Source organism: Leptopilina heterotoma, unplaced genomic scaffold (assembly GCF_015476425.1).
Source record: "Leptopilina heterotoma isolate Lh14 unplaced genomic scaffold, ASM1547642v1 Lhet_347, whole genome shotgun sequence".
Lineage (NCBI taxonomy): Eukaryota > Metazoa > Arthropoda > Insecta > Hymenoptera > Figitidae > Leptopilina > Leptopilina heterotoma.
This window is the reverse complement of record NW_025111030.1, coordinates 800,866-945,044: the sequence shown is the minus strand read 5'-3', so window position 1 is coordinate 945,044 and position 144,179 is coordinate 800,866. Positions and strand designations below refer to the sequence as shown.

Here is a 144,179-nt window from a genome sequence, read left to right as displayed (position 1 = left end):
AATTGATTGAAACAAAAGTTCCTTTATTGTTAAAGAAAGATGTAAAAACAATTTTCTACCTTAAAAATGAATTTTTCGGTTTAATATAATTTATTTATCATTCTCTTTATTTGTAGTAATAATAAGTTAATAAATAATGATAATCATTTGATTATTTAAAAAATCGTTTACTACTTTATTTATTTATATCATCAAAAGGGTTTGTTATTATTATTTTTACTTATTTTATGTAACTAAACTATTATAATTTAAACTATAATTACCGAATTAATTGTTTAAAAATAAAAAGTTAGTCAATTACCATTTAAATGATTATATTATTTATATTTTAATTTGTTTTATATATTTTACCTAAATTTATATATTAATTTTCTGAATTATAGCAACTAGTCATCTTTAAAATTTAATAAACGAAGTGTTTGAAAACAAAATTTTGCAAAAATGAAATTGAAAAAAAATTGAATTTCATAATAAATAAAATAAATCTTCAAATAAATAATAACATAGTAATAAATAGTAATAAATAGTATGAATCATTAGTATTAAATGCCTATAGTCTACACTAATGCCTACACTAAAAACGTCTCAAAATAAGACATCTCTTTTTGCAGTGTATAGTCTAATATTTCCCAGAGTCTACAATAATTATTATGTACCATTTTTGTAGCCCTATAATTGGTTTATGTTGCGGGCTTTGTAATTTCAAATAAAAATTCTAAATAAAAATTGTTAACAGTAAATAATTAGTAGTAAATTGTTAGTAATAAATTATTAGTAATAAATTATTAGTAATCAATAATTAGTAATATATAATTAATTAAATAAATCTTTAAATAAATAACAATAACATAGTAATAAATAATGATAAATAGTATTAAATTGTTAGTAACTAAAAAAATACACTGAGAGAAATGGATAGTCAGATTTTGATGTTAAAAAGATGATGTTACACGATACTATCATTATGCTACTGCCAACCATCACAGATGCTAAAAAAAATATAGTTATGCTACCCCGTACTACCAAGATGTTACTCCTGATGATATTGATGGTAACGGTGACTATCTAGATAGCTGTCTGTATATGTAGCATTAAAGAGGGTCACCCAAACCACAATTATGTTACCCACTACTATAAATTTCTCTCCGTGTAGTAATAAATAGTGATAAATAGTATTAAATTTATTAGTATTAAGTTTTTAGTAATAAAAAATTAGTAATAAATTATTAATAATAAATTGTTAGTAATAAATTATTAATGATAAATTATTAGTAATTAATTGTTAGTAATAAATTATTAGCAATTAGTAATAAATTGTAATAAATATCTTTATCAATTTTAAAATAAGTGAGAGGTAATTATTAATAAAAATTGCAATTTTATTTACAGCTCGTGGGGGTGGAGGTGGGGGTGGGGGAGGTGGTAAAAAAGGCGATGGAGGTGTCATGATGATGGCCCTGATGATGGGTACGTACTAAAAAATGCAAAATGTTTTTAAGTATATATAATAGTACAAACATATTTTTTGGTTAATTTAAAGAAATAATATATTTAATTCAAACATAAGTTATTGTTGATTTTATATTATTTATAATAAACTTTTAAGTTTGAATCAAACATAACTTTTGTTTAAATCAATATAGAAAATACGTTTGAATTAAACATAATTATTCAAACAAATAATATTTTTGAACAGTAGCGTAACAAGAGAGGCCGGGGCCCTGGGGCGAGTAAAGCCTTGGGGCCCACTAGTAGAAATGAAATTTGATTAACAGTGGGAAATACCAAATACCTTACAGCAATAATAAAATTACTCCTGACTCTCTTTCAAAACATTTATTAAGTTTTTCTAGTCGTAAGAAATATTTATGGAAGAATATTGAGACTAGATAACAAGCTTAAAGTATATTTACTCAAAGTCGTAAATAAAAATTTTAGTATAATTTATTATAACAATTTGACAATAGAATGATTACAATATTTATTAAAGTAAAAATTTTATCTTTAGAATTTATTTAAGGGGGCAGTCTGGGTCTTTTGCACGTATTCTGAAGAATTTTTTTTTTCATAGTGAAATTTATTTAAACATTTTAAAATTTTTACATATTATTACACATATATTAAACTAAATAAAAAAATTTTTTTTCTATTTTTTTTGTTCTTAATAGCGAAGAAATGGCGACATGAAAAAAAATCTCGAAAATCTGGTTGACATGATATCTTCAGTCAGAACAGACGGAATCAAAAAATTCAAACGGATTTATTAAAATGTAGGTAAGTGGTTACAGCCGGAACTAAAATCATAATTTTTAAATAATTTTTAACCTGTTTTATAAACAATTTTAGTTGCAAAAGAAGGTTTAAAAAAGTAAAAAGTCCACCATTTTGTTATTTTTCAATAAAAATTTTTTATTTTAGTTCCGGCTGTAACCACTTACCTATATTTTACTAATCCGTTTGAATTTTTTGATTCCGTCTGTTCTGACTAAAGATATCATGTCAACCAGATTTTCGAGATTTTTTTTCAAGTCGACATTTCTTTGCTATTAAGAACAAAAAAAATAGAAAAAATTTTTATTTCTTTAGTTTAATATATGTGTAATAATATGTAAAAATTTAAAAATGTTTTTAAATAAATTTCACTATGAAAAAAAAAGTTCTTCAAAATACGTGCAAAAGACCCAGACTGCCCCCTTAAACAAGATTTTTAGTTTCAAATATGTTCATATTAAATATCAATAATAATTTATTAATTTAATAAAATGAAAAATAATAATAAATATAATAAATAAATAAATAAAATAATTTAAAAAATTAATAATAATCTAAGTTTCATATTTAAATCGTCTTAATCGCGGGGCCCCCAAAGTCGCGGGGTCCCGGGATTTCGCCCGGTTTGCCCTATGGTAGTTCCGCCACTGTTTTTGAATCAAAACAGTAAATATTTTCTCTATATTGGGATATTAAGCTTACAAACTAATTTAAAATAAACAAAATCACATAAAATTATTTTTCTATTTGAATTAAGTATAATGTTTACTCAGTATAATAAATTATTAATAATAAGTAGGGGAGCGTGGTCCTAAGTTGGCCGTGGGCCTAAGTTGGCCACCCTGTATTTCTCAGAGATGGTATACTGGACGAATCTATAATTTTGTGGTATGATATATTGATAAAACATGATATAATTTATGGACCTAATTATAATCTAAGATTCTTCTACGCATTGTGAGGACAATAATATTGTTAACGACCAAAAAAATTTAATTTTTCTTGTTTTTCGAGAGCAGCTAAGTTGTCCACCTATTGTTTTTGTTTGTTTTTATTTATGTTTTATTTTTGTTTTTAATCACGAGGAAGACCGTAAAAGTGTAGCGTAGGAATTAAACAAAGACAAAAAACAAAAAAAAAATGGTTTAAAAAACATTAAAAAAGACATAGTACAAAAACGCCTGTCTCTACAGCCATTTTTTTTATTCTCCTAAATGTATCAAATTTGTAAAATTTCTGCGTAATTGAAAAGAATATGCATTTCTTCCTTATACACAAGCGAAAAAAAGTGGTAGCCAACTTTGGACCGCTATTTCTGAAATGTCCAAAATGCAGCTTTTAACTATTTATTGTATTAAGACTACAAAAGCCATTCTATAACGTTCTAAGAGACAGTTTACACGGAAGCCTTAAATATATATGCCTCCGCGCGCATAAACGGATATTCCTCCAGGAGCATATATTTGCGCCTGCGCGAACACGTGGTCAAGGGAAACTCTTTCACAACACAGCTGCAGGCAAACACTTTGCGCAGACGCAAGTATATCCTCATGGAGGCATATCCGTTTATGCTCGCGGAGACTTATATTTAAGGCTTACGGTGTAAACTCCTTCTAAATACCACAAAATTATAGCAAAACGATCTGTGAACACTAATATATACTTGCCGAAGTGATTAAATTTCATTTAGTTACTATTTTCGACCAATTTGCTTAAGCGGCCAACTTAGGACCACTCTCCCCTAGTAGCAAATTATTAGTAATAAATAGTAATAAGTGTAATAATAACTTATTAGGAATAAATAGTAGTGGGGTGTAGAATAGGGTGGTCCAAAAATACATTAAGAAAAAAAAAGTCGGAATTTTTTTGCTCTCACCCCCCGGAATTAAAGTTTGTAGGAAAAAAAAATACCCCTGTTTTTTTTTCTTCATAATAAAATAATATTAACCCGTACCTCAAAGCCCCTTAAATATCTTATGTATTTTAAATGAGAAAAAAACCATTTTTCGTAAATTTAATATAAAATCTCTAGAGAAAATTTTTTTTTCACTCGGTTAAGGATGTTTTTCTTCTAGAATGTTTAAGGACTAAAATCCTTTTATACATTTAACAAATTTTTTATTTTTTATATTTTTTTTAGTTTTGAAAAATTCTCAAAAAAACAAAAAACCGGTAATATATTTTTTTTATTACTTATTATCATTTTTTCTCATCTATTGTTATTAAATATTGGCCTTTATGAATCTATCAAATATTAATTTCATAAAACCAATTGTATTACAATCAATGAGAAAAAATTATAATAACGAATAAAAAATAATAAATTACCGTTTTTTGCTTTTTTGAGAATTTTTCAAAAATAAAAAAAAATATAGAAAATAAAAAATTTGTTAAATATGTAAAAGGATTTTATTTCTTAAACACTCTAGAAGAAAAACATCCTTAACCGAGTGAAAAAAAAAATTTTCTCTAGATTTTATATTAAATTTACGAAAAATGGTTTTTTTCTCATTTAAAATACATAAGAAATTTGAGGGGGCTTTGAGGCACGGGTTAATATTATTTTATTATGAAGAAAAAAAACAGGGGTATTTTTTTTCCTACAAACTTCAATCCTGGAGTATGAGAGCAAAAAAATTCTGACTTTTTGTTTTTTAGACCACCCTAGTGTAGAATTGCAAAAAGCGTTACATAATTAAAGTATGGCCATTAACTACTAACTACATTAGTAGTAAATAATAGAATGTTAATTAACAGTAATTAATAATTGTTTGCATTGGATTTAAGGAAAAATGATGATGGCTCTTGGCTTCAGTGCCCTGGGAGCTTTGGCAATGAAGGCTCTTATGGTCTCGTCTTTGGCTCTGATGTTATCACTGATAACGGCTGTGAAAAAATTATCGACTAAGGATGACAAAGACGAGCATCACGTTGTCTATGCTCAGGAAGTTGCCCATCATCGTCGCAGGCGAAATGATAATAACCATGAATTGTCACCGTATCGTGGTTATCGAAATTTAAAATCGAAATTATCGTGACGATAATTTTTTTCCACTCGTAGCAAATTTTTTCCTTCTGTTTTTTTTCTTCCTATTCTTTTATTCTTCTTCTTTTATTTTATTTTCTTGTTTTCCTTTCGAACTTCCCTTTTTCTTCTTCTTTTTCTTTATTTCTTTTACCTTTGTTCTTCTCCTTTCTTTCCCCTTTTCATTATTTCTTCTTTTTTTCCTTTTTTATTCTCATCTTCTTCCTTTCTTGTTGCTTCTCCTTTCTTTCTTCTTTTCTTTATTTTCTCTTTCCTTCTTCTTTTAGTTTCGTTCTTCTTTTCTTTTTTCTTCTTCTTTCTTCCTTTTTTCTTCTTCTTTTTGCTTATCATTTTTTCTTCTTCTTGTTTTATTCTTTTCCTCTTTATTCTTCTTCCCTTTTCTCTCTTCTTTTTCTTCTTTTGTTTTACTCTATTTTCTTTTTTCCCTCTTTTTCTTGTTTAATCTCCTTTTTTTGTTTTATTTAGAACGCACGATTAGCGTTTTTAGCCATTATTGCGTTTTCGTGCGCTAGTGATTGCGGTGTATTAGTGACAGTAAAACACAAAATAATAGGGGTAACTGTAAAGTGACAGCAAGAATGACACACCGACGTCAATTGAAACAATAGAAAGTGACATTTTTTTTGTTAGAAAATAAGCTACATGTTCCTATTTAAACAAAGTATTCATCAAGTTCCAGACCATATAAAAAAATTGATTATTTCTATATTTTTATATTTTTTCATTTTTTGGTATATATATATTTATTTACTTAGTTATATATTTATTGAATTATTGAATTATTTATTTATCAGAACCCACAAATTTTCATTTTCGTTCTTTATTTCTTTATTATAAATATAAAATATCTTATTTATAATATATAAAATAATAAATATTATATTGTTGTAATATAACAAAACAATTTTTTAGAATGTTCGGAACTTGTTATTTAATTTAAAAGAATAATTATAGAGAATATATTGTGGTTTTTGTTTTTATGATTGAGAATGTTTTAGTTTTTTACTAGGGATGAATTATTTTTTATTGTATAATTAGTAGGTGATTATTAATTAATTCGGTGACTTTCTATTATACGGACTTGCAACGAATTTCCAAAGACTAGACGACATTACTTTTCTTAGATTATTTATTTGTAATAATTTGGGAAATTAGCGTCAATTATTTTATTTATTATTTATTTTAGATTCTCTATAGTATTTTATTTTTAATAAACAAAGTCATTTTGTCATTTTATATTGAGAGATATTGTTACTCGGTTTTTTCAATTATAAACATTGAAATCCTGTGTGTGTATTTTTTATTACCTCTGTTCTTTTCTAATTGTTGATTTAGGGGAGAGTGGGGCAAAATGGGGTAGGCGGGTCAAATGGGGTACCCCTGTTTTTCCATGATAGGTGCTTTTAATGTTTTTATCCTTGATATATATCATTCATATTATTAAGAAAATGTTATTAATTATGAAGACACTAACAAATTTTTTTTTTTAAAGTTTTGCAACTTTAAACTTTTAAGCAAAAAAATATGAATATTTATCGAAATTAAAGTGCTTACAAAACTTTTTGGGATAATGCATTCAATTTGGCAAGTATAAGATCTTTTTCAGCACTTATTCTAGAGTCATTTCCAATAGGATAGAATCCTAGTACTTGTTCATATTTATAATTTCATACAACAAGAATTTAATAAATTTTGAAAAAATTTTACATGTTTTGTATAGTTATTTGATACCACCACATTTTGCCTCACGGGTGGGGTAAGATGGGATTTTATCACTTTCTCAGAAAATACGATATACGTTCTTTCAAAATCGGTTTATTCGTTTGGTTCTCTGTAAACATCTAATTTCCAAAAGGCACCCCATTTTACCCCACTCTCCTCTAATTATCGATTTTATTTATTTATTATATCAAAATATTTACATTTAATTTACTAACGAATTTTTCGTTTAATTTTGCAACAGAATTTTATTACATGATTTTGTAATCAATTTTGGCAATTAATAATTACATTAGGGGAGACTGGGGCGAAAAGTTAAATTTTGCATAAATGATTTTTTTTGGCAATATAAGCCGCTTAGATGCAAATATTTGTATATCAATATTGTAGGGCAACTTGTCCTTTACAACTTTCAATAAAAAGTTCCTGATATTATCGAAAAAAATACATGTTTTGTCCTTGTTTGAAAATTTTGTTTTTTTTAACTTTTCGCCCCACCCTGGGGCGAAAAGTTAAATTCTATTTTTAGCCTACTAAAACTATTTTCTGATAGGTGATAAGTAGTAGATAAGTTAAAGTATACGTAAACAAGTAATTCAGTAAATAAAAGATCTTTGTTTATTTGACAAAAGCTTTAGAATAGTTGTAAAGTTAAAAAATTGAAATTTCAAAAAAAAAAAATTTTCTTTGGTTTATTTCACGTTAACCGGCTTATTTTTTGACAGAGTACTTGCCCAATGTCAAATAAATAATGTTTAAACAAATAAACCCAAAAAAAAAGAAAAATAAAAAAAAATTTTTTAAGAACATGTAAAAATACATTTAACTTTTCGCCCCAGGGTGCGTTTTTGGCTTTAACAACAAATATAAAAAATCTGACTAAAGATATTTAGCAAATACCTTCAGGTATCTCTTCAGGAGACCCAAATAATGAAGTAAAAAAATCGCGATGAGAATAAATGCAAAAAATATACTTAAAAGTTGATATTTTCTTTTTCGAAAAAATTTTCAAAAGTAGGTTGAAAAAAACTTTCAATATCGACACCACAAAAATAAACAGAATTGCACACAACTCCGGACATTTATTTAGGGTGATAACACCCTTCTATAATTAAAATTGCAATGCTCTAACTATTTTCGTTCGAAAGATAATGAATTTTAACGGTTTTGGCAGTTTAACTTTTCGCCCCAGTCTCCCCTATATTGATTATTGTTTCTTTTAATTATTTTTAATTTGTTTTGAATGCTTTTGATAAATAAATTATAAATAATAAATCAGGAAAAAGCTAATAAAAGTAACAAATATATAGTAAACACATAACGAATAAATAACAAGTAGATAATAAACAATCAAATAATAATAGGTAAGTAATAAATAAATAAACAATTATTAATTATAGTAAATTCTATAACGTCCGAGTGGTTTTAATAATAATAAGACAGAAAAAACGAATAGAAGACATTCAAACACATGTTTCTTTAATGTTATTCCATTAAGTAACATTAAAGAAATCTTTGTCTGAATGTCTTCGTTTCTTCTGTCTAATTATTAAATAATTATTAAATAAATATTCAATGAATAATAAATTCTGAAATTAAAAAATAAATTTTCAAATAAACAGCAGAAATAATATATAAACAATAAATAAAATATAAAAAAATAATAATAATTTTAAAAATAATGTTTGGAGGGAAAAATCAAAAGAATAATTTCTTAATAAGAAAGGAATTTGCGAACAACAGGTGTCGCATTGCTCTTCCATGAATCAAGGTGAAATTTAATTTGCCATCATTTTATGTCAAAGTACTTTGCACACCTTGTTGGGTTAAATTGCAGACACGGAATTCGAGATAGCGTTTAAACATAAAGGAATGAAAACAATTGTTTTATCAGAAGGCCGCGTATGTCAGCCTAGGAATGGTTAAGAAAGGGAAGTTGTGAAAGAGGAACAAGATCAGCAGCTAATAAGGAAAGTATGTCATTGACCTGTCCCAAAACGACAGATATATCTTGAAGACATCTGCCTATATGTACAAGCACATTTATTTTCTATTTCCCTCTCCACTCATTATATTTAATCAATTAATTGCTCATAACTTCATCAACTTTGCAAATTTCTTAAAAGAATAAATTTTTCTTACTTTTAATTTTCAAAACATTTCAACTTTCACTTTTATTAATATATCTATAACTTTTTTAGTTTGAATTCATAAAGCAACTAATCAGTGTCAAAGAAAACTAATAAATTGTCTATTTTTATAAAAACTCATTTAATTTAATTATTTATTTAGCTAATTAATTATTAGACAAACTAATTAATTTGTTAACTATTTAATTAATGTATTTGTATATTAATTAACTGTTTAATTAATTAACTAACAATTGAACTAATAGTTCAGCAATGTACCATTTAAATAGAATAAAAAATTAACTAATTAATTTGTTAATAAATTATTTAATTAATTAACTTTTCTTAATTAATTCATTATTAATTAATTAACTGTTCAATTAATTCAGTAATAAATTAATAAACTGAACAATTAATTATTAAATAACTTGATTTATCAAACAAACGATCTAATTAGTTAATTAATAATGCACTAAGATTGTAAATGAATATACTAATTAATTTATTAAGTAAGTGTTTAATTAATTCAGTAATAAATTAATAAACTGAACAATTAATTATTATCTTACAAATTTACTAATTACTTCATTAATAATCCACTTAAATAGTAAACTAATTAACTAATTAATTCGTTAATAAACTATTTAATTAAATAACTAACTGTTTAATTAATTAAGTAATAATTTTACAAACTAATTAATGAACGAGGGAATTAAATAATAAACTATAACTCTGTTTAATAAGTCAATTATTTAATAAGCTAAGTTGATTATTTAACGAATTGTATAGCAAAGTAATAATGTTCTATTAATTACTATATTGTAATTAATTTAATAAGTAAAGTATTACTTGGTAAAGTATTAAAAATATAAATAAATTAATTAATTGTATAATTTATTTATTTACCTAATAATAAGCCTTTACATTTTTTACTACTAACATAATTAGTTACTTAAATATTAAAGATGTATAAACTAATTCTATAATAAAATTTATTTATAATAATAAAAGAAAAAAGGAAGAAAGAAGAAAAAGGAAAAGGAGAGAAAAAAGAAGAGAGAGAGAAATTTCTCTCGCGTCTATATATAAAGATGGTTAACGTGAGTAGATTGGTTGAAAGGAAATTTGAGACGGAATGAAAGATTTCTTCGATAAAAGGATAGTTTCAAGGGTGGGGGGAGAAAGAGAAGACTTGACTTGAGCATAGGAGGGAAAAGACAGAGACCAAGACCGAGACCCAGTGACACACATTCCGGCATACACTTCCTTTTTTAACGTTTCGAATATCATAAAATGAGAAGGTGCCACCGTGCAACAGCGCAGACGATCATGCGACTTGCTTCTGTACACGCGCGAATAAACAATTCTCAATTACGACAAATTGTCGCAAAACAAATTTTTTTTATTCCAATGATATTATGTACTCTGATAAATTTTTCCCCAATCAGCATGCGCATAAATTGTTTCCTTTTTATCCTTCAGCAAAATTTTTCAAATTCCGAATTCTCTTTTTAATATTCTTTTCAATTTAGGTATCGGAAAAAAGTGTAGTCAATTAATAATAAATTATAAATAAATAAATAAACGTCGATACTTTTGTTAATAAAAATATTTTTTTAAATAAAAAAGTGAATTTTTACTTTTTTTAAAAAAACACGACCGATAAGCCTTTTATTCAATAATACATAATTTATATAGGTCACTAACTTCAAGTATATGTAAATAAATAAGTTAATATATTTATGAATAAAATTATTATTTATATTCAATGTAATATGTAACTATTATTCATATGTATATTAGCTTATTTTTAATTATTTTTTAATCAATTAAAAAAATGTATATTGCACTCTAACTGTCACATAATTATACTTTACTTTAGTTATTAACTACAAAAGAATAATTTTAAAAAAATGTCTGAATTATCAAAAAGAATAAAAATTATAATTACTGATAAACAAAACAATTTTTATAAATAAACTGATCTACAATAATTATATTTTTTTGGAATAAGCAAATATAAAAATTTTATTTACTAAAAAATTCTTCAAAATTTCAATGTGACGCTCTCCCAAGAAAGGTAGATAAGAAACAAAAAATTTCAGGTTATTTATAATTTTTGGAGTAAAAAAATAGAAATATTGTCAATTACTATTACAAATTATTGATGTTCAAGTCTTCATTACATCTAAAATATTCAACAAAAACTGGTTTCAAATTTACAGAATTAAAAAGGAACTTTTAATCCAGATAAATCTAACACACACATAACCTATAATTTATTTGTTTCTTAGGTCCCTTTCTTGGAAGCGTGTCACAAATATAAACTTTTTCATGTTATTCAATGTATCGCAATTAAATAATTTTTTTAATTTAAAACCACATTAGAAATTTTCAATTAAAAGGTTTCTTGAGAAAATGAGTATGATGATTAAATAAACTATTAATAATTTATTTTAATATTTATTAATTAATTTACTTTTTAATCATCAATTAAAATGATAAATTAATCTTATTTTTTATTAATTAATATATTTACCCGGTAAAAAGGTGTGTATTAAAATGAATTAAAATGATATCACAAAAAAGGACGAAAATGACATTGGTTTGGATTAAAATGATTGAGAATTCATAGCATATTTGTAATCGATTTAATCCATTTCAATCAAAAAAAAATTAAAATGTTAACAATGTTGATGTTTAAGAAAGGATTCAAATGATTTCACTTTTTAAAATTTCCAGAAAGCATTAAACTGGATTAAATTGATATCATTTTTCGTCATTTTAACAGATTTGAAATGTTAACAGGAATTGAACTGAATTTAAGTGTGTTCAAATAGATTACTGTGATTGGAATAAATTTATTGATGGACAAAAATGTCATTCGTTTGGATTAAAATGATTTCAAGAATTCAGCTATACTTGTAATCATTTCAATACACTCGTTTTTGCCGGGTAATTTGTTATTGAAAATTATTTGAAGGAGTAAAGAGAATATGTATGCGTGATGAGTATATATTACGTGATATATTACGTAAAATTACATATATTATATTGTTACATATTTTTATTCCATATATTTATAAATACCTATTATATAATAAGCATAAATAAATATATATTATTATATACTAATATATATTTTAATAACATTATCATTTTATAACTGAAAATGCAAAAACATAAATAATAACAGTGTTTCTATATATGTAATTAAATTAACTCCTAATTAATTATGTGTATAATTAATATTTATAAAAGTAATAGTTATAGATAACTATTAAAACGTTAATTTTAATTAAATATTCCGATTAGTAAGTAGCTGTTTATGCATAATAAAAAAAGACATACGTAATTTAAAACAGTATGATAATTATAGAATTTATTATTGTTTATGTACATAAATATTTAGGACAGTAAAAATATAAATATTTATTTTTTCCACTATTCTTTAGATATTCGTGAAGAGAAAGACTACAAATAGTAAAGGTGGGTTGCCTAACATCAGGCGATTTGAAGAGGAATATTCTTTTACTTCAACTTTATTTAATTTTGAATTAAAAATTTTAAAAATGTTTCATAAGTGAATCTGACTTTTCTAATATTCTACAAAATTTTTCACTACATATAAAAAAATTTTTGTTTTAATTTTAAATTATAGGTATATTTAAGGCGTACTTGCGTTTGCGAAGGCAAAAAATGGGCCCCACATAAATATTTTTTTTCACAGTCATTTTATTTAAAATATTAAAAACGATTTTTGCACCTTAAAGTACATTAAAAAAACTAAAAAAAGAAAAAATTGTTTCGTTTTTTAACCGTTATTTACGATTCGTAGAGTGCCCCAAAAATTGTCGATCTCAAATTTGTAAGAGTTTGCGGTGCCCCGCATAGAGCCTCTCCTGACTGTCTAAAATCAAAAAAACAAAATTTATTCTTTAGTATACATTAATACCTAGTGGACTAACCTGATGAAATTAAAAAAAAGTAAAAAAAACGAAAATGCGGTACTTTTAAAGTCAATTTTTAAGAAATGATGATTTTGATCTTTTGAATTTTTGACTTTAAAAGTACCGCATTTTCGTTTTTTTTACTTTTTTTTAATTTCATCAGGTTAGTCCACTGGGTATTAATGTATACTAAAGAATAAATTTTGTTTTTTTGATTTTAGACAGTCAGGAGAGGCTCTATGCGGGGCACCGCAAACTCTTACAAATTTGAGATCGCAATGTTTGGGGCCCTCTACAAATCGTAAATAACGGTTAAAAATCGAAAAAAAAATTTCTTTTTTTTGTTCTTATAATGTACTTTAAGGTGCAAAAATCGTTTTTAATATTTTTAATAAAATGACTGTGAAAAAAAATATTAAAGTGGGGCCTATTTTTTGCTTTCGCAAACGCAAGTACGCCTTAATAGAATTATATAGATCTATATACATTATTTTTGTTGTAAACATTTTTAATAAACATTAAAAAAAGTAGTTTTTAATTTTTCGACTTTCAAATGAACACTTTTGTCCTAATAAATACTTTCTTTAAATACATTTAAATTTAATGATTAAACTTGACATTAAATAATTTTCATTTAGTAGTAATAAATGTCTCATTTCTACTATATCTACTATATATTCTACTATATAAGTGAAAATAAAATTTTCACTTTTATTTTTACTTTGAAAGATTTTTATTTTCCCTTTCATTTTAGCTTTAATAGATTTTTATTTCTTCTTTTACTGTCACATTCACTTTTACTTTGAGCCTAAAAATATAACTATCTTTAGGTCTAAAAGAAATGTCGGTATTGGGCAGTTCCATAGGAAAAGCAAATGGTAGATCACCGATTTTTCTTAACTATGTAATTTTGTTTCCCGTGGTGGTTCAGGGTTTAGAATAGACCATCCGTAGTTCCACCGCGTGTCGTAAGAGGCGACTAAAGGGGTTGAGACCAAGAAACGGTCCCCAATTCAAGATGTTTCTGCCGTGTCGAGGGATGAATGGCACTAGGGTTACCTAGTGTCGCTAGGTCGCTCGTGTCGGGCTGGCTGCGCAGGCGTCTGCCGGGATTGTACTGGTCGGTTAAATCCCGTATCCCGTAAATTTCGGGGAGCGATCTGGCTGGGTTTCTGGCGCGCGGTCTGCTCGGGGTGGTGCGAATGGAGGTGTCTTAAACGGCGGCTCCGGAACACCTGGCGACCTTCCGGTAGTATTAGCCTTACTCCTGCCAGCGAAGCTCTGTAGTAGCGGACTTTCTTTCCCCATCCACTCGTGGGACTTTTTATTGAAAACCTATTTAACAAACTAAATTTAGGTAGCCAAACGGGTTTGGTGGCCGCGTCCGCAACCTTCTCGGAGGTTGTGGATGGGACGGTCTCAAACCCTGAGGTTGTAGGTCAGTCTCCTCCAGTGGCTGTTCCATCGGGCTCTACGGGATATGATGGCATGGTCTTGGGTGGGAATAAGGTGTCAGGAAAAAGCGGCCAGGATGCGTCACCCTTGGAAAAAGGAGATGCTAAAAGGCCAAAGTCGGTCCGTCATAGTGCCAGGAAAGATGGTCACAATGTTGGGCTAACAATGGCTCAAAGAACGAATCCTCTGACGATGGAGGTCTACGGCGAGGGCTATCCCGATGCGGTGCTAACGGAGGGGCAGTTTGGACTTCTTAGGAAGGCCATTATGCTGCTCACTTGTAAGGAGCCGGTTGAACGGTGGCCAAAGTTTGAGGCCTCCTTCTGTAGAGGAGAAGTTTTTGTTTTCGTCGCATCTAACCCGGAGGTAAGAGCGTGGCTAACGGAACGTGTAGCTGAACTCAGGTCCTGGGAAGGTGCTAAGCTGAAGGTGGGAGGGGTTGAGATACTCCAGAGAATGGTGAGGGCTACTGCATGGATCCCGGGAGCACCGAAGGACGTGCAGACGGTCCTACGACATCTGGAGGGTTTCAACCCTACGTTAAAGACATCGACCTGGCGTTTGCTCAATGTCGATGGGTCTCAGGAGGCTGATAAGAATGACAAGAGTTTCCTTCTTGTCGTTCAGATCCCTGAGAGTCAGGCGAGGGCCATAGAGGCTCTCGAATTCAGGCCGTTCTATCATATGGGGCGGGTAACCTTTAAGGTAACTCTCCCTGGTCGTGACGGCTCTGGTATCACGGAGGCGGGAGAAGAGCAAGCATAATTTAGTGCTTGCAAGCTCACTGTTACTCAGATTAACTTGCATCATAGTAAAAGCGCCTCGTCAGTACTGATGAGGAGCATAACTAGGATGCGCACAGGCATCTCGCTAATCCAAGAACCATGGTTAGTAAGAGGTGCTATTAGGGGACTTGGTGGGCCTGGTCTTGTTTGTTACAGGGATTGTAGAGCTGCTAAACCTAGAGCGTGTGTTCTTACTAATAGTATCAACGTAACTCCACTGTTGGATCTGTGTTCTGGTAATCTGCTGATAGTGGTAACTGACCTAGAAGGTATAGGTAAGACGGTAATTGGATCTGCATATATTGTATGGAAAAAGGACTTCCTCTGCTACTTGGCTGCGATGCAATTTCACAACATACGGTGTGGGGGAGCACAAAGGACAATCAGAGAGGACAGGAGTTATTGGAATATCTAATCGGAACGGATTTGGATATTCTTAACACGGGGGTTCGACCCCGACTTTTATCAATGCTGTTAGGCAGGAAGTGATTGATATTACTCTCTGCTCTAAAAGTATTGAAAATAAGGTAAGAAGATGGAGAGTTTCTAATGAATCTTCGCTTTCTGATCATTCACAGATTGTCTTTGAGGTGGAGTCTACAGTCCATTTGGAAGCCAAGTGGATTCGTAATCCCAGGAAGACGGACTAGGCTAAGTATAACTCAGAACTCAGAGAAACACCAGGTAAGAATAGAGATCATCACACTGTCTGATTTTACTAAAATGAGGGACGACTACAGAAACGAAATAAGGGAAGCAAAACAAAATAGTTGGAATGCTTTCTGTTCTAGCATCGAAAAAGGGAAGGAGGCAGCTAGACTTGATAAGCTGCTTGCTAAGAATCTCGATGCAATTTTGAGCACAATAAGATTGCCCGATGGGAGCTTTTCTGAGTCGGACGAGGAGACCTTGGCCTACCTGCTCCAGACACACTTTCCGGACTTTTCGAAGTCTGGGGACGGCGGTCCTGATCCTGGGCCTCTGACAAACCTTCCACAAGCTGATTATCGGTCTCGAAGTCAGTTGGCTAATAGGATTGTGACTGCCGACAGGGTAGGTGGGCTGTGGAATCTTTAAGTCCTTACAAGTCTCCGGGTCCAGATGGCGTCTTCCCTGTCCTGTTACAAAGGGCGGTGGATAGCGTTGTGGGACCACTGGTGAGACTTGCTAGGGCAAGTCTGACGTTGGGTTATGTCCCAAAAGCGTGGAGAGGCACGAAAGTTGTATTCATACTTAAATTGGGTAAAAACGGGTACACCTCACCGAAGGATTTCCGTCCTATTAGCCTCACATCTTTTATTTTAAAATTAGTTGAAAGACTGGTGGATAGATATGAGCAAATCCACAAAACTGTTAACTTTTATGATACTCGAATCGAACACTTAAAAGTCCGTATTATATTAGATTGAAACTTATTGTTTAATCATATTTTCCTAAATTATATACTAAGCAACATTTATGTACAGTATTAGAACAAAATATTAATTTGTCAATTAATTTTATGAGTTTAAAATTGAAAAATCGCTTGAATTTCATTTGAAACTCTCAGAAAAGTATACATTTTTAACGTTTTTATTTTTGCGGCGTGTAAAATATTAATTCAGCTACAAGAAAAATAGCTAAAAGACGTATGTTTTTAAACTTTTTTCACTATCCCATTAGTGTGCTACGACTGTAAGAAAATATATGAAGGTTTGATTAAATGATGACACTTATTAAGAAAATTTAATTAAACGTATTCTTATGAAAATACCTAGTGCGGCGTAGAATAAAAATATAAGATCAATAAGTTTCTAAATAGACAATAAAAAATCGAACATTTTAAGACCTGTTTCATTAGTGTGCCTATATTTGTATTCCTGTAGAAACAATTTTAAGATGTTAATACAAATCGTGATTTTATTTAAATTTATACATTTTTGAAAGGCACAACTACAATTTTACTTTTAACAAGTCCACGTATAGTGTGATCGAAGCATTGTCTTACAGATATTCAAAAAAAAAGTATGCCGCTCAAGGATTTTGAAAACTATCAATTTTATTAAGTTAAGAATATGCTTAAAATTTCAGAAGTTGAATTCTTATAAATCAAAAAGTTCAATTAATCATTTTAAATTTAAATTTAAACTTTAAATTCGTAATCAGCGACCTCAAAGACCCCTGAGTAACGAGTTTCAATCAAATCCAACTATTTAAATTTGTCATCCGTCATAATGGAGTCGCCATTTTGAATTTTGAAAAACCGACTTCAGATTGTCCAGCGGCGACCCCAAAAATCTCCGAGTAAAAAGTTTCAACTGATTTAATTGATGGGAAGGTCTTACACATTTTTTGTTCGCTTTACAATATTTCAGTTTCGGAAGGGGTTAATAATAAGTGTTAAACATTGGGGGCATGGGTTAAAAATGAATCACGCATACGAATTTGTGGTGCTAAAACATTCTTGAACACGTATGCAAAGTGACATCTATGTGCATACAAATTAATAAAAAAAATTCTTTTTCTTAAAAGTCAAAAGTTTTATGGATTTGCCCATATATCCGCAGTGAGATCTTAAAGCAGTATCCGCTACATAAGGATCAATATGCGTATAGAGCGGGATGCTCTACGGAAACAGCCCTGGCTAAAGCGGTTGACCTAATTGATGAACAACTACAAAACCAGGGTTTTGCAGTAGGTGTCTTTATGGACATAAAAGGGGCTTTTAGTCAGGCCTCTCCTGAGTCCATTAAAAGAGCTATGATATCTTTTAATATCCCTACAGTAGTTGTTGATTGGACTTGTCATACTTTGGAAAACAGAAACCTCCAGTCAGCAAAGGGGGACTCAGTCCTAGAAGGTACAGTCAATTCTGGATGCCCACAGGGGGGTGTCCTTTCACCTCTGCTTTGGTCTCTGGTAGTGGACGAACTACTAAGACTCCTAAGTGAAGCAGGATATCATGCAATTGGTTACGCAGACGATATTTTGTTAATCGTTCGTGGTCTCCACCTTGATGTAATACTCAAGGTGGCTCAAAAGGTATTAAACCAGGTAGATAAATGGTGTAAGAAGGTGCGTTTATCTGTTAACCCTGGGAAAACAGAAGCTGTTATCTATACTAGACGATACAAGTGGAAATCCTCGCGTTCAGGGTCTTAAACCGGATACACTATTGTGGATCTATGAAGCGATTCTGCTCCCTAGGTTGACCTATGCTTGTGTGGTCTGGTGGGGTAGAGTTGAGTTAAAAACATCACAAACAGAATTAGAGAAGGTAAGGGAGATGGTCCTGAGAGGCATGACGGGTGCGGTGTGCACAACGCCCACTGCTGCCCTTGGTGCTCTCCTGGGGCTGGAACCCTTACACCTTACAATTAAACCAGCGGCGGCTAAGGCTGCCCTAAGACTTGGCGGTTCTAAAGACTGCAGAAAAGTGGACAAATGGCGTCTCCCTAAGAATCTAGTGAGGAGGTCTCTTCTCAATATGAGATCATCTGGTATACAGATAGATCTAAAAGCGGGAATGAGGTCAGTGCAGGAATCTATCACGTAACATCTAAAGAGGGCCACTCTTACAAGTTGGGGCCCACTGTTACTGTGTTACAAGCCGAAATTATGGCGATATTATATGGTGCTGTTGAGGCTCTAGAAAGTTGTCATGATAAAATTTTTTTTTATCCTTTCGGATAGCAAGGCAGCAATTTTCTCCTTGAAACGATATGTTACATCACAGCTGGTTGGTGATTGCCATGAGGCTCTTAATAGATTAGCTGGAATTAACCGCGTTACCCTTCTTTGGGTCCCTGGTCACAGTGGATACATTGGTAACGATAAAGCGGATGAACTAGCCAAGACAGGTACTAGGGAACAATTTATTGGGCCTGCCCCTCCTGTTGGTGTCTCTAACAAATGCTTGGCCCTGGAATTTAACCAATGGCTGGCAGTGGAGCACCAAAGGAAGTAGCAGGCAACTAAGGGCTCTAGGCAGGCCAAAATACTCATGGGAACCAATATTAATCTCAAGAGAAATGCGGAATTCCACAAACTTAATAGAAAAGAGGCAAAAATCATAACAGGGCTGTTGACCGGTCATGGTGATTTGCGCTATCATAGGCATAAAATGGGGATTGTGGATGATCCTAAATGCCGTAAGTGTGGAGAGGAAAATGAAACTTCGATACACATACTGTGTCACTGTCCTACTCTCGTGCAGGAGCGTGAACACATTACGGGCTATTTCTTTCTTGGAGAAGCCATTATTGCTACCAGGAGCCTGGCCGAAGTTCTTTCGTTGTGGAAGGGTTCGCATGTAGGGGTGGCTATGGGGAACGTAAAGGGATTACCCAAGCGTTGGTGGTCGCGATATCAAAGGTTTTCGTGGCTGCAACCCCTTCCAATAATAATAATAATGTAATTTTTTAGTACTTGGGGTACTAAATAACTGTGCCAAACAGTTTTGCAAAAAAAAAAATTTTTGCAAGATATTTACATTTGAAAATTCGGAATTTAAAAAAAATGACTTTTTCGAGAATTTTTATTTCAAAAACTATTGATTTTACAAGAAAAAATAATTCAATCAAAATTATAGAGAAAATGTCAATTTTTTATAATAGTAAAAAAAAAGTTTAGAAAAATTAATTTTTCAATAATTTAATTATAGAAAGTGAATTTATTATTCGGCAGTTAAATATTAAAGGAGAAAGAAGCTATCAATTATCCAAATCAAATTTTTACAAATTAATTAAATATCTCCTTTAATATTTTCAATAATTTGTTTAAACAATAATTTTTTATTGTTAAAAAACATGCTAGGAACATCATGGAATTTCCTAGAAAAATTATTTTCTCAAAATTTGAACCCTTCTTAATAATAAGTGGTTAAATTTTTAAAGAAGTGCTTTTTGATGTTTTTGAGAAAAATTTTTTTAAAGTTTACGCTACGAGTTTTTGTGTGTTACGCTAACTAAGCAGCGCCTATAACAGTTTATTTTAAAAGACGTTATTTACTCTGGTTACGTAACACTAAATAATTATGTTTTTCAATTTTCTGTTTTGAGTCGACACGAAACTAAATCTAATTTGTTAATTTAGTTTCGGGTCGACACGAAACTAAACTCAGTTTGTTAACCCGTTGACTGTCGCTGACGCATATATGCGCAAAACTAAACTGGCCAAAAGTGGTTCATGACGCATATATGCGCAACTTAAAAAGGTGATTAGAAACTTCTTAAATGTTCCTGAAACCGGTTACTCGGGGGTTTTTGAGGTCGCTGATTACGAATATGACATTCGTTTTCCAAAATTCAAAATGGCGGATCCAATATGACGGACAACAAAATAAAAAATTGATCAGATTGACTTGGAACGTAATACTCGGGAGTTTTTGGGGTCGCTGATTACGAATCTGACATCAGTTTTTCAAAATTCAAAATGGCGGATCCAAGATGGCTGATTTTTTTTTAAATTGGTCGAATTTGCTTGAAATTTGTTACTTAGGGGTTTTAAGGGTCGCTAATTACGAATCTAACATTAGTTTTCCAAAATTCAACATGGCGGATCTAATATGGCGGACGACAAAATAAAAAATTAATTATGATGGCTTGAAACTGAATACTCGGGGGTTTTTAGGGTCGCTGATTACGAATCTGTCATTATTTTTTCAGGGTATTTATCGAAATTTGATTTCACCAAAAGTTATCATACTGATGTCAGATTAACCAGTTTTAAACAAATTCAATAAATTTTTAAAAATTTTTAAAGCCAATCTGATCAATTTTTTATTTCGTTGTCCGCCATATTGGATCCGCCATTTTGAATTTTGGAAAACTAATGTTGGATTCGTAATCAGCGACCCTTAAAACCCCCGAGTAACAAGTTTCAAGCAAATTCGACGAATTTTGAAAAAAATCCGCCATCTTGGATCCGCCATTTTGAATTTCGAAAAACTTATGTTAGATTCGTAATCAGCGAGCCCAGAAACCTTAGGGTACCAAGTTTCAAAAAAATCCATTAAAAATTTTTTCAACACACTTTTGGCCCAAACAGTGAAAATCTCGTTGACAGCCGAGGGGTTAATTTAGTTTCGTGTCGACTTGAAACTAAAGTCACTTTGTTAATTTGGTTTTGTGTCAACTCAAACATTTGAACGACACTAAACTTTCGAGACGGTCCCTGATTTTAACCTGTTTCTTCTCCCAAGTCATACCTATTCCACTTTTTTTTTATTCTATTAAAATTTTATAGAATTTTTTTGTCTCTGTTAGCAGGGAGAAAATAAAAAAAACTCTTTTCTCATTTTGCATCGAAAAAAATGATAAAAAATTATTCATTTCAAGAAATGTATGTTGGTAATTTAATTTTTATTTGTATAATTTCAAGATTTTTATTTTTATTTCATTAAATTTTATTGATTTCAATTTAATTCTATTCGCTAATTTATCGTTTCGTTTGATTGTCTTCACATAAATAGCTATATATATATGCGCAATTCCACGTGAGATTTTAGTCGACCTCTTAAAATTCGCCAAAAATATTTTTTTTCTATTCTGTATCGAAAAAAAACAGATACGTATTTTTTTATTTTTGTTTAATTGTCCAAATTTTCGAGTTATGAATTTTCGAAATTTTGGACTTTTAATTGTAGACCTATATTCAGTAGCTTATAAGTCCGAAAATATTGAGTTTCGAAAAAAGTTGTCAAAGAATGAAAGTTGTAGTTTTCTTTCGACTTTTAAGAAATGTAAACAAAAAATTTTTTTTTAAATTTTTTATTAAAAAAAATTTTTTTTTATAAACAAATTAATTTTTTTTAACTTTGGGCCGGATTTTTTTTTATTTTTTTAATATTTATTTATACCTTATAATATAGAGAAGATTTTCCAAAAAGTCCCGAAATGGGCCTGATGTGTTAAATGAGTTTTAAAACATTTTTAAAAATCACTTGCAAGCTTCACAGTGGGATTTTTTATAATTAACTTTTTAAAACTGTCTACAGCGTATAATTTTTAATCTATTTGAGTGTTCTTTGTTTTAAATTAAAGGGTCTACGCTGTAGACAGTTTTAAAAAGTTAATTGTAAAAAAAATCCCACTGAGATGCTTGCAAGTGATTTTTGAAAATGTTTTAAAACTCATTTAACACATCAGGCCCATTTCGGGACTTTTTGGAAAATCTTCTCTATATTACAAGGTATAAATAAATTTAAAAAAAACAAAAAAAAATCTGGCCCAAAGTTAAAAAAAATTAATTTGTTTATAAAAAAAATTTTTTTTTTAATAAACAATTGAAAAAAAAATTTTTTGTTTACATTTCTTAAAAGTCGAAAGAAAACTACAACTTTCATTCTTTGACAACTTTTTTTTAAACTCAATATTTTCGGACTTATAAGCTACAGAATATAGGTCTACAATTAAAAGTCCAAAATTTCGAAAATTCATAACTCGAAAATTTGGACAATTAAACAAAAATAAAAAAATACGTATCTGTTTTTTTCGATGCAGAATAAAAAAAAAATATTTTTGGCGAATTTTAAGAGGTCGACTAAAATCTCACGTGGAATTGCCCATATTGATTTGAAAGAGAGGCCTGTCAAAGGATTAAAGAAACAAGACAAACAAGTTGTGAATCCAGATGTTCTTTACATGAACATTTTGTATCCTCTTTACGATCAGCAAAAAATTTGCTTCCTCCACGAGGAAGCATTAACGACAAGTAGGATAAAGACAGTAGTCTTTATCCTAGACAGTAGTTGGTCACCTCTAAATTTTGAATAACTACGAATAGTTAATGACCCTATACATTTGCAATCGAAAAAAATTGTTTTTAAAGGTTTTTGAGCCGGTGGCCGACTACTGTCTGGTTTACCCTATATTTAATTTTTAAGTAATTTTCTATACAATCTAACATTTACAAAATCAAGTTCATTCGTCTGAATGAAAAGAATAAAAATTTATTATAGGTACAGTAATATAATTCTAAATAAACAAAAAAAAAATTTTGTAAAAAAGTGAATTTTTCACGTTTAATTGTAATATATAAAAAATATACACTACCGTCGGGAATTATCGGTACGGCTGCACGCGCACAGCCCAAAAACATACCAATCTTTAAATCACGATTTTTTTGTAAATACAAATGTCAGAAAATTAACAAATATACCATTCGAAAGATTATTAAATTCTACGATTAATAATACATAACTGAAAATTTTAATAATTTATACAAAGATTGCAGCAATCGACAAATTTGACAAAAAAATTTAATAAATAAAATTTTTGTGAAAATTTTTTCAACTCCTGCATATTTTTTAAAAATTGTAGAAAAAATTTGAAACTTACATAGGTGTAATCATTGAAGTGTCATCTTTAATTTAAGACTAAAAAAATTCAAAAATCTTATTGGGTTCGTGAAATATCGTTATAAACGTACAAACATGTTTTTTGACAAATGCATTGAATTAGTTGATTTTGAACAGTTTTTGACTGAAAATGCTCGGCCGTTTATAATGATATCTCGCTAACCGATTAAGATTTTTGAATTTTTTTGGTCTTAAATTAAAGATGACACTTGAATGATCACACCTATGTAAGTTTTAAATTTTTTCTACAATTTTTAAAAAATATGCAGGGGTTGAAAAAATTTCCACAAAAATTTTATTTTTAAATTTTTTTTGTCAAATTTGTCAATTGTTGTAATCTTTGTATAAATTATAAAAATTTTAAGTTATGTATTATTAATCGTAGAATTTAATAATCTTTTGAATGGTATATTTGTTAATTTTCTGATATTTGGATTTACAAAAAAATCGTGATTTAAAGATTGGTATGTTTTTGGGCTGTGCGCGAGCAGCCGTACCGATAATTCCCGACGGTAGTGTATATATATATATATATATATATATATATATATATATGGGACGTTCCACGTCAACAGAAACAGAGCTGTGGCCAAAAATTGGCGCAATGAAAAAAAACGTTAAAGGGCTTAAAAAATTCTTACACTCGTGTACTTTCAATAACAGGTGGGCGTTTTTGAAAATCCAAAATGGCGGCCTAATTACAAGCGAAGAAGGTCAACAAAATCACAAACCGACCAATAATATCGTTAATAGAAATTGCAAAATTCAAGAAAAAAAATTGAACAAAACTTTTTTAAACGTTTTTGGGGTCGCTTAAAACAAATCTTAACTCAGATTTTGATTAGAGTCTCAAAATTCAAAATGGCGGAACCAAAATGGTGGACAATTTTTAAAACTCTTTAAAATCGCTCAAAACTTGTTACTCGGGGGTTTTCGGGGTCGCTGATTACGAATATGACATCGGATTTCGAAAATTCAAAATGGCGTATCCAACATGGCCGACATTTTTCTTTAAATTCATCGTATTCGCTCAAAACTTGTTACTCGGGGGTTTTCGGGGTCGCTGATTACGAATATGCCATCAGAGTTAAAAAATTCAAAATGGCGGATCCAACATGGCCGACATTTTGTTAAAAAATTCATCGATTTCGCTTGAAACTTGTTACTCAGGGATTTTCGGAGTCGCTGATTACGAATATGACCTTAGTTCTTAAAAATTCAAAATGACGGATCCAACATGGCCGACATTCGAATTTAATATTTTTTTAGAAGCAATAAAAAGCTGTTTGTAGAGAGTTAAAGTTTTGTTCTTTCTAGTAGCTGAAGCAAATTCTAGTAGCGTTTAAGTATCGTAATATTTTAACCGTTTTATTTGGTTCAATTATAAATACGTGCTAAAGGCAATCAAAAAAAAATATCATATCTAACAAACAAAAATATTTGACAGAACCATAGCAAAAACACTATCGCATGTTACAATTGGTTGTACATTGATGTAACGAAGCCTGATAAAAAATCAGTGAGAGAAGCAGGCGCATTGCGCCTACCTCTTCGGGGTTTCGTGGTCTAAAAGACAAAGAAAAAATCATAAAATCAATCAGGAGCTCCACATAATGATTTCAATAACAAGCGTTGCTATGACAATCATTGCCATAGCAACTGTAAACAAAGCAACCATTACCATAGCAACCATTACCATAACAACCAGTACCATAGTAACGGTTTCCATGGCAACGGTTGTTAGGGAAAACTGCGGACGGACACCAGAGTTTCGCTATAAGGGATTCAGTCCTTGCCCGTGTAGAAATTTAACCATGACCCAAATCGGGGCCAGATCTTTTGATCATTGTGTAGGCCATAACATGGCATGAAACACCTTCCCAGTCTGGCCAGACTTGGGCCCGATCTGGGGAGGTGTTTCATGCCATGTTATAGCCTAAATATGGCAATTTCTACACGGGTGGCCACGAAACCCTAAAAACACAATAGTCAAGAACGAACACAATTCTTTGACAGAACCAGAACAAAAAAAACTACTCCATATCACAATTGGTTTTTATCTCTGATCCTGTCACGGATTTATAATTGAACCAAATAAAACGGTTAAAATATTACGATACTCAAACGCTACTAGAATTTGCTTCAGCTACTAGAAAGGCCAAAGTACAAACAGCTTTTTATTTCTTATAAAAAATATTAAATTGGAATACCGATTAAATTGGATCTGACATTTTGAATTTTTTAAAACTAAGGTCATTTTTGTATTCAGCGACCCCGAAAACCCCAGAGTAACAAGTTTCAAACGAATTCGATGAATTTTTCAACAAAATGTCGGCCATGTTGGATCCGACATTTTGAATTTTAAAAACTAAGGTCATATTTATAATCAGCGACCCCGAAAACCCCCGAGTAACACGTTTTGAGCGAATACGATGAAGTTAAGAAAAGAATGTCGACCATGTTGGATCCGCCATTTTTAATTTTTTAAATCTGATGGCATATTTGTAATCAGCGACCCCGAAAACCCCAGAGTAACAAGTTTTGAGCGAATACAATGAATTTGAAGAAAAATGTCGGCCATGTTGGATCCGCCATTTTTTATTTTTTAAATCTGATGGCATATTTGTAATCAGCGACCCCGAAAACCCCAGAGTAACAAGTTTTGAGCGAATACAATGAATTTGAAGAAAAATGTCGGCCATGTTGGATCCGCCATTTTGAATTTTTGAAATCGGATGTCATATTCGTAATCAGCGACCCCGAAAACCCCCGAGTAACAAATTTTGAGCGATTTTACGGAGTTTTAAAATTTGTCCACCATTTTGCTTCCGCCATTTTTAATCTTTTAACTCTAATCAAAATCTGAGTTAAGATTTGTATTAAGCCACCCCAAAAACGTTAAAAAAAATTTCGTTCAATTTTTTTCCATGGATTTTGTCATTTTTATTTATGATATTATTTGTGGGTTCATGATTTTGTTGACTTTGTTCGCTTATAATTAAGCCGCCATTTTGGATTTTCAAAAATGCCCACCTGTTATTGAAAGTACACGAGTGTAAGAATTTTTTAAGCCCTTTAACGTTTTTTTTCATTGCGCCAATTTTTGGCCACAGCTCTGTTTCTGTTGACGTGGAACGTCCCATATATATATATATATATATAAATTCCAATACAATATATACTTCATTTATACACAAAAATATGTACTTTATTATATACATCAATTGATTCGTCTTAATGCAAAGAATAAGATTTTATTATATATTAACTTCAATATTTGACTTGAAAAAATTTTTTTCCTGAGGATTTTTAAAGTCCATCAATCCATTTCGAGATATTATTATGATAAATATACCTAGCAATTTTTAGCCAAATTCGTTTGGTCAGGTTCTTATATAACACATTCCTATATAGAGAAATATTTGTTTAAAGCTTTTGTAAAAATTTTATAAATTTAACGACTACAAAGCTTGCTCCACGAGAAAACAAAAACAGTGAATGAAAATAAAGTGACAAAAAAGTCCTTAACTTTCATTTGGCCTAATTCAAACAATAATGAAAATAAAAGTTGCACTACTTTCTAGACTTATATAATTAAACGTCTAGATGATAGCATATAAAAATATGTAATACTTATTTATAATTCACATCAGCATATACATATATGTGAATCAAAAATAAAAAAGGAAGCAGAAAAAAATGTCTAGCAATAATTTTATATAAATTACAGCATTAAAAATATTATAAAAGAAAATTTTCATTTTTTAATATTTTTGTCGAATTAAAAAAAGCTTTTATTTTTAAACAACCCCAGTAGCACGTAATATTACAGCAATATTGAGAACACTGCCTTAACATTACCAATATTGCCTCAATGTTTAAACAACCCCAGTAGCACGTAATATTACAGCAATATTGAGAACACTGCCTTAACATTACCAATATTGCCTCAATGTTGCTGGAATGTTCCCAACATTACGTGCTACTGGGAAAAACTTTAAAAAATAAAAAAAATTTAATTTTTAATTTAAAAAAAAATTTTTTAAATAATTCTATGTTAAACATCTAAAATTTTATGCAATGATTTTTTCACATCTATCCTTAAAAAATAAATTTATTCACAAATTGTGTGAAGTTAAATTTTTTCATAGAGTAATATTGTTTAAAGCAACTACTGAAAAAATAGCTGAATTTTTTTAAACAACTGGACACTTTTTAATTAAAACGAAATATTTTTTATTAAAAATATTTTCATAGATTACTGATTAGGATAAAAATTTAAACTTTATATTTAGAAATTTCATAATTAATTTGTTTGATAGTGACGCAAAATTATAGCAATAAAAATGTAATTTGAACAATATTACAATATTAGAATTTTATGATTTTCCAATAAATTGTATCACAATAAAAAAAGCAAAAAAAGTGCACTGAGAAAATGATTTATTTGATTCAAACATATTTTGTTTAACTTTAAATCAAACTTAAAATATATTTGCAATATACAGTCGAACATATTTAAGTTTAACTGAAACATATTTTTTGATTGATTTAAAGAAGTAATATATGTAATTTATACATAACTTATGGTTGTTTTTAAATTATTTAAAATCAACTTTTAAGTTTAAATCAAACACAAAATTATTAAACATAATTTTTGTTTAAATCAAAACAGAAAATATGTTTGAATTAAACATAATTATTCAAACAAATAATATTTTTAAATCAAAGAAGTAGATATTTTCTATTTAAGCTTACAAACTAATTTCAATTAAACAAACTCATTTAAAATTATTTTTAAATTAAGTATAATGTTTTCTCAGTTTGTTAAATTTTGTTTTGCCATAACATTAACTAATCATTGAGAAAATTTTTTATTAATTTTTTTTTTATATAGTGTAGAAACTCAGGAAATGAGCTTTCAAATAAGACTTTTTCAAGATTCGTAACTTTTAAAATAAACCAGGGGCCGACACGGACACGAAAAAAAACGAAAATTCGTGTCGTGCCCGTGCCGTGCCTTGGCACGACACGAATAACGCTTGGTAATTCGTGCCTAGGCACGACACAAAGTACGTTTGGTAATTCGTGCCGTGCCAAGGCACGACACAAATAAAATTTTTAAAATGTGTTGTGCCAAGGCACGTTTTAAAGGCACGCATGGAATATTGTGTAGAATCTCAAAAGCAATATTTAAGGCACGACACGATTTAGTAAGTTTAATTCGTGTCGTGCCTTGGCACGGGCACGAATTACCAAGCGAACTTCGTGTCGTGCCTAGGCACGGCACGAATTACCAAGCGAACTTTGTGTCGTGCCTTGGCACGGCACGAATTACAAATCGTACTTCGTGTCATGCCAAGGCACGGCACGGGCACGACACGAATTTTTCGTGAAAGTCCCTGAAATAAACAAAATAAAGAATTTTTGTAAAGACTTTAATTTATTGCTGAAGGGTGTACAAAAGTTATTGAGAGGCACTGTTTATTTCTGGTAAAGTTAAATATTTAATTTGTAATTCATTTAAACCTACATATGTTTAATAATAGTTAATTATATCAATTTATTATATAATTCTTAATTAATTATTATCGTATCTATTTAATAATTTATAACTTTGTCAAGATTATTTAAATAAATATATTTATTTATTGCAGACTAAGTACAGTCCATTTTACAAGAAAAGTAGTACATATATATTACAAATTACAATTTACATCCCCATTTTAACATTTCAAACATAATTCCGTGCTTTATTAACAAAATATATAAATATAAATTAAAAATTAAAATCAGACAGAAACTCTCAGTCTCGCAAGGAAAGCATAACTGTTATCATTTCAACAAATTTTTTTATTGTCTTAACATCATCTGACGAAAAAACAGTCATCCAGAATGACACATGGGTGTCGCACTCTAGAAGCTCAGGAAAATAGTATTTTCTGCTTTCATAAAATTTTGGACAATCGACAAGAAAATGATAAAAGCTATCACTTAGTTCGTCACAGTAGAGACAATGTTCGGCCGTCCGTTCTTTTTATGCTTAGATTAAATCTTCTGTAAAAATATGACTGAGTACCATCCTGTAAGGGTAGATACGGCCATATACGTCACCCATGAGTCAGCCTTTGTACCATAAATTACACGCACTGACGCTCCTATCTCAGATTTTGCTGAGCTGACAAATTTTCTCATTGCCGTCAAAAAGGTTAAATTAGAATCAATAGTTACTCCTAAGTATACATACTCATTTACAACTTCTATTGTTTCTTTGCCAAATTTAAAGGAATTAAACTTTTTAGCGTTATTATTATTACCTTTGCAAAAAAACAACTATTTTTGTTTTATCGACATTTACATTTAATTTATTTTTACGACAATAGAGACGCAAGGTTTCTAGCTTTTTTGAGAGTTCAGTGAGAGTATCCGAGAGCAGCACCAAATCATCTGCGTATGCCAAAACGAGAATTTCTAAAATACTAGTGACCGATAAACCTCTGCAACCATTCTCTATTAAAAATTGTTCCAAGTCACTAATAAATATTGAAAACATTAAAGAGCTTAAGACTTCTCCCTGGAATATCCCCTGGATTACTTTAACAAATTTTGTAAACTTATTATTACTTTTAATTTTAGCATAAGAATTTTCATAAAAATTTTTAATTATATTTATCATTTTAGAACTTAATCCAATTTTCTGTAGCTTTGACCAAAGTAAGTCATGTGATATTGAGGGAAAAGCATTTTTGAAATCAATGAAGGCAGCATAAACTAATGCCCTCGGATGTCTCAAGTGGATTTGAATGCAAGCAAGAAGAGTAAATAAATTGTCAATACACCCCCTACCAGCTCTGAAACCAGACTGGAATTCGGGGATGACTTTTTTCATAATTACAAAATTGCATAGCCTGGTATATAAAATCTGCGTAAATATTTTTGCAATACAATTTACGAGGGATATATAATTTCATAATTATTGGCATTCATAATAAATATTATTATTTGATATAAATTGTTACGTATGACTTCGTAACTATTTTTAATTTTTCATTAATTAAAAATTTGTTATATTGTATAATTGCATTAAAAATTTGTGAATTTTAAAAATAGAATTAAGTACCCAATACATATATTATCAGGACATAAGAGGATTTTTACATAATTAACTCATCAATTAATTTGGTACCCAACGGGAAGTTGCCAATGTTAACGATTGGTTCAATAATGGGCCATGCTTGGTGCCCAATGGTTTTTTCTTGGCAAAACAATTGGCAACCATCATTGGACCACCAATGGTTTAAACTTGGGATGATCACGCTACTGCCAATGATCGGTAGCCAAGCATCGGGCCAATATTAGTTGCCAAGGAATTGCCAAGGAAACAAAATCGATTTTCAAAAGCTTGATTTTTTATTGGCAGCCAACAAAAAACCAAGGTTTTAAAAATTGTTTTTTTTAATTATTAATTAAAATTTATTTTTAAAAAATATATTTTTCAAAAATTTATTTTTTAAAAATATATATTTTTTTAAATTAATAGAACATATTAATTTAATTTGTCACCTCTGGTAAAACAAAGATGAAAGACTGATAAATTCCCTCACTTTATATCTTACAGTGGAGGGATAACTGTGAATGTCTTTGCGAGAGAGGAGCAGGTACTTATATAGAGCCAGTGAGAAAGGTCACAAGCGAGAACAAATCACTAGCATGCACTCTGGCGGCGCTTGTCGGAAGTGGCGCAACGTTGGTTGCCAAGCGCTGTGTCGATAATGTCAGGATATGCATGCGCGCCAGAAAACAGTTCCGACAAGCGCCGCCAGAGTGCATGCTAGTGATTTCTTCTCGCTTGTGACCTGTTTCACTGGCTCTATATAAGTACCTGCTCCTCTCTCGCAAAGACATTCACAGTTATCCCTCCACTGTAAGATATAAAGTGAGGGAATTTATCAGTCTTTCATCTTTGTTTTACCAGAGGTGACAAATTAAATTAATATGTTCTATTAATTTAAAAAAATATATATTTTTGAAAAATATATTTTTTTAAAATTAATTTTTGAAAAATATATTTTTTAAAAATAAATTTTAATTAATAATTAAGAAAAATCAATTTTCAAAACCTTGGTTTTTTGTTGGCTGCCAATAAAAAATCAAGCTTTTGAAAATCGATTTTGTCTCCTTGGCAATTCCTTGGCAAATAATATTGGCCCGATGCTTGGCTACCGATCATTGGCAGTAGCGTGATCATCCCAAGTTTAAACCATTGGTGGTCCAATGATGGTTGCCATTAATGTTCCAATAATGGAACGGAGTTCGCCAAGCATGGCCCATTATTGAACCAATCGTTTACTTCCCATTGGGTAGAGTGTTAATTTGTTTTTCCCGCAGAGCGGATGATTACTTATATATTTGTGTTTTATTTCTTGCAAAAAGGCGGAGATTTTAATATTTTTTCCCAAAGTAAGGGTTGAATTTTCATTGCTTGAAATAGTTGATTTAAAGAATTACATTAAAAATTTTACTAAGTTACGTGAATTGAAAATATTTTAAAAATAAAAAAAAAATATCACATAAAAGAAAATACAAGTGAAAAAGTGATAAATATAAAAGAGAATAAAGTTGAAAGAAATAAAGTAATAAATTGAAGAGAATTGAAATTAAAAGAAACGTATTTGTGAATATTATTTTGTGTTGATAAAGTGAATTAATAAAAAGTTAAAGTGAAATAAGTAAAGTAAAGACAGGGTATTAAATATCAAACCTCTGTCTTGCGGTTTAAAGACCTCTCAGTTTCATTATCTTAAAATAGCAGAATAAATTAGAAGTTTAGATTTGTTGATCCCGAAATCTGAATATTAAGATTAATTTTGATATAATTGTTGAATTAAATAAATAAAGAGAGAGAGATATTTATAAATAAAAAAAGGAATTAAAGACCATTGAAGAAAGAATCAGAAAATATAGTAAACAAGAAAACTACAATTTTACACAGAATCTTACACAGGTGTAAATGATTCACTTGTAGAAAGTAATCAGAGACTTTTCTGTGTCTTGATTAAAATAAAAGATATTGTAAGTTGGTGAGTGAATTATTAATTATTCTAATTTTATGCATTTTTAAACACACACACTGCAAGTTCACACTAAAACATAATAGTTATTATATAAATAAAAATTGTTTGTTAGTTTATTGATATTATATTGTTATATGAATATTGAGAATCTTATATTAATTATATTCTATTAAAAGGGCATTTTTTGTAATAATATTTACTACGATTTATACAAATAAATAATTTAAAGGTAGTTTATGATTTTTAAAAATGTTGGGGAATTGTGGGCCACTGCCTAAATTGAGTTCAAATTAAAAAAAAAACGATGAAATATATTTATTACATGGTTAAAAACATTAAAAATGGTAAAAATGTTTAATTATTAGTTTAAAATTCGAAAAGAAAAAGTAAGAAAATAAAATTAATCGGAATCACAATTAATTACAAATTTTTAAGTAAACAGCTTTATCGCATGAATCGCAATAAAACGAATTGTTCTTGTGAAATTACTATAACTATGAGTGATTTTAATATTTGCAATTAAATCGCCGAAAACAAGCAATAAATACTACCCCTAAAAAAAGTGGCCCACAATTCCCCAAATGCTTCATTTTACAAAAAGCTTTGTATTATTTATTCATTTTAATTTGATGCAAAGTTTTTTTTGGAGTCAAAGTACCAATTCTACACAATAATTAAAGAAATATTTTTCATAATTTATTCTTGAAAATCCTTGTAAAAACAATAAAAACATAAAGGTCAAAATAAATATTTGAATGCAATTTTTCAGGTGATTTTTGTTTACGGTTTATAGGTAATTATAAAGCGTTGTAAAGTAATAAAATGCTAATGAAAAATTTACTTTGGATAAACAAAAGAAATTAAAAAAAATTGGATGATCAAACTTATAAATATTATTAAATAATTAAGGTGGCCCATAATTCCCCATGGCCCACAATTCCCCAATCTCCCCTACTACTCATATAACTGAGGTGTCTCATTACTGCGTCTACAACTAAATAAAAACTTTTCCTTTTTATGCCTTTTCAATAAAAATACCGTCTAATCGGAGGTACTAAATTAATAGTACACTTAAAAAAGAGATCCTCTACTTTTTAAAAAGAATAATTATTTTTCGAAGAATTTAACGTTTATCTTGGGGTGAATAAATATTAAGTCTTTTAGTTTAACTTATCGAAAATTACTTTCGATACAGTTAAGTCTGAATTCGCTTACTATATATAGATTTTCTTTAATAATATTAATCAGAATAATCGAATTCATACTTAACATAAATGAATAAATAAATAATAAATAACGTAATTAAGAATGAATTATTATTATAATATTATTTTGAATTCAATACATCTAATTATTTTATATTATTATTATTGATAATTTATTGATAAATAATATGTACTTAGTTTCTTGGTCGGCTATCAGCCCTAGGAACATGATCTCTTACAACAAATAAATAATTTAATTAATTAAATTAAGAAGATTATTTATTTATTTAAGAAACATAACGGGACATGCCCTTTCGTACAAAAGTACTCCTAAATCTAATATAACAATGAATTTTTAACTTAAATCTAGGTTGAAACTTTATTATGTGCAAATTAAATAATCTCAGTTTCTATTAAACATTATGTTACGCAATGCCGTTGTGAACAACAAAAATAAATAAATAACATTATTATCAAAGAAGTTTATTTCATTAGAAATTAAATTAGCTTCTCTAGTGAGTCGATCAATTAATAAATTATTACCATAGTTCGTTCTATGAAATTCTATGATTAATTGTTATAGTTAAAAATTAATTAATTGTCTAATATTGTCGTATTTTAATAATTTAATTATTATTTTCAATTAAGTAATAGTTTCAGGTATACAGGAAAAATATAAAAAAATTATTAAAATTGGATCATTGGCTAAATTAAATGTTGTAGAAGAAGAAGAAGAAGCTGTTTCTATGTTTGCGAGAGTGGGCCCCGTTACATTCCACACTCATTACAATCCATGGGCGGAAATTTGAATTTCAAATCGGACATCGGCTACTCTCTGTTGTATAGTCGCATATGATTTTTTTCAGGTCGTGTGCGCCGCCGCGTTACGATGAAAAATATTCCTACTCTCCTCGATATTCAAACTAATCAACGTATGTCATCAAGAATTCTTCACATGAGCCGTGTACCTAACTATATATTATAAGTTTTACATCCTTAACACTCAAACCGTTCATTGAATAAAGAAACGAAATTTTCTACTTTTAAAAAGAAAACTTATATCAAGTAATTTAAATGCATAAGAAAAGGAAGACAGAGATTTTTATTGTCCATTCTCTTTTAAGTGTCGATGAAATTTCTAATTTACACGGATATATTTGACATTTCATGTCAAGAGACATGTTTCACTTTTTTTTATTTATTTACTATTTTTTTGTTTAATGAAAATATGCTTTTTCTTTTCTTTCATTTTTTCTTCTAGTTGGGAAATCGGACATAATGAGGATCAAGAATTTACTTTATTTTTTCTTTAGTCCATTTTTGGAGGAAAATTTTTTGTCATCCTTTCTTCATACCTATGGTCCCCTTCTAATAAAAATTATTCTTCTTCTTTTCTTCCTTTTTTCTTACAGTTTTGTTAAAAAGTTCTTTTTCCCCTTCTTATTTTTTCAGCAGAAAATCTACAGAGTAACCTAAAAAAATGAGTATAATTGAGGGCCTGGAACGGATAACTGCCTGCAACGCATGGTCGAATAAGCTACTGTACCAGTCAGACATCAGTGAGAGGCCTAGAGGCGCTCACTTTTGTCTGACTGGTATAGTCCCTTTCGACCATGCGTTGCAGGCAGCTATTCGTTCCAGGCCCTCAATTTTTATTTAATTCTTTTGGTAGTAAATTTTTTTTCCATTTCTTCTTTTTTTAGTAAAGAAGTTGAAATTATTTAAAAAAAATTTTTGATTATTTATTTATTTATCAAAGTTAAAGAACTTTTAATTCTTTGGTAAATAAATAAGTAAAAATTAAATAAAAATAATTTTAAATCCCTCCAGAATGAAAAGAAAGGATAAGAAATAAAAAAATAGTGACGTAAAACAAAAGTAAAAAGAAACTAATAAGTAAAAGTGAAATTTTATCTTAAAAAAAAAAGATAATTTCAGATTCTTCTTGAAGAAGGATGAATGAATGAATCTTTGCGTTTATGAAGTCTCGCTTCGAGTTAAGGGAAAGCATATGATCATCGTTTCCGGTCTGAGTTTTCAGGATCAAAGGAAACGAAATGAAAATGACGAGACAATAATCTTCAAGTTTATAATACGCAGGGTCAGAGTAGAAAGTGAATTCGCATCCATACAAGTAGCGCGATTGAAGGTTGTATCCGGAATGTTTGAACCTGATATACATAAGCTATTTACCAGTTTTCTTTAATTCATAAACTGAACTTCATTTGTATCCGCTTTGGATAATTTATTGAGAGAGGGGGAAATAGAGACAAAGCTCACGAGAAATTTAGAGGATTTTTGTTTTCTAAACAAAAAATAAATTTATTTTATTACATATATCATTTCACATTTCTCGTCTTTTGTCGAAAGTTTTTCTTTCGTTAACGTAATTACGTTAAACGTTTATTTTGCACTTTCATTCAAAAAAAATACAAAAAATAGTTTTTTTTGCTTCGCAACATTTTTGATTCGTTTTTTGTCTCAATTTGATATCCTTAGAAAAACTGTGAACTTGTGAAAGTGAAAAAGTTAAAAAATTTTAAGTAAAAGTGAAAACGTAAGTGTGAATAAAAAATAAATGTGAGTTATTAAATATTGAAGATAATGCAGAAGAAGAAAGACAAAGGGAAGAGAAAAAAATATATTTGCACGATTTACTCCGTCTTTTCACCAAATGACTCCCTCACAAAGAATATTAATTATCTTCTCTTGTTTGCTGGTGGAAAAAAATTTTTGTGTCCTATATTTTCAAACATTCTTTGTATACATTTATTTCAATGTAATCTCATAATCATTCAACTGTTAATTTTATGTCCCATTTCAAGCGAGATTATTACATTTAATGATGATGATGATCAATAAATTGTTTACAGAAGTTTTCCAGTTTTATATTTTGTTTCGTTTCGCATCATTTTATTTTTTGTGTTTTGTTTTTTTGTTCATTGTGAAAGTGATTCTCACTACAAAGAGGTAAGACTTCAGGATCAAGGATAAATAAGTTCACTCGGAAGATGATAAATCTTCACTTTCATTTAATTTTTAACAGTCAAATAAAAAGATCCGTGAATGGAAAATAAAATAACTTCGTTTCTATTTAATTTATTAAAAATTTCTTTACTGATAATACGAACAATATTTACTGCAGATGAATTTAATTTAAATTAATGTTACAAATTTTTAAGTCAATTTACGTTTTTAATGTTTTTTTCATTGACCAGTTCATTAAACAAGTTAATTTTATATTAATTTACTCGGATCGGTTATCAGTATATTTTTAATTAAATAAATATTAATTACTCATAATTTTTAAATTGATTATTAATCTTAATTAATTAATATGATGGAAAATCTAATTATTAACAAATTATTGATATTTATTAAATATTAGTAAATATAGGTAAGTAAAATAATTATTAAAGAAAATAATTAATTGTTCATAAATTGTTAATCAATTGTTGGTAAATTAAATTAATAAATTAATAAATATTTTACTGAATGTTTGTAAATATTAATAATAAATAATTTTTAGTAAAAAATTAATTGTTTAATTAATAATTAATATTAATTCAATAAATTAACTGTTCATTATCAATAACATTAATTTAACTGTATCTATTAATCAACTATAATAATTTGAATGTTCTTTCATTCTTTGATTCATTCACTTTTTCTGTTCCTCACACTCTGAACAAAATTAGAAAATTTTTAAAAAACTGTGATTGAGAAATAGAAAACTTATTTATTTTGCATTATTTTTGTTTATAAATCACAATTTTTTTAACAAAATTATTATTAAAGTATTGTTATAAAACATGAATATATCGATTGCTCCAAGTCGAAGACTCGGAGTGATCGATTTCTTCATGTTTTCTAATAATTGAATATGACCGAGAGATAAAATCATTATTTTATATTATAAGAATATTGTTACTGTAACTTCATCAAAATTATTTTCATCATTTTAATTTAATTATTATTTTCTAGAATTTTAAATTATTTTTTACGAAAATAATAATTTTTTGAAAATAATTGAAATTAGGACAAGAACGTCTTTAACATTTATGAAAATAAATTAACTTTGGAGAAGAATTTAGTTATTTTTTAAAGATAATTGGGATTTTTACGAGAATTTTTTTCAAATTTTGAACATAGTTGAATTTTATAAGAAGAATTTTATTTTTTTTTGAAAATAATTGAATTTTTGCAATTATTTGTAATTTCTTCAAAATTGAATTTTTTTAGTGTTTTCAAAAAGAATTTAAATTAGAAAAATTTTAAATTCTATTATTCTCAAAATTGCTAATTTTATTTAAAAAAAGATAGGAAGAAGTTAGCCGCGCGCTTTAGCGTGCGAATTGTTGATAGTTTTTAATTTATTACTAAAGAAGATAATTTACTACTAAACTAGTTTAACTTACTTCTAACTATTTAATCATATTTACCTACTAATATTCAATAATTATTAATTTTTTTTAACAATAATTATATATTTATTAATATTTAATTACATTCATAGTCAAATTATTAATAGAACATATTTAATTACAGAATTGATTTACAAAATTATTTTATTTATAGTTTATAAATTATCAATTTAATGAATTCTAACAGCAGTAATAAATAATATCTAGGGGAGACTGGGGCGAAAAGTTAAATTTTGCATAAGTGATTTTTTTTTGGCAATATAAGCCGCTTAGATGCAAATATTTGTATATCAATATTGTAGGGCAACTTGTCCTCTACAACTTTCAATAAAAAAGTTCCTGATATTTTCGCAAAAAATACATGTTTTCTCCTTTTTTGAAAATTTTTTTTTTTTAACTTTTCGCCCCATGCTGGGGCGAAAAGTTAAATTCTATTTTTAGCCTACTAAAACTATTTTCTGATAGGTGATAAATAGTAGATAAGTTAAAGTATACGTAAACAAGTAATTTAGTAAATAAAAGATCTTTGTTTATTTGACAAAAGCTTTAGAATAGTTGTAAAGTTAAAAAATTGAAATTTCAAAAAAAAAAAAAAAATTTTGGTTTATTTCACGTGAACCGGCTTATTTTTTGACAGAGTACTTGCCAAATGTCAAAAAAATAATGTTTAAACAAATAAACCCAAAAAAACGAAAAATAAAAAAAAAATTTTTAACAACATGTAAAAATACATTTAACTTTTCGCCCCAGGGTGCGTTTTTGGCTTTAACAACAAATATAAAAAATCTGACTAAAGATATTTAGCAAATACCTTCAGGTATCTCTTCAGGAGACCCAAATAATGAAGTAAAAAAATCGCGGTGAGAAAAAATGCAAAAAATATACTTAAAAGTTGATATTTTCTTTTTCGAAAAAATTTTCAAAAGTAGGTTGAAAAAAAACTTTTAATATTGACACCACAAAAATAAACAGAATTGCACATAACTCCGGACATTTATTTAGGATGATAACACCCTTCTATAATTAAAATTGCAATGCTCTAACTATTTTCGTTCGAAAGATAATGAATTTTAACGGTTTTGGTAGTTTAACTTTTCGCCCCAGTCTCCCCTAATTATAATAATTAAAGATAATTATAAGACTGAAAATTCATAATTTATAAATTATAATTATAAATAATTATAAGTAATTATGAATAATTGTAACTAAGACTAATTATAATAATTAGTTATAATTATTTATTAAATTAATTTTTTCGATTTTCGGAAGACGTATATAAAAGGTAAAAGAAAAACCCTTTTTTACTTTTTTATAAAATAGACGACGTTTCGGTGGTCTAGTTCGCCACCATCATCAGGTCACATTAATAAAAAAAATTTTTCAAATAAATACAACACAATTTTTTTAAAATTAAAAAATTAAGCAAAAAGTAAAAAACAATTTTTTATATATATGTAATAATTTATCATTCATACTTTTAAATCAAAATTGTAGTAATTAATATAAATGATTAGTTATTTATAATTTGTAATTTTCATTATTAAATAAATGAATAAAATTGAATTTAACATAAAAATCTGAAAATAAGAAAAAAAATGTCAAGTGGAAAAATTGTTTTGTATTGAAATAATACGGAATTGGTGGAGCAGGAAATTTCTGGAATCCGATTAAGAAGAAGATATAGTTGCGCTAATGAATTGTGTAAGTGTAGTAAAAATTGTAAGACCTAATTCATCTTTAATTAAATACTTAGAGAGCAAAAAGAAAGTTTAACTTCTTCAGACACTAATATGGTATTGAGGCTGTGAAAAATGTCGGTGAGCGAGTTGCTAAATGTTGCCTTTAAATGACACGACTTACTTTTCAATAAAAATGTGCATGTTCCACTTTGTCTCACCTATTACTTCAATTGATTACTTGACATGTCTATAACTTAGAGACCAAAAAGAAAAAAACAATTATCCAATTCTTATTCATATAGCAACAATGAAAAATTATTATCGCTCATCATTCTTTTACGGAGCAAAGTGTTTATCCAAACTAATTGAAGAACTTTATTAAAACTTATGAAAGTTTTGATAAAGTTTCTCAATAAGTTTGGATTTGCTTTTTCTATTAGTTTTTCGTTTTCTATCAGAAAATTATAAATTAAAAGTTAAAAATGCAGTTTTTTGGTTTCAATTTCATAATGGTTATACTTATTTCATCATGATATTAGTTATTTTCAAAGTAGAAAAGTAAAGTTTCGTAGGGCAAACATTGAACTTCAAGTGTCTTAGGGTTCGCATTATAAATTACGTAGCCCCTTTTTTTAAAATTTTAAACCTCCCCCTCCCTTCCCCCATGTAGTACACTGTTGCATCCTTCAACGCCATTTTTTTATCGTAATCATTATCTGGACCTCCCTACCACTTAAAAGGCTACGTCGTTTATAAACAACCCCTTAGCTCCTTTTGTATTAATAAATTCTTATAAATTATAAAATAGATAATAAAAAATAAGTCAATAAAATTTTTAAGTAGAAAAGGAATTTCAAGTGAAGGAAATTTGATTTTTAAGAAAGGAGTAAAATAAAAAAAGATTGTTCAGTATGTGAGTTTAAAAATGGCGGAATATTTTAAGAAACAAAAGTTTTGTCTGGTAAAACGATAGTTTGATGTTAGTATAGGAAAAATTGTTTTAGAAGGTTAGATTTATTGGCAAGTTGAAAAACTACGATTTGGTGAGTCAAACTTTGGTTTTAGCAGATAAAAATGCCAACGGAAGATACAATTCACTGCTTGAATAAAAAAAGTGTACTTCAGTCAGACAAAATTTATTTTTAACAGATAACACTACAAGCGAAATTATAATTTAAATTTTTGAATAGAAATAGCTATGTTCGGTAAAACAAAATTCGATTTTAGTAAAGCACAATATTGTCAACTATGTCAAAAGTTTCTTTTTAAGTAGAAAAAGGTCAATTTAGTTAGACAAAAGTGCAAGGAAGAGTATCGTTTAAATATTTAAGTAGAAAATAAGGGCAGTTTGTTAAAGCAAAATTTGACTTTAGAAGATAAAATTTCTGACGAAGGTATAATTCAATTATTGGGTAGAAAAAGTATAGTTTAGTAGGGTTATATTACATATTAGCAGGTTATACTGACACAGACAAATTTACTTTTCATTAGAAAAACTGCAGTTTGTTGAGACGAAACTTGGTTTTAGTAAATGAAATTGCTGACAATGGTTTGTTTTAAAAAAAGTGCTTGTTCAAAAATTAGCAACCCAATGGGAAATTGCCAATGCTCACCATTGGCTAAATAATGGACCAATATTGGCTGCCAACAGTTTTTTCTTGGTCAAACATTGGCAACCAATATTGGGCCACTATTGCCAGAGTCTTGGGATGATCACGACTTTGCCAAGCATTAGCAGCCAATATTGGATCAATATTGGCTGCCAAGACAAGTGCCGGACTTTCCAAGCGTTGGATATTCATTGGCAACAAAGATTGGACCAATATTAGTGACCAATTAATTACCAATGCTTTAAATTAAATTAATGCTTGGTTATTTATTGGTTACCAATACTGAACCAACGTTTGAAATCAATATTTTACAAATACCAACACGTAGCAAAAATTTTTCAAAAAAAAAAAAAAATTAAATTACTAATCTAAAGAAAAAAAATAATTAATTTAATTAGAACACTCTGTTAAAAACAGAATGTGATAAAAGTCAGACAAAGACAAAATTCGTCTAAGTTTGAGAATGCAAGTGTCTCTTCTTATATAGAACTGGTAACACAACTTGCTGGTGAGTGAAAGAAGCTCTGGCGCACCCTGGTGTTCGAATTTGAAATGTCCCGCGCTGCTTCAAAGTATATGCTCGAAATTACTTTGGATAAGTGCCACCAGGGTGCGCCACAGTTTCTTCCTCTCACCAGCAAGTTGTGTTACCAGTTCTATATAAGAAGAGACGCTTGCATTCTCAAACGTAGACAAATATTATCTTTGTCTGATTTTTATCACATTCTGTTTTTAACAGAGTGTTCTAATTAAATTAATTATTTTTTTTCTTTAGATTAGTAATTTAATTTAATTTTTTTTTAATTTTTTTTAATTTTTGCTATGTGTTGGTATTTGTAAAATATTGATTTCAAACGTTGGTTCAGTATTGGTAACCAATAAATAACCAAGCATTAATTTGATTTAAAGCATTGGTAATTAATTGGTCATTAATATTCATCCAATCTTTGTTGCCAATGAATATCCAACGCTTGGAAAGTCCGGCATTTGTCTTGGCAGCCAATATTGATCCAATATTGGTTGCCAATGCTTGGCAAAGTCGTGATCATCCCAAGACTCTGGCAATAGTGGCCCAATATTGGTTGCTATTATTGCACCATTATTGGTACTGCTGGCTCCCAATATAGGACCATTATTGCGCCAATGTTTAATTTCCCATTGGGAACTGCTCGCACTAGTTACGAACGATATTTTTCATAACGCGGTGCAAAAAAGTGCCCTTTTTTGCACCGCGTTATGAAAAATTCATTTTTTGAGTGGAAAGAGTGCAGTTTGTCAAGACAAAGTTTGTTTTTATTGCATGTAAAATTACTAGTGGAAGGATAATTACAATGTAAAAAAAGAATGGGCGGTTGGTAAGACAGAATTTGAATAATGAAATTGTAAGTAAGTACAATTTACTATTTTGATATTAGCATGAAAAATTACCACACGGAAAAAAAAATCAGCCTAATAATGCATGGAGTCTATTGGTTCGATTTTTACATGAGCCCATTTTGCAAATATCACACAGGAGTTTACTAAAAATGCATGGCTTTTGTGACTTTTGCCACAGCACCATGCGAAAATAGGATGGATTCCAAGCTAATCACGCATGGTAGTGTGCGTGCAATATACACAACAGACGCTCATGTGTTTTTAGCCTAGTATTTTTTTCCGTGCAGGAAAGATAAATTCTACATTTCAAATAGAAAAAGTGCAATTTAGTCAGCCAAAAAAAGTGTAATTTTTGACAGAATTCAAATTTAGCAGATAATATTATGAATAAAGGTACAATTTACTGTTTGAGTACAAGAAGTGCAGTTTAGTCAGCCAAATTTTTTTTATTGCGTGTAAAATTACTAGTGGAAGTATAAATTAATTTTCTAAGTAGAAAATGTGCAGTTGGTAAGACAGAATTCAAATTTAGCAGAGGAAATTATCAAGGAAGGTACAATTTACTATTTGAGTAGAAAAAATGCAGTTTAGTAAGCCAAATTTTTTTCATCGCAGATAAAATTTGAAGCAAAAGTATACAGTGCCGCTCAAAACGATTTGACCACCCTACGGCAAATAAAGACATTACAAAAAGTTTTTTAATTTAATTTCTAGTAAAGATAAAAAGTTGGTTAAGTTCTCATTTCAAAGCTAATGTTTTCTACTTTCATAACATCCAAATAATAAATTTAAGTAAACAAAATTTTTCGTTTTTTGGGTAAATTTTATGTAGTTGTCGGTCAAAGTGTGATAAAAAAAATTTGTTTAAAAAAAGCTTTTAACATTTTTTCCTTAATTCTAGGGGAGCGTGGGGTAATGGGAGCTTTTAAATTTCACGTACTTAAAAGCCTTCAAATTCGCTGTAATGTCTAGAAAATCTTCTACAACCTTTGTTTATATCATTCCAAAACAAACGATCACATTCTTGACAAATTTTTAGTAAAGACAAGGGAAAATGTATTTTTTAAGTTTTCGTTGTAAAATGCAAAATTTTTCTAAACATCACCATAAGTAGTTAAAATCGTATTATTTAGTTCTGTTTTTTCATTATATTATATATGAATATGTGTGGATATGTATACTTGTATAAAAATCCAGATAATAATAAAATTTGTTTATGTTTTTATTTTTTTATTCAAATTTTGTCCTGTAAAAATTCTGTGGGGTAATGGGAGAATTAGTGTCAGCCCAAAGAATTTTCTTTACTATGTTACGTCTTTCGTTATTTCTTTGAAAATTGTAAAAGATATCACCTTATGAACAAACTTTCAATTAAAAAATAATTTTTGGTGGAAAAAATGAAAAATTTAATTTTTTTTCAAAAATTTTTTATTTATTTATAATTTAGGAAAAAAATTATTCTAAGTCTAAAGTTTTGGCTTCATTGTAAGTATTAACACTTTTTTCTATTAGAAAACAAAAAATATTCCTAAAAAATAGAAGTTTTTTAAATTTCAAGTGAAAGCTCCCAATACCCCACAAATTGGGTGATGGCAAAAAATGTATTTTTTTTTTGAAAATTTTTTTTTTCCAATTTACTTTCTCTTTTTAAGTTTCTAATTAAACATAATTAAAGATAAATAACGAAATGAGTAGAAAATAACGAAAACAATGTATTATTATAAAGATAAGTTGTTTTTTTTTAATAATTTTCCTTAAGGGGCTACAATTCCCCCACGCTCCCCTACATATAAAAATGAACATTTTTTGTCCTGCAAGTTTATTTTTTAGATCAACTGTTTTTAAATTAAAAACAATTTAAAAATAGGCTGTTTTTTAAACAAATGACGATAACTTTCTTAAAAATTATCGTACAAGTAATAATTTTTAAAAATGCATTTAAAAGGTGACAAAATGAGCTGTCGATTGCATTGCATGAAATATTTGTGTGATCACTTGTTAAAAAACTACATTTGTTTAAAATTTACCAAACAAAAATAAAAAATTTTTTATTGACAATTGCATTTAAACAATGAAGAAATTGTTATTTAAATTTATTATTTGGATATTATGAAAGTAGAAAACATTAGCTAATGAGACCTTAACTAACTTTTTATCTTTACTTGAAATTAAAATAAAAAACTTGTTCTAATGTCTTTATTTGCCGTAGGGTGGGTAAATCCTTTTTAAGTAGAAAAAGTCCAGTTTATTCTGACAAAATTTAATTTTATCATGTAAAATTACCAGGAATAGTAAATTCTACATTTCAAGTAGAAAATAAAGTGCAATTAAGTCAGCCAACAAAAGTGCAATTCTAATATTCCGTAGTAAAAGTGCTGCTTATCGCAAGGAAACTTTGTTTTTAGAACATAATATCACATAATCACAATAATCGGTATAAGACGAGAAATTTATTTGAAGTGACTGTGACAACTGATAATTTTAAAGTAATTTGTAATAATTAATTTTAAAAATATTAAAACTTTTTCACATCACTGGCCTTCTTTATTGTATTTTAGACTTTTGTACAAAATTTTAGCTCAATTTCTATGAAAATATTTCATTTTATTTTTTGTTATTTTAAACTTTAAAGTTAAGTATTCAATGTTTACTTGTCAATAAAAGTTTAGACAAAAATCGCTTTTTTATAATTTTTACAGAGCTTTAAAAAAAACTATGTCCATCTCCCCCGGACTTGCTTTATAAATTTCGTGAAATAATTTTTTTACATTATATTGTTATATGGTTACTAAGTTCAATGAATTATATAATTATATTTAAATGATTTAAACAATTTTGCCTAAAATTTGTCCTAGAAATCAAATATAAAATTTAATTATACAATAATGTAAAGTTGAAAAATATTATTTCACGAATTTAAATTATTTCTAATTAAAAATCACTAAATTTTAGTAGAATTCATGTAGAAATTCTATAGAATCATTCTAGTGAAATTCTATAGAAATTTTTCAGCTGAGAACCTAATAATCATATGCTGTTAAGTGGTAAATGTTTTGTTTAGTTTGACAAAACTTTATGTTAAGGGTTTACATTGCTGACAAAAGTACATTTAACCTTCGAATATAAAAAGTGCAGTTTGATCAGACGAAAATGGTTTTTAAGACGTAAATTTGCAAGTGAAATTATAATTTATATTTTTAAGTAAAAAATAGCATCTTTATAGATCAAATTTAATTGTAATTTGTAACAGAGTCAACGGAGATAAAATTTACTTTTCAAGTAATGAAAAGTAAAGTTTAGTTACCCATACCTATAAAAAGGTTCACGGGAATAAGACCAAAAAATTCCCCGAAAGCCCTCCTGAGAAATTCCAGGGATTGAAATGAAAATAAAAACCAAAATATTCCTGGAGACACTCTTGGGAAATTTCAGGAAATTTTTCGAGAGTGACTCGAGGAAATTCTTGGTCTCATTCCCTAAAACAGTTTCACATCGGTAGATAAAATTTTATTTGTTACCTATATTGTTATTAGCGGAAGGTAAATTTTACTTTTTAAGTAGAAAAGTTATATTTTAGTCAGCCAACCTATAGTTAAGCTTAACGTAGTATAATTAATAAGGATTCCTAATCAGTGTAATTGTGATCTCTAGGTTAATTCAACAATTCCAAGCTTTGTAAAAACAACCCTGAAAATTCTGGTCAAATTATATAAAACATTATTTGATTAAGTATTGTATTGGGAGCGTTCACAAATGATGTCACGTTTTTTGGGGGAGGGGGGGGGGTCTCTACTAAACGTGACACAATGTATTTTTACATATGTAATTCCGTGACAGGGGGGGGTCTAAAATCCCGAAAAATTGCGTGACATCATTTGTGAACGCTCCCATTTTGACTGGAAAATCTAGTAGGTATCTACTAAAAATAAAATACCAAGTGCGTGTTTAGTGTAGTGGTTACCGTTCCGGATTAGAAAGTGCGTATTCGTTAGGTTCAGATGTTCGCGTCTTCCCTTCAGGGTTAAATATTTATTTCATAAGTTTAAATTAATTCCAAAGTATATAAATACAAAGTCAGTTATAATTATGTTCAATATAATAATTAATTTTTTATTTGTGCGATTTTGAGCAATGTCTAATTTTGGTAAATCTTCACGTTTCATGACTCCCTGATTCCAAAAAAAATAATAAAGCCTCAAAATTTTATTTTTATCCATAGAATAGTTTCCAAGAAATAAATTCCTAAAAAACGTTCATTTTTCAGAGAGCCTGGGTAGTATAATCCCTTAAGGGCATCCGGAAAATGTCCCTCTAAAAAAATGGTTTCCCGCTTGTCTTCTCATTTTTAAGAAAAAAAATATATCGAGTTGAGATTTTTCGATTTAATTAGAGAAGAGCTTACTGATAGAGAACATCTCCATATTGACAAGTATATTGACAAGTATATTGACATATTGAAAAAAGTATTGAAAAACAAAGTTAAAAAGTTACTTCTTTGACGAAGGTGGCGCCAAATCGAGCTAGTACCCGCAGCTGAACTAAAAACATTACTCAACATTATATTACTCCACATTACTGATGGTATATTACGGTGGTTAGACTCCGTGGCTTGCGATCATCGAGGTTAAGCGACATCCAGTGCGGTTAGTACTTGGATGGGTGACTGCGCTTCGACTCTCGCTATAGCCCGGTGTTTTCTCACTACTTTCGTAATATATCAAGCGGGAGGTTTGACGTCGAGGTATAATGATGTGCACTGTCGATTATTGTCCAGTGCACACCGTTAGAACTCGGCAGTCAATAAACCGGTTGTACTCAGAGAGGTTTTCTACAGTTTCCCTCTTCTCTAGCGAGAAAACCCATTGACGGGTGGTCCAGGCGGAATGCGAGTACTCCTAATAAAGTCGGCTGTAGACGCAAATTAGGTTAATATACCGAAAAAAAATTTCATATGTAAAATGGTTATGCTTAATCCAAAAAGTATTTCTCGGGGACTCTTGTCGAAGTGCGTAAGGCCAATAGGGCAGGAGTATAAATAATAAATAAAAAAAAATATTACTCTACATTATTTCTTTATTTTTCCCCACTTTTTCGACAAATTCTTTTAAAAATGGATATGACCACGCTACAGATTACTCTCATCTATCATTCTAAATAAATTTTACCTCCAAATACCGTATTCAAGCAACGAATATTATATTCTACGAAAGCCCTTTTTTGCTCAAAACCGAATATTAAACAATTTTTTTAACAATTATTTATAATAATTATGCTGTTGGAATTACAACGATAATTATAAATATCAATGATAAAAATGAATTTTGAAGGAAAATTGTGTGGAAAGGGAATCCAGGTAAATGAATTACCTGAGTCCCAATTAGGGTTGCAATTTTTCGTCAGTCGTACAAAAACGGTCCTGCGGTAAATGCATAAAGTTGTACTGTTCGAAAGAAATTAATAAATTATAATTCCTTTCTTTTCTCTCACACGTGTAATATTCCTACATATTTTTTGTAAGTTCCAACAGGTTATGGGCCCAGGTAGATAAAAGGAAAGGAATAAAGTGTTAAAATAAAGTTTAAGTGAATTTTAACTTCAAGAGAACGATTAAAATAAAGAACAGTGTACCAAGAGATATAAAGCTCAAGTGACAATTCAGACATTAAAGTGAATTGAATAAAAGTGACAAGTTAAAGTTTAAAGAATTTTAAGTAATAAAGTGTTTGTTATTTCACGATGGCTCAAAGTTTTAGACCAAGTTTTCAAATAGAGAAGCTGAACAATGATAACTACGCCGTGTGGAAATATAGAGTTAAACAAATGCTTGTTAATTTAGAAATATGGTCAGTGGTGAATGAAGATGGTGATATGGAGGATCATGTCAAAAAGTGCAAAATACGGTAAACAGACTAACTGCTTTAGGTAAAGAAATCAGAGATAAGTTTGCGGCGAATACAGTATTCGAATCTTGAAGGAAAATTGTGTGGAAAGGGAAACCAGGTAAATGAATTACTTGAGTCCCACTTAGGGTTGCAATTTTTCGTCAGTCGTACAAAAACGGTGCTGCGGTAAATGCATAAAGTTATACGGTTCGAAATAAAGTAAAGCTTAAGGAATCTATGAAACCTATGTTAAATACTAAATCATTAATTGTTCAATAAAGTCTGTTCAATATATGTGGACGTCCACATGAAAAGGGCCTATTTTGGCACTATTGGAGTTATCTATATGGGCGTATTCCTGGAAAAATTTCGAAAATTTTGAGTGGTCTTAGAACTTTTTTGGTTAAAAATTCGATGAGTTACGGAATTTCAAAGTTTAGAACGCCAGAAACCTCATTTCGAGAAAAACGGAATTAAAGATTGCGATACCAACTAATTGTTGTATCTCTAGTTCTTCTTGGAAGTTATTCAGATAAGAATTGTTTCCAGTTCAGGGCACCTTGAAGATAAAAAACCAAAAGGTTTTAAATTTTTTAAACCACCCCCCCCCCGTTCTTAATTTTGAAAATACGAAAAATCGACAATATGGGCCCTTTTCTAAAAAGGACAGTTTTTGTTTTAAAAAACCATTTTTTTACAAGATTAATTTTCATGTGGACGTCCATATATGTCCTTTTAGTAAAAAACCTCAGCTTTCGTTAAAAAAAATCGTATCCTTCCCCCACAAAAATTAAATTAAATTTTGATTTTTTTTAAAATGCTTATTTCCAATCGAAAGAGCATGAAAAAACCTTTTGAAACTGTACTTGGCCAAATTTTTATCTTTAATTGTTTAAGAGTAAAAAATTATCAAAATAAGCATTGTACCGAAAACTTCAAAACATTCACCCCCTCCCCTCGGAAAATATTGGACTAGGTAAAAAAATATTTTCACCAAAAATCACTATCCACTAGTACTACAAAAGCCCCAATTTTAGGCACGATTGGAGAAAAATTGTTGTCCACCTTGATCACTTGACATGGAATCGCTCCCATGTTAAATACTAAATCATTAATTGTTCAACAAAGTCTCAATATATGTATTATAATTCCTTTCTTCTGTCTCATACGTGTAACATTCCTACATATTTCCTGTAAGTTCCAACATATGCAAAATACCGAAATGACCCCCCTGAAGGGTCCCTTCCTCTATTAATTCTGAAAAATTCCAACCCAAAATATTCTTTTCTTTTTAAATTATGTACGTGTATTGTACAAAATTATTAGTTTTTCCCGCATGACCTTACACTAAGAAAACATTATACTTAATTCAAATAGAAACATAATTTTAATAGTGATTTATCTTTTATTTAAGCTGAATCTTGAGTTGCAAATGTCTAATCTTGAATTTTCTTGTTGTTGTGATTGAAGCAAAATATTTTTCTAACAGAAGCACATGTTTTATACTTATTTGTATGATCACAAACTATTTCTAAAACGCTCTTATCGTTTGAACTGTCTAGAAATGCAGCAATCTGTTTTTATTATAAATGATTTATTTTTCTCTTCCTGCTTAATTGGGGATTTGTTATGTATAATTTTTTTCTTTCTATAAAAGTAGAATTAATATCATGATAAGTTGCAAATTAACACATATTTTATGAGAATGTAAATCTTAAAGTCGTAGTAACTTTAAGACAAGTAAATATTTTAGTGGTTTAAAAGATATGTGTAATTTCTGATACGTAGGTATAGTCTCTGCTGAGTTCGTACCACAACGAAATATTTTTCAGCCAGGAATCAGTATTTTGAAAGCTGTTGCTTTTACAATTTTTTATTCCAACGGACATTTTTTAAGACAAGCAGAACAATTTGATATATTATATATACATATAATATGAAATTTCTAAAAATCATGAGAATACACTGAAAGAATTTTGGGCAGGCTGCAGGCTTTACATGAGTGCCGCTAGAGCTCGCTGCCTCAAGCTCGCAGTTAACCTCAAAAAGGCGAGAATCTACTCCCGAAAGGTAAGCAGCAACTCCTCAGGGGCAGCTGCTCACCTTTCGGGAGTAGATGCTCGCTTTTTTGAGGTGAGCTGCGAGCCCTGAGCAAGGGGCACTGATTTCGGACATGAAAAGCCAGCAGCCTGCCTAAAATTCTTTCAGTGTAGTACTAATTCTCAGTTTCCTAAAAATTTTTTTCAAAATGCATATATTTTGATGAACGATGCCTTCCCTTTAAGGGAAGGTGACTAAAATGTAGTGCGCAGCTCTAGATGTCACAATAAACTACTGCGCATACATTTAAGTTTTTGCTATTTGACGCAAGTTTGCTGCAAACTTGCCAAGAGGGTGACATTTTTAAATTTATGCAAGTTTGATGCAAACTTGCAAAATTTGCATGGCAAACCTGCAGCAAACTTGCAGAAAATTTCTGTGCCATGTGGGTAGGCATTTTGTTCGGTGCAAATTTTCGCAGTAGTAAAATTGGGATTTAGTCAGACAGAATATTCTTAAATTGGTAAAGAATATGTCTCCCATAGTAATATATTTATTTTTTACTGGAGAAAAAAAATTTTCCCCAAAAACATAATTTATTCAAAATTAAATAAATCGTTCTTATTAAAACAAAATATTTACTTTTTGAATATAAATCCAGATAAAAATCGAAGACTGTCATGTAAGGTACCGGTCCAGTCTTAAATTTCATTCCCATTATTAGTACAGTCAATCTAGCTTATAAAAGCCGTTTTTTTGGAAAAAACTACCTTACTCGAGATTATTTCATAAATCGTTAGTGGTATATGTGACTAGCTTAAAACCAAAAAGTTGGGACAAAATTCAAAATTTCTTTGGATTCGATTTTGGGCAAAAACCGTAAGTCTTACTAAAAAATTTCTCAAACAAAAGTTGTAGAGAACATATTTCTCTACATTTTATCTCATTAGGCTACTACTGTACAACTTAATGTGCGAAAGCTAGAGGGCGCCAAAATTGCTAAGAATCAGTTTTTCCCCTTTTTCGTACCAAAAAACCATTTTTTGCGTTTTGGTGTAAATAGAAAAGTTGTAGAACTCAAAAAAAACCTATAAAATTCATTTACATAATTTTTTTCCACGTTGCACTCTTTTGGAGTTACAGGCTATTTATTAATTGTTACTTATAGGTAATACATAAAATTGGCGGGAATGGAATGACCGAAGTTCTATTTATTGTTCTCGAGGTTTGTGATTACAGCAAAATGTTAAATTTGGTTTACTATTTTAGCGGAAAAAAGTGTTTTAATAAAAACTGACAGTTATTTAAAAATCATCCATATATTATAAATATAAATATAACGCTGACATAATAGTGTATTATGCACCAAGGGTGTAAAGCGCAGTTTAGTAACGTTCTGTGACGTCAGAATTAATTTTCTTCCTCCTAAATTTTTTTTCTCTCTTTATTTTTATTTCTCAAGGGTTGAAATTTTGAAAAACTTTTAATTTACGGAAAACCTAACAGAGTCTCCATCTTTTGTGAAAACTCTAAAACTTTACCCCACTCTAAAGATTTTCAAATTCAAACTTGGCAACTTTCTGTGGGACGAAACTAAGGGTCCCAATCATAAGACCCTCGCTAATGAGTTTTTACGCCTTCTTCTTTTTCTATTCGACAAAACCGAATTTTGCCATGCCCATACTCCTCCACTAGAAAATTTTTAGAGGGGACAAAAGTATAAAAATTGGAACTTTGGCAAAAATCTTCTCTTCTTCTCTTCTTCTCTTCTTCATTTCTTTTTCAATTCACACACTACATTTTTTTCCACTCTACACACTTTTCTTTTTACCAATTACAACTACAATAACTTCTTCTTTACTACTCATCAACACAAACACACACTCAACTTTGAATTTTTAAGTTTAACTACTCTCATTTCTTCTAATACCAAGTTTTAAAAAGTCAAACAAGTTTTCTACAAGTTCTACAAGTTTAAAAAAAAGTCAAACAAGTTTTTGACAAGTTTTAACAAGTTTTTAAAAAGTCATACCAGTTTTTGACAAGTTTAACAAGTTTTTAAAAGTTTTTAACAAGTTTTTCAAAGTTTTACAAATTTTAAAAAATCAAACTAGTTGTTGAAAAGTTTTACAAAAACAAATTATTCTAAAAGAAGTTCTGCAATCTATCAAAATCTTGAGGAGAAATTATCAAGGATTTCGACGACAAATTTTTGCTGCCTGTTTGTTTGCTGAAAAATTCAAATTTCAATTATAAAAGTAAGTTTAATGAATAAATGTTATAAAATTAAGTAATTCGTTTACATTCATTCACTTTCTTTTTTTTACACAAGTTTACTTTCTTCTACTCTTTACATTTTTTCGTCTGAAATAGAAACTTGTTAAACCGAGTTTCAAGATGACAATTTTGAATAGGGAAAACGCGCGGTATTGATATGTATAGTTGCTAACCTTATTTTATTAAGCGCGTAGGCTATACATTTTCAATTCTCTTCCGTTAGTTTCTTTTTCTTCTTTCTTTTAACTTCTTTTTTTATTACACGAATTAAAGACAACCTTAATTAATCAAAATTTGGACATAAAGTATTGTATAATGAAGGGTGGGCCTCTATTTTTCCTTTGAACAATGATCTACGAACTCGTCTTTACACTCGCCCGGTTTCAACGCGAACGTTACTAAACTACTATTTATAACGAGGGGGTATTTACTTGTGTATTAGCGTGTACGCTCCTCCCGTAATAGTCACGTAATAGTCACGTAATAGAGTGTAATAGAGCATTATTACGTCAGTGTAATACCACATAATATAGAGGTAATATTCTGTAATAATCAGTAATACCCTGTAATAGTTCTGTAATACCCTATAATACTAGATAATACGCGTAATAGCAGGAAAATTTAGTGTATTAGAGTGTACACCATTTTATCCAGTAATTATCCCCTCGATTTATAATATATGGCTGATTTTCAAATAACTGTTATTTTTTCAATAAAACACTTTTTTCCGCTAAAATAGTAAACCAAATTTAACATTTTGCTATAATCACAAACCTCGAGAACAATAAATAGAACTTCGGTCATTCCATTCCCGCCAATTATATGTATTACCTATACGTAACAATTAATAAATAGCCTGTAACTCCGAAAGAGTGCAACGTGGAAAAAATTTATGTATATGAATTTTGTAGCTTTTTTGAGCTCTACAACTTTTCTATTTTCTATTTTCAAAAATGATTTTTTTGGTACGAAAAAGGGGAAAAACTGATTCTTAGCAATTTTGGCGCCTTCTAGCTTTCGCACATTAAGTTGTACAGTAGTGCCCCAATAAGATAAAATGTAGAGAAATATGTTCTCTACAACTTTTGTTTGAGAAATTTTTTAGTAAGACTAACGGTTTTTGCACAAAATCGAATCCAAAGAAATTTTGAGTTTCCCTTCCTTCCTCAAGGGGTGGTGTCCTAACTTTTTGGTTTTAAGCTAGTCACATATACCACTAACGATTTATGAAATAATCTCAAGTAAAGTATTTTTTTTCATCAAAAATGCCAGATTGACTGTACTATATGTCTAGAGTTTCATTTCCCTAAATATTCCCGTAATCTCATGTTTAGTGTTAAATCTCATGTTTCAATATTTAATCTAAAATTCTTATTAAAAATTTGAAATTTTGTTTATTTTTAACTTTAAAATTATTTTAAACTTCATAATCTTTAAATGTTAAAATAAATAATCTTTAAAGCTTCTTCACTTTGTCGTTAATTTTTATCCCAAAACTTCTTGATCGCGATTTTCTTATTTTTGAGTAAATATTTGATCATTTCAATTTTTAGATGATCAAAAGGATTATTATTATTATTATTATTATTTTTTTTTTTTTGCTTAGGGACTTTTGGGAAATCTGCCTACAGATACCTTGGATTTCGCACTCCAAGGTTATGTGGGGTTGGTAAAATGAAACAAAAGGAAATATTAAAAAAAAAGATTAATAAATAAATGTTATAATAAATTTAATAAACTGGCGACCTACTACCAGCCCGACCCACTGAATCCCGTAACCCTTCTTCTGGAGCCCTTTACCCTCCCTCGGAACTGTCGTAAGACTTTAGCCTTCGAGGGTGGCGCTCCAACTCTGTCGCTAATGCGACCTTCTTCTTCTCTCTGCGGTTTTCCTGCGTCCGTAGTTAAAAAATGATTAAAACTATTTCACAGTCTAAGCGGAATTTACAGCACAACAATAATAAAAAAACAAAATTATTTAAGAAGTGTTAAAAGTCAAAAGATAAAATCGCAAACGGATATAAAAAAGAAAAGAAAAAAAGTAAACATGTATATAACGTTGAAAAGACAAAACTGTACAAAAACGAATAAAAAACCAAAACAAAACAAATTAAAAAATGTAGAAGGACAAATAAATCACAAGATAAATTAATAAGAAACGAACAATCAAATTTGAAAGCTGTTTAAATTACGCTTTTTTGGCGGCCGTCGAGGTCCTTCCTCGACATAACCGAGATTATGAAGTTCTCGACTTACCGCCAATTCTCTTCTGACTGGGTCATCAGCGATACCATGTTCTCCGGTGTAACTTGACTGTTTACACCTTCGAACATGGCCCGCCTCTCCAAGTTCCATTTTCTGCATGAGAAGAGGGTGTGCTCCGCGTTGTCCGCAGGGAACTGGCAATATGCACACACCTCGTCCTCGCGTAATTTAAAGCGACACAGGTACGAGTTAAAACACCCGTGACCTGTGAGCGCCTGAGTCAAATAATAGGAAACCTGACCGTGTTTCCTATTTATCCAGGTGGCGAGTGTCGGAATAAGGCGATAAGTCCATCGACCTTTTTCCTCACCATCCCATCTTTCTTGACATCTTTCAATGAGCCTGTGCCTCGCTTCTTTGCGGATCAGGCCCTTGCTTGGTCTTATTTCCTCATCTAAGGAACTTCTTTCTTTAGAAAAGAGAAACATTTCTTCCCTTTCCCTCGCCAAAAGATCTGCTGGCGGGACACTTGCAAGGACCTGCACAGCACTCGTAGATACCGTCTTATATGCAGAGATGATACGCGTAGTTATCGATCTCTGCGCTGACAGTATCTTTTCACAGATGGTAACACATCTTTTACTCCTCAGGGATGGGGCCCACGCTGGTGCTGCATAGAGCATTTTAGCATATGCGACACTCGCCACCAGTCTTCTTTTTTGCTCACGGGGTCCGCCTACGTTTGGCATTAACCGTGAAAGATTAGCCGCACACTCGATCGCCTTATTTGACGCCGTAGCCATGTGGTGGTGGAAGTTTAACCTTCCATCCAACTCCACACCAAGATATTCAATTTGCTTACTCCACTTGACCTCGAATCCGTCTATCACGATTCGTGAGAGCTCATAACCACGTCTGTCTGTGACCAGCAGTGCCTCGGTCTTTTCCAGGGCCATTTTAAGACCTCTGGTATCCAGCCAGCTTTTTGCTAGTCGCAGACATTCGTTCACCAATGTCCCAAGAGCCTCCTCACTTTCGGCAGTGCACACGAACAACGCGTCGTCCGCAAAGCCGATGATCACCGCACCTTCGGGTAGATCCATTCGCAGAAAATCATCGTAAGATACATTCCATACAAATGGACCCACCCTCGAGCCTTGAGGAGCCCCACACTGCATCTCTTCCTTGAGAGTGCAGGTGTCTCCCTCATATATAACCCACCTGCCGCTAAGATATTATCCATTTTCCGCAACATGTAGGGCGGCATGTTTTTCTTTTTCATCGACTCGATGAGATCTTTCCATCTTGCGGAATTAAACGCGTTGCGTATGTCAATTGCTACCAACGCGCAGAAGCTCTTCTTTTTTCCAGGTTCCAATTTGTTTTTTCCTGCTTTGGCTATGTCCACAACTGCCTGGATAGCATCAACTGTGGATTTGCCTTTACGGAAACCAAATTGGTGATCCGATAGACTATTCTCTCCGGTCAAGTGGCTTTGCATTCTCTGCAGAACCATATCCTCTAGAAGTTTATCCATCGTATCTAGCAGGCATATAGGCCTGTATGATGAGACTTTATCTAGAGGTTTTTCACCTTTCCTCAGGAGGACTAACCTCTGTCGCTTCCAGTCGCGGAAGGACTCTCCTCTCTTAAGGCAAAAATTGAAGCATCGAAGCAGAATCTGGGGTGAAGTGTCGATAACCAACTTTAGGGTCTCGTTACTAATCCCATCGATTCCAGGCGCCTTGCCTGTTTTCAATCTTTTGCCTGCTTTTTGTAGTTCACTAAGTGTGAAGAGTTCTTCCTCTTCGACTTTGCAAAAACTCCAGTTTCTTCTAAGGTCCCTCTGCAGGAGGAAACAAAGAATTTATTATCTTTCTGACCCAATCGGGATTGTCCAGGCCGGGGGTCTTTTGCCTCGTCGCTAATTACTTAGTAACTATTTTAAAAGCCAGACCCCATGGGTCCTTATCGACTTCCTCGATTAGGTCCTTCCAGCTACGGCGTCGCGATTTGTGGATCTCTTTCTTGAGGTTCTTTTTCGCCTCCTTGAAAGCCTCTTTCAGCAAGGGATCTTAGATCGGGTATATGTCCTTCTTGCTTTGAGGCATTCCTTCCTTAAAGAGGCTAGCTCCTCTGACCACCAGTGCAAGGATTTTCTTACGGGAATGGCGCCATTGCGTGGCATTGACGCATTGCAAGCGGTGACTATCATGTTCCTCACCGCTCGCACCTCCCTATCCAGACTGCTCGGCCTCTTCACCCAGCCCAAGTCCTCAATTAAAAGGGCTTCTCTTAGGGCCCGGCCGAACTTTTCCTTGTCGAGTCTCTTCATATTCCGCGAGGAGGTTTTGCGACTAGGAGCATCCTGTCTTTTTCCTCCTCGTGTGTCTCCCATCGAGACTGAGAACTCAATGTTTTTGTGATCTAAAAAATCAAACTGTTATAGACTTTTTATTTTGATTCTAAAGCCACTAAATACTTCAAACATTTATAACCATTATTATTTATAATTTTTATTTTATTTTAAAATTTATTTTTTAATTATTTTTATTTCCCCATTCTATCTAGGTATACAATTTGAAGCAGGAAGTTTTTACATTTTTTTTCTCCTTCATTTAAAATACAGATGTGTCGCGTTCCCAGGAAAGGTGTCTATAAGTAGCAAACGAATTGTAGGTTATGTTTGCGTTAGATTTATCGTGATTAAAAGTTCCTTTTTAATTATTTAAAATTTTAAATTAGTTATTATTAAATATTTTGGAAGTAATGAAAACTTGAGCTTTAATACTTTGTAATAGTGATTAATTCTCTTTTTATCCCACAAGCACAAAAATGGCGCTTTTAGATAGCTGACGACAGGGAGTAAAGTCACTCATTTGTTCGACCATATGAAAATGGCGTCCATTTTCTCCCAAGAGGCAAACATAACAGCTGATCCCATGCGTTATTTTTGCCCAAGGGAGAAAACGGTCGCCATTTTCATATAAATCGAACAAGTGAATGACTTTTACTCCCTGTCGTCTGCTATCTGAAATCGACACTTTTGTGCATTAGGAATAAAAAATATCGTAAGTAACACCCTCGACCTCCACTCGTGTCACAAAAATCACCGTAAACAAATGGCTGCCTTTATACCCTTGTTGCTTAATATACTATTCTGTATTTCTACTCCAAATATTATAAATCTAACCTAAAATTATTTGCTTCTTAGGTATCTTTCTTTAAAGCACGTTACACATTTATTTATTTATTTATTTATTTATTTATTATTATTATTATTATTATTATTATTATTATTATTATTATTATTATTATTATTATTATTATTATTATTATTATTATTATTATTATTATTATTATTATTATTATTATTATTATTATTATTATTATTATTATTATTATTATTATTATTATTATTATTATTATTATTATTATTATTATTATTATTATTATTATTATTATTATTATTATTATTATTATTATTATTATTATTATTATTATTATTATTATTATTATTATTATTATTATTATTATTATTATTATTATTATTATTATTATTATTATTATTATTATTATTATTATTATTATTATTATTATTATTATTATTATTATTATTATTATTATTATTATTATTATTATTATTATTATTATTATTATTATTATTATTACTACTAGCTATTCTTTTTGTACGCCCGTATAAAATATTAAATAAATAAATTATTATTAATAATATTCTCTATAAGTGTTTCATCAAAAAGAAAAGAAATATTTCTTTACAGAGAAAGACAATAATAATAATTGCGCATGAATGGACGCGAAACTTTTGTGGTATTTCTTTTTCTCACTTTCGGATGTTCCTCGAAGTAATAATATCTTTCTCCAATTTGCACGCAGACATTGTAGTTCAGTTTGAACTCATAAACTTTCATTCAAACCTCGCAGACGAAAACCTGAACTTTCACTTAGTGTATAATGTTTTGGTATGCGATGAAGCTCTCGTACAACGGCGTGAGAAACAGTGGAAATTATTGTGCTAGCTTTGAAAGTGAGAGTCGTACACGTTTAGAATTGATGTGCTTTTTTATAAGCAAAGAAACAAATAAAACAACAAAAAATGAGCTTTAAAGGAAACTACTGTTTCCCCTTCGATTACTTTTAAATGGAAACTTTTCAGAAAAATAAAATTATAAAATTAAATTACAAACAATTAAGAAAAATAATTAAAATTTAAGTGATTCGTGTGTATTTCAAAAAGGGCTCAATTTTAAAAACCGTAAGAGTCATTTTTACTATTAATTGTTATGTGAAAATGACTCATCCAATTCTTTTAGGCTGAGCACTTTTTGAAATTCATGATTCAATTATAATAAAAAAATGTTAGAAATTAGGAAGATAAAAATATTAATATTTAACAAATAAGAAAATATTACAAGTCTCATTGTTTGGTGACATAGTTTTTGGTTTATTTTCTAAAAATTTTTTCAAAAAATATAATTTATGATTATTCCGAAATTAGGAAGAAGTTTTATACAGTTACTGGAGATGGATGGAATTTAGGACATTCTTGGTTTCAAATTTCATTTACATACATTAGAATTCTGTTTCATTCTGTTAACGTAAAGTAACTTTACAACTATACAATATTCAAAAAAAAAATTTTTTCCTAATTTATTGTTGGTTGGGAATAATTTAAAAATGCTTCCTCAATTTTTCCCTATTATATTTTATACGTCGATACCACAAAACCTAATTTAAAAAATATATACATATATTTACTGTAAAAAGTAATAAAAAACAGAAAAAATATAAAGTAATAAAATTAGTAAAAAATGATGTGAGACAATAAAATCTAAAGCAAAATAAAATCTATTAAAAAATTGTGTCAATTATTAGTAAAAGTTTGTAAAATATATAAAATAATAAAAACAAAAAAAATTTTAATTAGTTAAATGTAATAAAAAATAAGCAAACTGGAAAGAAATAATAGAAATTGGTAAAGAATTATACAAAAATGGAAACTTGTAAAGAATAACATAATAGTAACATAACAAAATTAAAAATTTTTAAATTTTAAAATTAGTAAAAATTCGGTAAAAAAAGAAATTATTTTTTAATCTAATTTAATTTAATTATTTCATAAATTGGATATGTATAAAAAAATTAAGTTGAGTAATGAACATTTTCTCTCTCTCTCTCTAATATCGTGAATGAATACTCTGTCCCCAAAAAAATTTCTAGATGACAGTTAAATATTTGAAGAATGCCCAAACTGATACGTTTTTTTAAAGAGAAAAAAAGAATTCTTATGTTTGTTTAAAATAAAAATGAAGTGTGAAAAAAGCCATAAAAGTGAAAGTGAGAAAGTTTTCAAAAAAAGCTTTCAATATCCTAACTATTTGCTTATCAAAGGAATTTTTCAAAAAAAATTTTTTTATTTTAACAATTTTTTTTTTATTTCATCTTATAATTTCATTTATTATTTATTATTATTTTATTTTTTAATTGATTTATTTAAATAGATTTTGATTCAAGTAACTATTTATTTTATAATAGACTTTGTCGGTTATTTGAATCAGATAAATTTTTTCCATGTAAAATGAAACTATCCCCCACAGCACCGAAACTTTTCTAAAAATTTATTAAATATTTACTCGCAATATTCGTCATATGTAACTGAAAAGTTTAGTGAAAATTGTGTAAAGATTTAAATGTCCCGATTAAATAAATGTTTAGCGCGAAGCTTTTCTGAACATTTCCTGAACACGAAATTACATCTTCGCATAATTATAATTATAATTATGCGAAGATTTTATTGAAATGTTTAGGAAAGCTTCGCGCTAAACATTTATTTAATCGGGACATTTAAATCTGTACACAACTTTCAATAAACATTGCAATTAAATATTCCGAATATTGCAAGTAAATATTTAATAAATTTTTAGGAAAGTTTCGGTGCTGTGGGGGATTACTCTATGTACCACAAAATAATTAAAATTGTTCCTACTATTGAAGCATAATACATATTTTAATTAATCTCAGAATAGTAATCAATTAAATTTATTAAAATCATTGAAGCTTTTATAATTTTTCATTTATTCTTTATTTGAAATATTTTTTTTGTATAGGTACATTTTAAAGTAATATGCATTGTTTTATTTTATTCGAATCTATTTCGAATTATTATTTCGAATTTGATTTATTTCGAATCTTTATTTTGTTCTAATCTTATTTTGTTATTATAAGGAATATTTTTTTAGTTATTATTTTATTCATAATATTTTATTATTATTAAATTATTATTATCCGTCTTTTGCTAAAACCGGTTTTTAATTATTTTGTGATAAAAAGGCCTAAATAAAGTACCTAGGCCTTTTATATTATAAAATATGTTATTGTAAAATTTTTAGTATTATTTATTTAATATAATATAAATAATAGGTCGTATTACAATAATTATATAAAAGTAAAAAATTCTAAACAAAAATTATAGAAAAGTATTACCTAAAATTTATTACTTTTTGAGAACTTTTCTTCGGAGCGCATCACACTTTATTGACTCAAATAGTCGTTTACTTAATATTAGCAGATAAAGATTCATTTCAAGCGAATTATTTTTATTAAAGTTAAATAAATTAATGAATAATTTTAATGAAAGTCAAGTAATTCATTATTTGAATTGAAAAATTTCTTCAGTGTGCTATTAAATTGAACTGTGTAAAGAAAATTAAAATTTTATAAAATATTGTAATATGAAAATATTATAATAAAATTATGAAAAATTGAAATATTTATTTACTTTATTAATAATAAATTCTAATCTCAGAGACCAAATACAGTATTAATTATCATTGTACATTAATCGTAAAATAATAATTACATTTAGGCAATTACTATTAGGCATGTACTTATGAAAATAAAATAAAAATATAAAACATTTTAGTGTGGAAATAAAAATAAAATATTAAAATAGAATAAAAATATAAAAAAATTAAAATATGGACATGATTGGGGTACAAAAGTGACAAAAAAAATTTCCAATCTGAAATTGCCAAGAAATATATCCAAAACTTAAAATAAAATAAAAATATGAAAATAAAATAAAAATAATTATGAAAATATAGAAGAAAATAAAAATATAAGGGAATTGAAATAAAAAACTAGAAAATAATAGATAAAAAAATCGAAAGGTGTCAATAAAATAGAAGTATAAAATATTAAAATATGAAATAAATAGATATTTATACACAAATTTTTATTTCAAAGATCGATAAACGAATAAAAAAAACGTAAAACAAGTATACAACCTTTAGGACCTCTGACCACAAACTAAATCCAATAATTTATGTAAAATTTTCATCATTTTTAATCGGACCATCTTTTTTTCCCTATGACAATCTAAAATATTCAAAAGTCATAAAATACAACGTGACCCAAAAATCTACTTTCGCCTATCTCTAGAAGAATTAAAAAAAATGAAAAAAACCAGTTAAACTCCCTTATTGGAATGAATCCTCTTTGGCTCTCAATTTCGTTCAACACCGTAATGTTTACTTATTCATGAATGAAAGCAATCGATTAATCGCCCGCCCCTCCATTTACACCTCTGAACTTTTTGATACGAAATGATGAAAAAAAACCAAGAAGAAGAAGCAAAAAAAATCTCCTACTTCCTAGACTTGAGGACACATTCTTGACATGTATAGGAATATCCCCTTTTTTTTCTCCTTTACCATTTTTTTTCTCTTAAAAAAGACACACAACTATTTACACGATTGGCTATTGGGTCGCAGGTCAGAGACAAACTTTTTCTTCCCACTTTTATCAGGCATTGGTTTTCAGCCATTGGGCGAATACTTTCTTACCTGTATCACGCCTTTAAAGTAACGTCACACACTCACGCACGCAGGCAAAATAAAATGAAGAGAGAAATAAAGAGGAAAAAAAGGAGAAAAAAGAAGCTTACTTGGTGGGGAGCTCACCAATAACTCTTGAATAGTGGGGGAACCGCCAAATATAAGCTAAAGAGCCTTTTCGATGGACCATATACCGAATTTCACTTACGAAGCATCACACACAGTGAAGAAGAATTTATAAAATAAATTTTTCTTTCTTCTGATCGCGTGGTTTTTTTTCGTTTCAAAACTCATCACATTATTATTTGTGCGTGTAAAACTTTTACTCGTCTTCTCTTTTTCCAATTCAATATGAAGTTGTTTGCTTTCGTGTGTCTCACAACTGTCGTGGTGCTTGCCTCTGGCCAAAGCATCGACGAATGCTTAAATCAAGACAGTATATCATGCATTCAAAAGAGTATTTATCGGAAAGCAAAGGAATTCTTTGACAAGGATAGTTTTGAGATTGTTAGCGGTGTCACATTGGACAAGGCAAAAGACGACAGATCATCACGCTCGAATAAGGAGGTACTCTACGATCAGGAAATTGACAGCGCCAATAATGTTGCCGAGAGACAAAATGCCCTTGAAAATTACGTTGGGGATGGTATCAGCGATTTCTTCGCCGGACGCAGTCTCAAGGTAAGACATTTTCTTATTTTTTTTGTTTAGAAGTCATTTTTTTCACTTTTTTTTATTTCTTAAAGAAGAATTTTTTTTGGTGATTTACTTTTAGTATTCTGTTTTTTTTATATTTGATTTTGGTTTTTTGTTTTCTACTTTTTTTACATTTGGTCTATTTTCGACCTTTTTTTGGTTTTTGTAGTTGAATAGTAATGTTGTTTTTTCATCCACTTGCTAATTTACTTTTTCAATTATTTCTTCAATGTCATATATTTTACTTTAATTTTTATTATACTTTTTTTTGTAACTTATTTAGCTTTTTACCTTTTTGTTCATCTTTTAAAATTTTTGTAGAATAATTTTAGTTACATTTAAATTTTAAATTGCATTTTACCTTCTGGTTATATTTTAGTTTTTAATTTTATTTTATTCTCCACCTTAACATTTTCGTTTTTATTTTTTTAGTTGCTTTTTAGTTTTTAGTTAAGATTTAAATTCTAGTTGAACTATAGTTTTTAGTAGCATTTTAGATCTGGTAGCATTTTAGTTTTTAGTTTTAATATTTTATTTGAGATTTTAGTTATAATTTTACTTTCTAGTAGCATTTTAGTTTTCAATTTTACTTTACTTCCCAGCGGCATTTTATTTTTTATTTTATTTTCCAACTGCAATTTTAGTTTTTAGTTATATTTCACTTTCTAGGTCCATTCTCGTTTATAGTTACAGTTTACTTTATAGTTCATTTCTAGTTACTCCTATTGTTTAATTTATTTTTTGATTTGTATTTATCTATTATTTCAGTTAATTTTTTTATTCGCTTCTGTTATTTTAGTTTCTTTCTCTTTTCAGTTATTTTCAGTACATTTTAGTTATTTTTTTTGCTTATTTGTTTTTACTTTCATATTTAAGTATTTCTTCATTTCTTTTTAGTTTTTTTGGTTTTGTTTATTTGCTATTTTCATTTAGTTCTTTAATTTAGTTGTATTCGTTTTCTTCTTTCAGTTTTTTAACTTATTTTTCAATTATTTTTATTAGTTATTTTTTATTTTTTGTTTTATTGTCTTTTTTAGTTATTTCTTCAGTCACTTATTTATTTACAACATAAGTTACTTCTTTTGTTAAGTTTTCTTAGTTACTTCTTTAATTTTTTTTAAGTTACCCTTTTGTTAATTTTTTAGTTATTTCTTTAGTTACTTCTTCAATTATTCTTTTAGTTACTTGTTCAGTTACTTTTTTAGTTATTTCCTTAATTGTTTCTTTTATTACTTTTTAGTTACTTCTTCTATTAATTTTTTAGTTACTTCTTACTAATTTTATGAAATTAGTGATTTAGTAAACTATGTAATTTAAATTTTTGTAAATTGTTTAGTTATTTTCGATAATTAATAAGCATGTCTTTAGTTGCTTAAGTTTCGTTTCAGCAATTCTTTTAGTTGAATTATTTAATTATATTTCGGTCCCTATTTTATTTATATATTTAGCTGTTTATTTAATTCATTAGCTTTTCAAATTTACTTCATGAGCTTCACGTTTTATTTACTTTATTAACTTTTATCATTACTTTCTTTTATTAACATTTTCACTTCAATTGCATATTTTTTAATTTACTTCCATAACTTACTTACTTTATTTTTTATTTACTTCATCAACTTACTTCATATATTTTCTAACTTTACTTCAATAATTTACTTAATTTATTTTTTAATTAACTTGATTTCACTTTATGGTTTACTTTCCTTGATTTACTTATATTAACGCTTTCTTTATTTACTTGTTGACTTCAGTTCTTTACATTTCTTCGTTAATTTAATATTTTAATATACTTTTTGAATTTACTTATTTTTGTTTTCTTTTTGTAATCTACACCTTTAAGTTACTTTTTGACTTTACTTCAATCTCTTCTTTCTTCTATTTACTTTATTAAATTACTTTTTTGGTATTTTTAATTAATTTACTTCTTCAATTATCTTAATTTATTTACTGCTGCAATTAAATTTCCTAATTTACTCTTACGGTTTATTTGATTTATTTATACTTTCGATTGATGTAATTTAATTTAATTCTTCAGTTTAATTTCTTCACTGTTTTACTTTTTAATTATTTTAGAATTTATTTTTTATTATTTAATTATTATTTGCATTATATGTACCTATATGAATGTAATTAATTTTTCAATTTCTTTTGTCAACTTATTGTTATATTTGTTAATTTTTTTTCTTCACTTTTGCTCTAAATTAATTCAAATCCATTAATTATCTGCAATGTATAAAAAAGAATGTGCTTTTAACTGCACTTTCTTAATTAGCCATATCATTAAATTAATCACAAATTACCCAAAGTCCTTCTCTAAATTAATTATGTATTAATAATAAATTCTTTTCAAAAATTAAAAATCGAAATTATAAATAAATAATTTATAACTTATAACTTTTCTAAAAATATATCTTCACTTTCCTCTTGTTACAGATCAACTTTGCACCAGCAATTGAAAAGATTGGCGAATCTGCACGTGCTATTTCGGAATCTGTTCCCGCCGAAGTCCGTCAAGCCGTCAACGAAGTTGTTGAAGGTAAGACATTTTAAAAAAATTTACATTATTAATTATTATTTTTAAATATTACTTACATTATCAATTACATTATTTGCATTATATTATTTTTATATCATTAAATTCAGATTAATTATTTATTAGAATAATAGCAATTATAGAATAGAATAGCAATTAATATTATTTTAATAATTGTTAAAAGAAAAGAGATAAAATAAAGAAAGCATTGAAAAAAGTGAAATAAATCATTAAATGGAATTTATCAAGATAAATTACGATATTAATAATCTTGGCAAATTTTTTTCTTTAGAAAATGTAATTAACGTACATATGTATATTATATATGATTTAATGTATTAAACTCTATATACACGTTAATTAAATTTTCAAATTTTTTTCAAATATATTCAATATACTTCGTGACTTTACAGGACGTGGAAAGAAAAAGATCCTGAAGCACATCCTGCCTTTGTTGGTTGCTGCTAAAGTGAAAATAGGTGCCCTCGCTGTTTTGGCCTACTTTGCCATTGCCCTCATCGCTAAGAAGGCAATCTTCGCCTCCCTCATAGCAATTGCAATTTCTGGATTCTTAAAATTAAAATCCTATTTCCAAGGTCAAGGTGGTCCCGGTATCACTGGCTACAATAACGGTTGGAATTCAGCTTCCAGCAATGCATGGGCCGGTCCATCAGTATCATCAGGTGCATGGCAATCCGGTTCATCCGGTTGGGATGCTGGTGCAAGTCAAGGATTCTCCGGATATCATTAAAAAACATCATCAGCAACAGCAAAAAATTACATTTTACATTTAGTTAGAAGAAAAAAAATCATATCGGTTTTTTCATCATTTAATTTATTCCAATTTTTATAGAAAAATCAAAAAAAAACATAATCATTTTTTTTTGTTACAAACAAAAATTGTCTTTTCAAAGAGACAATATATTTATTTAATTTATATTTATAAATAGTGTGTTGCATATTTAGCAAAAAAAAGAAATGCAATGAAAAATGTAAATAATTTTTTTTAACTTAATCACATGTATATTCTGCACACGTGATTCATGTTCGATGTGTAATGATATTAAATATTGCGGACATGTTTAAAGTAGACTTATCAATAAGTCACAAGTGAATACGAAGCAAAAAAAACAAAACATTGAGAGGCTAGTCGTTACATTTTTTTCGAAGGCTTTCCTCCGAATTTCTCACACAATTTTTGGTTGCAGTCATTTTCCGATACAGAAAAAAAGAGGAAATAAAAAAATTGTAGTAATTCTTTTTCAGGTGGAAAAAGAATTATCTGCTTTTTGTATACTCTCTCTCTTCCGTTAACGTCTTCCGAAATTGTGTTCAAAATAAAGATATTTATTAAACAAAACATTCCAAAAACTCTTCAGATTTCGTGATTTATTTCATCATCGACTCCAAATTATTGTTGTACTCTTTAAATTGATTCTAAATGGGTTTGTTAATACGATTAATATTATTATGAAAATAATGATGGTGAAACAGACGATACAATTATACTAACAATCATACAAATAATAATTTTAACAATTATACTAATAATAATGCTATCAATCATACTAATGATAACACTAACAATCATACTAATAATAATACTAGCATATCATAGTATATAATGTCATGATATAACAATATGGTGATAATTATAATCAAAATGTCGGTAATGATAAAAATACTACTAATTAAGTATATAATTAGCAAAGATACTTCTAATTAGCTAGGTTAATTAATAAAGATATTACTAATAAAAATACTACTAAATAGGCACTAATAGTAATGATGGTAATAAAAAAGATATAACCAATAAAGCAGCTAATTAATAAGTATACTAGTAATAATATAGCTAATTAGTAATCCTATAAACAAAGTACATAATTAATAAAAATACTGCTAATAAAATAGCTAATTAACAAAAATACTATTAATAAATTATCTGATTAACATAAATACTATAAATAAAATAGCAAATTAATAAAAATACTATTAATACAGAAGCTTAAATGAGGTAGCCAATTAGTAAGTATACTAAGAGTAATTAATTAACAAAAATACTATTAATTAAATAGCTAATGAATAAAAATACTATTAATAAAGTTACTAAATAATAAAAAAACTAATAAAATGCAAGGTAATAAAAATACTAATAAGAAAATGTATTAACAGTAGTAATATTATTAATAATATTAATTTTGGAAAAAAATGATAATATAGTTGCTTTATAGTACATATTAGTAGTATTAAAAGTGTTAGTAGTAGACAGTAGTTGTAGTAGTCATTAATGAACATAGTTCTAAACACATAATGAACCAAACAAAAACGGGGGAAAATAAGAAAAAAAAAAGAAAAAAGAAAACAAATTGAAGATGAAGAATATGAAGAAGCAATAGCAGAAGAAATATAAAATTCGCCAACAAAACATTCTTCATTCCCTCAGTTTTTTTCTCAATTAAAGTTATGGACATACTTACGAGGCAATTAAAGTCATCAAGTATCAAGTTTTATGAAATATGTCAAAAAGAGAAAAAAAGACAAAAAAAATCAACGATTTCAGGTATCTTGAAAACGAGCCCAATCATCATCTTGAGGAGGCGCAACTCATCTTTTGAAAAGTAGAAAGTTGACCATTCGAAAATATTCCGACCCCGCGGGACAACTTTCGAAGTTCCAATTCTTTTTGGTGGCTAAAAGTTTCGTCTCCTTCAATTTATTTTACGAGCATTATTATTTAAAACAAGAAACAAAAAAAAGCAGCAGAGAAAAAAGGTGAAGTCAATTTTATTTATTTTCAAATTAACATTCAAAGAAAATTTATCAACTAAATACGTGGGAAGTAAAAATTTTGAGCAAAAAAAAAATATTATCTTTTGCAAAATATACTTTCACACTTTCCCCTCTTATAATAGTCGACGATAAATAATTTGAACTGCGGCAATCTCGAGTTCCCACAAAACGAACGAAACAAATTGAGGTCAATGTTTTGGAATTCACATTGAAATTTTCTCAAAGGAAGGATATATTTGTATGGTTGTCGAATTTTTCTTCATTTTTTATAATGCAAATAAAAAAAAATAATAATATTAAATAAATATTATATATAATAATTAATAAACATAATAGTTAAGAAAAAAAAATTATGGTAATGATAAAAATAATTATAAAAGTAGAATAGAATTTTTCTTTATAACAAAAATCAGAAGCAAAATAATAAGGATAATAACAAATAAAATAATAAGAAGACTAATAATAAAAAATAAAAATGATAATAATAACAATATTGCAAGAACATCGTTAACCAAAAAAAAAATTTTTTTTTGTCTAATGAGGAGAAAGGGAGGAATGGAAGGAGAGAAATCTACTTGCTTTCCATAAGAACTTCCAAGAATTGGTGTGGTATTAAATTTTTTTTCTTTTTTTGTTGGTCAAAAATTTCTCGAGAGAATTTTTTTTTATTGAGAAGAATATAATAAAGGGAAGAGAGCAAGAAAAAAACGGGATATAATATTGTTAAATGTGGGGTGTGGAAAATTGAAATTGCTGCTCGGAGGGAAAGTGCACTTTTAGTGCATCCGTGTGCATTGAGAGATAATAAAGTTGCTTCTTTGGAGTTACCCTGAGGTCGAGAGGCCGAGTTGGCCTGTCCATCAAGTTTAAATCAGGTCAAGTACCTGGGCTCCTTGACCTCCAATAAGGCGGATTGGAGATTCGCTTTTGCGGATGGAGACCACCCGTGTCTTCCTTTTTCTCTTAATAAAATTTCATTCCTTTCCTTGATTTATGTCCGTGTCGATTACTTTCTTTATCGTTCGTGTAAATAAAATTTACTCTTTTTTGCAATGAAATTTCAATATCTATGTAGATTGTAAAATTAAAAATAATTATTTATTTTATTTATTAATTCATATTAGCGGGACTATGAAGAAAAAAGGTTTCTTTTTTAACTTTTTTTCAAATTATAAAAGAAATTTAAATATTAAAAACAAATTTTGAAACTTGCTAATCTATTTTTGTTTATTTTTTGTCAAACCAAAGAAATTGATTTAACTAGGTATTTATAACAAATGTTTACAACATCTTTATAACTGTTAATTATTTTTAGTACTTTATGTACGAATGGGACTCAATGCCCGTAAATAAACAATAAAAAAAATAAAATAAATAAATAAATATTAATAATAAATATTAATAATGAATTAAATTCTCTTATTTTGATGAATTTTAAATAAATTTTAGATTCTCCTAAACTTTTATTTAATTTAATAAAAGAAATTTAATTTAAAATTTAAATTAAATTAAAAACATTTAAAATTTTTTTTATAAAATTAAAGTTAAATTGAAAATTACTGTAAAGAAACTGCAGAGGAAATTGTATTTCTTGAAATTGAATAAGGCATTCAGGAATAAAATGGATATTAAAATAATTAAAAGAGAGCATAAAAGCATTGAATGAACATAAAAAATTGAATGAAGATTTAAAAAGAATTGAATAAATGTAAAAGTAAACCAAACATTAAAAGTAAAATGGAACATAAAACTGAAGTGCAGGAGAAATATTAAGTGAATATAAACATAACAAAATGGTCATCGAAATAAAAATGGAAAACAAAAATGAAGCGCAAATGTTCTTAAGAAAATTAAAACCTTCTCGCAATGGAAATATAACAAAAATTAGAAAACTAATTATTCAAATGAAAGAAAGACGTGAAAATTAAAATGAAATTGAAATGATAAATAGAAACAAAAATAATTATTAAAAATAAAAAAATTACAGCGATAAAATAAAAAGTTGGAAGTAAATAATTGCAGAAAGAAATGAAAATACAATAAAGAATCAAAAAATAAGATAAAAATGAGAGCCTAAATAAAAGACAAGAATAAATTTTAATTTTGTGCAAAAAAATAGATAATAAAATAAAATAAAAATTTAACAAAAATCAAAAAAAATAAATTGACAAGATATAAATTTATAAAAAAAATAGAAAAAGAGCCCATTAAAAAAAATAGAAAAAATTTCCAAAGTACAAAAAATTCATAATAAAGAATTATAAATTAATTAATATTAATTAAGAATATAATTAAGAAAATAATTAAACATATAAATTAGAAATTGAAATTAAAGAAATATAACTACATTAAAATTAAAAATAAAAATAAAAAAACAGAGGCTAAAATAGATTCAATAGGGAATAAAATGTCAAGGTAAGGAAGGATTTTCAAAGAAGGCGTTTATGTCATGACCCAGAAAATTTGAAATAAAAATGCGGGAATACGAAGGAAGAAGACCCAATTTCCACGAAATGCCCACGGCTCGATCAGTAAATGAACCAGGAAGGTATTATAACCAGAAGATGTAGGAAAATAAAAATGAGAAAGAAAAGAAAAAAATGAAACAAGGGTCACGCCTTGTTACATTCTCCTTTGGCAGTACAACATGAAACATAAATGCACGCAAACACATTCTGTGTACACATATATGTACATAAAACGTTAGGTTATAAGAGTGCAAAGCAATAAGGTACACGAGAACGAAATGGCAAAATGGAAGCAAAAACATAAAATTACTTTGAAAGGAAGAGGGACTTTCGTTTGTGGTGAACGTTTATATACAATATAGGTATACAAACAACTTGAACTGTTCTTATATATATATACACATTTTGTTTCGTTTCATCATAAATCGCAGTCTCCACTTCTAATCAGAGCAGAAGACAATTTTCATTTTAACGTTTTTCTATTAAACGAAGACTCATATTTTTTTTGTTTTTAATTTCTTTTTTTTCTTTTAAAGAAAAGTCATTCTCGAGGATATTTTCCGTTATTTCAAAATAGTGTCAATTTTTATATCGTTTTATTATGTTTGGAACCATTTGTGAAATTACTTTTCGAAAAAAGAAAATTAAAGAAATAAATTAAAAGTGTCTTTTTGTTTTCACAGTTTTTCTAAGGATATCAAATTGAGGATATCAAATTGTTTAATTATTTAAAATTTATTTCTTTGAGATTTAGTATTAAAATTGTTGTTTAAAAATAATAACTGTTTGGCAAACTTTTTTTACAATTTGATTTCAATTCCTGAATGGAAGTAATTGAAGGAATATGTATTTCACTTTAGAGCCTCGCTCAATTTCTGCGAGAGTGATTTTTCATTGATTACACTTTATAACGATCTCATTAAAGTGATACACTCAAATGAATCGGTATTATAAAGTAAGGGTGTTAGTAACTGGTTCTCTTGGTTTTTATTTCTTTCGTTTTCTGTTTATTATAATTTCGACAGCGCAACACTTATCGTATTCGGATGACCGTAAAATATGAATCTGTCGAAGATTTGAAAAATTCAAATATATGTATATATATACACTGATTTATTTTATTTCATGATTACAAATCGAAAATATTAATAATTTTTGGTATAATTAAAAAAGGTACTTTTCAAATTAATTACAAAAAAATAAAAATAATAAATAATAAAAAAAATAAAATATTAAAATGAAAATGGAAAAATAAGAAAATGAAAATGATAAGAAGGAAGTAGTACAAGAAGAAATATATAATAAGAATCAGGAGATCAAGAAGTAGAAGAAGAACGAAAACAAGAAGAAGAAAGAGATAAAAAAGAAGTAGTATAAGTACATGGAACGGAAGAACAAAAAGTAAACTAAGAATAAGAACAACAAGAAGAAGAAAGAAATAGAAGAAGAAAAGAAGAGGTTCAAGAACAAAAAAATTGCATAAGAAGAGAAAAGAACAGATTAAGAAGATTTAAAACAAGAATAAGAAGAGGATAAGGAACAAGAAGTTGTACAAGAAAAGCGCAGAAATTATGAAGAAATATAGTAGCAGGAAAAGAGAAGAACAAGAAGAACAAAAACAAGAACAACAAAGTCATAAAAAAGAGGTAGAACAAGAACAAGAAATAAAAGAAGAACAGAGAAACTACATTAAAAATTAGAAGATCAATATGTAGAACAACAAAATCAACAATTGAATAAGAATAATCAAAGAATCAAGAAAATGTACAACAAGAATAAGAAGGTAAAGAACAGGTACTAGAAGAAGAACAAGAACAACAGAGTGATGGAAAAGAGGTCGATCAAGATCAAGAAATAGGAGAAGAAATTAAAGTACAATAATATAAGAACAAGAAAAAGAAGAAGAACGACAACAAAAAATAAGAAGAGGTCATGAGGTTAAAGAATAAGAAGTTTAAGAGAAAAGCAAAGAAATAAAAAAACTAATAAGAAGATCAAATTCTCGTACAGAGTCTTCAAGGAAACCCTTACGGATCCTTGACTTGTCCTGTATGGGATCCCGACCGGATTTAAGCCGGGTTTAAATTAAGACTGGCATTACCTTTAAGACTTGTTTAATTTCAGATAGTCCTTAAAATAAGATTTACTTTTTACTGTGTAAAAACTTTGATTGTTGGGGTCTCTCGCCGGTTTCTGTATGGGAACCTGAACATAAGATTTTTCATAAAAATTTTCCCTCGTAGGGACCGGCATGGGATCCTGCCTTTATTACCATCCTGTGAAGGAATATATGTAGGATCCACAGAGGGATAAAGAAATATTATTATAATAAGCAAAATACAATGGTTCCTACATGGGATCCTACATAGGTTCTTTCAAGGATGTCAATAAAAGCTTTCCTGTGCAGGATCCCATGCAGGTCCATACGAGGGAAAATTTTTGTGAAAAATCTGATGTTAAGGTTCCTACACAGGAACCGTCGAGAGACCCCAACAATCAAGGTTTCCACACGGGTTCTTATGCAGGTTCCTACGCAGGAACCTTGTCCCAATATCGGACAAGGGATCCAGTCGGAATCCAGTACAGGACAAGTCAACGATTCCTGGCGGATCCTGTACAAGAACTGCACAGCATCCGTTAGGGTTACTTTGAGGATCCTGTACGGGAATTTTAAGCTGGGTAGATTAAGAACAGTAGAAGTGGAAGAAGCATAACAAAAAAGCAGGTCAGGATCAAGAAGAAGGATAGCAAAAAGAAACAGAAGGGTTAATAAAATAGATGAGCAAAAAATTTAAATAGTAATAGAACAAGAATAAGAAAGAGGAAGTAGAAGAAGAATAGCAAAAAGAAGAAGAAGGTAAGGAACGAGAAGAACAACAATTTTTAAAATATATTTAAGAAGAAAATTGGATACAAGAAGAATAAAATTTTAAGTAGCAAGTAGAAAAGAACGTTAACAGAGATCAATAGATGAAGAATAACAAAAAAAAGATCAAGAACAAGATAAAGAATAAAAATTTGAAAGACCAATTTTCGATGGCTCCTAAATGAAAACACATTATTCGCGAGAGCATTTATGAAAAAGAACTTTAAAAAATAAAAATTCTTTATTTTGCATTATATATTGACTAAAAATAATTGACAAAATTTTAAAAAATTAGCCTAAAAAATATTTCAGATGAATAACGCTCAGGTACCAGAAGTACAAAAACTTTAAAAACGAACCAAAGAATTTCAGGAACAGAAAGAAGAACAAAATTGAATAAAAGGTATCTGAAGAACAAAAAAATATGCCAAAAAATGCTAAAGAAGAAGAAGAATAACAAAAAAAATCAGGCGTTTAGAAACAGAAAGAAGAATAAAAATTAAACAACAAGCAGAAGAAGAACTATAAGAATAGTCTATAAGAATAATCAGGGAAGCCTGACCAAAAATCAAGAGTAGAAGAAGAAGCACAAAAAATTCTCTTTTTAGGGTTCCGTACACCTACGGTGTATCGGCGGAACCCTATTGGTGAGACTCTGTTGTCCGTAGCCAAATCGTGTCCCCCCCCCTAGCGGCTAAACTATTTGACCTAAAGAGCTCAAATTTGGTCCAGATATGTATTTTCACTCGTAGATTACAGGAAAAATATAGCGAATGTGATTGGACGTGATGGGCATAGCGTTGTCAAGGAAATAACAAGATTTTTGGCCAAAAATGCATAAAAAGTGACCATTCCCCCCCCCTTAACTTCTAAACTATTCGACATGGAGAGCTGAAATTTTGCATGCTGGTGTATTTTTACTCGAATATTACAGGAAAAATATAGAGAACTTGATATGTAATGATGGCCATAGCGTTGTCAAGGAAAAACTAAAAAATTAAAAAAAAAAATTTGTTTTCCCTAACTTTTACATTATTTGACCTAATGAGCTGAAAATTGGTATCCTGGTGTATTATTACAGTCTGATAACAAAAAATTTATTTAAGAAACTTTTTAAAAAAAAATTTTTTTTTTCAAAAAAAAAATTTTTTTAAATTTTTTTTAGTTTAAACACGTGGCATTAAATATTTTAAGGAAGAGTGAAATTTTAAGAGAATAAATGAGAGATTGTTTTCTGACTTTAATTTCTTAACTAAAAATAAAAAAAAATTGGACAAGTGCGAGTTGTACTCGCACTGCAATGGCGGGTTCCGTACACAAATATTAAAACAATACTTGCAACATTTATCGGTAATTAGTAGAATTAAAATAAACAAGTAAAAAAATATATTAAAATCATTTGATAAGAAGAAATAACTAAAAAAAATTAAAGTATTGTATATCTAATATTGTAAACAATAATAAGCAGAGGAACAAAATTTTCAAAATTATAGTTCCTCTGCTTATTATTGTTTACAATATTAGATATATGCAATACTTTAATTTTTTTTAGTTATTTCTTCTTATCAAATGATTTTAATATATTTTTTTAATTGTTTATTTTAATTCTACTAATTACCGATAAATGTTGCAAGTATTGTTTTAATATTTGTGTACGGAACCCGCCATTGCAGTGCGAGTACAACTCGCACTTGTCCAATTTTTTTTTGTTATTCTTCTCCAACACCGAAAAAACAATATTCTTGTTTTAAGAGGATTCCTCTTTATTTTAATGCATATTTCCCTCTTGAATATGGCTAAAAAATCTTCTTATTTTAAGAGGATTATTCTCCACTTAATAATATTCCTCTTAAAATAAGAGGAAAATACTCTTCGATAAAGAATAATGTTCTTGATTCAAGAGGATTTTAGCAAGAGGAATTTTCCTCTCAAAACAAGAATATTTTTTTCAGTGAAAACAAAAAGAAAAAGAAATTTTTTTTAAAAAAGTAAAAAAAGAACATGACCAAGAAACATAATTATGTAGAAGAAGAGTAATAAAAAAAGAATTAAGACGAAAACAGGAATAATGAGAAGTAAATAAAAAGTAGAAAGAGAAAGAAAAAGTATTAAATAGTAGAAAAAGAAGAAGAAAAAATGAATGAAAAATTGTTAAAGATTATAATTAATATTACGAAAATAAATAGAATACCAACGTCATCTTTATTTATGAAATAAATAATAATATATTTTGCCATTTTCTTAAAACATATTCACGGTCAAATGACCTCTAATTTCAGTTACATGATGTAAATTATAGCTTCTCACACTATACTTTGCCCAGCGCAGCGTCATGTGCTCGTTCTCATGGATATTTTCAAGTCATTGATCTACGCTTATCTATCTATCATCTTAACTTTTTTCGTCCTAATAAGACATATATCAAAATTCCTCAATTGTCCTAACTTAAAATCGAAAGTCTTCAAATCGGGCTAATTTTTGCACAAACTTTAATACTATGGGAGAGAACTTTACCCATAAAATATTAAGATATTTTATTAAAAATTGTAGGGGGGAGAGGGGGTTAAAGTTTTTGGTAACGTGTTGACAGTGGATTCTTTTAGCTAATATAGCTAAAATACAGTAGAGTGGACAAAATTTTGACCTATATGTTTTCGAAAGGTTTTTTCCTCCTCTATCGAATGGTGTAAATTTTTTTTTTTTTAATTAACAATTTAACTTATTTTTTTCAAAATTAAAAATATTTTTCACTTTTTTTTGAAAATCGACATTTTTTTTTTCTCTTTTTTTTGCTTTAAAATAAAGCTTAATATGTGTACTTTCCATAACTGATTCTGAAAAAATGACGTTTTTTTTTCGTTTTCGAATTATTAATTAATTAATTAATAAAAATCAGTAAAAAATTACTAAAAAATGAAATATTCTTTAAGCAAGTAAACTTTTCTGAATTATGGGATTATCATCGTAAAGCTTACCTAATTCCGCATCCAACAAGTATAATTACACCTATTTTTACAAATAATTGTTAAATAAATAAATAATTAAAAATTTATTTAATGTAGGAAATTATTTGAACGTCCAGGCTGTGTTGGCATGGTGCATTGGTAGGCGTTAGTCCCGCGAAAGGCAGCTATTAACTGGGGTTCGAGTCCTCACAGATGCACAGTGCAGTCGTTCACGCAGCTTATTTTTTCAGATCAAAAATTAAATTCAAAATAATTATTTACCGACAACCATATCGGAATAATTATCTAAAGAATAACACCTGACTCTAAACCAAAGAGTTCAATTGACGTCTAATAGATGTCACTAATTGCTGATATAGTCGAAATCTTCCTTAATTAAAATTCTTAATCAGCAAATAATTTCCTACATTAACTATACAGCTCTTCGACTAGTGTATGGGCTTGATCTGAGATTATAAGAAACGTGAACGTCCAGGCTGTGTTGGCATGGTGCATTGGTAGGCGTTAGTCCCGCGAAAGGCAGCTATTAACTGGGGTTCGAGTCCTCACAGATGCACAGTGCAGTCGTTCACGCAGCTTATTTTTTCAGATCAAAAATTAAATTCAAAATAATTATTTACCGACAACCATATCGGAATAATTATCTAAAGAATAACACCTGACTCTAAACCAAAGAGTTCAATTGACGTCTAATAGATGTCACTAATTGCTGATATAGTCGAAATCTTCCTTAATTAAAAATTTATTTATTAATTTTTTGAAAAAAGGACATTTTTTTCTTCTTTCTTGCTTTAAAATAAAGCTCAATATGTGTACTTTCAATACTCAATTAGGAAAAAGTGCCGTTTTCTTTTGTGTTTCGAATAATTAATTAATTAATTAATTAATTAATAATAGTAAGAAATTATTAAAAAATTTAATATTTTTCAAGCAAATAAACTTTTCTTAATTATGAGCTTATCATCGTAAAGCTTACAAAATTCCGCATCCAACAAGCATAAACTCAACTGTTTTTTTATAAATAATTGTTAAATAAATAAATAATTGATTATTTATTTATTAATTTTTTGGAAAATGACATTTTTAATTTTTATTTTTATTTTAAACAAAGCTTAATATGTGTACTTTTAATACCCGATTAGGAAAAAATGACATTTTTCTTTTCGTATTATTTATTAATTAATTATTAATAAAAATTATTTTAAAAAAATTAATATTTTTCAAAGAAATAAACTTTTCTTAATTTTGGGCTTGCCAACGTAAAGCTTACCAACTTCCACACCCAACAAGTTTATTTTTAACTATTTTTTATAAACAATTGTTAAATAAATAAATAATCAATTATTTATTTATTTAACAATTATTTATAAAAAAACAGTTGAGTTTATGCTTGTTGGATACGGAATTTTGTAAGCTTTACGATGATAAGCTCATAATTAAGAAAAGTTTATTTGCTTGAAAAATATTAAATTTTTTAATAATTTCTTACTATTATTAATTAATTAATTAATTAATTATTCGAAACACAAAAGAAAACGGCACTTTTTCCTAATTGAGTATTGAAAGTACACATATTGAGCTTTATTTTAAAGCAAGAAAGAAGAAAAAAATGTCCTTTTTTCAAAAAATTAATAAATAAATTTTCAATTATTTATTTATTTAACAATTATTTGTAAAAATAGGTGTAATTATACTTGTTGGATGCGGAATTAGGTAAGCTTTACGATGATAATCTCATAATTCAGAAAAGTTTACTTGCTTAAAGAATATTTCATTTTTTAGTAATTTTTTACTGATTTTTATTAATTAATTAATTAATAATTCGAAAACGAAAAAAAACGTCATTTTTTCAGAATCAGTTATGGAAAGTACACATATTAAGCTTTATTTTAAAGCAAAAAAAAGAGAAAAAAAAAATGTCGATTTTCAAAAAAAAGTGAAAAATATTTTTAATTTTGAAAAAAATAAGTTAAATTGTTAATTAAAAAAAAAAAATTTACACCATTCGATAGAGGAGGAAAAAACCTTTCGAAAACATATAGGTCAAAATTTTGTCCACTCTACTGTATTTTAGCTATATTAGCTAAAAGAATCCACTGTCAACACGTTACCAAAAACTTTAACCCCCTCTCCCCCCTACAATTTTTAATAAAATATCTTAATATTTTATGGGTAAAGTTCTCTCCCATAGTACTAAAGTTTGTGCAAAAATTAGCCCGATTTGAAGACTTTCGATTTTAAGTTAGGACAATTGAGGAATTTTGCCCCATATATATATACATTTATATACTCATATAGAAATCCATGGAGAAACATGAACAGTAAAACAAAATTTTCATATTATTCAAATAGAACATAAAATCTCCAATTTAAAGAAATGCTTTCGAACATTTTGTGAATCAATTTCCAATATATTGTATTGTTGAAAGTCTAATTGAATTGATACGGAATTTATCTGTAACAAATCGAGCGTGAAGAGCATTTACGTTTTGTTTTCCTTTTCTTTTTGTCAATCTAAAATTCTAAAGTAATTTTATGGTCATGATGACCATATGTTTATTAAATGAGGATAAATTATTTATACTTCATTTATTCATCAAGTAAATAATAATGATGATATCAAAAACTCTATACCTATAATAGTTTTCTCCATAATGATGTCGTAACTTTTTCTCCTGTCAGCACTGCTTTTTTTCTTCACTTCATCGCGCTAATTACATTGAAATAGAAAAGGTGGAGAAAAAATTGGTATAAGAATTAAGAAATAAGCAGAGGAATCAAAATATAAGAGAAAAAATAAACAAGAAAAAATGAAACAAAAAAATGCTGAAGAACAAACAGATAAAGTGAAATTGAATATAGTATTAAATTTTGAAATTAGTTCACGAAAACTGTTGATTAAATTGGAAAAAAAAATTGATATTAAAAAATATAATATAATATAATATAATATAATATATTATTATAAAAAATATAATATAATATATATTATTATATATAATATAATAAGAGTTTTTTTGAAAAATTAATTTATTTTTTCTAGTGTAGAAAATATTCCGACAAAACTTATCATAAAGACGAATTTTATTTTTTATAATATTATTTGTTTTATTTATTATCTTCTGGATGTAAAATATTGTCTCTTTGCTTACATTATATACCCAAATTGTTATGTCAAAAGTCATTATTCCAAAAAAAGTAAAAAATAAGAACTAGGTATGGCAAATGTTTTTTCTTAAATTACAAATTATTTTACTCACGCAAGGAGAGAAAAAAGAAATGAGGACTTTGAGGTATAGAAAACATTCCACAGTAGTAAATTCCATCGTGGTCAGACAATGTCATTTGTCAACTGTCCAATTGGCCGAAACGTTTTCTGGGTAACTACTTATATTATAATACACATTATAGGCAATGAATAACAATAACTATCCAAATAAAACTCCAATATGTTTTCTTCACTATTATTTTAAATAATTTCTCTGTATTTTTTTAAAACACAAAATCTATTAAGAAATATAGAAATTTTACATAAATTTTGTTTGCTTTTGACGATAAATGAATTATGTGATAAATAAATTTTATGTTAATTCTAATTTTACATTTTGGTTTTTATTTATATATAACAATTAATATTTTTCCTTCTATAAGGTACTTTATCAAAAAAATTGTATATTTAAAAAATGAAAACTTTTTATCAACAGCATTATTGCTGAGCCAACAACTATATTATACAAATAGGATGGAAAGTTGCGAATAATTATTAATTTGCAAAGGAAAAAAAAATTTTATTGCGAGCTTTATATAATTAATCAAGTGTCATCATCCTCTCGCAGGAATATAAAGTGAACGTTATATGCGCTGCTATACAAAGTACCGTCGATGAATCAGACTCACGTGTCACTAGGTTACTAGAATTTCTACCTGTAAATGTGGAATACATTTTTTTCCTGTCTGGTCTAAACCTATTTTCACTAATATTTACTATATATACACTATATAAATTATATTAAATCTCCTCATTTGTTTTCACATTATTGTAACAGTTTTACATCCTGCATTATTCCATAAACAGAAAACATTTCTAATATTCAATTTTCATTCAAATTTTATTTCTTTTTATTTCTTTTTCATTCCTATCTTCATATGTTTCTTTCCACCTAACGTGAAATTTTTTTTCGATTATAAACAACACTTTAAGAATATACGGTAAATAAAAAATGCCCATTGTTTGCAAAACATGTCAAAGAGGATATAAAATTAAAACAGATAAAATACGGGCTTTTCTAAAGAAGTAATGGCAAATATAAATTAAGTAATAAATAGGAAAAATTTAATTTAATATCTATTAGCGTATAATCAGCTTCGAATTTTTCTTGCGTTTGATTATAATAAATAAATTATGTTTTAATTAGATAAAATAGGTTACTTCGAGGAATATACTAAAAGAATAATGGAAAATAAATAAGAAAACAATTTCTGTTACAATGTATATAGAAGAATAAATAGAACATAAAAATAATTTGTCTAATGTTGCATATACCTGTATAACATGAATTATAGCGGATGTAATGAGAATTTAAAAAATGTGCTCTGTACCTGTATTTTTCAATGCTTTGTTTTTAAAAATTAATTGAAATCAAGAATTAAATTAAATTTAAAGTCGATTGCAATTAATTAAAATTAAAAATTATTAAAAATTAAAAATTAATTACATAAATTATTAATAAAATAAATTCGACGTAATTTGGATAATATTCTCTCAATTTTATGGTTATGTTATTGTCATTTATAGCTTATAATATTAAAATTAAAAGTTTCAGTTTATTTGAGTAAAACCTTTCTTTAGAGCGCGTCACGTTTTGTTTTATTATTTCTTTATTTCATTATTTGTTTACTTTATTATTTATTTTTTTTATTATGTATTAATTTTACTGCTTATTTATTTTGATATTTATTTATTTATTTTATTTTTATTCATTTCACTATTTAATCATTTTACTATTTATTTATTTTAATATTTTTCTATTTTATTATTTACTTTATTTATTGTAATAATTATTTATTTATTTATGTTCCAAACGGATAAACATTTAAACAACATATTATTTTTATTTCTTTCATTATAGACGAAGATGAACTTTCTTTGCATATAATCGTGAAACATTTTTTTATCGCAATTACTTTACAGGGGAAGTACTTGTTTCACTAGATTCACAAAAAAAGGGCGTGTATCTGTTGCGTGTATTTAACGTTACTTGTTTTCTAAAACCGGGTTTTCAAAACAATCGTTCAAGGACCGTTAAGCTTTCATTCAAACCAGATATTACATGACAGTAATTGGTGTCATGAGTTTAATTAGTAAACGTTTTCTAATTATTGTTTTTTTCTTCCTTTTTCGATTTTTCTTTATTTTTGTCATTTAAAGGACAGAAGAATTAGTGTGTTTTCATTTCATTAGATACTCTATATAACTATTCATATAACTTCTCGTTTTACTCTTGTCTTGTTCTTTCTACTTTATAGTAATGTAATCTTACGACTAAAAGCACTTTCGATCGTCTATCTCGTCTGGAGAAACCTCTCGAAACAAGATTCTGATCGACTTTGCTTTTCCTTTTATTTCTTCTTTTATTTTTTTAATTTTCTTTTTTTATAATTTATTAACGTTTTTTGTTGACAATGTTGTGATGAAATGGAAAATTTTTCTTAATAATATTTGAGTTTTTTTTGTTGTGTAAATTTCTAAAGAAAATTATTTTTTTGGTAACTTTACAATCATCATTTGCTGCATCTTTTTTCGTTCTTTTTTTGTTCTTTATGCATCCTTTTTTATTTGTTATTCTTGTTCTTTTTTTGATTTCTTTATATTTCTTGATTGTATTCTTATTCTACTTCAAATCCTTTTTCTTGTTCTACTTCTTTCTGATTCTCTTCTTGTCCCTCTTTTTGTTAATGTTTCCTGTACTTTTTTTTCGATCTTTTTTTGTTCTGTTCTTACTTTTCTTCTCCCAGTTATTCTTTCTTTGTTTTTCTTTTTGTTAATCTTTCTTGCTTTTGTTGCTCTTGTCCTTTTTTGGTTGCTTTTTTCTGTTCTTTTTCTTCTTTTATTCTTGTTGAAGTCGATAGTTTTGATTTTTTCAGTTGTTGTTCCTGTTCCCTTTTTGTCTTCTTTGTGTTCTTGTTCAGCTTCTTGTGTTTGTCCTTGTATTTTAATTTACTTCTTCTAGTTCTCTTCTTATTCTAGTTATTCTCTATCATGCGTTCGGCTTCTTTTGGATTCTGATCTTGTTCTCTTCGTTTATTTTTTGTCCTTCTTGTTTGTGTTCATGTTTTACTTCTTCTTTTTGTTCTCTTTATTCTTTTGGTCTTCTTCTTCTTGCTCTCCTTTTTTCTTGTTCTTCTTTTTTATTAATCTTAATTTTGTTTTACTTCAACTATTTGTTCTTCTCTTTTTCTTTCTGTTATTGTTCTACTTCTCATCTTTGTTTTTGTGTTTTTTTTGCTCTTCTTCTTCCAGTTTTGCTTTCTTATGTTCCTCTTCTTTTTCCCTTTTTGTTAATATTTTCTGTTCTTCTTCTTCTTCTTCTTCTTCTTCTTCTTCTTCTTCTTCTTCTTCTTCTTCTTCTTCTTCTTCTTCTTCTTCTTCTTCTTCTTCTTCTTCTTCTTCTTCTTCTTCTCTTCTTCTTCTTCTTCTTCTTCTTCTTCTTCTTCTTCTTCTTCTTCTTCTTCTTCTTCTCTTCTTCTTCTTCTTCTTTCTTCTTCTTAATTTTGTTTTTGTTATAGTTTTTCGTTCTTGTTGCTTTTCTGCTCCTTTATCTTTTTTTTGTGCTCTTAATTCGCATTCTTGTTTTTGTTTTACTTCACATTTTTGTCCATATTATTAGTTTGTTCCTTTCCTTCTACTTTTTTTTTTCATGCTCTTCTTCTTGTTCGTCTTTCTTGCTCTTGTTATTCTTCTTGTTCTTTTTTTCCAAGTTATTCTTAATCTTGTTCTACTTCAACTTCTTATTCTTCTTCATTTTTCTTCATATTTTTGTTCCACTTTTTGTTGATTTTTTATTCTTCTCATTATTCATTTTTATGCGTTCTAATCAATTCTTATAAATAAAGAAGCAGCAAATCTTGAATAAAATCTTGTTTAGAATATTTTTCTAATGCTCAAACAAGGGAGAAATTTAATGGTCAATAATGATTAAATTGAAGACTTAGAATATAGTAATTTTCCTCGTGAAACAACACCTGATAATCGTGTTGTGATGAACTATGTTACAAAGTAGCCTTGGGCGATTATCTTTCGTGGTCAGGGGTCCCGATCCCTTGGACCCTGAGAGGATCGAGATCACGAAAAGAGTGGCTAACTCTTTGGTTCGACCCAGTTGTTGCAAATAGGTGACTGGCCCAGTTTCCAACGGGGCTCCTTCACGTTCGCAAGGTGTATTTCGAAGGTGAGTATATAGCACTTCTACTTATTCAGCAGGCGGAATTCATCGCTTCTTCTCGAAAAAATAGTCGTAGCACTCTTCTAGTACTGCTACTATTACTACTAGTACTGCTCTTATCACTATTATTACTAATACTTTTTTCTTCTTCTACTACTTCTTCTTTTTATTTTTCTACTACTAGTACTTCAATCCTAATTTTTCTTTTTTATCTTTTTCTGCTTCTTTATTATGTATAAATCTTTAATCTGAATTATGATGAAGCTTTTCATCGTCGACACCATTTTCTGTTTCTAGTGCTACAACTAATATTTCTTCTCGTTCTTGTTTATTATGATGAAGCTTATTATCTATGATATAATCTTCTTTGCCACAAGAATTTCTTTTTATTATTTATTATGATGAAGCTTATCATTATTAACACCATATTTTTTTACTAATGCTACAACTACTGCTTCTCCTTATTCTTCTTTATTATCCTAAAGCATATTAATATTATCACCATCTTCTTCTATAACAACTATTACTACTACTGCTCCTAATTATTATTAATTCTTTAATCTTCTTCTTTATTATGATCACCATCTCCATTAACAATTTTTTTTGTTCTTTATTATTACACTCAAAAAAACAGTTGGCTGCCATATCCAATTAAATAGTTGCTGGAGCGCGATCCAATTAATTGGATGGGGCAACTATTTGTTGGTTGCTACATCCAACATTTTAGCTGCATTACCTCTGCGATAGTTGGGGTACCTTTTCGCATGGAAACAGTATTTAATAGTTGGATGTGCTAACCGATTTATTGGATCGCGCTCCAGCAACTATTTAATTGGATATGGCAGCCAACTCTTTTTCTGAGTGATGATAAAGCTTATCATTATTTCCACCATCTTCTTTGACTAATACTACAACTACTACTTCTCCTTATTCTTCTTTATGATGCTAAAGCATATCAATATTATCACCATCTTCCTCTAAAACAATTATTACTACTTCTGCTCCTAATTATTTTCTTCCTTAATCTTCTTCTTTATTATGATCACCATCTCCATTATCAATATCATCCACAAAATATTAATCATAATCATAAACATCATTTTCAGCATCACAAGTTCCGTTTGGCTCACAACATGTTCTTAATACTAATAATACTAATACTGATGATACTAATACTAAAACTTACTACTTAATAGTCTACTCTAAGTCATTGTTTCAAAACTTTTTTTACCTCCTTGTCATTTAGTTGTAAGGAGAAAATAATGAAAAGCGAGAGGATTGATAATGGATATGGAAGAAGGAAAGAAAGGAGAAGATTGATACAGAAGAACAACAAGAACAAGAAAAAAGAATTTTCAAAAAAGCACACCCAAAATTAAGAATTAATTCATAAATTGAAATCGACAAAAGGAAAATCCGATACCTCAAAAAACCGCTATATTCACAAGTACTTTCCATGACGCTATACCTTGGTAATGATCGGTTAGAATCCGTCGCGCCAATCGCTCTTGAAAATTGTACCAATCCAGAAACTTACTGCTGACGATATTAATTAACTTCTGTCGATTACGTTTCAACCTAGAAATCAACAAACTAACCTATAAATCGGTATTTTTCCTGTATCCTGCCATAACTGTACCTACGATTATACTTTTTTTTCATCGTCGCGAATATTGTATTATATCTTCTAAAAGCGGGGGAAAAAATCATTTACCTCACTAATGTTCCCTGTCATGTTAACTACATCCTGTATGTTACTTTTGTCAAAAAAAGTAACGTTCGTAAATTATTTACAAATTCTCTCAACATTATCTATTACTATATACCATTCACGTGTACCTTTTCTACCCATCACTTGGCCTTGAATTACAAACTCCAGATCTTCTCATTCCATTCTTTCAATTCATTCCCACATTATATGCAACAAAGTTTTGCCGTTGTCGACATTGCACCTGTCGGAAGTCTAAACAAATAATAAGTGGAGCCTGGAAGATATATTATCAACAGTGAAAATCCAGAAGTAGGTAATTGTGGGAATGATGATTTCTCGATTGACAATGGATCATCATAATCATCATCATCATCATCATGAGTCCACCACGGGGAGTTATCAATTTATAATGAATATGCGAAAGGTGTTGTGGAATATCTCGTCTTTACTGGATGGTCATCGTTCTTTGATGGTAATTTGCCCCCCTCTTGCTTCCCCCCAAAGCACGTTCCGTGGATTATTGATGGTTCCTTAAGTAGGTCTTGATGAAGTGAAGCGAGGATCAATTTTTTTTCTTTCGCTCTTTACCTCCTTCTTTCACTTTAGTTCATCCCCGCACATCTTTGTCCAAAAAATAAATTCCTTCATTAAATAAAAAAAAGACAAAAAAATAACAACAGGGGGGAAAAGAATGAAGAGAGGGATTTAAGGGGTCACGGGAAGGGAAAAGAAGGTGTCTGAAGTGGGGATATCTGCAAACTCCGCGGGACCTGTAACCATGCGAAATCCCCTCGTATTGGCTCTCCTGCTATAAAAGCAAAGCAAGGTCTTTTAGATGCAACACACAAGTCAACCGGTCGCATTTCATGTCCGTCGACGCATCCGAACGAGACACGATAAAACAATAACAATAATAATAATCAAAAAAAGGACTCGGAGAGTGAGAGTAAAAAAAAGGACAAACGGATTTCCGGTGAACCACGCGGGATTCACGTTTAACCGCGTGTTCTCTTCAAAATTTTCGTAGAATAAGAAAATAAATTTTTGTTTACTAAAAAAAAGAATTGAAAAGAGGAGAAAAAAAATTATTAAACATGTTTGATAGATTATCGGTTTTATTTATACTGGCGGTGGCTGCGACATCGGCACTTCCGGCCAGTGATAAAAAGCCTGCTGATAATGATCTTATGGCAGCAATATATTCGGATTGTTTAAAAAAGGATTCAATGAGTTGTATTAAATATAAAGTTTTTGCATTTGTTGATAAAATGCTAGCTGATAAGGAGGACATCACTCTCAGTGAGGGTATCACTGTTGTTAAAACCGGAAGCACCGAAGAGGGCGCTCCAAGGTCAGTGACTTTCATATTCCTTCCAAAAATAAATAAATAAAATTTTGGAAAAATCGTATTTCACTTTTTAGTTTTTTTAATTAAAAAAGAAATTACAATAAAAAGGTTAATTACAAAAAAAGAAGAGTACTCAAAATAGAAAAATTATTTTAGAAAAAAATTTACTTAAATAGTTCTTACAATATTCACTTTATTTATTTATTATAACAAACTATTATGTTGGTCACCTTTTAATTTTTGTAAATACTTGAATATTAATTATTATATAATAAAAGTGTTTAAAAAATGATGATTTATTATTAGAATTATTTATCGTGTTTCGGTATAAAAATGTCTTTCTGACTTTCTTTGTTATAAAAAAATGATGAAAAATATTATAAAAAAATGATAAAGGAATAAAAAATCAAAATAATAAATAAATGAACAAATAAACGGATAAAAAAATTAACGAATAAACAAATACGCAAATAAACAAAAAATAAAGAAGCAAAATAAACAAAGAAATAAACAAATAAACATGAAACAAACAATAAAATAAAGAAATTTAAACAAATAAATGAAAGAATAAATAAACGATCAACTAAACAAAAACCAAAAAAAGACAAACAAAGAAATAAATAAGTAGAAATAAAAATTTTCAATGTGAACAAAAATAACAATAAATAAACAAACATACACATAGACAAACTAATAAACGAACAAATGGATAAACATAACAATAGATAAATGAAAAAACAAATAGAATTACCAATAAACAAATAAACAAACAAATTAAACAAAGAAATCAACAAATAAACTTGAAACAAACAATGAAATAAATAAATAAATTAAAGAATAATTAAACAAACAAATGCATAAACATAACAATAGATAAATGAACAAATGAATAAACAAACATTATAAATAAACAAATAAATAGGTAACCTAACAAATAATCAAACAATAAACATATATAGAAAAACTAGTAAACAAAAAATAAGTAAATAAATAAATTAATTAACAAACAAATATACAAAAAAATAAACAAATTAGTAAACAACCAAATAAATAAATGTATATGGATAATAATATTTATTATTATTAGTATAAACAAACATAATAGTAATAAACAAATAGAGAAACTAATAATTGCATTTAATAATAATTAATATTTATTGTGAGTCTTATCTTTTTATGTAATTACTAATCAACATACTATATGATTTAATCCTTACTATTATATTTAATTAATTTTGTAATTTACTAACTTAATCATTCAAAAATTAAACAAAACGAAATTTTAGTAAACAACGTGAATTATTTAATTAATTTCGTTATTTTAATTGTGACCTAAACTAACAAATTATCATGAGATGAACTGCAAGGTAATTAATTTAATAAATTATGTTTTTTAAATAAAGCAATTAAATTAAAATTAAATAGTTTTTAATTAAAATTTTAAATGTTTCTCAACTTTTTAGATCAATTGAAAATACGGATGTTGACACTCTATTATTTGATCGTTTGGGAAGATTTCTGAGGACACATTCGGTAAAAGTTGATCTCAAAGGTAGCGATATTTTGGGTGCCATTGAGTCAGCAGGACGAAGCCTCGAGGACATCACTGACGATGCCAATGAGGAAGGTCGAGGCAAAAAGAGTAAGTGAACTTGAAAATAACAATTTTATTTGAAAACTTTTATTTATTCAACACTACTTAATTATAAACGAAATTATTTCGTTGCAAATATTTTTTTTGGGAAATTTTTTGTTTGTGACAAATTGGACGAAAAGTTGTGTTAACTAAGTGAACAAAATAAAAATAAATAGAAGTAAATAAATAATGCAAAAATGAATAAAATAAAAAGAAATATATAAAGTACAAGATACATGTAAATTAAAGAAGTTTATATGAAATGAAAAGTAACTAAAGAAAATGAAAAGAAAAAAATAATAAGAAAAGAAATAAACAAACATAAATTTTTTTGGCATTTAAAATTACGAAATAATTTGATTTTTAATTAAATTCTTAAGCCAAATGGATAGAGAAATTAAATAATTAAACTAACTCAATATAAGCTAATAACATAAATCTTAATAAGCTAAATCAAAATTAAAAATTTTGAAATAAATTTAAATATTTTGTAGTAAAATAAAAGTGTTTATAAATGATAATTTAAATAGTTTACAAATTGATAATTTAAATAGTTAATAATTCATAATTTAATTAGTTATAAATAAAATTGATCAAATTAATTTAAATAAATTAAATAAATTTTTAATTAGTTTCCAATTTAAAATTTTAAACACTTTTCATTTAATTGACCTAACAAAAAAAATTAAATAATGAAAAAAATACTATTACATAAAAGACATTAGAACCCTTTTTTCAAAGCAGAAGAAATCCCCCCTTTAAAAATAATTATACACCATGTAATAGAAAAGCTTCCTAGGATTCATAAATACACCTATATGTATGTGAAAAAGTAAAAGTGTCTTAAATGACTGTTTCACGTGATTATACTATAACATAATATAATTTCCAGTCTGGTTATTCTTGTTTTATCCCATATACATAGTGTATGGGCTCTCTCGAGACACACAAGTGTTAATTTCAAGCCATGTTCAGTGAATGAACGTGAAATTAATTATTTGTAATCAATCTGTTCCATTCATTTCATCAAAAAGTTTATTTCAATATTTATATATGTAATGTAAACAAATTAACACTTCGCACAAACTTAATCATTTCACTGTAATAATTAATAATTCATGTGGATATATAAAAAATAAAGAAAAGAAAAAACACATACACACACTAATCTAATTATTCGACTAGTTATGTAAAATAGTAAATTTATTTTTATTTATTTTCAATTTATTTTCCATAATTATTATTTCTATAGCAAAATAAATATACACGTGTAAATAGTGTTGTGGAAAATAACAATTTTTTTATCTTGTTTATTTTTTTTTATATTCACAAGTTGAACGACATAACCGGTATTTACAAATGTAACGTTATTAATCGTTAATATTTACGAATTCTTCTTCATTTACTAAATTTTATTTTTCTTCATCTTCTTTTTTGCATTTGAATTTTTCTTTTATAAAAAAGAAGTAATTTTTTGTTCTTATTTTGAAGGCAAATAATTGTTATTCTTTCTTTAAAATGAGAAAAAACTTTACTCTTTCTTTAAAACAAAAATGCCTTTATTCTTTCTTCAAAAGTATAGAATTTTTATTCTTTTTTCCAAATGAGAGTCTTTTCTTTAAAAAGAAAAAGTTTTCCGTATTTCTTGAAAAGCAGAGAATCTTCATTTTTATTAAAAAAAAAAAAATTAATCTTCATTGTTTCTTTAAAAAGAAAAAATCTCCATTTATTTTTTAAAACAAAAATAAACAAAAAAGACAATAAGAAAAAAAATATGCAAAAAAATGCAGAAATATTATAAATAAGGATTACACATAAAGAAATTAAATTTAAAATAATAAAAAAACTATAAAAACAAAAAACCAAAAAGTATAATTATATAGAAACAGAAATAATACATTTAAAGAAAAAATAAAGAAGCACAAAAAATGAAGAAATGAAGAAGCGATAATAAATTATAAAAGAGGCTAAAAATTAAAGAAATAGAAAAATAAGAATGAAATTGAAGCGGAAGAAAACAAAGAAAAAATAGATAGAGACGAAATAAAACTAAAAAAAATAATTGATCGCAAAAAGAAATAAATAAGAAGCTTATACCTATTAGTAAAAAAGCATATTTGTAGAAATGGAATAGAATAAAAAAGAAGAAGAAAATAGAAACGAAAAGAATTGAAAAAAGAAGTATATTGAATCGAATGAAAAAGTAGAAAATGTTTATGGAAGTGAAAGAAAAAAAGATAATTTATATTGAAGGGAGAGAAAATAAAAAAAGAAAATTTATACAGGAGGGAAAAAAAATATAAAACGAAAAATATAAAAGCGAAATAATAATAAAAATAGAAAGATTATACAAATTCTAAAAAAAGTAAAAAACAAGAAGCCTAAAGAAGCAGAAAACCAAGAAAAGAAGAAACATATAATTATGTAGAAGTAGCGATAAAAAAACAAAAAGGAAACAAACGAAGAAAAAGCATAAAAAGAAAGTAAATAAAAAAAGAAGAAATAAAAGAACATAAAAAAACAAAAAGAAGGAGAATCAGAAAGATAACAAAAAATAAACTTTAGAGAAAGAAGAAGGAAATAAGAAAGAAGAAACACAAGAAAGGAAATTGTCAAGTAGAAACAAATTCAACAGGAAACAGATATTAAGGAAACATATCTCTTCAGATATGAAAATACACGCCAAAAATCACATATATTTAGCGATTATAATTCCGTTATTATAATAAAAATTTCAAGAAAAACCTGTAGATCTGATCAATTATAACGGCATCTATTGGACCAAGTCCAACTGGAATATTGTGCGCTAGTGCAAATTGTCAAGTGACAGACAAACATGGTCAACAAACACAATTACATAAAGAAATTAAGGTCAAAGTCCATCCAATGAATTAAAGAGTGGCCCACTTATTGCATTCCTTTTATGTTGATTTCACGGAATTGCCCGAGGAATCGTTTTACATTTATATGTATATATATAAACATACAAAAAACACATATATATATAAAATTATGCTTATTTATTTTATTGCAGAACTTAATACACGACTTTAAATGCGCATTGTTTTCAAATAATATTTGCAATTGCTTATAAATTGATTTCCAAATAAATTTTATATTTGCCGACGATAAATTGTTTACCTAGACAAATTTACAAATTTCATTTTTTGCATTTTACAATTTCTATATTATTATATTTATTGTATATTATGTTTATACATTAATTTTTTTTGTATTTGATTTATGTTCTTCATTTTTATATTTACATTTTTTCTATTTTGTGGGAAAATTTAATTTTTCAAATCTTTTATAAAATAAATCATCAAATTTCGTTTAAAAATTTACAGAGGGCAGTTTATTTCAATTTTTGGGTTTTATTCTCTCAGTTTTAATCTTATTTCAGCCTTTCTCTATTATCTACATTACATATCTAGTCATTTTCTTTCATATTTCATTGATTTTCTACGGTGGCCAAACCATCAACGCCTAACCCAACCGAAACGACTTTTTTTAAATGCCTATAACTTATACACTTATGATCCAATAATTTTACAATGTATAGAAAAAACATTGCATTTTAGACGATCTTTCCAGACATACGCGAGAAAACGCGAAATTCGAAATACAACGGAAGTTACGGGCAAAAGTCAAAATTTGACCCAACCATGAACACTCTCCCCTAGTAATAATTATTATTTTAATCATTTTTTAATTCATTTCTTCCCTTTTTCCTTCCTTTTTCTCTATTTTTATTCATTTTCCCTTTCGCCTTTTTCTCTTTTTCCTTCATCTTTCTACTTTTTTATTCATTTTCTATTTCTTCTTCTATTTTCTTCTCCTTCTATTTGTCCTTCTTCTTTCTCTTTTTTGTTCACTTTCTCTTTTGTCTTCTTCTTTCTCTGCTTTGAATCATTGTCTTTTTCTTCTTCTTTTTTGCTTTAGTTTCACTATTTTCTTATTCACTTCTTCTTTCGTCTTCTTCTTTTTCTCTTCTTCTAATTTTTATTACTTTGCATTTCTTGAAAGGACATTTCAGTATTAATATTTCTTCACCAAATTGAATAAATAAACCTAAAGAAAAAAATACAAATAAAATTGAGATTAAGAAAAAGCTAATGATAAATAAAATACAAAGGATGAAGCTACTAAAAAGGGGAATAAAAAGAAAATAAAAAAGTAAAAAGAAGAAGCTACTCGAAAAGGAACATAAAAATACAAAAAAATAAAGCAAAAAATAAGGAAGTAAACCGAAAAAGAAGAAATTCAAATAGAAAAGGAAGATAAAGTATCTATTTTATGATCTATTGTGACCATATATAAATCTATTTAGTACTTTTGTACAAAAGGGTTTCTTTTAAACCCGTGTAAGATTGAAATAAATAAATAAAAATAAAAAAAATAAAGAAATGTATCTTCTAAAAAGGAAAATGAATTAATAATATTATAATTATAACAATAATAATTTTACTATTAACAATGATAATAATAGTAATTAATAATAATTATAAAAATAATAATATAGAGATATAATAAAAAGTATTATTATTTATTATTATAATAATAATTATTAGCGCAATAATTATAATAGTAATAATAATCACTATTTATAATGATAATTATAATTATAATTATTATTATTAGTGCAATAATTATAATTGTAATAATAATAATTATTTATAAGAATGACATTATAATATTATATATTTATATTTTATATAAATAATAGAAAATAGAAATAAAAAATGTGTGAAATACCACACATACATTCACGATTCATGACATTCGTGTGGTCGGGATGAATAGCGCAGCTTGAACAGAGACGCAATGAAGACGTTCTCACTCTTGCAGACGTTGACCCACTGAAGAAACTGGTTCCGCTTCCCCTTGAACTTCTCGTACGAGAAATAATACATGATCATCATATATATGTATATATAAGAGTGCGCGAGAGAAAATGATGATACAAGTGAGATAGAAATTTTGTGAGAATGAGAAGATGGATAAGATAAAAAAGTGAAAGAGAGAAAGAGAGAGAGAGAGAGAGAGAGAGATGATCAGAATATGAGTTGATGGGAAGCTGAGAAAGACGCGCTGGTGGTAGAAAAAAAAGCGACAAAACTATCTGATCATGCGGGATTTTTGACATACTTTCCATCATCATGGTTGGCGAGGGTACACTTTGCTTTGACCTTCGCCTATTCCACTTTAGAATTTATATATATTTGAGATTAATAGCATCGAGAATATTATAGCAGAAGGAGAGGAATTCACCACTAATCGATTACATTCGTAAAATATACTTTGTTGTTTCCATTGCACTATTTTTCCGCTCCATTGAACTTGCGATTTCTGCGCCATCTCGAACTCGATCTCATCTCTCAATTGAATTTGTAAAATGAATAACGAAAAAAATGGGAAATATAAATAAAAACAAGATTTGGAAATTGTAAAAATACTATTGCACATTCGTATCATTTCTATTTCTTTTTATTTCTTCTACTACTTATCTTTTTTCTTTTTCTCTTTCTTCTTCTTCGTCTTCTTTTTAATAATTTTTTAAATTTCTTCTCTTTTCCCTTTTTCTTCCTTTCTTTATTCATTTTCTCTTTCGCCTTCTTCTCTTTTTTCTTCTTCTTTCTCTTTTTTTATTCATTTACCCTTTCGTCTTCTTCTCTTTTTCTTCCTCCTTTCTCTTTTTTTATTCAATTTCTCTTTCTACTTTTTTTCTTTCTTCGTTTTTTTATTTATTTCCCCTTTCGTTTTCTTTTCTTTTTCCTTCTTTTTCTCTTTTCTCTCTTTTTTATTCAATTTCTCTTACTTCTTCCTTTTTTTATTTATTTTCCCTTTCGTCTTCTTCTCTTTTCTTTCTACTTTTCTTCATTTAAGAGCAAAGATAAGAAAGACAATATAGAAAAGATGAAGTTACTGGAAAAGAAGATAAAAATGAAAAGGATGAAGCTATTGAAAAGGAAGACAAAAAGAAAATAAAAAAAGTAAAAACATGTAGCTACTGAAAAAGAAGGTAGAAATAAAGTTAAAAAAAATAACAACGATATAGCTACTGAAAAGGAAGATAAGAATGAATAAAAAAGATTAAGCTACTAAAAAGGAAAATAAAGAAGACAATAATAATTTTTTCTACTAATACTAATAATAAAGATTAAAAATATTAAAACTAACAATAATAATAACGGTAATAGTAATTGAAAATCAGTTTTTTTCTAAGGATATCCAATTGAGACAAAAAACGAATCAAAATCTATTTTTTAATTATAAATAGTAATAATAACATCCAATGATAACAGCAGTATATCGTTATTATTTTTTAGTCTATCATTATTCTATTTTTCTTGTTTTCTTTTTTTTTTAATAAAAACCCGATTGTCATGCATCCCAGTTTTGATTCACTTACTTCTATGCGCAAATTGACCGGGCATATTGCGCATGGTTAACTTTCTGTGGCGAATTTATCATGCTTGAAATGTCTGTTGGGTCTATATTTTTAAATTTATATTGCAAAATAAATATATGGATTGCCATATATCAAAAAGTGCGTTATTTGAAAATATGTTTTTTACCCAAGAAAATAGATTTTGAATTGTAAAAATACATCATGTATATATTTATAAGAGCTCCAGTTAACAAACGATCTGAAACAATTTTGATGATTACGCGTTACGAAGAATAGAAATTAATAAATATTATAGGGTTAATCACGATAGTTGTGTAGTAAGTAATTATGTTAATATATATAATATTAGTTTATAATAGAAATTATTAGATAATTCGTGGTCAATGTTGGCTCAATGTTGTCAAATACTGTTACTAAAAAATAGAAGTTAAAAACCAATTGTATATTTTTCTATTTGAACAATCATTTTGTGAATTACAAATTGATGCAAATAGCAATTTTTTTTCTTATAATTCCCCTTGGCGCAAGAGTGGGTCAATCTTGGCAATGTCGTTTTATAGAGTTGACAAATCATCTGTAAATTATAATATTCCAACAGGAGAACAAATTTATAATCTTCTGCTATTAATTTATAAGAAGTAACATTAGAATTCTTAAAAATTGGTAGAAATAATTTAAAAATGGACCAAGTACCTTTGGCACTCTCATTGTTTTAAAAGTAGTTCAATCCTGGCAAACTTGTTAAAAAAATTTGTAAAATTTTACCAAAATCGTACTTATCTGGTGAAAATCATTTTTTTACATTATAAACTGACAAAAAGTGGATATAAATCTTGACATTTTTTTAACCAAAAATACATCTGGGGCAAAAGTGGCTCCAAGCTGGCAATACGTATTGAAAAATTTGTTAAATCTTACGCTAATTGTATTTTTCTAAAGTGTAAAAGCATTCACAATCTATTTTTCTTAATTCATAAGACTTTTAACTTAAAAATTGCCAAAAAAGGACAAAAGTTGTCAATTTTTGACTAAATTATAACCTTTTTTGCAAGAGTGACTCAATCCTGGCAATAGTGATAACAGATTTTATCAAATTTTATACGTTAATTGTATTTTTCAAAAGTGGAAAATTATTCATAACACAGGACCACAACATTTTTTTTAAAGAAAGTATTGACCGGACCATGTTTTTTATATATGTCTTATGGGTCGCTGAATTCGAATCCGAACTCAGTTTTGCGCCATCACGTCAAGTTTCTTCAAAATGACGGATCCAATATGGCTGGCGAATTTTTTAAAAATGTATCAGATTTACTTGAAATTTGTTACTCGGGGGTCCTTGGGGTCGCTGAATACGAATTTCACCTTAGTTTTTTAAAATTCAAAATGGCGGATCCAATATGGCTAACGAATTATTTAAAAATTTATCAGTTTTTGAATTTTTGAAAACTAAGGTGAAATTCGTATTCAGCGACTCCGAAAACTCCCGAGTATAACGTTTCAGGTAAATCCAATAATTTTTTTAAAAATTGGTCAGCCATATTGGATCCGCCATTTTGAATTTTTGAAAACTAAGGTGAAATTCGTATTTAGCAACCCCAAAAACCCCCGAGTAACAAGATTCAGGCGAATTGGGTGAATTTTTAAAAAATTGACGCCATATTGGATCCGCCGCCATCTTAAATTTTGAATATTTACGAGTTTCTTTGATTGTTTAACATTATATAATATTTTTTCAGTGTTTCAAAGTTGTTTATAATAGAATCTTCTGCTTATTTTTATTTAAATCTTGTTTACAGTCAGTTTTTTCGAATTTTATTAATTTGTGAAGAAACTTGACGTGATGGCGGAAAACTGAGTTCGGATTTGAATTCAGTGACCCAAAAAACATTGGAACTTGAGTGGTTCAATCCTGGCAATGTAATGTCCGAGATTGATAATTTGATAATTTTTACCCAAATTACCTTTGGTACAAAAGTGGCAAAATACTAATTAAAATTTGTTTAATTCTCATAACAGAAATAATTTTTTAATTCTAACTTGTTGAAAATGTCCAAAAATAAATAATTTTTTCATCCAAATTATCCTTGGCGAAAGAGTAGCTAAATCCTGGTAACGTTGTTTCCAAACTTCGCCACATCTTCACCTTAATATTTTCTTCATTACACGGCATTTTTCTTCACCAAGTAAAGTTTCTTTTTTAAATTGAAAATTATCAAAAATAGATAAATACAAAAATTGTTTTTTTTTTTTTTTTGCTTAAAATATTTTTTCTTTCGTGGGGTAAAATTGGCTTAATCTAGGCAACACTATTTCCAAGTTCGTTTCAATTTCCCACTTCTCGTTTTTCCTCTACCAGATATTTTATAATCTTATTTATACAATTAATTATTTGTAATATTTCTATACTTATAAATTATAAAAAGAAATATTATGCAAATAAGTAATAAATTTTCAAAATATATTAAAAAAAAATTCGAATTTTTCAGAGAAGGCGCAAAAAATATTGGGTCCAATAATGATGGCAGTGGCAATGAAGGCGGCGGCACTATTACCCCTGGCATTGGGTGCAATTGCCCTTATTGCCGGCAAAGCACTGCTAATTGGTAAAATTGCCCTAGTCATCTCGTCGATAATTGGATTGAAAAAATTATTGGCCTCCAAGGAGAAGCATGTGACGTATGAAGTGGTGGCGCATCCACATCACGGAGGTAGCAGTCACTTGAGTCACGACGACGGCGGTCACGGAGGATTCTCGAGTGGAGGTGGCGGTGGTGGTGGTGGTGGTGATTTTGGTGGCTATGGAAGTGGTGGTGCAAGCAGTGGTCATGGATGGGCAAGAAGTCTGCCCCAAGATGCCCACAATCTCGCCTACAGTGCTCATCAACCGGAGATCAAGGCCGAAACCACGAAATAGAAAGTTTTTTTTAATCATCTTCGTTTCATCTCTTCTCTTTTGATCTCTTTCCCTCGTGACCTTGTTCCTCCGGGTCCTGCTATATACCATTCCACCTGTTCCTCTTCAACTTTCTACGATCTTCAGCGGTACTTTCTATTCCTATCGTCCTCTCCTCAATTTCTCATGCGCTGACCTTTTTCTTCAATAATGTTTCTCCTTTCCTTATTTGCGACTCCTGCGACTCCTACCATGTTTAGTGATTTTTTCCTCGCAATTACCTTTTTCCCGTTTGACTATTATACTTCCTTGTAATCTTTTGTAATTTATTAGTTTCTTTCCTTTTTCATTCATTCCCTTTTGCGTTTTTTCTTTTTGTTTTCATTCTGTTTTTGTTATTATCTTTTGTTATCTTTTGTTTCTTTGTTTGTTCCTTTGTTTTCTGATATTTATTGTTTTTGTTTTTCATTGTTTTCGTTTTTTCTCTTTTTCTTTGAATTTTTATTATTTCGGTATTTTTTTGGCTAATTATTTGATTTTTGGTTTTTTCGGTTCCTTTTATCTTTTTTGTTATTTATTTTTTCCCTTTGATGCGACTTTAGTAGATTTCATATTATCTCTCATCTGATTGTTATTGTTGCATTCTTTTTTTTTGTTTCTTGTTTTTGCGTTTTTAAACCATTTTTACGATTTAGTATTTTTTATTTTGTTAATTCTTTTTTGCTTTCAAAATTTGTTATTGTTCATTTATTTCTAAAAATTGTGAATTCATTGTTTGCAAAATAGTGTTATATTTATTAGTTTTGTCTTGTTATTGCGATTTCTTGTTTTTAATTGTTTTTTTGCTTCCATTTTTCTTTTTATTTGTTTCTTCTTGTTGCCTTGCTCTGCTATAATATGTTTTCATTTCATTCTGATTAGTTCTTTTCGATTCTATTTGTATTTTTTCAACTTTTTTTGCTTTTATTTTATTCTTTCAGATTTTATTTGTTTATCTTTCCTTTTATTGTTTTTTACTTGTTTTTATTTGTCTTCAATTGTTTTTCAAATTTTCTTCTCTATTTTACATTTCTTTTTCAATTGCTTAATTTAAATTTACTTTCATTTGTTTCTTTTTTTATTTCTGAGGTTAAAATTGGATTCTATTCGTTTCAATTCTCTTCTTATTGTTTCATTACGTTTCAATTTGTTTCGCTGTTTTTATTTGTTGCAATTTGTCAATAATTGTTTAAATTTGCTTCCATTTGTTTCTATTTATTTTTATTTGTTGCAGTCTGTCAATATTTGTTTAAATTTGCTTTTAATTGTTTTTATTTGATTCTATTTGTTTTTATTTGTAGCAGTCTGGCAATATTTGTTTAAATTTGATTTTATTTGCTTCGAATCGTTTTTATCAATTGTAGTCTGTCAATATTTGTTTAAATTTGGTTATACCTGTTTCTATTTGTTTTTACTTGTTATTATTTATTGCAGTCTGTCAATATTTGTTTAAATTTGCTTCTATTTGTTTCTATTCGTTTCTTTTGTCTCTACTTGTTATTATCTGTTGCTGTCTGTCAATATTTGTTTAAATTTGCTTGTATTAGTTTCTATTTGTTTTTATGTTGCATTCTGTCAATATTTGTTTAAATTTGATATTATTTGTTTCTATTCCTTTTTTTGTCTCTACTTGTTATTATTTATTACAGTCAGTCAATATTTGTTTAAATTTGCTCCTATTCCTTTCGGCTTGTTTCTATTTTGTTGCAATTTGACTATATTCGTTTAAATTTGCTCCTATTAGTTACTTTTTGTATTTTTTACTTCGTTATCATAATTTGGTTCAACTATTTCCATTTGTAATTCGTTTCTAAATTGTTTCTGATTCTAGTCTATTCCAATTCTCTAAAAAAAAGTTCCCAATTTTGCTGAGAATGTAAAAGAACATTCTTATCAAAATTGAAACGAATCTTCATTTCTCTTTCCTCCCTCTCGTGATTTGGTTTCAAATTTGAAATTTCCTCACCATCCTTATTTTTTGTTGCTGTTAAGTTTTTTTCTATTTTTCTTTTTTGTTACTTGTTTTTCCCTTGTTTTTTTCGAAATATTTTTCGAATATTGTTACTTATTCCCTCTCTGTTATTTCTCTTCCATTTCCCTCTTCAATTTCAGCGTTTCCAACTTTATTTCTTTTCAAGTTTCATTTTTCCACAAATTTCCCTTGTTTTCTGGATGTTTCCTGCTCGTAGCGTTATCAGCTTAACGATCTCTGTTTAAGCTGTTGATCTCTCATCTCTCCCTTTCTCTCTCTCTCTCTCTCTTACTCTTCAACTTCTCTAACTTTGCCTGTCCCTTTCTCCAACTTGACTTCCTTCATCGTCGAGGGTCATGAGCCCTCGCCCTACTTCTCACTTGAAACCTACCTCTTTTTCTCATGATTGCCTGATATATTCCGTAAATAGTTGTGCTCCTCACTTATATCCTTTAAACGTATACATATATATAAATAAATATAGAATCGACTCGATAAGGAAGCCAGTACCCGCGAAAATACTCTTTTATAGACCATTTTTAGTTACTTTCTATTTTAAATTATTCTACTTTTACATTTATTATAAGAATTTAATTTAATAACGGATAATTATATATTTATTATATTTTGTTGTGTGCTCGTTATTATTTGTGTTTTGATGATTGTACTTTTTTTTTCTCTGACCAATGTTGTTCCTTTTTATCAAATAAAAATTGACGAACGGCGTGTACGTCTTGTCCCAAAGAAATATACCTGACTTTTATGTGTAATGAAATTAATTTTTTTTATTTTTATCAGGTGTATTAATCAGCATTGCATATTATTGCAGTGCTGTAATAATCCATTTGTGTTTTATTTATTCAACAACAAAAAAACCCATATGAAAAATTTTATTAGATAAGTTGACAAATTTTTTTTTCTAACTACAATTTGAAAAATTTATTTCATATTTTAAAATTTGCAAAAATTTATTTAGATTTTTAAGCCGTTAAATTTTTTATTTTTAAAAATACTCTTAAAAAGTATTATTCAATTTATCTTAATAAGCTCTACTGCAAAATGTTATTCTTATACAAAATATAAAAATTTATTAGTAAAAATTTTCTCTATTTAAAAGAAAACAAAGTAACTTTGACGATTCTAAAGTAGATGAAAGTTTAAGAACAAAATATTTTTTATATTTTGTTTAAAATAAAATACTTAGCTTTATTTGGAATAAATACTTTGTTCACTACTTGAAATAATAGGTCAAAGTTGCTTTGCACTACTTGAAATTGGTCAAAGTTACTTTACACTACTTGAAATTGGATAAAGTTAGTTTTCAGTACCAAAAATGGGACAAATTTACTTTGCCCTGCTGAAAATAGAACAAAATAACTTTCTTCTGCTTAAAATATAAATAAAAATTTAAAGTAGGGCAAAATAATTTTATTGCCTTTAAAATAGGTCAATAGGTTTGAGGTAGGTCACGTTACTTTGATCTACTTGAAATAGGCCAAAGTTACTTTGTCCCAATTAAAGTAGGGGAAAGTTACTTTTGATCTACTTTAATCAGACCAAAGTAATATTATCCTGTTTAAGTTAATTAACTTAAATAGGTCAAAGTTACTCTTGACCTACTTGAATGAGGCCAGAGTTACATTGACTTGTTTGAAGTAGGTCAAATTTACTTTTCTCTACTTGAAATGGGTAAAAGTTACTTTGTACCATTTATAGTAGCACTGGTAATAGTTTCTTTGATCTATTTGGAATAATACAAAGTTACTGAGTTATTTTTAAAAGAACCCCTTGAAATAGACCAGAGTTACTTTGCTCTACTTAAAAATTAGGCAAAAGTTACTTTATCCCAATTGAAATAGGGCAAAATTATTTCCTTCTATTTAAAGTAGGACAAAGTAACTTATTCCTGTTTAATAGGACAAAAGTTACTTTACTCTAATAGAAATAGAATAATGTTTCTTGTCATATTTTCAAAACAGCAAATTAATTTTGTTATCTGAAATAGAGCAAAAGTAATTGTGCTCTATTAAAAATAGAGAAAAGTAAAACAATGCAACTTTACCCTCTAAAATAGAATAAAGTAACTTTGTCCAATTTCAATTAGGTCAAAATTATTTTGTCCTATTTTAAACGGAACTGAGTAACTTTGACCTATTTCATCAAATAGTTCAAAGTAACTTTGACCTTTTTCGAAGGCTAGAAAACTTCTATTATTACTATTATTATTTATTATTATTATTATTATTATTATTATTATTATTATTATTATTATTATTATTATTATTATTATTATTATTATTATTATTATTATTATTATTTTTCTATTTATATAAATTTATTCTATTTTTTTCTTCTACTTCTACTTCCACTATTTCTTCTATTACTTACATTGATTGTATTTATTTAAAGAAACTATCAAAGGAATCAATTATTTACCTAAAATAAAGATAAGGTGGTTATAATTAATAACAATAATTAACTGTCACAATTAAACATAATTTCTATTGATTAATAATAGCAATTGAGTTAATTTTGAAATTAGCATTTGTGTAAACTACCAAGATGTGGCGCCATCTCATATTTTTATCTTCAAACCAGTTGACGGAGAAATATTGTCTGAAGATCTACTATTATCCTACAATCCTTTCGAATGAATTGCTATCATAAAGATTTAAACTCACTATTTTATTAAATTACTATTCACATTAAATTACAGTTAGAGGTGACTATTAGAATATTTATGTCGAATTACATTTCCTATAAATATGTACAATAAATAACATATTATTTAATTAAATAATGTAGAGATTATTATATTATAATATTGAAGAATTATTATTAATAAACTAGTATTAATAATAATTTATAATATTATTAATAATGACACAAGGTTATTTAAACTAAAGTATATGTATTTCAGTAGATAGTAATAATCATATTTATCATTATTAAGAAGATTCAATAATTCTGATTCGTTAAAATTGCAGATAAAATGTAGTAAACAATTTTGTTTAAAATCGCAAATAATTATTTAAATATATTTCTTTAATTTAACTATTATTATTTATTATTTTTTTTATTATATATTTTCTTATCCCAAATAGCACAAAATTTGAGCTTAATATTATATCAATTTTACACAGAAATTTTTCTAATACTGCCCGGCAATGTTGAGGCAATATTGAAGCAATGTTAACGCTATATTGTCAGGAAAAATTGACGTCAAGCATAATATTGACACAATATTGAGTTGAAATGTTGTGCTATTTAGAATATTTATATCCATTAATAAAAATATTCAACATTCCTTTACGGAAATATTTATGAATCACTTTTTACATTCCCGTTTCATTCATCAGGCTCACTCAGGCAGGAAAAAGACGAAATTTTCTTTAATAGTTTATTTGAACTGAAAAAAAGCAAAGAAAAAAAATGGATAGGTGATGACTATTTATTTTATTAAAGGCATATAGTATTTTAGAAATCGTTTTTACAAGGCCGTGTGTAACTTGAAAATAGATCAGCGACCAATAAAGAAGAAAGCACTCGCGCGCGGCAAGAGTCAAGATTCCAAGCGGACTTGCGAGCCCACGCATTGAAATCTCCGGTCGAGCGCAGATACTTCGACCCAAACGACGACGACCAACGAGCATAGTTTGAATCAAAAATCTAGACTCTCCATCGGAAATCACTCGGAGGCGGTTGCTCTACTTTATAAAAATCTGACGTTCTTGTACTACATGATTGCATCTACATGTACATTCATACATTCATACATACATGCATAGATTATTATGTATCATTTTTGTGTTTTTATATTTTTTTATACATGCAAAACTTAAATTTAACTTATTTTAATTTTATTTTATTTAATCAACAATATCAAGTTATGTATTATTATTATACCATTATTATGACAATATTATAACAAGATTATATTATTATTATTCGTATGTACACTGGAAAAAACTTAATTGATTCAAATAACCGATTACTTAACTATTACCTATTAATTCAATATTTACTGAAATTGAATAATTTTTATTTAAGTTAATTAAATGGTATTCGCTTCAAACACTGAAATTATTGATTCAAATACGATTTAATTGATATAAATAAAAATTATTTGATTAATCAATTAATTATTATTAATTATTATTTGATTATTTGATTATTTGATTTTTATTAATAATTGTTTTTAACGGTTATTTGAATGAAATAAATTTTTTTTCAGTATAAATAGTTTTTAGGGGTAAAGACAACCAATAAATGAAATGTGGCAAGATATATTTTAAAAATTAAAATTTTTATGAAATTTGTCATTTAAGGGTTTTTGAGGTCGCTGATAACACTTAGAGAAAAGATATATTTGACTCAGAGCCAACTAGACTTTTTATTTTTTTCAAATAAAGTTTATTTGGTTTAAATAAAATTATTCTTTATTTTTGAAACTTGACATCCAAAGGTTTTACTAATCTAATGACAGATTTTGAAATAAAAAATGTCGAATTTCGAATTTTAAAAATCTGACTTAATAATTCGTAATCAGCAACCCTGACATCACCTATTTACTAAGTGTTATGAAAAATCAGTAACGTTTTTAACTTTCGTCTGCCATATTGGACCCGCCATTTTGAATTCTAAACATCTGACATCAAATTCGTAATCAGCAACCTTGAAAACCATTAGATGCCAAATTTTATAAAAAATTAATCATTTTTAATGCAGATATTTTGGCATCTTTTATTTAAGGGTTGTTTTCAGTTCTAAAAACCAGAAACGAAAGAAAACGACTTGATCTAGCAAATTGTCCAAACACGAGAATTTTTTTGTCCTAATTTCGAAAAATGCTTGATTTTTTTGTGTAAGGAAATTTGTGGTGGACGATGTTAATCAAATATTAATAACAGCATGTGACTGTTAGTAATTCAATGGTGATGTGCAAAAGTTTTAATAATTTAAAATTCTAAATTGATTAGAAGTGATCGTCTGATAATTTTAATGTTATTTGTAATACTTCTTTTTAAAATATTAAAACTTTTGCACATCACTGGCCATCTTTATTGTATCTTAGACTTTCGTAAAAAATTTCAGCTCAATTTATTAAATATTTAAAAGAAAATAGAAAAGTGTTTGAAAAAATTACTATTGAGAACCTAACAATCACATGCTGATAACAAACAATAAATTAGAAAAAAATGATTACTTTTTTTCCTCTTCTTCTTTCGTCAATGTATCTTATATATTTTATAATTATCGTCTACTATAATTGTATACAAATTAATAATAATTTTACAATAAAAAAGTCTGAATAATTAGGCCTAAGTAGTAGTTAGGCCTATTTATTATAAAATTATTAAAAAATAATTTCTACAAAAAGCAAATATTATAATTATATATTATAAATGTAACCATATGAAACAAGATGCTCTTTATAAAAATTATAACAAATTACTAAAATTACATTTTATAAATTTGTATATATTTATAAATGAATGTGTGTATGTATATCGTTTACCGTTACGCAATCGACCTACCTCACCTTGCAATTCGTGCAGTTTTTATTAGGTAAATATTTGCTGCTTGCAAACTGACGCCGATAAACCAACGAAACAAGAGTTAAGACGTCACTCTACTTTTATTTTTTACTATTTTCGAAAACATTTCATTTTTATTATACTAAAACTACTTTTATTTCTGTTATTTTAATATAAATTATTTATTTACTCTTCTATTATCCTAATTTCGAATAGGCCTGCTTTTTAAATTTCGAATTAAATTCACGGCTGTAACAATAAATATAGTCAATGAGTAAATAATTACTATCGTTAATGGTAAAATAATCAATTATTACTAAATAAAATAAATAATTAGAAGATAATTTTTTATTAACAGTCAAAAGTTATCAATAAATTTATATATAGTTAATAATAAATTAATAATTAGTAATAATTAGTAATTAATATAGGTATAAGACTGGGGCTTAATATTAAATTTAAAAAAATGTTTTTTGTAGGCAATAAATTCGCTTAGATGCAAATATAATTATATAGATCAATATTGTAGGGCAACTTGTCCTCAACAACTTTCAATAAAAGAGTTTCTGATATTTTCGCGTAAAATACATGTTTTGTCCCTTTTTTCAAAATTTTGTTTTTTTACATTTAGCCCCATGCTGGGGCTAAAAGCTAAATGTTAAATTCTATTTCTGGCCTACTAAAACTACTTTCTGACAGGTGTTAAGTAGTAGATAAGTTAAAGTATGCTTTAATAGTTTTAATAGTTAAAGTAATTTAGTTAATAAAGCATCTGTGTTTGTTTAACAATCGCTTTAGAACAATTATAGAGTTAATAAATAAAAATTTCAAAATAAAAAAAAATTATGCACCGAAAAAAATGCCTAGGACCCGTATACCAGGAATTGACTAGGTTTCCTAGTTACGAGAGGAACCAACTATAGAATCCTAGTCAAAGTAATAAAATTCAAGCATAGTTAAAGTGACCAGGAAAATTAGTCGATGTAATCAGGAAAAAATAGTCAAATTGACTAGGAGAATAATATTAGATTTACACTGTGTATCATAATTATTTGAAATTGCTAATCAAATTCTTATTATCAAATAAAAGAGAAAAACTAACTAAAAGAAAAAAATTAATTACTGTATTTGAACATCCCAGGCAGAAAAGTTGGAGGTGAGCCAGCACTAACGACCGGCATGGTACCGAACCGGTTGTAAAGTCGGACTTATGTCGGTACCGGCAAAAAGGTACCGGGCCGGATATGAAATAAATACCGGCCCGGTGGTAAATGTGGATTTGTACCGGTACTGGTAGTGTGTACCGGGCCGGTTGATTAAAAATATCTGGCCCAGCACCGGCCCGGTACTGTCATTTCGCTCTGCTTTATACTGCCGAAGGAGATTTTCCGGTGATAATATTTTTACCGGCCCAGCACCGGCACTGTACTGACATTTCGCTCTGTTTTATACCGCCGAAGGAGATTTGCCGGTGATAATATTTTTACCGGCCCAGCATAAAAATTTACTTAATACTTTCTACTGGCAGAGAAATTTTGCCGACAAAAATATTATTACTGGCCCAGTGTCGTCCCGGTTGTTTGCTAATGTTAAACTAGCAGAAAAAGAATTAAAGAAGAGAAAAAAAATTTGAAAATTAATTTATTAATTGATTTATTAATTTAATTATTAATAATAAATTAATTAGTTAGTTATGCCGGAAATTATATTAATACCGGGTAGGTTGTTTATTGGTGCCTGCCCGGTATCTAGCCGGTGAATAAGGCGGTTATTATTATTTATAATTACTATTTTTATTTATTTATAATAATTTAAATTGAATTAAAATAAATTAAAAAATACAAATACTTGCCCGGTACCGTACCGGTTGAATATTAGTGCCGGCCCGGTACTGCTGCCAGCTGTAATGTCGGTTGGACTTTATAAGCTCACTTTGCATTTACTTTCCATATGCAGGTTTAGATTAGCGGATGTGGTGTCGACTTTGCAGCCTCAGCGTCCTGAGTTCCATTCCTCGAGTCTTCAGATTTTTCTATAATTGTTTATGTTTCTCTGTTTCAGCATTTAATATATTTACTGTTTCCAATTTAAAATTAATAATAACATTGATAATAATAATAATAATTAAACAATTAATCAGACTGACATGTAATTTTTTTAACCGGCCCGGTACGGTTGCCGGATACCTACCGAAGTTATCATCCGGCAATTTACCGGTACTGCGCCGGTGGAATGAACAGACTTATGCCGGTACTGGACCAGTACCTAGCCGGTTGTGCAGCCGGTAATAAACCGGCACTAAATGCCTTCCAACAATAACCGGGCCAGTACCGCCCCGGTGGATTATTCGGTACCGGCCCGGTACGTATGCCGGATACCTGCCGCAGTTATCATCCGGCAATCTGCCGGTACCGGGACGGTAAAAATTACGGTCTTATGCCGGTACCGCCCCGGCACTTATAATCCGCCGTTTGTACCGGGCCGGTACCATCAAAACTGAAATGCTCTAACTATTTCTGTTCGAAAGATAATGAATTTTAACTGTTTTGACTGTCTAACATATAGCCCCAGTCTCCCGTAGTAATTTAATAATAGTTAATAGTAAAATAATAAATATTATAGCTAATTAGTTATTAATAGTAAATTAATCAATAGTTAATAACACTGTGTGACAGCAAAAAAAACTTCTATCGGACCTATTGGTGGTTGTAGGTTTTGAAAGACTGAAAAGCATGATATATATACCCAGTGAGAAATTTCTCACCGGTCCAATATCGGTCCAATATTGGGAGCCAAGAGACCGATCATCGGTCCAATAAAGGCTCCCAATATTGGACCAATATGGGCTGATGCTTGGGATGTAACGGCATCGCCAATCATCGGTTGTCAATATTGGTCCAATATTGGCCGAATATTGGCAACCAAGAGAAAAAAATTTTTTTAAATAAATTTTTTTTAATTAAATAATAATAATAAAAAATTAATGTTTATAATTTTTGTTTAATATATTTATTTGTTTAATTATTTATTTTTAATAATTCATGTAAATAATAAATAATTTATTATTTATAAATTATAATTATTTAAAAATGCAGCAGCTATTAGAAAATAGCATTCTGCAAAAAAATTCTATCATTGAAAAATCAATGATAGGCGAGAGAAATCCGCGTCTTTAAATAGATTCGCAGATGATAGACAAGAGATATCCGCGTCATTAAACGGATTCGCAGATATACTCTGGTCTCGCGACGAATCTCTCGATACTTATATACACTGGAGTCGCCGTGTCAGTTGCGAGAACGGTTACAGCGTCCCTCTTTCGGCGGAGATAAGAATTGTCACGTAAACTGCTAAATCGCTTTACCGACCGCCTTATTATACCCGCAGTTTACGTGACAATTCTTATCTCCGCCGAAAGAGGGACGCTGTAACCGTTCTCGCAACTGACACGGCGACTCCAGTGTATATAAGTATCGAGAGATTCGTCGCGAGACCAGAGTATATCTGCGAATCCGTTTAATGACGCGGATATCTCTTGTCTATCATCTGCGAATCTATTTAAAGACGCGGATTTCTCTCGCCTATCATTGATTTTTCAATGATAGAATTTTTTTGCAGAATGCTATTTTCTAATAGCTGCTGCATTTTTAAATAATTATAATTTATAAATAATAAATTATTTATTATTTACATGAATTATTAAAAATAAATAATTAAACAAATAAATATATTAAACAAAAATTATAAACATTAATTTTTTATTATTATTATTTAATTAAAAAAAATTTATTTAAAAAAATTTTTTTCTCTTGGTTGCCAATATTTGGCCAATATTGGACCAATATTGACAACCGATGATTGGCGATGCCGTTACATCCCAAGCATCAGCCCATATTGGTCCAATATTGGGAGTCAATCGGCGCCCAGCACGGCAACCAATATTGGACCGATATTGGACCGATTAAAGTCTATTGGCAATTTCTCACTGGGTATATATATTAAAATGTCAAAACACCCAAAAATTTCATTTTAGATCGAAAAAACTGTTTTTTCGTATGTTCATGTATAAAAAACCTCGTAAAATGTTTATTTCTGGACCGATTTAAAAAAATTTTCTTTCCTTTCAAAGCTGAAAAATAGAGCTTTTTAACCCACATAGAGTTTTTTTGTAAGTATTAATATTTATTAAAGAAAATTGACAAGAAAGTTCGAAAATTAACGTTATTTTAGCGATTTTTCAACTTTAACTGTAGTTTTAGTCCTGAATTTTATTTTAAACATTTTTTCTCTGCCTGTGAAGTTAAAGAGTATTAAATTCTGCTTTCAACGAGTCCTGATTTATTAGAATTCATAGAGAATTATTTGATTTATTGCAGTTTTCTTTTTGCAGGCATAGTGCTAAATTTAAGAATATGTCAGTTATCTTTTTTCTTTCATTCCTAATTGTTATAGTTATCATTTACCAAGTTTTGACTACTTTTTTTTCTTCATCTAACATCGTCTGATAGCGTTTACATTTTTTTCTTTACATTTGACAAAAATATTTAAAATATAATATATTTATAAAAAGAAAATTGATGTTTTGCATTATTAAAAACAAGAAAAAAATAATTAAAACTAGTCAAGTAATTACTATAAAACAATTAAGAATGAAACAGAATAGATAACTGACATATTCTTAAATTTAACAGTTAAAGTTGAAAAATCGCTAAAATAATGTTAATTTTCGAACTTTCTTGGCAATCTTCTTTAATAAATATTAATACTAACAAAAAAACTCTATGTGGGTTAAAAAGCTCTATTTTTTAGCTTTAAAAGGAAAGAAATTTTTTTTAAATCGGTCTAGAAATAAACATTTTACTTGGTATTTTATCATGAACATACGAAAAAACGGTTTTTTCGCTCTAAAATGAAAATTTTAGGGTTTTTTGACATTTTAATATACCATTCTTTTCAGTTTTTCGAGATCTAAAAAATAAATTGTTATTTTACAATTACCAGTAAATTAATCAATAGATAGGTAATATAATTAATTATTACATAGTTATTTCATAATTAATTAAGAATGTTTTATTCCTAATTGAATTTAATAATTTCTTTCCGTGTGGAAAAAGCCACGTTCGAGCCCCACAGCTCCGAGGCCCTAGTTGGGGGCCCACGTGGAAGATCCATGAGGAGAAATCCACGAGGGCACCAGCAGGGGCCCCGTTCTTTGCCCTTACGGTTGCCCTGCTCAAAAATTTATCTAAGTTTCAAAAAAAAATTTTTTTTATTAAAAAACTTTAGTTCAGATTGCATTAAATTACATTTCAAAGCACCTGAAATAAACATTAAGTGACATTTTTCCAGAAATCCTATCACAAAGTTATGGAAATTTACGAGGGCACCAGCAGGGCCCCTGTTCTTAGCCATTATGAATGCCCTGCTCAACAATTTTTCTAAGTCCAAACAACGAATATTTTTTACAAAAAAAAATTATTGTTTACAATCATTTTAAACAATGAAAAACACGTTTTTAACAAATATTTAATGTTACTTTTTAAAAAATATAAAACTCACATGAGGGCAAATCCTTGAGGGCCCACGCGAGGGGCCCTCATGGATCGCCCACATCATTTACCAGTAAAAATTTCTAAGTCCAAACAAAAACTATTTTTTTACATAAAAAAATTAATGTTTATAATGATTTTAAAATATAAAAAACGCGTTTTTAACACAAATGTTTTGACATTTTTTTTTTTTTTGAAATGATAAAAATATTAATTTATGAATATTTATGATCTATTATTATATTATTAATATTGTTATAATTATTATTAAACTATTTAATTATTTGTCATGGTGTATTAGTGTCAATAAATAATTTATTGAATCATCAAAAGCAAGTCAGCAAGTCACCTACGCAATAAAGCAATAATTTTTAAGTAGGTCCCGTAGCATAGTGGTAAGATTGTTGTCTGGTAGTCAGTAGGTCGTAGGCTCAATTCCCGCGTGCGTCAGATTTTTTTTTTTGGTCACGATTTAATTAAAAAAAGTAAAAATTGTTAAATAAGAATGTTATTTATCAATAGTTGGACTAATTTGTTATTAATAAATAATTAATTTATTAATTTAATTGAAAATAAAGTTGAGGGCATTTTATGAAATCCACGAGGGCACGGCGTGGAAAATCCGTATGGAATCCATGAGGATTTTCCTCGAGGGCACCCATGAGGGAAAGCATGTCACGCCTTCGAGGGCTTCACGTGGATTGCCCCTACGGATTCCATAAGGCAAGAGGGCAATCCACGAGAGCCTCGCCGGGGGCCCTCACCATTTTTCTGCACGGGTTATTGTTATTCCAAATATAATTTTAATAAATTACAATTTTTTTACTATACATTCAATTACGTAAGATTATTAGATAATTAGTAAAAAATTAATTGAAGATAATAAGCTAAAAAATTTTAAGATCTTTACAAATTTTTTATTGAAAAAAATCGAAAATCATATTTTATTTTTATATAAGAAATAATAAAAAAAATGAAAGAATAAAGAATTATTTTTAATTTTTATTTAATTGTAGAAAATAAAAAAATGATTTTCTATATTTTTTATTCTCAATTTTATTCTCTACAATCGAAACAAATCGAAAATCATTTTTTATTTTCTATAATCGAAAAAAAATCAAAAACAATTTTTTATTTTCTACAACTGAAAAAAAAAATTTTAAACTGAATTCTTTATTCTTTATAGGAACGAAAAAAATTTAAAATCGTTTTTTAATTCCTTCAATCGAACAAAATCAAAAGTAATTATTAATTCTCAATCAAAAAAAACTATTTTTTCAAAGTACGTGACACGTTTTTTCAGTACGCGCAAAAACAATGAAACCAAAATTATTTTTAACTCCCTCTGACATTTTTTTTCTTTATTATTTTGATACGAAAAAATTGTGCAAAGGACATAGTTTTTTAGGAAAACATTTGTTTAATTTACATTTGATAATAATTTATATAATAGTAATAATAATAATGCAACTTTTAGTTTTTATGAGTACTTTTTGTACGAAAGGGTAAGTCTCGTTTACTACGGAATAAATAAATAAGTAAATAAATAAATAAATAATAATAATAATAATGAATAATTAATTTTAATAGTAAATAAGAATAAGTAATTTATATCCATATATTTATTCAAATATATTATATTTTTAATAATTTTGTTTTGAATTTTATTTTAACAAGTTCAATATAATTGCGCGTAAACATCATAGACGATTTATCAGACTCGATTTAATAAATTCCCGCAATAATAACGCACTTGGCACCGATAGTCCCTTGTGTATATATATTTTTTTTTTGTATATGTGTATATGTATATAAACATCTGTTGTTGACCGTTTCCGTGTTCCAGAGATCTAGTAATCCACATACCGTATAAAAGAAAGAGGTTCTCGTGGTCAGGCGAAACAACGAAAGTGTGAAAGTACAATTATGCTAGATTCAATATTTCCGCTCTGATCATGAGACTTGAGAATTTGAATGGAACGTTTATTTATATACACATATACATGTATAATGATCTTCGAGTGCATTGGCAAAGCTTTGTGTAAATAATAGTCAGATCAATACATATATATGTATACTTTAGATCCGGTGAGAGAAGCATTTTGCTCTCGTAATTAGGAGATACTCGCGTGACTATACGACTTTCTATGCTTTTCATTATTTACATACACATGTGATGTTTATTTCGTCATGCGCCTATAAGAATATCAGTTTTCTAATGAATGAACAAATTTTTTATGTATATCCTTATAGGGGGAAAAAATAGGACAATTTTTCGGTTATCATTCCACTTGCAAAGATTTTCAATATTTCGGCTCGGCTCGGTTCGGCCATTAGAACTTTTTGAACACCTATAGTAGAAATGATTTTTTTATAGATTTTTTTTACAGATATTAATTAATTATACAGTATTAATTAAATTAAAAGAAAAAATAATTAAATTTCCCCTATTTTGAATTTCGATCAAGTACAGTTCATTAAATTGCCGCCTAGAGGGCATGAAAATTCGCTCACAAACGAAATGAAACAAAGAGAGTACATTCTTGCTGGTGATGTAAAATTGTTTCGTTTCAATTATAAAATGAATAATATTATAAATTACAATAATAAACATATTATAAATAATACTTAATAATATGGATATTATCCTTAGTAAAAAAAATAACGAAAAGGGTTGAAAACAGCAATATAATGTAGTTTTAATAATACACATCCATACAATATAATCGTAGTTTCATCATCGGTATTGAATTCTGAATGTAGTAATGTTACACAAGAACAACTGTACTATCTGTCTGCGCTTGAGTGCCCTGCGGCATAAGTACAGCCGGAGAAATGAAACATCCTCAGGGACATTGGTCACCAATCGGATGAACCATCTTCAGCGTTGTGAAGGCGTCAATGATAAAACGAAAGGGAAAGTCATTTGAAGATAAGAAACTTATCTCATGTCCTATACAAAAGAAAGAAAGAAGATACAAACGGGATATATACAATCGGAAATTATTTAATGTACCTATTATTATTTAATTATTTATTAATTAACAATTTCATTATTTATTAATGTATCAAAAAATTTTCAAAGTATGAAAAAGTGTGTAGCAATTGTTACCCACTATTTCATACTTTGAAAAATTAAACAAAAAATAAATAAAAAAAAGAATTTTCAAAATTTTTTTCCTTTTATTATTTTTTTCATTTTCTAAAATTTCTTTTCATTTAATTTCTTTAATTTTTTACAAATTTATTTATTTAATCATTTATCATTAATCAACTTTTATTAATTAATTAATTAAATTAAATTAAATTAAATTAAATTAAATTAAATTAAATTAATAAATTAACGGAACAACACTGCAAAAAGAAACATCTTAAAATACATTGTAGTCACTTTTAAGATATTTAAAACAGCTTATTTTTCCATCTTCCATTTTAGAAACCAATGCATCTTAAGATGTTTTTGATAACATTTTTGATAACAGCTTAGAATACAATAGTATCTTAAAATAAGATGCCTTCTTTTTACTGTGAAGCGAGCTGTGAAGTCTTTTTTGTTTAAACTTATTAAACTAAAAATTAGATTCATAAATTTTTTTCTTACTGTATTTATAAAATTGTTACTGTATTTTATTGACATTATTTAGAATTTTTTTATTGAATTTTCTAGGCAAATTGTATTTTTTACACAAAATATTTTCGCATAAAAAAATTATAAAATTTCTGGGTGAGACTTAACACCCAGGGGAAAGAAGGTATGACCTTCTGTGTTTAAATCATCGATAAAAATTTTTTTATTCCTCGTAATTAAAAATTCCTTACAGGGATAATAAACGAGATCTTGTATAAAGAATTTCAGGAGACCTCATATATTATTTAAAACTCAATTCTGAAAGATTTTTATATTCAATTTTTATTAACCATCGCTTGTAACTGTTGGAGTTGAATTATTAAAATTAGAATTTATATTTAAGAATTTTATATTTAATTTTCAGTACGGTGCTTTCAAACTAGTTGAAACATTATGAAAACTTTGTGAATATTGTATTTTTTATTTAATGTATTTAATTTCTTTAAATTACTTAATTTCTTTGTATTCAATTTATTTCAATTGACTAATTTCTTTTCATTTCATTTATTTCATATACCTAATTTCTTTTTATTTATTTCACTTCATTTTCTAAAACTTTTTTTAATTTAATTTCGTTAATTTATGAAATAATTTTGTAGCCCACGTAAAATAATATCTTTGTGCGCAGGTTCAAACTCAACTCAAAGTTACTGCGCATGATTAAACTGCTTCTTTCCACTGCGCAAGTCCAGAGTTCCCTTAATACCAGTACGCATGTCTAAAGTGCCCAAAACATTTACTTTACGTACCATGGGTTATTTGTGTAATAATTATTATATCATAAATAATAATAAAAAATAATATTATTATTAAATAAAAATTATATAATATTATTTAAAATAATACCAATTTCTACGATTCAGAATAAAGGAAATTTTCGAAACGAAATTAATTTCCATTTCAATGTCATAAAATGATAAAAATCAACTTTTTTTCGTTCTAATTGTAACGCCGTTTTTTTTTGCTGACGCATCTTCTCAATTTTTTTCTTCATTCTCATTCACATTAGCACACATTTCATATTCAAATTGAAACTTCAATTAAAATTGGACTACAACGGGAGCAATTTAACTTCCTCAGTTGAAACTGATTTCTCTGCAATTAGTTCCTTTCTTTTGAATTTATAAACATGACTCAGTTTTATAATATAGAACCTAGAAAAAAAAGTAGTTGCCTTTATATATATTCGTACATTTAGCATTTGTTTCACTTGTTGCTTTTTTTGGTTCAAAAAATTTAATTGAAATTGAATCGTCCTTTTATGTATGTTATTGTATGACATATGTATAATTATTTATTTTTTTCTGCTTGTGAATATAAATAATTACAAAAGGAGAAAAAATTTTACGAGTCTAAATTGACAAGTTCAAGAATCACATTAAGCGAGAACTTTTGAATAAAATCGTGCAGGAAGTAATTATCACAAGAAAAGAAGACGTTACTTATTTTCATGGCACATATACACCTCCTTTGAGTAAATATGTCAGCATGAATAGAGTATTTTAATTTGTTGTGAAATACAATTTCTCGTTTACATTTAACGTTTAAAAAAAAAATTTTTGTCTCAAAGACGGTCAAAGTCATTTACTGCAAAAGGTCTCTCTTTCATCTTTTGCTTCTTTCATTTTCTTATTATTTTTATTCTTTATTATTTTCATACGAAAAAAAATTCACTGACAAAGAAAATTCAAAAAGAAAAATCGTTTTCTAAGATAATTAAATAATTGTTAAAAGAAGCTTTTGTTAGTATTTTCTTATTCTCTCTCGCCACGATTCATTGCATTGACCACACGGCAATTACAACGACAAGTGCTTTTGCACAGCTAAACGTAGAAAATTGCCATCATTAAAATTATACTAAACTGGTCTTTAGCAATAAATGATCTGTTACAAAAAGACCATAAAGTTAAATAAAAATTACGGTAAATAATTTTGCAAAAATTTTAATAAATTTTGTAAATTTTTAAATAAATATCAACAAATTATACAAGAGTAATATTTCATTTTATGTGATTAATAATTTAGGAATATTTTCTTTGTTTGTAATTATAATAGTAATATTTTTATTCTATTTTAATATTTTTGCAAATGTTAGACTAAGAAAATTATTTTTATTATAGATATTAATTAATGATATATTGTTAATATGTTAATATTAATTTATTGTCAATTAAATTTTTCTTTTTTTGAATTTCACGAAAATATAGTTTTTCACATACATACTTTTAATAATTATTTATTTTAATTATTATAAATTTTTTCTCGATTTGTATTAAATTAAATATTTTTTTTAGTTTTTAGTAAAACAAATTCTTCAGAAACTGAATTTAAAATTTAATTTCACTCACTTGATATTTAAATTTAAAATTGAAAACATTTTCAATAGTATTTTATAAAAATATTTTTTGTCTTCTTGAATTAATTTGAAAGACAAACGAAAGTATTCCAAGTAATGGTCGACTGTCTAAAAAACATCTCACGGCAAAAATGTAATTTCACACTCGAGAAGTACGAAATAATTTGCACGACTCTCTCTATTTTGTGTCACTATTTTGACAAAAGCTTATTTAAATTGCAAACATCTCGAGAGACCGTAAAATTTACAAATTTTACCCAGACACACAAGTATGGATGTCAATAGGGTTTCAAGAATAAAAAATTTTAAAAAGTTGAAAAAAAAATTTTTAACAAATATTTCTTCGATTTTCTGTTTTAGACCATTTTTGTGGACTCCAGAGCGCCCGCCGATTTTTACAACCCTTTGACTTGTCACTACTATATCTATACATATTTAAATTTAATTTAATTTTTTTTTGGTTTAAATTTTCTTCTGAATATGTTCCCTTACATGTGAAAAAATTTTAGTTTATAAAAGTATATTACATCTTTAGAAAAAACACTTTGGAAAAAACCCTCGATTTGATCAGACTGCCCCCTTAAAACTTTTGGTACATATTCTTGGATGTATTTCTTGCAGATATAAGCAAGAAAAAAATCATCGATTTTTTCGACCATGTAAAGAAGAATCCCCCCTTAATTAACAAATAAACTTGTTCATGTGTTTAGAAAATAAAAAAATTAGATAGAAAAGTTAAAAATAATTACATTGATAAATAAATAAACAAACAAGTAAATGAATAAATTTTACCAGAGTGCTTAGAAAATAAAAAAAGAAATTAGAAAAAAAGTAAAAATAAATGAAAAGAAAAATAAGAAATAGATACCAGAGTATGAAACAGAAAGAAAAATAAAAACATAATAAAAAAATAAACGAATTAAAAAAAAGTGCAAAGTTGATTTATTTATTTCTGCAAATAAATTGAAACTGAGAACAAGAGGATATGTAATTATTTTTTTCCTGCATTGTAACCTACATTAACTATTAAGGCGATCATATACAATGTATTGTAAATTAAAATCCGCAATGTTTCCCTTTTTTGACTTTCACGCATCAAGAACTCCGGTTATGAATTTATCACCTAAAGTAGTTTTTTAGATCAAATTAATCATAGATTTTATTTTAAACTAATTTTAACAGTAAAAAGAAAGTCTTCTGTCTGACACAAGATTTACAATTATAAACGTATATATTTTATTTATTTACGAGAATAAACTACTTTATGCGCACAGTTCTTTTTTGTCTAACACTATATGCTTAATATTTTTTTGTTCGTTTAATTATTTTTAATTTAAATTTTTTCATTGAATAAATGTAATCGATAATTTTAAATTTACAATCGAAAGGGCAATTTTATTAGTTTTTTATATAAAAAATATAAGAAAAATTTAATAAAATAAAAAAATTTTAGAAATATAAGAAAATGAAAGATAATAAATATTTTTAATGTTTGGTTAAAAAATAATTATCCCTTAAATAACTTAAAAATAATTATCCTTTAATAATTTCTAACTTTTCGTTTCTTGACAAGAATCAAATGAAAAATAATTATCTATTCAATTCAAAGGGAACTTATTTTCGTTCGAAGTAATAAGAAATTAAATGACTCATTTTTATTCTAAAGAGAATTATTTTTTTATTCAATTTTAATTTTTATTGTTATCTGTATTGTCAATTATTATTTTATTGTCATTTTTATTTTATTTTTTGTAATATTATTATTGTTTCTTTATTTATTTGTTATTTTTATTGCTTATTTATTTTATCATTAATTTTAGAATTTACTAATTTTTTTATTTTTTAAGCATATTGCTTAAAAAAAGAAAAATATTTTTATTTTATTTATTCCTGTGAAATTTTTACTCTTTATTTATTTTATTGTTATTCATTGTATTTGTTTACCTTCAGGAAACATTTAATTATTTTTTAAAAATTTTTTTAAACAACAATTTTCTATAGTCGATGTAACTATAATGATTGAATTTTCGTCATGAATGAAAGCGAGAGAATTCGGGAGCACAATTCTTCGAACCGGAAGTAGGCGAGACTTCAGCACGCTCCAAGTCGAGAGTTTACTAGTCTCGGAGTAAGCAGACTAACGTGATCGCGTCGCTTTCGCCGTATACAGGGAGATCATTTTCACGGCTCGTACCTGCCTACGAGAAATCGGTAACAAGTTGCTAGTTCCGGCATAAAGCATTAACAGTTTCTTAAATGGGGAAAAATGACAGCGAACTAATTATTGTTAAACGAATCAATATATATATACATTCATGGAAAATCGAGGTTAAGCCGATGACAATTGAAAATTACTCAAGAAGAGAATGAAAATGAAGAAGGAAAGAAAAAAAGAAAAATAGAAAGAAAAGAACTATGGAAAGAAAAAAGTAGAAAAAAGAGAAAAGAACAAAAAAGAAAGAAAAATATAGGAAGAAAAAGAAAAAGAAAGGAAAAAAGAAAAGAAAAAAGAACGAAAAGGAAAGAAAAATGTAGGAAGAGAAAGAGAAAGAAAGGAAAAATGAAAAGTAGAAAAAGAAAAAATGGAAAAAAAACAAAAAAGAAAGAAAAGTAGAAAAAAAAGAAATTTAGAAAAAAGAAAGAAAAAAAGGAAGAAAGAAAGAAAGTAAGAAAAAAAGAAATAAAGAAAGAAGGAAAAAAACTAGAGAAAAAGGGGGGAGAAAAGAGGGGGGAAAGTTACAGACTATTGAATAGAAAATACGAAACAAATTGGTAAATTAAACAATAGATAAAAAATGCCATGAAGAAATAGAGAAATATTGAAATAGTGGACGCTCAAAAAAATACATTCACAATTTGAAGAGCGTAGTTTTGATGCACGAGTGCGTTTACGAACTCGATCATTAAGGTCCACCTCCTCTCCAACCCCTTTCAGAGAATGTATGCGAATCCATGTATAACGCCTTTGGGTTTCACTTGGACTGACCCAGATAAGGTTTTATCCAATAGACACGGCAAACAGGAATTTACTATTCTCCGTATATCCAAGGTCGGTACACTATATAGATGCTTGATAACAATTGAATTGTTCCACATTCCATAATCATGGGATTTCAACGAAAGAGAATCTTATTATATTCCTTTGAATAAAGATCAACATTTCCTATTTTTTTTGTTGACAAAAAAAATGAAAGAAATATGGCAAAAATTTCATTATTTTTGAAGAATGAATGAATTTAATTTTTTATTGAGCTTTTTTGAATATTTTTATTAGGAATAAAACATTTGTTCTTGTATATGAAACTTGTTTATTCAAACATGAAAATGTTAAACACGTTTTAACAATCAATTATTTTCAGAGTACAAACTATAGTTATCTTACCCTAATGGACTATTTTATTAATTAGGAAGCATTTAGTTACGTTTGTAAATTGTATTTATTTGTTTATGTACTAATTCCTTTATATATTGTGATGTTATTTTGTTTGGATTTATAATTATTTTAGTGTGATATTATAGTGTTTGATAAAAATCCATAATTTTAATTATTTAAAATATTTTATTTATGAGCTTTCGCCCGTCGAAACTATAATATCTATAACCCCACTATAATATCACACCCAAATTCCTTTATGTTGCAAGAAAAATTGTTTATGTGTTGAAAATTTGTTTGTGGATTAAACATTTGTTAACTGTAATTAAGCATTCGTTTTTTAACAAGACACTTGTTTTAGTTTAGAAAATTTGTTTATTATAAAATTAGAACACTTGACAATTTTAATAAAACATTAGTTAATTGTGATGTATGAAACATTGTATAGGCATAATTTTTAAATATATCAAATATTTCTTAACATAACGAAACATGTTTGCTAATGTGTAAAACAATTTTATTTACATAGAAGTTCATGTGACAAAACATTTATTATATAATATTGAATTTTTGTTAATGTAACAAAATATATTCAGTAATGTACGAGATAATTTTATTCACACATTATATTTATTTACATTTATTTAGGACATTTTCTAAGTAAATCAAACATCTGTTTATGTATAGACTATACTATAAAACAAATGTTCTTTTGCGTAATAATTATTGTATTAATTTTTTGTCGTAAAAAGAACACTTGTTAATGTTAGCTATAAAATATTTGTTTATGTATGAAACAGTAGTTCATGTACAAGGCATTATTTTATGTTTGTAACCTTAATTGATGTAATAAACTTTAGTTTATACATATGCAACATTTATTTATGTATAAGGCATTAATTTAAGTATGCAACGTAACTTGATTTAGTAAAAATTACTTGATATAATAATCATTAGTTTATGGATAAAACATTGTACTTGTTGTAGTAAAAATTACTTGATGTAATAAATATTAGTTTATGTATGAAACATTTGTCTATGTATTAAATTTTTGTTTATGTAACAGACATTTGTTTAAGAACAATATTTCCAAAATTTACTAAAAAGAAATTTGTTTAAATACTGAATATTTGTTTAGTGCTCTGAACATTTTTTAATCATCGTAACATGCAACTTTAATTTGTTTATTATTTTGAAAAACCAAAACACAATAAAAAAATTAAATAATTTCATCTCTACCAACGGAATGAAAAAATCGATAAAATACCAAAAAAACAAACTTAATTCAACAATCAAAATGACAATGATCCATGAACAATTTCTAGTGAATGATTCAACCCCGAATAAGGTCACCGCGACACTAAAATATTGAGCAACGTTTCCGCCTAGTGAAATTTTATTATTTTTTTTTTGTAAGGAAGCGTGAGAATGATTCGCATGTTGCGATAAGGCGAAATCACCAGCAAATACGTGAAAAGAAATAAAAAGAAGTAAAAAAAAGAAACTGAAAGAGAGAAAAGAAACAAGTTGAAGAGAGGCATTTGAACTCAAGAAAGATATATGTTTCATGTGAGTGTCTGAAATTCAAATGTCTCATTGATGAGCAAAGTTGTAGTCATCAGAGGGGGTGAATCTTAAGACATTTAAGAAAGAAGAGACGTACAAAAAATACGTGAATATATTTTTGAAAGAAACAATAAAATAAGAAAGTGGGGGAGGAGGAGTGATTTGAAAATAGTAGGGGTATTGATGCTGATGGTATTCATTGCTCTCGACTCGGTTCGGTGGTTGTTTGTCGTTGAAACGTAAACCGCTCTTCATGATGATTGTGTATGAAAATGGTTGAGTATTCCCGCAATTGGTGGGGGAAAATATCCCCGTGTACGGTGGTACACCTGACCAGATATATAGAGCTAGGGCAGGGCTTCCGTTACGTACAGTCTACGTAGAGTGCTCTCAAGTACGCATCTCGCGATCGTCAGCGAGTTTAATAGTAGATTATTAGTTGCTTTTTTTGAGGAGAAGCTTTTTATTAAAGAAGAAGGCGAAAAATTATTTTCCTTTTGATTCGTATCGAATCGCGCGAACTGGATTACTATATTTTTAGTATACAATAGAAAAGGTACAGTGTTCCGTGACTCCTACCACTTGCATTAAGTGGAATAAATAATAATCATCGAATTTTATTCAAATTAATTTTATTTCATCTAATTCTTCAAGGGTGACTTAATAAATTTGAAAAGTGCGAAAAACGTGAGAAATAAACAATTGAGGATTTTTCTTTTGCGCAAAAAAAAATTACGTCTAGGTTCATTTGTACTTAGCTTCAATGTGGATTATTTCTTTAATAGTGATTCTTATCATTGTGGTTTTCAATTTATAATATTGAAATTTTTAAACAAAGTTTCAATTTTTTCTGCTAATTTTGGATTTTCTGGATTAAAGATTAAATTAAATTTTTTGAATAAATCTAATTTTGCTAAATTCTTCATCATAACATTTTTTATGATGGATTGTTATTGCAATTTTTGAAGATTGCAAAAAAATTTGCAAAATTAGTAGATCATTTTTCAATTACTTTCTTCTCATTAGAAGGAATTCTTCCTTGTTAGAAATTTATTTCGATTGATTATCATAGGTTCAAAAAGTAGCTTTTACTTATTTTTACTCTTCTCATAATTGTTGTTATTTTTATAGCATTAATAAATACAATTATCAAATTTGATGATTTGAGAAATTGAGGATTCGATGTATAAAATATTTAAGGATCTTGGTTCGATGATTAAAGAATAGAAAATTTGATAATTGAAATATTTGAGAATCAGTTGGTTTGATGAATCAGAGAATTGAAAATTTGATAATTCAAAGATTTGAGGATTTGTTGGTTTAACCAAATGAAAAATTGCTGATTGAAAGTTTCAATAATTTAAAGATTTAAGATTTTACAATTTAAAAATTTTAAATTTGATAATTTGAAGATTGAAGGTCTGATAATTTGAAGATTAGATGATTTGTCTTTTTTAATAATATAATGAACTGTAAATTTGAGAATTTATTTCTTTAATGATTTGATGTATTACGAATTTAATGATTTATCTATGTATTTGATGATTTAATAAATTGCTAATTTGAAGTTTTAAAAATTTGATGATTTGTCTTTTTGATCATATAATGAATTATCAATTGAAAAATTTATTTCTTTGACGATTTGATATATTATTAAATTGATGATTCGTTTCTTTGACGATTTGTTAAACTGTTCATTTTGAATTTTGAAAGTTTGATAATGTAAAGATTTGAGGATTTGATGAATTAAAGAATTGTAGATTTGATAATTTAAAACATTATGTTTTTGATGATTTAAAATTTGAATATTTATCGATTTAAAAATTAAGGATTAAATATTTGAAAAATTTAGAATTTGATTATTTAAGAAATTGAGGATTTCCTAATTGAAGACTTGAGAATTTGATGACTTTGTAAATTTTTTTGTCTAGATCTTTAATCATTTTCAAAAATTGTCAATTTCAATTTCTTTTTCATAATTTGGTTTTGGAAAATTTTTTTAAGAATCAGTAAACACAAGTTTTTGACGATTTAGAATCCTCTTTGATAATTTTCAAAAGTGTGATTGATTATTTTCAATTGTTCTTCATTTGTAACTAATATTTCTAGTAATATTTATCTATTACTTCTAGTATTATTTTTTAAGTTAAATAAACAAGAAAGAAGAATATTATTTAACAATATTATTTTACAAATTGCAAATAAAACATTTTGCTACAATTGATGATTATTTGTCTGATGATAAACATATTGGATTTTTATTTTGCTCATTATAATAATAGAGATTTCTAATAACTTAATATTATTAGAAGCAATTGTCGATTATTGTCTACATTTTTAGTCAATGGTAATTTTTAGAAATTCAAAAAATTTCTTTAATCAATTTGCGAAAATTTTTGCATTATCATTTTTAGAACAATAGGTTCTCTTCTGTTTCTTTGTGGAATTTTTTATTTAGTAGAAAAAGGTTTACATCAGTTTTCCGATTTTACCGATCATCATAAATATTTGTAGATTGAAAACGACTTAAAAATTATCAAAAAAGAGATAAAAGTAATTAGGATCAGTTTCGATTTCTTGTCTTAGTTTCTAATCAGGCACTACTTTTTACTGATCATTAACAAAAAATTCTGCTGTTGCTTAACAAATGGGACAAATATCAATAGCAAATGTTTTGATTTTTGCAAAATTTCATTAGTAGCAAGATTTTATTATTCTTAACAACAAATTCGAAAAATCCAAAAATGAAACCATGATCAGTAACATTTTCCATTATTTGTCCTATTCTTCATTAGTAACAAATTTTGTTAATAATTCAAAAGCCCTCAAACAAATTTTAACAATTCAGTAAAAATTTTAACAGCAACAAATTTTTCTAATAAGTAGTAAAATTTATTGCTTTTCCTACTTATTAGTTTTTTTACTACTAATAAATCAAAAAAGATTTGAATAAAAAATAAATAAAAATTAACAAAATCGATTATTCTTTACAGCTACCTTCAGTGAATCAAAAATGAGATTATTCGCCTACCACTGCATATGCCTTGCTGTCATCATGGCGACAGCATCAGCCAGATCAGCAGACACGCAACCAACGAGTAATTCAATTGATGATCAGAGTGCAAGGTCTGGTGGTAGCGGGGTGTTTGGCGATTTACGTTATGTTTATCAGGTCTATAAAGATTGTTCGGGATCCGAGTTGAGCTCATGTTTGAAGTTAAAACTTCTCACCGCCATGGATAGGGTATCTCGTAGTGTACAGCTCAACATTGTTGACGGAATCACTTTAGTCAAGGACGATCCAAATACACCCGATGAGCAGCCAAAATCAGTCGAGGAAATTGAGGCAAACTTACCACGTGCACTCGACGATCGAGATGACGCACTCAATACCATGATTCTCGACAAGATTGTCAACTTCTTCCAAAGTCACACTCTTAAATTGAAGCTTCCTAATGTTGAGGAGCTGCAGAGGAGTCTCACTGAGGAAGGTGATTATCACTTTTTTTATATTATTTAACAACACAGTTTTTCTGAGGATATCAAATTGAGACGAAAAACGAATCAAAACGTTGCTTCGGAACTCTTCTGATTCGTTTTTTATATCAGTTTGGATATCCTTAGAAAAAATGTGAATTTTGCTTTTTAAATGATAATTACTTGTACTAATTTATAGTAATTCAAAATGTATTGCAATTTATAGCAACGTTTTTGAACCGATAGTCGTTATATTGGTATCAATTGAGCGGATGTGTTATTTAAGGGAATGTACGCCATATGAAGCCAATGGTGTATATCTCTTTACAGAATCCAACCCTTAAATTATTCTTTAGCACTTGTTCTGTTGGTATCAGTTGCTATTTTGCAATTATTTACTACGTTGGTGCAAACCGAAGATCTTTTGGTACCAATTTTTTATTTTGGTACCAAGTGCTTTGTAGGTTTCAACCTTGGTCATTTTGGTACCATTTGTTCTGTTGGTATCAATTGTCCGAGTTGGGAACTCTATCAGCACCTTTATTTGTATTGGTACCACTTATTGCGTTGGTACCACATTCCGCGTTGATATCAAGTGCAAAACCTTTTGGTATCAATAACTGGTACCACTTTGCTGCGTTTTTACTAGGTGTAAATATCTTGGTATTAGTAATTGATACTACTTACTGCGTTGGTACCAAGTTTAAATCTTTTGGTACTAATAATTGTTGCTAGTACGAATTATTATATTATTATTGAAAAAAATAATAATAATAATAATAATTATAATAATAATAATATACTTATTACCTTATACTTATTACCTTGGTACCAGTTGATAATCTCCTTGTACCATTAGTTATAGGTACCAGTTTAAAATCTATTGGTATCATTAATTATGTAAGCACCAATGGTTTTTTGCTTCATTTATTACTTTGTCATCACTTATTAACTTGGCACCAGTTTATAATCTATTGATACCATTAGTTATGTGAGTACCAGTTGTTATTTTGGGTCCATTTATTACTTTGTTATCACTTATTACCTTGGTACCAGTTTATAATCTATTTGTACCATTAGATGCGTAGGAATTAAATTGTAATTTTGGGTCTAAATTATTATATTTTTTCCACTTGCTTCCTTAATATTTATTTAATAGCTTAATAACTTAACACCTATTCTAATGAATTATTTTGTACCAGTTGGTATATTGGTACCACTTGATAATTTCTCAGCTCTACTTGTCATATTGGCACCAGTTCTTAATTATTTGGTACCATTTATTACGCTGGTAGCAATTTAAATAATTTGGTACCACTTGTTAATTTCTCAGCACTGCTGGTTATATTGGTACCAGTTCTAAATCATTTGGTACCAGTTTGTATTCAGTCGGTACTATTTATTACCTTAGTAATTTGGTACTACTTGTTACATTGATACCAGTAGTAATTTTCTTAGTACTCCTTACTACATTACTATCAGTTTAATAATATTTTATTAGTAATTTTAACGACAACGACAACAAATGGTTTTTAGTACCGATTGATAATCGGTACTAGTTATTAATCATTTGATTCCATTTGCTAAGTTATCACAAATTGTAAATCTTTTGGTACCAATTGTTGTAGCAATTTGGAACCATTTTTTATTTACCACTGTTTTCCTTAGTACCAACAGATACTTTCGTATCATTTGTTAATTTGTAATCAATGTTTACTTAGGACTAATAGTAACTTGGTATCGTTATTTGGGAACCTTTTCTATTTTGCCACCAATTGTCAATCTTCAGCTACAAATTTTTATTTTGATACTTACTTTTTTCTGTCTAAAAATTCTAGAAATTTCAAACCCTTATTCAAAACGACTACTGTCAAATAATGGTAGTATATGGTATAATAATAAATAATTAATGGTAGTAATTAACAGCAAATAGTCGTTCCTATTTTTTAGAATCTGTTCCTATTTTTCTCTTGCTTCAATTTCCTTGTTAACATTACAACGATAATTGAAGTTTTACATCAACTGAAAGTCCCAATTGCTGCAAATCTACAAAGAAAAAAAAATCTTACATCACATACATCACAATAATGATGCAACATTCCACATAATTTTTCCATCCCTTCCCCTTTTTTCCATTAAAAAAAGAAAAAAAAATAGAAGCAAAAACTAACAAAATCACTTGAATGTAATAAATTACACAACATTGTTGCACGATAACGATAATCGATAATGTAAGCAAAGAAAGTTTTCACTTTTCAGGGGAAAAAATTGTTGAATTTCGTCTCGGGACGTTTTGCTTATGTTTCAGGCCGAGGTAAGAAAAAGAAAGGTATGGGTGGACTACTCGCCATTCCACTTTTAATTGGTGGAACGCTTGTACCCTTGGCTCTCGGGGCACTTGCACTTTTGGCTGGAAAAGCATTGATAGTGAGCAAATTGGCGTTGGTACTCGCCTCAATAATTGGTCTCAAGAAGCTCGTCTCGAATCACGATCATGGACATGAGGTGGTCCAAGTGTCGGGTCATGGCTCAAGTGGATGGGCGAGGTCGGGACACGACCTTGCCTACAATGCCTACAAGCCACCCTCGGCCTAGGCGAACGAAAATCTGAAAGACTTTAATTTTTAAGAACCTCCTTCCATTTTTCATCCTCCCATTTCTCTTTCTCTTCTTTCTTCATCTCTCTTCTTTTCATTTTTTAATCATTTTTCTTCCTTTTTTTTGCTATTTCTTCCTACTTCTTCATTTTTTTCATTATTTTTACTTCTTCCATTTTTTGCTATTTATCCATTTCTTCATTTGTTTTTATTTCTTCCTTTCTTTTTTCTGTTTCTTCTGTTTTTACCTATTTAATTTTTTTCCTATTCTTTTTTTCTCCTTTATTCTTTCTTCATCTTTTTTTTCGTATTTTCCCTTGTATTTTTCTTCCTCCCTAATATTATTATTTCGTTTTTATATTTTTCTTCCTTTATATACTTTTCTCTCTCTTTATATTATTTTCCTTTTTATATTCTTCTCCTTTTTGTATTTTTCTCCTTTTTAATTTGTCACCTTTTTATATTATTCTCCCTTTTCATATTCTTCTCTCTTTTTACATTTTTCCCCCTTTTTAAAATGTTTTTCGAAATAATTTTTCCTCATACTTTTCTTCCGGTTTTACTTTCTTTATTTTTTCTCCTCTTCTTTTCACTTCGTTTTCCTTTCTTCTTTTTCGTCTTTCTAGACTTGTCTTTCACTGCTCTGTGATTTTTCTTCATTTACTCTTTCTCTCTCTCTCTCTCTCTCTCTCTCTCTCTCTCTTTCGCTTTCTCAGATGTGTCCATTCTCTCTCTCTCTCTAGAACTATCCACTTTGTCTCCATCTGTTTCTGTCCTCTTGCTCTCTCTTTCTGTCCTCTATCCGTAATTACTTTACATTATTTCAATAATCAATTTTTTTTTGTCAATTATCAATTGTAATTATTCCTTCGAGACTCTTGCCTCCAGATAGTAGAAAGTATTTTATTGCACTTCTGATAAAATAATTTCTATCAGACACTATTTTTCCTCCAGAATAAATTTATCTACTGTAATTTTTTTATCTAAGTGGATTAAAATTACATTTTTAGGTTCAAAATTTATTTTTTAATATACATAATTCTTTTCTAGAAGTTATTTATTAATCGATCTTTTAATTTGTTAGAGAAGAAAAGATTGAATTGTTTTTTTTTATCGACTGGTTGATGCGATTTCATTTATTTTTGAAATCGATGCTCTTTATCTACCTCTCCTTACATAGTCCTTTAAACTATCTTTGCTCTCATTTTCTCTCATCGCTCGACTTCCTCATTGTTTTTTTGCTCATTCTCTCTTTCTCTCACTATCTCTTTACTTTAATCCTTCAGTATTTATTTGTCGAGAAAAAGCGAAAAATCCCGCATTTGTAATATTCATCATGTATATTTATAAATATTTAATAAATTAAGAAATTTTCAATTAACATTTTGTCTATTCATTTATAATTGACCGACATTTTTTTTTATTAGGTTTTTTCCCCTCTTCCCTCCATCTCTACTGGGGAAAATCGAATTTTCCTTTTTTTTTACTCAAATCATTCGAGTAGAAAAGGAATTTCTCCAGGAAGTTTGAAATGGTATTACTGATAATATACAAAAGAGATGTATAATGTAACAGGACGCACGTGCCTTCGTTCAAGTATGAAAATAACGGATGTCCGTTTTCGAGTCTATATCAAAAATGGGTCTTAAAAGAAAGAAGTGCGAGGAGGGTGGGGGTAAGAAATAGGAAAAGTAGTATAAAATAATTAGAGCCTGACTGATGGTCATGTCGATTTGGATATGGCTTAGGACCATATCATGAAATCGAGCTAGATTTTTTTCTTTCTTTTTTTTGAAATAATTATTATAAAGAGTTATGTCGACAGTTTGCAATATGTGAGACTATCGATTTAGAATCTTGATGCAGGCCATGAGGGAAAAAGAAAGAAAGAGAGAAGAAGAAGAATTTTATATATAGTTCGCTTCCGTCTTGAAATGCAATCGAGAGAAAAGAGTCTCGTCTTACCTACATACAAAACTTGTTGCCACTGGTGGGAACGAAAAGTTGGCGCGAAATGCACCTTACGCACAAATATGTATGGATATGGGTGTGTGTGATATTTTTACGTGTGTGAGTGTCTGGCTAACGCAGAGTGGTGAAGAAGTAAACCAGGCCGACCAGGCAAGTCAGCATCCGCGGCGGCCGGTGTGCGCCTCTTTTCAAGGTGTGCCTAACACTGTCGTCTTTCATGGATAAAAGTCTCCGGTTCTTGAACTTGTCGTCCGGGTGGTCCCCGACAGAAAATCTAAAACTTCATTTTCTCCATTTGTGTGTTTGTGTATGTGCGTGTGTGTAGAAGGAAAAAACTTGCATTGTATGTTCCAATTTCTCTGATATAAAATCAACTTCTCCTTATTATTTGAAATCTATTATTTTTTTTTTCAATTTACACTGAAATTCATTGAGCGAGAGCGAGAGTTGTGGTCAATTTCTTATAAATTTTTGCCCAAAGAGATTAAGAAAAGAAAAAAGATGAGAATAATTTTAAAAAAATTTCTCTACAAATGACCTTTTTTAATAAATGCGAGAATTTTTTCGAATTTCGATTTGATTAAAGTTATTTTTTATTTTGATTCATCATAAAATTTTGATTATTCTTTTTACTGCAAGAATGTAACAATTCTTATTTAAAATAATAGAATAATAAATTAATAATTAAAAATAATTAGCGAAAGAAAGGCAAAATTAATTTTTTTAAAACAGTTGAAATTAAATGGAAAATTAAAAACTTTTTTAGCTTTTAAGTAATTTTTCTTGTTTAGAAACAGTTGCAAATTGGTAAAATTATTTATTTAGAAAAAGTTGACAACTAGCAATATTTTTTTAATTAGCTAAATTTAATATTATTTATACCTATACATTTATTTATAAATAAAGGCAAACTGGTTTTATTTTAATTTTTGATAAAAAGTTTTGATTATTATTTTTATTGCAAGGATGTAACAATTTTTATTTAAAATAATAATTTTAAATAATTAGTGGAAAAAAGAAAAAGGACAAAATTAATTTTTTTGGAAACAGTTGGAAATTGGTGGAAAATTTAAAAAAATTTTGTAATTTTTTTCGTTCAAAAACAGTTGGAAATTGGAAAAATTGTTTATTTAAAAAAAGTTGCAAATTGTCAATCTTTTCCTTAATTTGTTAGCTAAATTTATTATTATTTATTCATTAATTTGAGATTGAGGGCTGAGACTTAAATAAATAAATAAATAAAAACCAACTGGTGAAATTTTTTTAAGTAGTTAATTATTTATTTAGAAACAGTTGCAAATAAATTGGTGAGAATTTTTATAATTTTATTAGCGTAAATAATTATTTTACTTAAAAACTTAAAAATAATAAATAATAATAAAATAATACATAATAAAAGAATAAAAAAAGTAATAATAATCACTTAAAAATGTTGGCAGTTAAATTAAATTAAATTGTTAATACGCATTTGTTTACAAATAAAGGAAAACAAGGGTGAAATTTTTTTAATTTTGTTATCAAAATTAATATTGTTTTCTTTTTCTTTTCAGAATTATAGAGACAATAAGTCTCAGATAGTTGTTTTATTATATGTAAATAAATGTATAAATAAATAAAATATAATTTAAAATATAAATTATTTATGGTAAACGGGGTAAAATATGCGTTGCTCTTAATTTGATGAGGCGAACAATAAAATAAAAATAACACGAATGCGGTTTTATTTAATATATCCTTAAGAAGAAACAGCTCTCGAGAATGCGATTCAGTGCTATGGTAACTTTAATCAAGTGCATTGATCCATTTCGAATTAAAGTGATGAAATAAAATTGGAAAATTATAGAAGTAGAGCACTGAGAACGAAAGAAATTTAGAGAATTATTTTTTTTTATTGATTCAATAACATTTTGAATTTATTTATGTATTCAATTTTTTTTCAACATCACACGTATAAAAAATAAACGAAACTATTTTTAAATACTTATTTCTTTAATTTTGATTTTTTGATTAATTGGTTAATTTTTAATTTTAATTTAATCTTTAATTTACGTTCTTCAATTTTTTCTTATTTTAATTTCTAAATTTGTTAATTTTTAATTTCAATAGTGTAGAGTTTTTGTGGTTTGTAGAAGACATTAAAACTCTTACCTGGTTAAATTATATAATTTTTGCACATTTTTGTTGTTGTTTCACTGATTTTAAAAAAAAACATTTAAATTTTTTTTTTCTTTTTATAATAAAACACTTTTTTAACAAAATTAATGCATTGAGATGTGAGATAAACGTGAGATGTGATATGTTTGGCTGTTTTGTAAATACAGAAGACTTTTGACTTTTCGGGTTTAAGTTAACTTTAATTTTAATTATTTCTTATTTTAATTTTTAAATATAAAGTTTGTCCCGTTTATATTGTATATAAAAATAAAAAATAAACGACAAGAAAATTGTAATGTAATTATAATAATAACACTTCAATATTAATTAAATGAAAAACATTAATAATATAATATATTGCAAATAAGATAAATTAATAAATATTATAATGAAATGAATATAATTAATAGAATAAATTTATAATACCTACAAATAAATTCAAAAAATAAATTTTTCTTTTATTTTATTTCTAATAAATTTTATTATTTTCATTTTTTTATTTTACTTACCTTATTATTTTTTCATTTTATTTTACATATATTATTTATTTATTGTGATTATTGATAAGTAGATTTAAATTTATTTCATCTATTTTTCGTTAAAAATAAATTGTAAATATAAAGTATTGTCATTTTACCTCTGATTTTTTTTAATAAAAAGAAAAGAAAAAAATCTGCCACGTCAAGCGCCTAGATCCATACTATTAAAATCGAAGAGATTATTTTAAAACTTTCCAAAAATGACTCAATGATCACTATACAAGAATTTATCAACGTAAGCAGGTGTTGAATTCATTTATAACTTAATCCCGTTATTAAATCCTATGCACTTATTAATCTTTGGAAATTTCAAGTTTTGTTAATTCTTCGATTCTAAATTTCTTGTTTTAGATTAATTTTTAAATTAAAAATTTGTTAAATCCACCTATATATAAAATTTTTATAAATATTCTTTGTCAATTTTTAAATTTTAACTTAAAAATTTGCAATTTAAAAAAAAAAATATTTCTAGTTATATTTTTAGTTTTTTAATTTAAAAAATATTCAAACCGTATTAGAAATATTTAATGAAAATTTAAAAAATACAATTTAAAATTTTTTAATGATTTTTATTTTTAAATTTTCATTGTTGATTTTGGAACAGTATTAATTTTGAATACGGTCCTAATCAAATTCTTGTATGTATGTATTTTCATTTTTTGGATTTTTTGTTTAATGGGATATTTTTGAAAAAAATAATTTTCAATTAGCCATCAAAAAATCTGAAGACGATTTTTTGCTTCGCAATTTTCTAAAAGATTCAATTCTAAAATTCCAATTTTTTGTCATTTTTCGATTTTAGAACGACTTTAATTTTGAATCAATTTTAAATTTTAGGAAATTTTATAATCTTCTGTAGTTTCTTTCTAAAGTTGCAATTAAATTGGTCAAATAATCGATGTTTTTCGAAATATTGAAAAAAGAAATAAAAATCAAATAAAAAGAATTATTAAATTAATTAAGAATATGATAAAAAGAACTGTAATGATAAGAAACTATAAAACAAGGTGGATGAAATGTAAGGCAGTTATTGTTATATCATCGTTCGTGCTCGTTTATTCATTCAACTTTTTTTTTGTTGCGAAAGTTGTAAAGATCACTCGTAGACTGATGGTCGCCAAACTCTCTCCGAATATCTTTGCTTTACTGCCCTAAAAAAGAAAAAATTAAAAGAAGCAAGTACGTTCCACTAGAATAATCAAAGAAACGAGGAATTACAGTAATTGCGTTTTGTTCTCTAATAATGTTGAGTGTTCTAGTTAATAGCAAATCACCTCACACTATTTAAAGTGATATTCTTAACCTACCTATACAAACGCTATTGCACTTAGCACGCAATTTTTCTTCTCTTTTTCTGTTTACTTTCAACTTTAAAACAAATTCTTTGTTTCAAAACAAACAAACAAAATTTTTCTTTATAAATTTGTAGATTAATTAGAAATTATTTTTTTAGATTATTGTCTAGTTGTTTTTAAAGAATTTTATTCAGAAAACTGAAAAAACAATATTATTACAATAATACAGAATAAATATCAAAAATTTAAGATTAGATATTATTTACATATTAGTAGAATTATTTTACAACATTATTGTTTTTATTAGTGACAATAATATGTAATATATAATTTTTTTGTTTAGGTATTCTTAAGAAATGTAATTTATTTTTAATTTAATAAATTTTATTTTGTTGGTGTTTAACTAACAAAGTATTTTTGTTTTAATTTTCGACTAAATCTGTAAGTAAATAAAAAATGTTTGTGTTAAAAGTAAAAACCTCACACTTAAAAAATTTTTCTTCATATTTAAATTTTTGTTATGGAATTTTATTGAAGCTGGTAAAATTTCGTCTAAAGCAAAGATTTCAAATTTGCTTGTGTTAGATTAATTCTTTTAATATCATCAACGATGATTTGAAGAAAAAAAACTATTTTTTACTCAGAAGACAATATTTTACACTTAGAAAGTTTTCAATTTTAACTTTTTGTTCAAGAAATATTGTATAAATTAATCTAACACAAGGAAATTTGAAATCTCTGCTTTAGACGAAATTTTACCGCAGTTTCAATAATTCATTATTTAATTGCGTCCAAAAATTTTCATCAAAATCCGAAAATCCAGTTCTGAGATGTAAATGTTTAAAAAAATGTTACATTAAAATTAAATTGTTTATAAAATATAAATAAATAAATATTTTTAAATAAAACTTGGTGACTGTTTGTCCCTCTATTAGTACTTTATTTTTATAAAGTTTATTATAGAAATTGCAAACCTTGGAAAATCCGTTGCCCACTTCACGAATTCTTCCCCTTCTGTAAACAGTAAAATATACACTAGAATCAACATAAAACTATATTTATTGATTAGAAAAGTATAAAAATTACTTTTTTCGGTAAACAGGTGTTGCACAAAGTACTGTATGCAACACATACGAAAGAAGTTGTTTTCCGACGAGTAACTAAAAAAACTTTATTTTTAAATTAAAACAGAATTTTATTTTTCAAAATTCAAAAAAATCTATTTTTAGAACGCAGAAAAAAGATCTTTTTTAAAAAAAAATTTCGCTTTCTTTTTAAATTAAATTTAAAATTAATCAAAAATCTATTGTAAGAACTCAAAAAAAGTCTTTCTATTCTATTCTAACTCAAAAATAAAATTTTCACTCTCCTTTTAAATTTTATTTTTAACATTGTGATGCTGCTGGACCAAATTCATTTGTTACGGAGGATAATTATTATAATTTTTTTATTTGGGACCTATCTCAACTCACTTTCTATGAAAGCTTAATCTATTTTTCTTTTTCTTCTATACATTTTTTTTGTGAATCAAATAGACGTATATGAATTTAAAATTATTTCTTGATGGTTCACGCGCGGCGTGAAAATGGAGATCAAGGAAAAAGTGAGAGTATAAATGCTTTATGTGAATCTCCAAGTGACGGGTTGATTAGATTTTACTTAAAGATTGACGTTTCTTTTAGAAACTCAAGTTACTTTCAAAAAAACGATAGTGACGATAAAATATGGTTAAAAATTAATTTTTCTTATTTTATAGAGAATCTATAGTATTGTTTTATTCTTATTATGAATGAATGAATGTCAGTTTACATTGTAAAATTTTTTTTTCCTTTCTTTCTTTTTTTTTGTTGAAAATTCACTGACACTAAATTACTCTCGTGTGTATTTCGGCCAGATGATTACTATCCATTTCATAAATCCGGTCAGTCAACTTTCACATTGAAAAATGATCTGGGAACGAATTTTACTTTGAGAGAATTTTTTTTTATCGTCAGTCGCTACTTTTTCGAATAATCCATTTATAAAATGTTTGATAATTTCTTACATAAACGGAGAATTAATAATTTATTAGATAAGATTACGAATGATAATTTTAATCAATGAAAAAATAATTTTTAATCAGAACTAAAATAACTTTTGATCAGAAGTACAGTAATTTTAATCGCAAAAGTAAACTAATTAAAATCAAAAACAAAATAATTTCAATTAAAATTAAAATTTTTAATTTACCTATACTTTTTATGAAATTCGAAATTTAGATTGAAACGTGAAAGAATATTTATTTGTATGTAGAAATATAAGGGAAATTTATATAAAATATAATTAATTAGGAGTTGGATTAAAATTCGAATGAGGAGTAAAAATATGGGATTTAATCAATTATTTTTTGTTTGAATTGAATCGAATGTCATCTGTATAAATAAATCACAATTATGTTTTCTAGCAGATACTGTCATAGCTATTGATTGACTGCTATTATGAATTAATGATTTTCTTTTCTCATTAACTTGAAAATATAATTGAAGCAAATGTCTCGTCTTCAATTACCGACTAATGCCATTTTTCCTGTAGACACTTTCATCACTTATGTTATTTGTCATAAATATTATAAAATTAAATTCAAAATGGAAAATAATTTAATTATTCTCTCGTCAATCATCAATTTTAATGTAGGCCAGTTCTAATAATTTAGATCCGCGAATAAATCAAAGAATTAATTTTCTACTTTTGATAATAAATGATCATAATTAATATAGATTCAAATTCAGTTGTTAAATTACATAATAATTGAAATCAACGTTTTTACATTTGAGAAAAAATATTTGTTTATAGAATATGATTTGAAAATTAAGAATTGAAATTCAGAATTAAAATGCACATCCATAGCTGAAAATGAAAATTAGGAATTTAGAATAAAAATTCTAAACTAAAATTCAAATTTAAATTAAGAATTGAAATTAACACTAAACTTCAAAAATTTTTTATTAAGAATAAAGATGAATCAAAACTAAAATTGAAATTGATAATTAAAATTCATATTCAAAGTTGAAAAGTAAGATGAAAATTTTGAATTAAGAATAAAAATTAAAAATTGAAAGTTGGAGTTAAAATTTAGAACTAGAATTAAAAATTTATTATTCTTATTATTGCTGATATTCAAGAGTTAATTTATAATTTATAATCGACATTTAATTCTAAAAATGTAAACTGCAATTTTAATTAAAAGAATGAAAATAAAATTCACCTTTAAAATAGAAAATTGAAATTTGCAATTAGGAATCAAAATTTTAATCTCTTTAAAATTAAAATGATACTTGAAATTAAAAATTCATACTTAAAAAAATATTTTTTATGAATAAAAATAAGTTTTTATTCATAAAAATAAAAATAGAAACTAACATTTAGAATTCTGAACTGAAACTTTGACTTTCTAGGTCAAAATGAGAATCAGATTTAAAATAAAAGTCAAAGTCTAACTCAATTTCAAATTAAATTTAATATTAAAGTTAGAGTAAAAATGAAAGTCTAAGTCAAACTATACGTCAAAGTGAAAATTGAATCGAAAGTTGAAAACAAAATCGCACCCCAAAATTAAAATTTAATTCTAAAATTGAAAACTAAAATTCCAATTCAAAATAATCAATTGAAATTATAATTGAAAAAGGAAAACTGAAAACTCCATTTAATCTTTAAGACGAGAATTGAAAAGCAAAATTTTGTTTTTGAAATTGAAAAATAAACCTTAAATCTAAAGTAGAAAATTGAATTTTACAAACGTAAATCAAATATTTGAATCTGAAATGAACGAAAATTTGAGTCTAGAATATACTTTTCTTCAAAAAAATATTATTCCTGATTTTTAAAGCAAGGAATTTCTTTGTCATTAAAATATGGGAAGTTACTTCAAAAGTGAGTTCCGTTTCAAAAAAGAAAAAGAAAAGAACAAAATAAGTAACTCGAAAACTTTCATCGGCATATGGATCCTGACTCCTCATTTCAATTTCGCTGCTGAAGAAACTTGCAGTGTGAACAACGCTCCCATAAATTAAGAATTTTCAATAAATAGAATGTTCCTTTCTCCTTAAACAACTTTCTACATACAGGAACAACGGATGGAGTCAGTATCGAAATTTTCTGATCTTTATATTATAAATATGATTTATTAATTGAAATATGTTTGTACGACCAATTCACAGTACAATGAAAAAAAGTATACACATTATAAAGTAAATTTATAAGAAATGGGAAAAAAATTCAAAAAACGTGAGAAGAAAAGAAGAGCGAAGTATAATAAAGATCAAGACGCGGTACGGAACCTGCGTTTCCAGGGGGCCTTGACCTGACCTCGATCTTGGTTCACTCTCGCCGGCGTCGTTGCGAGATGAAAGTGTTCCATTACTGTAGTTGCCTTCCTCACTCTAACTCAACAATTAATTCCTCCTTTGATCCTTTTTAACATTTCGCTCCTGTTACATCTTTCCGAAATTTCAAAAATTCATTTTTTATACAAACAAAAAAAAATTGAAAATTTTAACAAAAATCAAATTTATACTTTTTTTTGGCAAAAATCAAACATATATACATTTTTTGTATCAAAAATAAGAAGATATAATTTTTTACCAGAAATAGAAGAAATATTTTCTCTGGTACCAAGAAATTGGGATTTCTATTGTCAATATAAAACTGATACGCTCAGAAAGAGTACCAAAATTGAGTGCTTGGATACAACAAGGGGACGTACGCTCGGCGAGCCGCTTTAAAGTCAGTCAAAGGTACCGTAAAGTGTAAAAAATGAAAATTCAAAATTTTGAATTTTGAAAACTGCCATCTTATAGGAAATAAAAATGCGCATCTTTTTTTTCTTTGAAATTTCTTTGAATAATTAATATTTTTATATGATAATGGAAAAAATGTGATTAATTTTCAATGTTAAATTTCATTGAATTTTAAAACATAAATCGTCGTATCTCCGACAAAAATGAATGAATTCTTTTGATTTTTGGTATACAAATGCATTTGGACCTATAGAAGACGACAATATCACGAAAATGTTAAAAGCAATTAATTGTTTATTGATTTTTAATTGTTAATACTGACCGGTCAAAAATAATTTTTTCTTATCTTTGGCTGCAAAAAGTATGCGGGGAACTTTAAAATTCAAACAACTTCCAGTGAGACATTTGTTTATTACGATGTAAAGAAGTTTTCTGTAAAATTGCAGAGAGATTAGTTTTATATTTACAGAAATACAATAGTTTTAAGAAAAATGCTCGCGCCGCCAACGATCCCTACCGCACAGATTTTAAGGTTAGTTGCACGGTAAAGTTTTATTTATGTATAAATATATGTGTGTAATATTTGCATTGAATTATTTATTAACTATTACATACTATTTATACAACATAGCTATAAACTTTTTTAATAATTTTGTAAAACATTATGTGTATGAATATAAATATTACAAATAATTCTAGCAGTATTTAATTAAATTAAGATTATTTCTGGATATTTATTTTTGTTAGTATATCGTTTATTTACAACTCAATTTTTATCGACTCTATAATGTATTAAAACTATTACTCAATATGCTGCAACAACACTTAATGTCCTTTTTAATTACATACTATGTTGAATCTAGTATAATCTAATAATATCTATTAAAATATAATAGTTCAAAATATCACAATTGTCAAAAATTGTTTAAAATAAAAATTTTTCCTAGTTTTTAAACAAAAATATTAACATCTAAAAACGTTTTATAAATTTAATAATGTTTAAAATAAAAACATTTCTTTTAACACAGATATTAATCTTAATTTAATTAAATACTGCTAGAATTATTTGTAATATTTATATTCATACACATAATGTTTTACAAAATTATTAAAAAAGCTTATACCTATGTTGTATAGTATGTAATAGTTAGTAAATAATTCAATGCAAATATTACACACATATATTTATACATAAATAAAACTTTACCGTGCAACTAACCTTAAAATCTGTGCGGTAGGGATCGTTGGCGGCGCGAGCATTTTTCTTAAAACTATTGTATTTCTGTAAATATAAAACTAATCTCTCTGCAATTTTACAGAAAACTTCTTTACATCGTAATAAACAAATGTCTCACTGGAAGTTGTTTGAATTTTAAAGTTCCCCGCATACTTTTTGCAGCCAAAGATAAGAAAAAATTATTTTTGACCGGTCAGTATTAACAATTAAAAATCAATAAACAATTAATTGCTTTTAACATTTTCGTGATATTGTCGTCTTTTATAGGTCCAAATGCATTTGTATACCAAAAATCAAAAGAATTCATTCATTTTTGTCGGAGATACGACGATTTATGTTTTAAAATTCAATGAAATTTAACATTGAAAATTAATCACATTTTTTCCATTATCATATAAAAATATTAATTATTCAAAGAAATTTCAAAGAAAAAAAAGATGCGCATTTTTATTTCCTATAAGATGGCAGTTTTCAAAATTCAAAATTTTGAATTTTCATTTTTTACACTTTACGGTACCTTTGACTGACTTTAAAGCGGCTCGCCGAGCGTACGTCCCCTTGTTGTATCCAAGCACTCAATTATCTTTACTATGAAACAGAAATTGACGAAAACCAAATTAAATTGAGTTTCCATAGTTATCGGTTTATTTAAAATTCTTTATTTTCTGTTCAAGAGAATATCAATTTGGTACCAGTTTTTTGAATACCTTATTTTCCTTCTACCTTAACAAGAGTTCAATATTTTTATAGTAATCAATTCAGGTCAATTATTTTCTGGTATGAAATTCAATTCGTAGTTTAAAACAGCAATCAATTGGTATCATTTCACTTTGGAACCAGTTTTTTACTACATTTTTTCCTTTTACCTTAACAAAGGTTGAATATTTTTCTGGTACATAATTGCAGATAATTGTTTTCTGGTACGAAATTTAATTGGTAGTTTCAAACAGCAAAGAATTGCTATCATTTTACTTTTGTACCATTATTTGTAAATTTTTTTATTTACCTTAACAGAAAATACTTTTCTGGTACCAATTTAGGTAAATTATTTTCTGGTACGAAATTCAATTGGTAGGTAGTTTAAAACAGTAATCAATTAGAACCCTTTGCCTTTGGTACCAGTTTTTGTATCTTTTTTCTTTTACCTTAACAAAAATTTCTTTTCTGGTACCAATTCAGGTTTATTTTTTCTGGTACGATATTCAATTGGTAGTTAAGAACAGCAAACAATTAGTACCAGTTTTTGTACTACGTTTTTTCTTTTACCTTAACAAAAGTTACTTTTCTGGTACCAATTTAGGTCAATTATTTTGTGATATAAAATTCTGTTGGCAATTTAAATCAGCACCAATATTTTTTTTGTACCTTTATTTATTCCTTTTCGTTATTTTATATTTCTAGTGACAGTTATTTAAAAAAAATTTTTCCTACTAAAAATTAAATTCCTCTATTATTCGGTGCGAAAAATTAATTAGTTTTATTCAGTAGTGAAATTGAATAATATTATACGTACATTTGTGTATGTGAACCATTTGCTTGTGGCTTTTAAATTAATTTGATTATTAATTTTACCAAATTCAAAATTTGCCAAATAATTAGTACCTGTTTTTTTACAATTACCAAACGTTAAATCAGAAATAATAGAATAATTTATTAGTGAGAATTAGATTATAATTATTATAGAAATTAGATAGGGTAAAGGGCCCCAAAGGTGGCCACCCATCTTTTGAACGACTGTAAATCCTAAACGGTATTATATAACATAATTAATAATATATGCTTTGAATCTGTATCTCCTTAGCTAACTTTTTAGAAAAAAAATTTTTTATTTTACTAAAGAAAATAAAACTTAGACGATTTTGGAAAAACAGCTGAAATTTTGCTTTAAAAAAAGTGCCCCTCGGTGACCACCATTCAAAAATTCACTGAAAAATTAAAAAAAATAGTTGCAAAAATCAATTTTTTTGTTTATAAGAAACCATTTTAAAATATTGTTAATTATTCATCCTATTTCATACATCAAAACCTAATTTATTTTATTATTCATCATAAAATTTTCAATATCGATAAAATTTCTATTTTCCATAATATATTTTGATAAATATTACATCGTAAAAAAATTCAAAAGTGATTTTACATAAAAACCGTTTTTAGAGGGTCCGGCCCTCTACCCTATTATTAGATACCAGAAATTTTTGTTCTCTATAAAATTAATTAATCTTTTTATTCTCTTTTGGCACCAGTAACAAACATTTATGCAATAGATTTTATTTTATTTAAAAAGAATCAAATTTAAATATTTTTTAATTAAAAACTATAAATTATAAACAATTACTGAACTTTTAGTCGGAACACAAATTTTTTTTGGTAGCGGAAATTTTTAGTGATTACATTTAGGTACCAGAATATTAATTTGTTTTTTTCATTGAAAGAACTATATCTTCTGGTAGCAGTAAAAAACATACAAGTAGTAGATTGTTTTTTAATTTAAAAAAACACAAAATAATATTTTTTACTTAAAAAGTTAAAATCCATAAATGACGAAGTATTTTGTATCAAAGTACGAAATATTTTTGTACAAAATACTAAAAAATAAAAGCAGAAACGATTTTCTGGTACCGCAATTTAATTGCCTGAAAGGGAAATGATATACAATGTATATTTTATCCGGTATACTTCCACCTGTAACAGCAAGTCAACATTTATGAATAAATTTCTGAATAATATTTTTTTTCTCACTTAGAATTGATATCAAAAAAATGTTTTTGCATCACTGCAAAAAAAAAAAAAAAAATTAGCCTCTATAAGAATTTAAGACAAAAAATCATTTTTGACTTTTTATCGAGAGATTCGTCAGTTAGGAGAAAGTCTGTCGCGTATCAATTCTTTCTTTTGCGCGAGTCGCTTTTTGGTTTGGGCATATATCGTGTATATATATGTATATTTTAAAGTCTCTCGTTTCTTTTTTCTCCTCTTCTAACCAGAAGACTTCGGGGTCATCGTAAGGCGCGGCCAATCCTCTCCTCCA

At 27.8% G+C, this 144,179-nt stretch overlaps 4 protein-coding genes across 4 annotated transcripts in view; all 4 read left to right on the top strand.

Moving 5' to 3' along the window:
* The window catches only part of LOC122505170, a 6,486-nt gene extending 1,074 nt beyond the window's left edge, over positions 1-5,412 (top strand). The window contains exons 2-3 of the mRNA XM_043616651.1: positions 1,390-1,467; positions 5,059-5,412. Of these exons, the coding sequence (XP_043472586.1) occupies positions 1,390-1,467; positions 5,059-5,309 (329 nt within the window). The 3' untranslated portion in view covers positions 5,310-5,412. The remainder of the gene's footprint in view (positions 1-1,389; positions 1,468-5,058) is intronic.
* A 58,086-nt stretch (positions 5,413-63,498) lies between these two features.
* LOC122505155 lies at positions 63,499-67,440 on the top strand. The gene is made up of 3 exons (XM_043616630.1): positions 63,499-64,003; positions 66,452-66,554; positions 66,965-67,440. The coding sequence occupies exons 1-3, from the start codon at positions 63,674-63,676 to the stop codon at positions 67,300-67,302; spliced, it is 771 nt and encodes a 256-aa protein (XP_043472565.1). The 5' UTR covers positions 63,499-63,673; the 3' UTR covers positions 67,303-67,440.
* Positions 67,441-87,496: 20,056 nt separating this feature from the next.
* LOC122505173 lies at positions 87,497-99,525 on the top strand. The gene is made up of 3 exons (XM_043616655.1): positions 87,497-88,145; positions 89,606-89,784; positions 98,680-99,525. Exons 1-3 carry the CDS (start codon positions 87,889-87,891, stop codon positions 99,105-99,107), a joined length of 864 nt encoding a protein of 287 aa, XP_043472590.1. The 5' UTR covers positions 87,497-87,888; the 3' UTR covers positions 99,108-99,525.
* Positions 99,526-123,461: 23,936 nt separating this feature from the next.
* Positions 123,462-129,323, top strand: LOC122505156. Its single transcript, XM_043616632.1, has 3 exons — positions 123,462-123,662; positions 126,100-126,597; positions 128,892-129,323. The coding sequence occupies exons 2-3, from the start codon at positions 126,120-126,122 to the stop codon at positions 129,176-129,178; spliced, it is 765 nt and encodes a 254-aa protein (XP_043472567.1). The 5' UTR covers positions 123,462-123,662; positions 126,100-126,119; the 3' UTR covers positions 129,179-129,323.
* The last annotated feature ends 14,856 nt before the right edge of the window (positions 129,324-144,179 follow it).

What these genes read in the sequence shown, in the direction of transcription:
- LOC122505155 (XM_043616630.1), top strand. Translation starts at nt 63,674, where the DNA reads ATGAAGTTGTTTGCTTTCGTGTGTCTCACAACTGTCGTGGTGCTTGCC. An exon ending in TCGCCGGACGCAGTCTCAAG is followed by an intron (nt 64,004 to 66,451) that starts GTAAGACATTTT and finishes CTCTTGTTACAG; the next exon opens with ATCAACTTTGCACCAGCAAT. An exon ending in CGTCAACGAAGTTGTTGAAG is followed by an intron (nt 66,555 to 66,964) that starts GTAAGACATTTT and finishes GTGACTTTACAG; the next exon opens with GACGTGGAAAGAAAAAGATC.
- LOC122505173 (XM_043616655.1), top strand. Translation starts at nt 87,889, where the DNA reads ATGTTTGATAGATTATCGGTTTTATTTATACTGGCGGTGGCTGCGACA. An exon ending in ACCGAAGAGGGCGCTCCAAG is followed by an intron (nt 88,146 to 89,605) that starts GTCAGTGACTTT and finishes TCAACTTTTTAG; the next exon opens with ATCAATTGAAAATACGGATG. An exon ending in GGAAGGTCGAGGCAAAAAGA is followed by an intron (nt 89,785 to 98,679) that starts GTAAGTGAACTT and finishes CGAATTTTTCAG; the next exon opens with AGAAGGCGCAAAAAATATTG.
- LOC122505156 (XM_043616632.1), top strand. Translation starts at nt 126,120, where the DNA reads ATGAGATTATTCGCCTACCACTGCATATGCCTTGCTGTCATCATGGCG. An exon ending in GAGGAGTCTCACTGAGGAAG is followed by an intron (nt 126,598 to 128,891) that starts GTGATTATCACT and finishes CTTATGTTTCAG; the next exon opens with GCCGAGGTAAGAAAAAGAAA.